The sequence below is a fragment of the Lactuca saligna genome, chromosome 8, assembly GCF_052625555.1.
Source record: "Lactuca saligna cultivar CGN05327 chromosome 8, ASM5262555v1, whole genome shotgun sequence".
Taxonomy (NCBI): Eukaryota; Viridiplantae; Streptophyta; class Magnoliopsida; order Asterales; family Asteraceae; genus Lactuca; species Lactuca saligna.
This window is the reverse complement of record NC_136424.1, coordinates 125,994,553-126,138,731: the sequence shown is the minus strand read 5'-3', so window position 1 is coordinate 126,138,731 and position 144,179 is coordinate 125,994,553. Positions and strand designations below refer to the sequence as shown.

Below are 144,179 nucleotides of genomic sequence, written 5' to 3'. Positions count from 1 at the left end.
AAGTCTAACACACACGCTCTAAGCATGTCTTCCAATGTCTGAATCGTCCGCTCGCTCTGACCGTCTGTCTGGGGATGGTATGCGGTACTAAAATGCAGTTTAGTACCCAGCTCCTCATGGAATTTCTTCCAAAACCTGGAAGTGAAGCGTACATCACGGTCTGAAACAATCGAGATCGGCACTCCATGCCGAGATACTATCTCTCTCACGTATAACTCCGCCAACTTCTCCGCTGATGAACTCTCACTAATGGCAAGGAAGTGTGCACTCTTCGTCAACCTATCCACAATCACCCAAATTGCATCGACTCCTCTGGCAGTTCTCGGCAATTTGGTGATGAAATCCATCGAAATCTGTTCCCACTTCCACTCAGGAATCTCCAAGGGCTGCAACTTACCATGCGGTCTCTGGTGCTCGGCCTTAACCCTACGGCAGGTCAAACACCTCTCAACGAACCAAGCGACGTCTCTCTTCATGCAAGGCCACCAATATTCCTTTCTCAAGTCCAAATACATCTTCGTAGCACCGGGATGGATCGAGAATTTCGATCTATGAGCCTCCTCCATCAAAGTAGCACGCGTACCGCCCACGAATGGTACCCAAATCCGACCCTGAAACGTCAGAAGTCCACGTCCATCCTTAACGAACTCTGAAATTACCCCAACGACTCTCTCTTTCTTCTGCATCTCGGATCTCACAGCCTCGGCCTACGCCCCACGAATAGCATCCAATATCAGGGTCATCACTGTCAGTCTCAAACATACGTCTCGCAATGGAGTGCTTTCCGCTCTACGACTCAATGCATCGGCTACCACATTAGCCTTGCCTGGGTGGTATAGGATCTCACAGTCATAATCCTTAACCACGTCCAACCATCTCCTCTGACGCATATTTAGGTTGGGTTGATCCATCAAATACTTCAAACTCTTATGGTCCGTGTATATAGTACAACGAACCCCGTACAGGTAGTGACGCCATATCTTGAGAGCGAACACCACTGCCCCCAACTCTAAATCATGTGTGGGATATCTCGCCTCATGAGGCTTCAGCTGCCTCGACGCATAAGCTATCACATGACCTCTTTGCATCAACACCGCACCCAGTCCCGAAATCGATGCGTCGCAATATACGACAAAATCCTCCATCCCTTCCGGGAGAGCTAACACCGGGGCTTCGCACAATCTCTGACGAAGTGTCTCGAAGGAAATCTGCTGCTCGGGTCCCCATGAGAATGTAACACCCTTCCGGGTCAACTTGGTGAGCGGTACTGCGATCTTGGAGAAGTCCTTAATAAACCTCCGATAGTACCCCGCCAACCCAAGGAAACTCCTGATCTCGGAAGGTGACTTTGGTGCCTCCCAACTCATCACTGCTTCCACCTTAGCCGGATCGACCAATATCCCTGCCTGATTAACAACATGTCCAAGAAATTGGACCTCCCGCAACCAGAAGTCACATTTGGAGAATTTTGCATATAGCTTCTCCGACCTCAGTACCTCAAGGAGCTCCCTCAAATGTCTCTCATGCTGCTCTCTAGTTCGCGAATATACTAGGATGTCGTCGATAAATACAATCACAGACCGATCCAACATCGGCCTGCATACCCTGTTCATGAGGTCCATGAACACTGCCGGGGCATTGGTGAGCCCGAAAGGCATCACCACGAACTCGTAATGCCCATACCGCGTCATAAACGCTATCTTCTGGACGTCCTCATCCCGCACTTTTACCTGATGGTACCCTGATCTCAAATCGATCTTGGAAAACCAAGATGCTCCTTGCAACTGATCGAATAGATCATCGATCCTCGGTAACGGATAGCGGTTCTTGACCGTCACCTTGTTCAACTCCCGGTAATCAATACACATCTGGTGTGAACCATCCTTCTTCTTGACGAACAGAATCGGTGCTCCCCACGGCGAGCTACTCGGCCGAATAAACCCCTTCCCCAGCAACTCCTGAAGTTACGAGGACAACTCTTGCATCTCTGGAGGTGCAAGACGATATGGCACCTTCGCAATAGGCGCAGCCCCCGGAATCAGATCGATACCAAACTCCACTTGCCTCGCAGGAGGTACTCCAGGCAAATCCTCGGGAAAGACATCAAGAAACTCGCGCACCACTGGTACCTCCTCCACTGACCTCGGTCTCTCGGAAGCCTCCCGCGTATCCATCACATACGCCACAAAACCCTTACATCCTTGCTGTAGACATTGTCTCGCCCTAGCGGCCGAACAAAAAGCTGATCCCGAACGGGTACCCTCGTCGTACACCGTAAGAACTCCCCCACTAGGATCTCGTATAGTCACCAGCTGGCGCTCACAGTCGATGACGGCGCTAAATTGACTCAACCAGTCCATGCCCACGATGACACAGACATCCCCCATCGCAATAGGAATTAGGTCAATCGGAAACGCAACCCCGAAAATCTCTAGCACGCATCCCTGAAGAACCTCCGTGGCACAAACCACCCTCTCGGCCGCAATAGAAACGCTCAGAGGCCGACTTAACGGCTCACGACTAATGCCGATATGCTGACTAAAAGCTAACGATACAAAGGATCTACTCGCACCCGAATCAAATAACACAAGAGCAGGCATAGAGTTCACAAGAAAAGTACCTACACATATATTAACATAAGCATAACATTTCAACTTTAAATAAATACGCGAATTACAGTATACCTGCCACTACATCGGGTGCAACGCGGACCTCCTCCGCAGTCAGCTGAAAGGCTCTCCCACGAGCCCTCGGGGCCTCGACCTTCACCGGTCGTGTATCGGTAGTCCTGGTAGTAGGTGTAGATCCCTGACGAAGCTGCGGGCACTCGGCCTTCCAATGGCCTGTCTGGTTGCAATGAAAGCAAACCAAGAACCCCTTAGGACAATCCCTGGCAATGTGTCCTTCCTTGCCACACTTGTAGCAAGCACCCGCTCGACACGCCCCCTCATGACCCTTGCCGCACTTTCCGCAAATACGGCTCTCCGAACCTCCCATCCTCGAATCAGCGAACTTGATCCGCTTGGCTGCCGGCTAAGACTGAGCCGGTCGCCGATCCGCCTGCCGAGACTCGGCCTCCTCCCTGGCCTGGGTCTCTAACTCGATCTCGCGCTTCCTGGCATTCGCCTGAAGCTCAGTAAAAGTACGATAGGTGGAGTTTGACACAAACTCCCGGATATCCCTCCTCAATACGCCCAAGTACCGGCTCATCCGTGACTGCTCTGTAGACACTAACTCGGGGCAGAACATCGCCCTCTCATGAAACTTCCGTGTAACCACCGCAACAGAATCAGTACCCTGCTTAAGGGTCAAGAACTCCTGGATCAATCGTTCCCTCTCCACTGGGGGAACGTACTCATCCCTGAACATCTCAGTAAACCTCTCCCACGTCACCGCTGTAATCTCCTCCAGAGTGAAGTTCACCGTCACGAACTTCCACCAATCCTTCGCTCCCAGACGGAGCTGGTTCAAGGCGAACCGTACCCTCAGGTGCTCCGGGCATGAGCAAGTATAGAAGCACCCCTCAATGTCGGCGACCCACCTCATCGCAGCAATCGGGTCCTGCGTCCCATCGAACTCAGGGGGTTTCGTGTTGCTGAATTCCCGAAACAGCAACGAATCACCCCCTTGCGGCCACAGCTGCGGTAGCGGCAGCGACTGCAGCTTCAGTCAGTGCGGCATACCGCTCCTCAAACTCCTCCATCAGGGTGGTCTTAATGGACCCAAACATCTCCGGGATTTCAGCCCGAACCGCCGCAGCTACCTCCTCCTGGATCATCTGACGAATCTCCTCGTCACTCACCCCGCTCGAACTCGCTCCGTGGCGTGTCGTAACCATAATGTCTCTGAAATATAACATAAGATTATCAGAGACTCCGTCAAATACTGTTGCACTTGATGACGCAACCCTACTCAGTCTCCGACATCCAGGGATTCTTACTTGGGTCGCCCACCGACCCGGTGTCTTCGGTAGTACAGGCCCAATACTACCGACCACACCGTATCAGCATTCGTCCCAAATCTTCCTCCCCAAACCCCGAATAGTGAGTACTCTACTTTATATGCCATATCTACCTGCACGCTATCAAATATCTCATATCGGCAAACTCCCTAGACTAAGGCATCACAAATCAGGCCATTCTAGTCCTATCATGAATACCTAGTCTTCTAGCATGCATAACAATTCATAATTCATTGCATAACATAACATTGTAAGGTATTCTGGGGATCTTTACCGTTCGGGCGCTGGCTGATCGTACACACTGCTTCTTTCTTGTTTACCACTTTACCATTTATAAAAGTTTATGTATTTACTATTTTTAAAAGATTTTTCCTCAAATCCTCGGTTTGAGTTCAGTTACACCCGAAGGTACACCCGAATCCCTCAAACCAAGGCTCTGATACCAATTGTAACAACGCAAATTTTTAAATAAAATTTTCATTTAAAATAAAGTAGTTTCATTCAACCAATAATATTTATTTCATGTTTCATATCAATACATATATAAAATCCCCAAGATCTCAAATAGCAGCAGTGTGTATGCATCATGCCGGCGCCTTCCCACGGTCCTCGCTAGTACCTGAAACACATACATAACAACTTGTAAGCATAAATGCTTAGTGAGTTCTCCAGTATACCACTTACACATATACGCCTTTCCAGGCCCTGACCTTCCGGTCCACAATACAACGCCTTCCGGCCCATAACATAATTGCCTTCCGGCCCATAACACATTGCCTTCTGGCCCATAAACATATACAGCACATAACACATTTACTTCAATACATTTAGCACATATAACATATGACATACCTGACCTTTCTGTCACATAATACATTGCCTTCCAGCCCATAGAACATACGTAGCATGCATAGCAATTACCTTTCCAATTATAGCATATACATCACACATAACACATCCGACCTTCCGGTCACACATAGATACCCTTCCGGGTAAAGTATAGTGAGAAGACTCACCTCGTAGTATGTAAACTATAAACTCTTGAAACCACTCGCACTCGGTCCGCCGATCTGCAGTTTCCCTATAATACCATATACCCTTATTAATAATCTTATCAAACAAGACCACTGACCCTACGAAATTACATGCAGGTCAACTCTGGTCAACAGTCAACTTGACCGGACTCGTCGAGTGCAAAGGCAACTCGACGAGTCTAGACGTCCTCCCCAACTTCCCTGTTGTTCCCTTTTCTACTCGTCGAGTATCCCTCTTGACTCGACGAGTTCCTTGTGGAAGAATCGCGGGGCCACCCCGACTCTACTCGCCGAGTCTGAAGAACAACTCGGCGAGTCCCAGTGAATCTTCAAGCTACTCGCCGAGTCTGCTCATCCGACTCGGCGAGTCCACGCCATGCAGTCGATCAACTGCTTCCTGAAACACGTATGGTCCCGAAATACACACTCATGGGACTATCTGGACCTCTAAACATCCTATTACTGGGGTATAAACACTTGGGTAACAACATAATAATCCATCTAATCCCCAAATGGGTCTCATAAACCCTAGATTTGTGTACACCACCAAAACAATAGAAATGGTCCGAGTATTACCTGAAAAACGTGTTCTCTGTGTCCCCAACCTTCAGAACTCGATCCTCTTGATCTTCCTTTGACCAAAACCTTGCCTCTTCTTGCCTAACAATCTCCTCAAGGTTCCAATAGCTTTCCCTCCTGCTCTAGACGTCCACAAACGATTAGGGTTCTTCTCAATCGGCCAAAAGACGAACAATGACGGCCTAAGAGGCGTTATATACGATCCAAAACCAAACGGCTAGGGTTTCTGCTGAACAGCGTCGACTCACCGAGTTCCTAATGGACTCGTCGAGTCCAGTCGCGAATCCGTGACCAAGTCTGTGGTCCTACTCGGTGAGTCAGGCACCAACTCGCCGAGTCCCCTCCTAAAATGCCCCCAAAAATAGTTTTAAAACAATACCTGAAATTCCGGGCTGTTACATTTATGTTTAAATATTATTTTGCATTTGAAAAACTAATTTATCAACAATAACATAATAATAATAACATAAACATAAAACAACACAAGTATGCATAACAATTATAACATATGTGCATAAACCAAACAATAAACTTATAATATTTTTTTATGAGCCATCATAAAAAAATATTAAGTCCATTCCTAAAGGGACATAATGAACATTCATCTTGTGTAATCTTCATGTGCTCCCACTTGCTTTAATATTTTGTAGCAAGTTTATAAAAAATAATTTTATAAAGTTTAAGAAACTTTAATAAACTCAAGTTTATAAACTTTTGGTCTTCAAAATTGTCACCATCTTCATTCTTGTTACATTTTTATAAAAATAAACTATTTCTAAAAGTAATTTATTACTTACAAAAATTAACAAATGAAATCTATCTATTAAATTATTACACACCATATGAATAAATAAATAATCACAACCATTTTAAATAAATCAACACAATCAACAACACAAAGGTTCATGCACATCATACACATTTATATACTCAAAATTATATAAAACAACTTTTTGTTTTTCTAAGACAACTTTTATGACTAAAAAGATGCATGTAAACTTTTAGTAAAAAAATAACAATTATAAACATTTTAAAATTGTCACATAAATATGTATGGTTTTTTCTTGCAAAGAGAAAACCATCCATGTTTTCCAAAAACAAAGATTTCATCAACTTAACAAAAAATCTAACTAATCTTGCAAAAATGACTCTGATACCAATTGTTGGGTTTTTATTCAAAAATTGTTTCAAACATAAACAATCCAACAGAAAACTTAAGATTTGAACATAAATAAAACTGGTTTTATTCCCATCAAGGATCATTTTGCTAGAGCTATTAAAATTAAAACAATCATAAAAGAGAAAGCATAAAAACCTTTGAAGAATTTAATCCTCATGAGAGGTTGGAAGTTGATGAAGATGACATTAAGCTCTAGATTAATAGTTCTCTAGAAGTATCCCCAAGTAAGAGTAGAACCATCAAAAAATGCTAGTATACACTTGTATTAGTTGTTCATAAGCCTTAGAAATATATATCAACTATATGCTCTAAGATGAAGCAACTAAGAAACATAAATCTAGCAACAATTTGCAATAGAACGGAGGAGAAAGAGAGCTTGTAAAGCTCGAAATTTGGCAGCCCCGTGGATCCCTTCATGCTCACGGTTTTTCCTTCAAAAGAAGAGAGAAAAACTTGCTTGCAATGACTAGTAACCAAGCTCTTATGTTTTTTTCTTTAATGCCTTAACCCATAAAGACAAAAGTTGAAAAGAGACACAAAAGTAAAAACATGGGTCAACCCTCTTAGAAGCATGGTATACACCATTAAACAATTCAAAAGAGAACCACACTTGGTATCTTTCAATTTTTGAGAAAATCAAGACACAAAGAAGACAAAAGTTGTATCACAGCTAGTTGTTGTTGTTATTGTTGTTGTTGTTGTTGTTGTTGTGTGTATATATATATATATATATATATATATATATATATATATATATATATATATATATATATCATCTTTATATAAAAGGCAATCTTATATATAAAGAAATCCCAACACACACACACACACACACATATATATATATATATGTATGTATATGTATAGGTATATGTATATATATAACTAGTCACATATAAATATATTATTTTATATAAAACTACCTTTTATATAAATTCTAACTAATTTATTAAGATATAAATATGATTTATAAATAATCATACTTTATGATATATTTCATAAGTTGTTATTTCTTCAATAAATATTATTTCCATAAAAAATAAATTCCCAATTAGTAAAATATTATTTCCATGAAATAATAATTTTCCTATTATATATAAGTATTGATATATTTATTAATAATCAAATTATACTAATCAATAATCAATTGATGATAATTTGCTATAAGATGTGACCCTATATATTATATATTATTAACTTTATTATTCTATAATGACTCATGGGCATACAAGATCTTTTAGATTCAAGTTCACTTACAAGTTTACTTAAAAGTTAACAAAAAAAGGTGTACTTACCATTTCAGGAGATACTATTGTGGTTTAGAAGCTCGGGTTATACAACAAGTAAATGAAAATCCATATAAGGTCGATCCAAGAGATACTCAGTGGGTTAGAACCACTAGATTGACCTTGTAGGGTCTTCATTTACTACATGTACAAATCGAGCTTCCAAACTACAATATCATCTCCTAAAGGTTGATTATATATTTTCCGGTGACTTGTAAGTGAGTTTGAATCATTAGACCGACCTTCAGACACCATTTGTGAAGAAATACTATGAAGAGAAGATGAGAATAACAGAAGAAAATATGTGAAATTAGGTTCGATGCAAACCCTATATTTGAAACTCAATCCTGTCACATAAGATCCGTCGTGACTTCCACATTACAATATTTGTCATGTCATTTATTTGGTAATCTGTTAGATTGTGTTATGAACTCAACACACAAATTATCAATCTATCAATAAAAAAATGGCAGCCTCTAAATGGTATTCCAGTTCATAACAAGAACAACAAGAAATGAGGAATTTAACAATAAGAAATAGCTATTCGAGATACTATGGTCTCCCAAAGAAAAATAAACTTCTAATATTCTGCCTGCCTCTCACTGAGAGGGACTCTTCCTTAAAAAGACTCCATAACAGAGGATCTGTCTTATTTCCCAAATTACCCCTATTGTCCCACCAACCTGGTACTGCTATCGTGGGTATTTCTGGTCCCCACAGACGTGGGAATCTTTTTGTGTCTCCTTCTCTGATAGGTGAACTGCAATGGGGGGTGCACTACATTACTCCTTCCCCAAAGATTGACCTTGTCCTTAAGGTCAAATTCCGGAAATCTTTGTTGGATTGTCATGAAATCCTCCCAGGTTGATTCGAATTCCGGAACGTCTTTCCACTTGATCAATACCTCCATTCTGGGCCCATAGTCTCCCACTTGGTTCCTCACCCCTATAACCGTTTCTGGTTCCCAATTGAGTATCATTTCCTCCGATAGATGAGCTGGTAAGGTGGACCTTGCCACTGCATCTCCAATGGCTCTCCTTAGTTGCGAGACGTGGAACACCGGGTGAATTTTGGCAGACTCAGGTAACTGGAGCTGATAAGCGACCGACCCAATCTTTTTGATGATCAAATAAGGTCCATAGTATCGAACTGCTAACTTCTGGAATGGTCTGTGAGCCATCGATCGTTGTCAGTACGGTTGTAGTTTCAGGAACACCCATTCCCCTCCATTGAATGACACGTCCTTGCGATTTCTATCCGTCATCCTTTTCATTTTCTGTTGAGCTTGTGTGAGATGTCCCTTAAGATCATCAAGAATTGCATCTCTTTCCAGAAGTTGTTCTTCTACAGAGGATACAACTGTCTGTCCTTTTTGCATCCTAAGTATTTGGGGTGGATCTCGACCATATAAAGCCTTAAAGGGAGTGATCTTTCTGGACGTGTGATAAGCTGTATTATGCCAAAACTCCGCCCAATGTAACCATTTCGACCAAGACCGGGGCTTCCCTTGAATGAAGCAACGAAGGTAGAGTTCCACTGATTTGCTAACTATCTCCGATTGGCCAGCTATTTGCGGGTGGTAGGCGGTGCTCCTGAGCAAGTTGGTGCCCTGCAGTTTAAATAATTCGCGACAAAACAGACTCATAAAAACCTTGTCCCGGTCAGAAACAATGGACTTGGGAAACCCATGAAGCCTCACAACTTCCTTGATGAATATGGCTGCCACCGAAACCGCAGTGAACGGGTGTTTCAAGGCTATGAAGTGTGAATATTTGCTGAGTCGGTCCACCAACACGAGAATGGAATTGTACCCCTTCGAATTCGGAAGCCCTTCTATGAAGTCCATAGAAATGTCATCCCATACTTGATCTGGGACTAGAAGAGGTTGTAGAAGTCCAGCTGGGTGGGTGTTTAATGATTTCTATGTTTGACAAATTTGACATTCCCGCACATACTTTTGAACCGCTTTTCTCATTCCTACCCAGAACCATTCGAAGGCCAGCCTTTGATATGTTCTCAGTTCACCCGCGTGTCCCCCGATCACAGAATCATGGAATTCGTGTAACAGGCTCGGTATCAATGTGGAATTGTGGGGAATTACCAACCTACCCTTGTATAAAAGTCTATTATTCTCCACTGAATACCCGACATGGCTCTTGTTACCTTCAGTGATGTCTATCTTCACTTGTTGAATGAATGGATCATCCCCGATTTCTTCATTAAGCTTCTCCAAAGGTAAGGACCATGTTGAATGGAGCACCTGTAATTCTGGGTTAGAATCACTCCTTCGTGAGAGAGCGTCCGCTACCTTATTCGTGGGACCCGACTTGTAGTGAATTTCAAAATCAAACCCCATCAGCTTGTACATCCATTTATGGTACTTCGGGCCAACCTCCCTTTGCTCCATTAGAAACTTCAGACTTCGTTGATCAGTATTGATGATGAAGTGTCTTCCCATCAAATAGTGTCTCCATTTCCTTACCGCCAGGACTATAGCCATTAGTTCCTTCTCATAAATGAACTTGTGTCGGTTCCTCACTCCAAGGACTTGGCTGTAGTAGGCAATGGGATGTCCATCTTGTGTTAAGACGGCCCCAAGGCCAGTTCCAGAAGCATCCGTTTCCACACTAAAAACCTTAGAAAAGTTAGGTAGTGCGAGGATGGGCGTATTTGTGAGAGCATATTTCAGAGCCATAAAAGCCTCTGTGGCCTCCTTACTCCAACTGAAACAGTCCTTCCTCAGCTGGTCGGTCATTGGTGTTGCAATTCTCGTGTAGCCAGCTATAAACTTCCTGTAATACCCCGTGAGCCCTAAAAATCCTCTCAACTCCTTAACAGTTGTCGGAAGAGGCCAGGCCACCACAGCCTTAATTTTTTCATCATCTACCGCCACACTATGTTCTGACACCACATGACCCAGATAGGAGATCCTACATTTACCCAATTCACATTTGCTTGGATTGGCATACAATTCATGTTTGACAAGAATCTCCAACACTATTTCCAAATGCCTGACGTGTTGTTCTTCCGTTTGACTATAAATTAGAATGTCATCAAAGAAGACTAATACGAACCGCCGAAGGAAGGGCTTGAAGATCTCATTCATGACAGATTGGAACGTGGATGGGGAATTCGTCAAGCCGAACGGCATGACAGTAAACTCATAATGACCTTCGTGGGTCCTAAAGGCGGTTTTTGGCACATCCTCTTCCTTCATCCGAATTTGGTGGTACCCGGATTTTAAATCCAGTTTTGAAAAGATTCTTGACCCGTGTAATTCATCCAAAAGCTCGTCTATAACTGGGATTGGAAAGTTGTCTTTAACGGTGATCTTGTTAAGACTTCTATAATCCACACAAAATCTCCAAGACCCATCTTTTTTTTGACTAACAAAATCGGGCTCAAGAAGGGACTACGAGAAGGTTGTATGATTCCCGATTGGAGCATATCACGTAACAACCTTTCAATCTCCGTCTTTTGGGCGTAAGAATACCTGTAGGGCCTTACTGAAACCGGTCCGGCACCGGCCTTCAATTGGATAGCATGTTGTTGGTTCCGTGGTGGTGGAAGACCACCTTTCCAATTAAACACCTTAGCGAAATTCCAGACCAGATGGGATAGATACGGTGGAGCTGGTGGTACGTCTTGAGTCGGGGCCTGCATCTCCAGGTGGCTGTATTGGACCAAGTATCCTCCCCCAACTGCCCCAAGAGTTCTCACCATGGTTTTCAAGGAAATTCTAGCTCTTTCCAAGGAAGGATCCCCCCCGTAAGGTGACCCACTGCCCATTCACCTGAAACTTCATAATTTGAGTCTTCCAATTAGTAGTAACCGCTCCCAACTTCTCTAGCCATTGGATTCCTAAGATAACATCGGAATTTCCAAGAGTGAGAGGAAGGAAATCCTCCGTGATATCTAAGCCTTGCACCTATAGAAGAATCCCTTGGCACTTTCCTGTTCCTGAAACTGCCTTCCCTGTCCCCAAGGATACTCCAAACTCAGCGGTTGGTATGACAGGTATGTGGAGCTGGTTAATGGTTTGCAGAGAGAGAAAATTATGAGTTGCCCCTGGATCAATAAGGACCACCACTTCTGATTCTGCTATGGTTCCTTTGAGTTTGAGAGTTTTTGGTTTTGTTAACCCCATCACTGAATTGAGGCAGATGCCTGATAAGGTTGTGATTTCTTGGGGAGGAATTTCCATCTCTTCCGATTGAGGGTCCGTTTCCTCTCTCTTCTTCCTGCATGAGCAAGACACTAAACTCCTCCTTTTTGCATTGATGGCCCGGGTTCCATTTATCATCACATCGATAACACAACCCCTTCTCTTTTTTGTGTTGTAGTTCCTTATCTGTCAACCTTCTTACTTCCCCTGATACTCAATTGTTCACCGTCTGGCTCGCTAGGGTATAAATTGGAGGTGACACTATGCTGTTGGAGGAGTAGATGGTAGTTTTAATGGGATTAATCAAGGGTGTTCCTGATATGCTTCCAGTGGTGTTCGTTCGCTGTGTGACAGGGGAGGGATGTGGTTTGTGTTTTAGTTGGGATTGAAGCTTCTGTTCGGCCTTGATAGCCATCATCATGGCTTGTTCAACGGACATGGGGCTCAATAACTGGACCTCCGACCTAATTTCTTCATTTAGCCCATTGAGGAATTGGCCCAAAGTGATGTCTTCGGGTATGTTGCTTAGCGGGGCAAGTCGTTCAATAAATGCTCGCTGGTACTCTAAAACTGACCCGGTCTGAGTTAGGGCGAGCCATTGTTGCTGTAACGTACCTGCATTAGTCGGTCGAAACTGCCTCAATAACAGCGATTTCATCTCCATCCATCGCGTCACCGGTCGACGAGTGTGTTCCCACTGAAACCACAGAAGGGCGTCGCCTTCAAGGGCTACCACCGCTGCCTCCAGCTTATTCGCCTTTGATAGTCTGTAAAAGTTGAAGTATCGTTCAGTCCTCAAGATCCAGCCATCCTGATTTTCATCGTCAAACAAGGGCATATCCAGTTTCCTGAACCTCCAATTGGTTCCTCCACCGTACTCGCCTCCTTGTGACTGGCCTCCACCGTCGCTGCTTCCACCCGTACCTGAACCACCGCTCCCCGTAGGTTTGGATCCTCCACTGTTATCCTTCGGGGTTTCCATCGTGGAGATAACAGGTTCGTCGAACGATTCTCCTTCTTTCGACTTCTTTCCTCTACCGAGGGCCCTTAATACCTCTTCAAACTTCTGGTCCATCTTCATCTGTATTGAAGCGATAGAGTCAGCCTGTAGTTGGATCTAGTGTCCTTGATTCTCCATTATGTCGTTCAAATGCCCTAACTCTGCCTCTAAGGATTCAACCCTCTTGAGTTGGGCTCCTCCCACTTCTTTTCCTCCGGCCATGATCCTAGATGATTGCTCTGATACCAATTTGTTATGAACTCAACACACAAATTATCAATCTATCAATAAAACAATGGCAGCCTCTAAATGGTATTCCAGTTCATAACAAGAACAACGAGAAATGAGGAATTTAACAATAAGAAATAGCTATTCGAGATGCTATGGTCTCCTAAAAGAAAAAGAAACTTCTAATATTCTGCCTGCCTCTCACTGAGAGGGACTCTTCCTTAAAAAGACTCCATAACAGAGGATCTGTCTTATTTCCCAAATTACCCCTGCTGTCCCACCAACCTGGTACTGCCATCGTGGGTATTTCTGGTCCCCACATACGTGGGAATCTTTTTGTGTCTCCTTCTCTGATAGGTGAACTGCAATGGGGGGTGCACTACAGATCGATGGTAACTGGTCAATTAGTTGACATTGTAACAAAATTGTAAACTTAATAACTTTAATGCAATTTGGGAAAAATAGTTATCAACTGAGAAGAAAAAACCAATCATTTTGTTGATATTGCAACAACTTAATTGAAAAAAAAAATATGATGCCAAAATCAAAATTTCGGACTAATGAATTCTATTGAAGGCAAAAAAGAAAAAAAAAAAAAAAGTTAAATAAAAATTAAAGAAAACGATACGATATAACAAAGTTAGCATGTACAAATATAATCATCCGCGTTCTTTTTCCTACTTTAGATAGTTGATGGGGTAAAAAGGCACAAAAGGCGGCTTAAAAAAGCAATTCGGAATGAAACCCGAGTGACGGGATGAGATTCTTCCCTCTAATAAAGACTTGACCGCAGACTCTTATTCCACACTTTTATCATATAAAACTTTTAGTATCAGAGCATCACAAACACAAGGTGACCCAAGAACAGAAAAGCGTTCTAATGGCGGATTACAAAAATGTTTCAAAATTGAACTCTATTGATCTTTCCTCCCCCCATATCCCTACCTCCGTATCTTTACTCAAACAGGTCTCTCTCTCTCTCTCTCTCTCTCTCTCTCTCTCTATGGGCTTCTGTTGTTTATGCAGGGGAAGTGAAAGAATTTGTGTTCTTTTTTTGTGTTTGTGTGTGTGTGTGTGTGTGTGTTTACACACTTGTATGTCAAGTGGTTTGTGCATCCAGAGGAGGCGTAGTTTGATTCTGGGTGATTATGGGTCTGCAATTTTGTTATGGATTATCGAAATACTTGTCAGTTCTATTGATTTATTCTACAATTAGATATGAAAATTGGGGATATAGCAAAACCAATGAAATGATCTGATTAACCTGGATGCTTCATGCTATAAATGATTGTTAAGGATTGCTAGAAAAACAAACCCATGATTCAAATGAAGATGGGAGTCATAAAATGCAAGAATCGGAATGAACTAAAGAAAAATGCAAGACCCTCCTTACTTTCTTCCAATTGTTTCTTCCAAGAATTGGGAAGAATCAATTAAAAGATGCCTTTTATTCCTTTATTCCATTGAATTTGTCGGGAATTGGCATTCAATTCCATTCCAATCCAGCTGGGTTGTTATTGAATTTCAAAAGACTACGAGTATTTTAATATATTTTTTTTCAAAATTTCATAGGCTTGCATAGATTCCGGTTTCTTCTACGTAACAAATCATGGAATCAGTGAGGAATTTCTGGATGAAGTTTTTGCGGAAAGCAAGAAGTTCTTCGAGCTTCCATTAGAGGAGAAAATGAAGCTTCTTAGGAATGAGAAACACCGAGGCTACACTCCTGTTCTTGACGAACTCCTTGATCCCGCCAATCAACTCCATGGTTTGTTCAAACTCAAGTAAAGTTTTATAACAATCCACCTGTTCTTTCTAACTTTCATCATAAAACTTTCCACAACTCATTTGCACAATAATCAAAACATCATAGGTGATCACAAGGAAGGATTTTATATTGGCATCGAGCTTCCTGAAGATGACCCTGAAGCCCAAAGAACATTTTATGGGCCAAATTTATGGCCTGATTCAGGTAATTCTAATCATTGTTGGAAAAATAACCCTTTTTGCATAAATATTCTAATTTGTGTTATTATTTTTTGGTTTTGACAGATATCTTGCCTGGATGGAGACAAACTATGGAAAAGTATCACCAACAGGCTTTGTAAGTTTTCTCAATCTTATTATACTCTACCAAATGTTATAAACATTAAATGTTATAAAGTTATAATCACATATAAACTGCTAATTTTTGTATTTTTTTAGGGAAGTAGTTAAAAAAATTGCAAGGCTCATTGCCCTTTCACTTGATTTAGATGCCGATTTTTTTGAAAAACCAGAAATGCTTGGAAAACCGATTGCAGTCTTACGCTTGCTGCATTATGGAGGTGAAAATTTTAAACATATAATAACACTAATTCAATTTTTTGATTTTTATAATTTCATTTTCAAATAAAATAAAAGAGCATTGGTTTAAATTGTAGGTCAAGTATCTGATCCTTCGAAGGGAATTTATGGAGCTGGTGCACATTCTGATTATGGTTTGATTACTCTCTTGGCAACCGATAGTGTTTCTGGACTCCAAGTATGCAAATAAGATATTTTAACAACAAATACACGTTTTTTTTTTTTTTTTTTTTTCTTTCGAATAATTTTTATTTTTATTATTTGTTTTTAAAGATATGCAAGGACAAAGACGCGGAGCCTCGGGTGTGGGAATCTGTTGAACCGTTAAAAGGGTAAGTCGGTTGACACTTTACTGGACAGGACAAAACATGACAGACAGTCTTGTATTGTTGGTGGTGTGCATTGGACTGGGACTAGGACTGATGTCAGTGGTAGAGAAATGTATTTTTTGTCCAACCCAAAAGGTGGAAGAAGGTGGGACATGGACTCACTATCGATCTCTTGTCTGTGCAAAAGACGTGAATACCCTTCTCATTCTCATCATCAATGTCATTGGATCTTCAAATCACTCAATGGCTTTATGATAATCTTTTCAGAGCTTTTGTGGTAAATCTTGGTGATATGTTGGAACGATGGAGCAATTGTATTTTCAGGTATAATATTGTTTCATGTTGTGGTTTTGGATAGTTTGAGTCTTGAGATCAAATGGATTTTCTTTGAATTGTTAGATGAGGTTAAGTCTTTAAACTTTCAAAATTGGTTTAATATTATGATCTTGAAAAAAGATGCTACCTCAAGAGGAATAATGTTGAAATTGAAATGAAATCCGTATCTATTTTGACCTTTTGAGGGAATAGTTTTGACTCAAAAGTCTGACTGAAAAAGCTTGCGTCTTGACTTAGATAATGCAAAATATTCAACTTGAAACACGATTTCAATCAAGAATCTTTCACCTTGTTTCCTTATTGTATACTAGCTATGTAATATAGTAGTATAAGAATAGCTCCTAATGATCTTTTTTTTCAGTGGTTGACTTTTTGAACCATGGTACTTTGACTTTTTGGTGGAAGCTAATCCACATACTTGTGAAAATGCCCAAAAATACACTGTGGAATGCAAGAATGTGAGTAGCCAATCATTCTTGCAAATCTTTGTTCATGTGACATTTTCTCAAGAACAAAAAGCCGATCAAAATGGTTCAAAAAGTGGATCACATGAGCCTTCATTTCTTTAACTTTGGCTTAAATGAAGTTTATTTTTTCAGGTCAACATTGCATCGGGTGTTAGGCAATGGTCAAGAGCGATATTCTGTATAACTTTTTTTTTTCTCATTTTTTTTTTTTTAAATAAAGCAAATTAAATCATCATGCTTTTACTTTCTTTACAAAGTAACAATCCATTGTTAAATATTTGTATAAACAGATTCCATACTTTGTGGAGCCAAGTCATGATTGTGTTGTTGAATGCCTGCCTACCTGCCATTCAAAACAAAACCCTCCCAAGTAAGTATTTTAAAAACATTTTTATTTATTTATTTATTAAATGTTTATTGCTTTATTGTTATCATTTTTAACAATTTGATTTTACTAGGTTTCCTCCAATCAAATGTGAAACCTACCTTCTTCAACGATATCAGGACACTCATGCTGATCTTAGTACATATAACAAACCCTAATTTTGACTGCTTCTAGTGCTAATCAATGGGTTTGCTCTTGATTTGATGTTCTACATTATGGAATACAAGTTTCAGCATGTAGAAATTAACCAAGTTGTTGTGTCATTACTCATTGCTTATGAGAAAGGGTTATAGTAATAAATTCTACAATAAACAAGGGAAAAGGTGAAATCAAATCCATATGAGAAAAGCTCAACTTTCATTACATGATGTATGGGCACTATTACAAGATATAGTTACTTAACATATATACGCAATGATGATGATTGGATTTTTGTTGTTCTTTTTTGTTGTATTGATGAGCTGGTTGTTGAAACATGTGATTTTAATTGGGCCTTAGTACTTTGTTTTTGGCGACTTTGAGTGGTTTTCATCTTACTTTAGTATTTTTTTTATTTGTAGTGTTAGTATACACATTTGTAATCATGTCGTTTGGGTTTCTCTCTGTGTTCACGTAGCTAAATCCTATCAAAAGAATGTTATCGTAACAGACAACTTTAAGGAGGTAATTGAAGAGTGCAAACAACTCCCTCTTTAGATAGCACCAAGTGTGGACCATAATATTTAGTGGCTAAATTTTTGACTAATTTTATGTTATGCTCCACGGAAGTTTGTCTATATGGCTGCGATTTTTAAATAGACCCAATTACTCCCTCAAAAGGACAAACTATGTTGATTTGCAAGCGGCTTCATTTTATTTTGTGCTCTTTTTAAGTCATACTTGAAGATGTCTCTGAAATCTGTGGGCAGTTCTTTAGTGAAGATGTCAACATATTGTAGGCTTGAAGGGACGTGTAGGACACATATTTCCGGTAACAACTTTTTTTCTGACGAAGTGAATGCCAAATCTCAATGTGTTTTGTCCTTTGGTGTTGAAAGGTGAATTTGCACTAACACCACACCTACTTCTAAAACACCCATTTTATAATTCTTATTAAGCATTATAGTTTAAGTCTAAGTACTTAATCTAAGCACCTAGTTCGCTTAAACTTTACCAATTATGACAACCCTCACATGAGCTTTTTTAAAAGAGAAAGTGACAAATCGGGTTAATCCCACCTAACCATTTTCCAAAAGATCAAAAAATTCCAAAAATAGTCATGATTTTTGCATGTCACCACCAGACAAAATCTCATATTTTTCCAGATGGCCCTTTGCAAAAATCATGTATTTTTTTGCTAGCTTTGAATATGTATAACTTTTTCATATGAACTTTGTTTTGACCTAAATTATTTTCATTGTTTTCTTTGTAACAAGGGTTGTCCATAGACATATAACACTCCAATTTTTTAAGCTGGAAAGTCATACTTTTTTAGTTCCAAAGTAGGCTATTCGTGAAAAATATGAAAAATGACCCACTTTCATAATTGTTACATACAAACTTCACTTGAGATAATAAAAAAAACCTACAAACATCGGTCTTCTTTCACCTTTCGTGGCAATCATCCTCCTCCTTCACCGTCATACTGTAGTGCCGAACCTAATAATGCAAAAAGAAAAGTGAGGAAATCTTTAGTCCATGATGGTGTAGCCTACTTTGGAACTAAAAAAGTATGACGGTGGAGGATATTTATCGCATCAAAGAAAGTCTGGAGAATTTTAAAGTTCATTGTATGATTTCTCAACTAGTTGTCATTTGTGTTATTGTACCAAACAAAGTACACTTTCAAAACTTAGTTTTGTCTACCTCCTCGATACAAAATTGTTCCAATCAAGCAAATAAAAGTTCAATACATATACTTTTGTGGTCCATTTTGCAAAGGAGTTGTACTAATTAGCTTAATTTGTTGGGTAGTTTACATATCATAAACTGAATCTGGGCAAACAATATACGAAAGTTATTAAAGATAATGCTATCGTATCAAATTATAAATCATGTAAGCTTTAAGGATTTTATAACTCGGATTATACCAGGGATCAAGATTAGTGAACACTGACATTTTACCTCAACACTTGGGATTTAATTAACATCGGGTAATGGGAAAAAGTAAAGCGATTTCTAGTGGTATTCATCATAGCTTTATAATTTTAATTCATGATATTATTGTAATGAATGAAATATCACACCAATAGGCACGAGAGTTATCTTATATAAATACTAGAAAAATGATACAGTATACACCCCTCAAGTATACAATAAATCTAATAGTTTACATAAATATAAGCTAGGCTAATATCCCCTCTCAAGCAAGAGGCGGTGACCCAAGGCGCAACATGCAACGAAACTACTCAAACTGCGGTCGAGGAAGAATCTTGGTGAATATGTCAGAGACTTGAAGCTTGGTAGGAACAAACATGGTGACTAGTTTCCGGATGCAACTAGCTCGCGAACAAAATGATATTCAAGGTCAATGTGTTTAGCACGTTTGTGAGCGACTGGATTTTGAGTGAGAAATAATGCACTCTGATTATCACAAAGAAGTGTAGGACGACCGGCGGGCAAAGCATACAACTCTTGTAACAGATGAGTAATCCAAATAATTTCAGCTGCCGTGTTCGCCATGGCTCGATATTCAGACTCACAACTGGAGCGGGAAACTGTGGGCTGTTTCTTAGCACTCCATGATACAAGATTACCCCCCAGGAATATCGAGTACCCATAAGTAGAGCGTCGAGTTTCAAGACACCGGGCCCAATCGGCATCAGAATAACCAACAATGGCAACAGACCGAGGGCGTGTGAAGGTGAGGCCAAACAATAGAGTACCCTTGACATAGCGAATAAGGCGTTTGACCACCTGAAAATGAGCCTCGGTCAGAGCAGCAAGAAACTGTCTAAGTTGGTTAACCACATAGGAAATGTCGGGGCGAGTAATGGTCAAATACTGCAGAGCGCCAACCAACGAGCGGAAGAGGGTGGGATCGGAAAAGGCAGGACCGTCACGAACCCAAACGGTATTGGCAGCAAGAGGATTAGGCACCGGTTTGTCATGAAGAAGACCGGCACGTGAGACAATGTCATGAGCATACTTGGCCAAACATGCCACTAGAATGATGCACAGCTTCGAGGCCAAGAAAGTAATTTAGCCGCCCAAGATCTTTAATACGAAACTTAGCATGAAAACGAGAAATAAACGAGGATATGATAGCATCATCGGAGCCGGTGACAATCAAGTCATCAACATAGACCAACAAATAAATAATGCAGGAGTCTCGGCGAAACACAAATAGAGACGGATAGCACGGCTATAAGTAAAACCATGCTGAACTAAAAACGAACTGAGATGATGAAACCATGCACGCGGTGCCTGTTTTAGACCATAAATAGCTTTATTAAGTTTGCACACATAGTCGGGATGGCGAGCATCTGCAAAGCCCGGGGGTTGGTGCATGAACACCGTGTCATCCAAGGTGCCGTGAAGGAAGGCATTGTTCACATCGAGTTGGCGCAACCGCCAACCATTCACAACGGCAAGAGTGATAACAACACGAATGGTAGCCGTCTTGACCACCGGACTAAACGTATGAGAGAAATCAAGACCCGGAACTTGACTAAATCCTTGTGCAACAAGGCGAGCTTTGTGGCGCTCAACCGTCCCATCCGCACGATACTTGGTGCGAAACAACCACCGACAACCGACAATATTGGCATGAGACGGACTAGGAACGAGAGTCCACGTATTATTTTGATGAAGAGCCGCAACCTCATCATGCATGGCATCACGCCAATGAGAAATACACAAGGCATCCACATAAGACGAAGGCACCGGGGCAGAAAAAACCTGTGTAAACTTTACCAGAAAAAACCTGTGTTTCTGGGCTTGCCATTTTTAGCAATGTAATATTCTAGGTTAACCTTTGTAACCCGTTTTGAAATAATATAAGTGTATTATTTGAGTATTATGTGTTTTGTGCTTAATTGCTTAATTATGTTGTTTGATTAATTAAGAATAAAAACAAGCGTCAAAATTTAAGTGTAAAATAAACTTGATATCTTTAGATAATGTTGTAGTAATTGAAACAAGGTTTCCGAGGATATAAAGAATGTCGAAATCCGAGTTATAACGAAGAAGTTATGACCTGTCGAAGTTTCGCGACAGAACCGGCACGACACAGCGTGACGTAAAAAGTGAATTTACGTTAGAGCTATATTTAGCCTTAGCAATCTAAATGAAAGTCGTAGAATACATTAAACCATGAGCGCGCATAAAAAGAACGCCCAAATCTGACTTCGTATGAGGAAGTTATGATTTTTCGAAGTTTCGACTTAGCGGTATGCAGCCCGAATGCTCGATTTGAGACCAAACGGTTTTTATCCGAAACAATCTAAATGAGAATCGAAGGTCTCGTTAATAGGAGTAAAACGATAAAAAGATAGGCGAAAACGGACATCGGATAAAGAAGTTATGATTTTATAACGGAATTTTCCTATACCGGCCTACTAAAAATAAATAATACAAATAAAGTCAAAATGAGCCGACGGAGTCTAAACGAAAGTTGTAGATTGTAGTCTCACCTACGCGTGGATATAAAGAACGTCAAAAACAGAGTTTGTATGAGGAAGATATGAATTTTTGAAGTTTATTAAATATTTTCGATATTTAATTTAAACATATATTGGCCGATATTATCCATGGGGGAGTCAGCGACCTTATCGTCGTTACGCCCCGCGTAACCTAAATTACGCCCCGCGTAAATCGCAGATCCATCCCCTATAAAAGGAAGTCGAGTGCAGCCGATTCAGTTGCTCATTTCTTCCCGTTTTCTCGCGTTTTTGCATCGTTTTTCGTGCAAGAAATATCCCGAAGCCCCGGTATCAATCCCGAGCCCCGAAGCAAGTCCCGAGATCCCGAAGGTCCCAAGAAGTGCGGTTTCCGAGCCAAAGCTCTGCCCGCGAGAAGTTCGACTTTTGTAGAGATCTTCCAGATCTGCTGAGGATTACTACTTCTGCAAGTCGTAGTGCTGTCCGATCATCTTCTGATCAAGTAAGTGTGTAGTTAATTTCTTCTAACGCATAATTATGAAGTATTTTATACGAAATACGTGTTATGTGTATAATTTTGTTGTTATGTGCGTGAATGTATATTCACTCTCTTCAATCTCATATATCTGATTTGTTTTCTATAAAATACGTGTTATGTGGGTATGCCTCATCTGTTATGTAAAATATGTATTGGATGAAAATGCTATACAGGTTTTAAAATTATGTATATAAATATATATTTTTATCTACTAATATGTTGGGTAGAACGTGGGTAGATAGTTGGTGTGTAATAAACAGATGAGAGGCCTCGATGTTGTTGTTGTTGACCTAGTTATTCAACGGAGTATGGATAACGACCACAGACTCCTTCTAGACAATCTCGTGGAACGCTAGCAGGTTCATAACCTGTAGGTGTTGCGAACGATGTGTTCACCGGTGTACTCTATCCCCCTCATGGTTGCCTTTAGGATATCTATTGTTGAGGAAACCCCTTAGCAGTAATGTCCGTCCCGATGAAAATCCTAGATTAGGTCCCTTGAGATAGATGTTGTTTTAGGGACGTAAAGTGAGGATAACGGGAATGGGTAATCGGGATAGTGATTGGTTGGTGAAATTAAATATAATTTATTTATTATGGGTTGAAAACCCTATATGCTCACTAGGGTCCCAAGCCTGACCCACTCAGTTTTATTTGTATTACAGGAAGTGGCGCAAGGGCGTAAGATGGATGAACCATCAAGTTGTTTTGCTTACAAGTCTGCATATGTATATATTTGTTGAATGACTTGTAATGTTATCGTTTATGCTTTATGGTCTGTATCGGAACATGACACCCCGGGTTTTAATTATATAATGAAAATGCATCTCTTGATGAAATGCTTTGATAAATATTATTTTATCATGTTTTGTTTTGGGAACAAATTCCGCAACACTTTTAAATCAAAAGGATTTACTCTGAAATTATTTTAAAAAGCATAAATGAAATCGGTCTTTTCTGGCCGTGATTTTGGGGATGTCACAGTTGGTATCAGAGCATTAGTTTAAGCAAACTAGGAATTTGTAGGATTTCTAAACTTAAACTTAGAATGCTAAGTGGAATTTGAGATGTGTGTCTGTTGGATTTTAGACACAAGCACTAGTTTATTTTAGGAACGTTGCCTAAAATGCTTTTATGTGCTAAATGTTATATGTTGCCATATATGATATTATTTGTTCGGATCTACGGTTTGTTGCCAACCGGATCTGAAGGTTTATGTGTTTAGGATTCTAAGCGTATGTATACGATATTAGAACTAGCATGTAATCGTTTCGGAGTGATAAGGATGATTTGAAAATCTATCATGATCGAAGATCTAAATTTCACCTTATTCGGTGTGTAGATCAAAAATGGTGAGAACAAGGAGTGGCGTTGGAAACGCGGATGAAAACAGGAATCAACCGCCAGTGATTGAGCAAGCACCTGTTGTAGCAGCAGCACCAGAACAGATCACCATGGCTGGAGTTCAAGCCATGATTCGGGCTATGTTAGCCGAACAAAGGGAGGAGATGTGACAAATGTTGCATAATAATAGGGATGAACCTATCATACCTATTGAGGAACCTGAATTGATTCCCGAGCAATCGGAGGAAGGGAACAATAGTCGCATTATGAGTCAAGTTGGGACTCAAGAAGAACGAAGGAACAATCCGGAAAGGAGAAACAACAATGACGGGCGAATGTACAAGAATTTCTTGGGCGCCAAACCACCAAGTCTTTCTGGGAGCCCAAATCCCGTTGAAATAATGGATTGGATCTCCGAAATGGAGATGGTATTTGAAAGTTGCGAATGTAGCAACAAACAGAAGACTGTCTTTGCAGTCAGACAACTGAAGACTGGAGTATTAAGTTGGTGGAAGTTGTTGGCAGATACTATGCCACGAGGAGAAGCTTTGAAAATGTCATGGGAGGAGTTCTTGGAACAGTTAAGGGTGCAATATTGTTCAGAGATATATCTGATTGATCTGAACAATGAGTTCCAAAACTTGAAGAAGGGGAGGATGAGCGTAGACGACTATGCTATGGCATTCACTGAGAAAATGAAATTATTTCCGTACCTAGTGCCAATGGCACTCTCCAATATTGAGAGGTTTGCTAATGGACTGCCTGCCGACTTTGGTCCGCCAGTCAAGATGGCAACTACTCTAAAAACGGTTGTTCGTGCAGCTAAGAATATGGAGGCGCAGCAGACGGAAAAGGGTCTGGAAAGGATAGAAGTTGGTGAAAAGAGGAAGTTCGATGGAACTTTAGGGTCCAATAAGAAAAACAAGTTCTCGAAGTCTGGTTCGAGGGGAAGTGGAGGCGAAGCGAAATGGTGCGACAAATGTAAGAAGAAGCATCATGGAAAATGTGAGGTAGTGGCCACATGCTACAAGTGTGGAAAGCCAGGTCACTATGCAAATGAATGTACCCTCACTAAGAAAGTTTGTTATGGTTGTGGTGAGGAGGGACACATGTCGAGGGACTGCCCGAAGAAGAAGGAGGCAGCTAGACCTAACATTCCGCCAAAGCCAAAGGCGAGAGCATTCCAGATGACACTGGAAGCTGCTAAAGATGAAGCTGATGTCGCTTCAGGTACCTTTCTCGTTAACAATTTGCCTGCCCAAATTTTATTTGATTCTGGAGCCAACTACTCCTTTATATCACATGAATTTGGTAGAAAACTAGCATTGCCTGTTGATAGACTAGATAATGCTTTGTTAGTCGAAGTTGCTAGTGGCAAGTTTGTACCTGTTAGCCATCGTATGAAAAACATCTTAATCGACCTTAATGGGAATAAGTTTCACGAAGAATTATTACCTATCGAACTTAATGGTTTCGACATCGTGTTGGGAATGGATTGGCTTAGTGCCAATGATGCCGAGATATTGTGCAAGAAGAAGATAGTTAAAGTGAACCCACCTGGGAAAGATTCGTTTATGGTGTATGGGGACAAACGCAGAGTGAATTCTGGAATCATTTCCCTAATGAAAGCCAGAAAGTGTTTGACCAAGGGATGTACATCATATTTAGCATTCGTGATTGATGCTAAGAAGGAAAAGAAGGTGATGCAGAGTATTCCAGTTGTGTGTGATTATCCGGAAGTATTTCCCGAAGATCTTCCCGGATTACCGCCTGATAGACAAGTGGAGTTTCGAATAGACTTGTTGCCAGGGACGACGCCAATAGCAAAAGCACCTTATCGATTAGCACCGACGGAGATGAAGGAGTTGATGATGCAACTTCAGGAGTTATTGGACAAAGGTTTCATTAGACCTAGTTCATCACCCTGGGGAGCTCCGGTGTTATTCGTGAAGAAGAAAGATGGAAGCATGAGGATGTGCATCGATTACCGAGAGCTGAATAAGGAAACAATAAAGAATAAATATTCGTTGCCGAGGATTGATGACCTATTTGATCAACTACAAGGTTCGAGCTATTTCTCGAAGATCGATCTTAGGTCAGGATATCATCAGCCGAAAGTAAGAGAGCAGGATATAGAGAAGACCGCATTCAGAACTAGATATGGACACTACGAGTTCTTGGTTATGTCGTTTGGACTAACCAATGCTCCGACAGCATTCATGGATTTAATGAACAGAGTTTGTAATCCATTCCTTGATAAATCTGTGATAGTGTTCATAGGTGACATTCTAATTTACTCAAAAAGCCAGGAGGAGCATGGCAGACACTTGCGAGAAGTGTTAGAAGTCTTGAAGAAGGAGAAGCTGTATGCTAAGTTCTCCAAATGTGATTTTTGGATTCGTGAAGTCCAATTTTTGGGTTACGTGGTCAACCAAGAAGGGATAATGGTTGATCCAGCGAAGATCGAAGCGGTGATGAAGTGGGAACAGCCGAAAAGTCCCACAGAGATCCGAAGCTTTTTGGGATTAGCCGGATATTACCGAAGGTTTATCCAAGGCTTTTCTTCGATTACTACTCCGTTGACAGCTTTGACCCACAAAGGAGCTACTTATTCTTGGAGTGAGAAGCATAAAGAAGCATTCGAGAAGCTAAAGAAGAAACTATGCGAGGCACCGATACTTTCTCTACCCGATGGAGTTGAAGACTTCGCTGTTTATAGCGATGCGTCTGGGGTTGGATTGGGTTGTGTTTTGACCCAAAGAGAAAAGGTGATAGCATATGCATCTCGACAGCTGAAAGAGCATGAAAAGAACTACCCGACTCATGATTTGGAGTTGGCAGCGGTAGTTTTTGCTCTAAAGATATGGAGGCATTACTTGTATGGCACGAAGTGCAAACTTTTCACTGATCATAAGAGTCTCCAATATCTCTTCAATCAGAAATAGTTAAATATGAGGCAACGGTGTTGGCTAGAATTACTTAAAGACTACGACTGTGAGATACTTTACCATCCCGGTAAAGCTAATGTTGTTGCTGATGCTCTCAGTCGGAAAGTCAGTCTTGAAAGGAAAAGGCCAAGAGCGTTGGGAATTGAAGTTGTCTCGACCATTGTGGAAAGTATAAAGAAAGCTCAAGAGGAAGCTTCTGAAAAGAATGACCGAAAGGAGGAACGTTTGGGCAAAACGTTGGTGTTTGGTGTAAACAGTCATGGACTGAAGGTGTTCCAGGATCGGATTTGGATACCTAAGACAGGAGGAGTCAGAGATCTTTTGATGGAAGAAGCTCACAAGACCATGTAATCGATTCATCCCGGTAGCACTAAAATGTATAGGGACCTGAAACCCTACTACTGGTGGCCGACGATGAAGCTTGACATTGCGAAGTATGTGGCGGAGTGTGTGACTTGTGCGAGAGTCAAGACACAACATCAGAAACCATACGGGAGTTTAGAACCATTGCCTGTGCCTATGGGTAAGTGGGAAGACATTGCTATGGATTTTGTCACTAAACTGCCCAGAACAAAGAATGGTCACGACATGATTTGGGTGGTCGTCGATCGATTTACTAAGAGTGCGCATTTCATAGCAGCCAGGGAGAAATGATCTATGGAAAAGCTTGCGAATTCTTATGTGAAGGAAATTGTGAGGCTTCACGGTGTTCTGTTAACGATTGTATCGGATCGTGATAGCCGTTTCACCTCGAGGTTTTGGATAAGTCTACAAGAGGAAATGGGTACCAAGTTGTGTTTAAGTACAGCTTACCATCCGCAGACTGATGGCCAGAGCGAACGAACGATACAAACGCTTGAAGATATGCTAAGAGCATGTACCTTGGAATTCCTGGGTAACTGGGATGAACATTTACTGTTGGTAGAATTTTCCTATAATAATAGTTTTCACTCGAGCATTAAGATGGCACCTTACCAAGCTTTGTATGGATAAAAGTGTCGTACGCCGTCTTGTTGGCTTGAGGCTGGGGAAAAGCAGTTTATGGGACCGCAAATGGTTCATCAAACTGCTGAAAAGTTGAAAATAATTAGGGAAAGAATGTTAGCAGCTCAGTATCGTCAAAAGAGCTATGCTGACAAAAAGCGAAAACCGATGACTTTTGAATTTGGGGATTCGGTTTTGCTTAAAGTCTCGCCGTGGAAGGGACTTATAAGATTTGGAAAAATGGGAAAATTGAGTCCAAGGTTTATTGGACCGTTTAAAGTTCTTCAGAAGATTGGGAACCAAGCTTACAAGCTCGAACTACCAGAAGAACTGAATGGAATTCATAACACTTTTCATGTGTGTTATTTACGAAAGTTTGCGGGGGAAGTTCCCGACATGATTCCACTTTCGGAGTTGAGAATCGATGAGAACAAAAGGTTGATTGAAGAACCAGAGGTAATTATTGACCGAAAGACTAAGAAGTTACGACACAAGATGGTCGAGTTAGTGCTTGTCTGATGGAAACACACGAATGGGCCGAATCTGACCTGGGAGACGGAGAGTGACATGATGGGTCGCTATCCGCATTTGTTTGTTGATGTGTGATTCCGGGGACAGAATCATTCTAAGGTGGAGAGAATTGTAACGTCTGTGTTTCTGAGCTTGCCATTTTTAGCAATGTAATAGTCTAGGTTAACCTTTGTAACCCGTTTTGAAATAATATAAGTGTATTATTTGAGTATTATGTGTTTTGTGCTTAATTGCTTAATTATTTGGTTTGATTAATTAAGAATAAAAACAAGCATCAAAATTTAAGTGTAAAATAAACTTGATATCTTTAGATAATGTTGTAGTAGTTGAAACAAGGTTTCCGAGGATATAAAGAATGCCGAAATCCGAGTTATAACGAAGAAGTTATGACTTGTCGAAGTTTCGCAACAAAACCGACACGACACAGCGCGACGTAAAAAGTGAATTTACGTTAGAGCAATATTTAGCCTTAGCAATCTAAATGAAAGTCGTAGAATACGTTAAACCATGAGCGTGCATAAAAAGAACGCCCAAATCTGACTTCGTATGAGGAAGTTATGATTTTTTGAAGTTTCGACTTAGCGGTATGCAGCCCAAATGCTCGATTTGAGACTTTGCGGTTTTTATCTGAAACAATATAAATGAGAATCGAAGGTCTCGTTAATAGGAGTAAAACGATAAAAAGATAGGCGAAAACGGACGTCGGATAAAGAAGTTATGATTTTATAACGGAGTTTTCCTGTACCGGCCTACTAAAAATAAATAATAAAAATAAAGTCAAAATTAGCCGACAGAGTCTAAACGAAAGTTGTAGATCGTAGTCTCACCTACGCGTGGATATAAAGAACGTCAAAAACGGAGTTTGTATGAGGAAGATATGAATTTTTGAAGTTTATTAAATATTTTCGATATTTAATTTAAATATATATTGACCGATATTATCTATGGGGGGAGTCAGCGACCTTATCGTCGTTACGCCCCGCGTAACCTAAAATTACGCCCCGTGTAAATCGCAGATCCAGCCCCTATAAAAGGAAGTCGAGTGCAGCCGACTCAGTTGCTCATTTCTTCCCGTTTTCTCGCGTTTTTGCATCGTTTTCGTGCAAGAAATATCCCGAAGCCCCGGTATCATTCCCGAGCCCTGAAGCAAGTCCCGAGATCCCGAAGGTCCCGAGAAGTGCGGTTTCCGAGCCGAAGCTCTGCCCGCGAGAAGTTCGACTTTTGTAGAGATCTTCCAGATCTGCTGAGGATTACTACTTCTGCAAGTCGTAGTGCTGTCCGATCATCTTCTGATCAAGTAAGTGTGTAGTTAATTTCTTCTAACGCATAATTATGAAGTATTTTATACGAAATACGTGTTATGTGTATAATTTTGTTTTTATGTGCGTGAATGTATATTCACTCTCTTCAATCTCATATATCTGATTTGTTTTCTATAAAATACGTGTTATGTGGGTATGCCTCATCTGTTATGTAAAATATGTATTGGATGAAAATGCTATACAGGTTTTAAAATTATGTATATAAATATATATTTTTATCTACTAATATGTTGGGTAGAACGTGGGTAGATAGTTGGTGTGTAATAAACAGATGAGAGGCCTCGATGTTGTTGTTGTTGACCTAGTTATTCAACGGAGTATGGATAACGACCACAGACTCCTTCTAGACAATCTCGTGGAACGCTAGCAGGTTCATAACCTGTAGGTGTTGCGAACGATGTGTTCACCGGTGTACTCTATCCCCCTCATGGTTGCCTTTAGGATATCTATTGTTGAGGAAACCCCTTAGCAGTAATGTCCGTCCCGATGAAAATCCTAGATTAGGTCCCTTGAGATAGATGTTGTTTTAGGGACGTAAAGTGAGGATAACGGGAATGGGTAATCGGGATAGTGATTGGTTGGTGAAATTAAATATAATTTATTTATTATGGGTTGAAAACCCTATATGCTCACCAGGCTCCCAAGCCTGACCCACTCAGTTTTATTTGTATTACAGGAAGTGGCGCAAGGGCGTAAGATGGATGAACCATCAAGTTGTTTTGCTTACAAGTCTGCATATGTATATATTTGTTGAATGACTTGTAATGTTATCGTTTATGCTTTATGGTCTGTATCGGAACATGACACCCCGGGTTTTAATTATATAATGAAAATGCATCTCTTGATGAAATGCTTTGATAAATATTATTTTATCATGTTTTGTTTTGGGAACAAATTCCGCAACACTTTTAAATCAAAAGGATTTACTCTGAAATTATTTTAAAAAGCATAAATGAAATCGGTCTTTTCTGGCCGTGATTTTGGGGATGTCACAATAAACCCGACAACCTAGAATACAAAAATTGGCATAAATGGGGGCGCGATCAAATAAAACCTCACATGGGGAGCGCATGGCCAACACCTTAGTGGGAAGACGATTAATTTTGTGCACCGCGGAACTAAAAGCATGCGTCCAATAAGAGACCGGAAGATAGGCATAAAACATCATAGCAATGCCCGTTTCCACAATATGGCGGTGTTTACGTTCGACCCGCCCATTTTGTTGAGGCGTGTAAGGGTAAGAGATACGGTGAAAAATGTCATGGCTTTGTAACAAAGCCTTTACTTTATTGTTTAAAAATTCCGTACCCCCATCAGTTTGAAAAGTCTTGATTTTTGTAGAAAATTGTGTCTCAACAAAGGCCATAAATGTCGCAAAAACACCATAAAAATCGGATTTATTTTTAAGTGGATAGAACCACGTGAAACGCGAAAAGTCATCCACAAATGTAACATAATATCGATAGGAGGCAACCGAAACAACAGGAGATGGACCCCAAAGGTCACAATGAATTAAATCCAAGATCTTTGAGGCACGTTGGTCATTAATCTCAAAAGACATACGATGAGACTTGGCAAGTTGACAAGGAGAACATACAACGGGTTTTGGTAAAATAGAAGAAACCATTACATGACCATCTTTATTCAATTTAGAAATAACATCAAAATTCACGTGCCCTAAACGGGAGTGCCATAATTCAAAAGATGCGGTGGGACGTTTAGTAGCAAACAACGAACAAGCCACCGGTTTATTGGGGAGAACATAGAGCCTGCGGTCATGCCTTCCTTGTGCTAGAATTTTCTTCGTGACGGATCCTGAATAGAACATGAATTTTTCGAGAAAAAGACATCGACATCATTATCAGAAGTCAACTTGCTAACAGATAATAAATTTTTAGTAAGTTTTAGGACAACTAAAACATCTCGCAATTTAATACGATTTGTGAGAGTAGAAGTCCCAATAGAGGTAATTGGAAGAGTTGTACCATTACCAAAATAAACCGAACCGTCGCCATAGAAAGACTCGGATTGAGTGACCGAGCCCGAGGAGGAGACCATATGGTCCGAGGCCCCGGAGTCAACATATCAATCCGGAGCGGGTGGAGTGACGCGACAATTCGCTAAAAACGCCTTCATCAAGTCCCTTTCATTTGGAATAGAGTTAGATGCAAAAGTGGAAAGTCGAGGGCAAGCACTAGCAAAATGCCCATTTAGTCTACATAGTTGGCAATGAGGAGGCCGACGGCCGCAACCACAACCGCCACGAAAAGCAACACGACCACCGGAGCCACCACCGCGACCCCGGCCAATAGAAAACGCGGGAGCAGCCCCGCTAGGCGCTGAAACAGTGGAAAAGGCGACAGCAGGGGTGGGCTCCCCATGGATCGATTTGATGAACAATTCATGGCTTTCGGCTTGCGCAAGGAGATCCCGGAATGAGTGAGTGATACGCAAGGTGCGAACCCCAATGGAAAAAGCTTCAAAACTGCCGCCGAGGCCACATAAAAACCAATGACATTTGTCGGATTCATCAACGGCTTGACCAATAGCCGCTAGTTGGTCACAAATGGCCTTGAACTTGCGACCATAATCAGAAACGGGAGAGTCACCCTTGGAGAGAAGCCGAAGTTGGTCGCGTAGATTTTGAACCCGTTCCATGGAGGAGTTTCCATAGGCGGATTCGAGAGCAGTCCAGATGGCGCGGGCGGAGGAAAGACCCACGATTTCAGAAAAAGCTTTCTCCGTGAGGGAGGCTTGGAGGAGAAGAACCGTGCGTTGATCGGCGACTTGCCATTCTGCAAAGGCCGGATTCTCAACTTGCTTGGCGTCCACGGTATGATGAGTGGGTGGAGCTTCCGAGGAGCCATCAACATGTGCAAGGAGATGTTGATAATTTAGGAGGGGAACCATTTGATTTACCCACAAAAGATAATTGGAAGAAGATAATTGGAAGAAGAGAGACGAATGGTGATGAGATGAATGAGGGTGTTCATCGGGAGGGTGGAGTCATTAGAGGAGTCGGCCATGGTGAGATCGCCGGAAACAATAGAGAAGTCGGTTATGAGGAAGGAGAGGAAGGGAGGGGTTGAAGGGCTCTTGATACCATGTAATGAATGGAATACCACACCAATAGGCATGGAAGTTATCTTATATAAATACTAGAAAAATGATACAGTATACACCCCTCAAGTATACAATAAATCTAATAGTTTACATAAATATAAACTAGGCTAATAATTATGCTCGCTTTATTCAATTTACCTTTTATAAATATAGAACTCTGAGACAACAACACACACCACAACCAACCATGTCCGAAAACCCTCACCAAATCACTTACAAAACAAGAGAAAAATTACAACATACATAAAGGGAACACAAATACATGATGATAACAAACTCAACTCGATCCAAACACGAGTTATTAGCTCTAATCATTTATCTGTAGCTGCGGTAGTTGGGTGTGTACATGCAACTCTCAGCGTACTTCAATAGATCCGTTGGGCGTGGAAGACGCGTTGCCAAACCTGAAATATCATTCGCCCAATTATTATTATTATTTATTATTACTCCCAACCCAAATTTAAACTTCAAAGTACGAAAACACGACATACCAAGGTCATATGCTTTCTCAGCAACTTTGGCAGCAATATTAGCGGAAATCTTTCTGATGTTAGTAAGCGGAGGATAAATCATCCCTTTATCATAGTGCTCTTGCGTTACTTGATTAGCCAATGCTTCCGCTGTATCAAAAATAATTAGAATAAATAAATAATAATGTGAAATTTACTGACAATGACTGAAATTGGTACACTTACATGCTGCTAAAAGCATCTCATCATGAACACGAATTGCACCAGAGATAACCAAACCAAACCCTAATCCAGGGAAAATGTAAGCATTGTTTGCCTGGCCAGGAATGAAGAGTTTGCCATCGTACTCATAAGGATCAAAAGGACTGCCACTTGAAAATATCGCTTTGCCCTTTGTCCATGTGTAAGCTTGTTCAGCAGTGCACTCTGCTTGTGAGGTTGGATTCGAGAGAGCCATAATAAGAGGTCTCTGCATACAAAAATTATTAGTATTTCATTATTGGAGGGCATTCTTGTCTTTTTACACAGACCGAGATAGCAAGATTGAGTACTGTGTCCCACCTCATTGACAGCTGCCAAGGCTTCAATCACATCTTTTGTAAATGTCTGTCCTACCCCTGATGTTCCTATCAGGACAGATGGCTTGATGGCCTGACAAATGATTGGAAATAAAATTTTAATTATTAGAAAAAACTAATCAAAAAGAAAAGAAAGAAAAAACATAAGAAATTGTCTCACCTTAACAGCATCCAAGAGAGTAGTGAGAGGTTCATGTTCATGAGCCCATGGTTGCTTGAAATGTTGAAGGGATTCTTTACGAGAACTAACAATTAAACCCTTGGAATCCACAAGCCATATCTTCTTACGAGTCTCTTCCACAGGAATATTTGTCTATAAACAATAATAAAAGACAAAATTATTATATTTAGGTTTATAATTATGCCTAAGTATGAAGGTGGTACCTTTGTTGATATCTCAAGAGCTATAAGCTCAGCTATACCAGTTCCCGCCTGAAATTCAATTTATGTGATGAATGTATATTAAAAATTAAATCTTTTAATGTAAAAGAAAAGATTTTTTTGCACAATTGACAAAAATAGACATGCTTACTTCTCCAGCACCAAGGAACAAGAATGTGTGATCAGCCAAACTACCACCAAGTAATTTCAATGATGCAACAAGACCAGCAAGAACCACAGATGCAGTCCCCTGTAACAAAATATTCAAACTTAATAATCATCACAATAATAATAGTAAAGGTAATCATAATCATAATAATTAATACCTGTATGTCATCATTGAATACCAAATGAGTGTTTCTATATTTGGCTAACAACTCAAATGCATTGTGGTTTGCAAAGTCTTCAAACTGAAAATTTTAAACAGTACCCAAATAAGTTTACATGAAAAGATGCATTTTCAGGTTATAAAAACTTACAGTTTTACATGGATTATTTACCTGTACAAGAACTTTTTCACCATAGTTCTGCTTTACTGCAGACATGAACTCTTCAAGCAAGTCATAATATTCCTGCAGAAACAAAAAAATTAAAAAGTCAAAACTTGTATTTATATTATATAAAGGATATGGTTAAGTTACAATAAATGTACACAACTTTAATGTACCTTTCCAGTGGTCCTCTTTTGTTTAAGACCAATATAGAATTCATCATCGAGTAGCTTCTGATTATTTGTCCCCACATCAATGGTTATTGGCAAACACTACATGGAAAACGTAATGATCATGAATAAATTTGCAATTTAAAGTGTTTAGTAGTTTATTATCTACGTAATTTAAATAAGTAGAAAAGTAAGTACTCAAACAACTTACAGCAGAAGGCCTAACTCCTCCAAGTGCAGTATATAACGCGAGTTTCCCAACTGGAATTCCCATACCCTGTACAAAAATAAGTGTTTTTTAGAATACAATATTGTTTCATCTGATAAAACTATAATGACATTGATGAAAATAATCATGAAGGAAAGAAAAATTAGCTTATGTTTTACCTGGCATCCAAGATCTCCAAGTCCCAAGATACGTTCTCCATCTGTCACCACAATAACTTGAATACTCCTCTCAGGCCAGTTCTTGAGCACCTCAAGAATCTTTCCCCTGAGAATTTGAGTTATTTCATTGTCAAGTCATGCTAATTTAAAGTGATTTAAGTAAAAAAGGTGAATGTGAGAGGTGTACTTCTCTTTCATGCTAATGTATAGACCCTGAGGGCGCTTGAAAATACTTCCATATTTCTGGCAGGCTTCACCAACTGTAGGAGTGTATACAACAGGGAGAAGTTCTTCTACATTGTCAATAAGAAGCTTGTAGAACAGCCTCTCATTTCGTTCCTATAAGCCATAGTAGAATGAGTATTTGGAATAAACAGAAAACAGGATGAATGATATTATGAACTTGTGAAAAAACGTTGATTACAGGAAATCAAAGAAAAAAAAAAGTCATAAAAGTTTCGAATGATACCTCAAGTTCCATCATAGCCACATATTTGTGCAGGGGAACTTCATAATTGCGAATACTTTGCATCAATTTCCTCTCCTGATGGATCATACAGGTCTCATGTAAGCTAAATCAGAATTAACCCAAATTGATCTTCAGTGTCTATAGAGATATTGGGGACAAATGCAAACCTGAAGCTCCTGTGTTGAAACAGCCGGAGGCAATAGACCTCGTAAGTAATGAGAATCTCTTTCCCTCTCGGTGAACGCAAGCCCCTTGTTATGGCGTGGATCCCTCAGCAAAGTGTATCCACTACAAACAGCAATCGTTTCATGAAATCAGCAGAATTTAAAGTACATTAAACGATCATAAATCTGTGAATCGTGATCCGCAAATGTCAATTCAGCATAACAAATAACTCCGATCAAACGGACCGAAAGCCGGTTGCATACTACACGTATACAGATTATCCGTACAGATTTAGCTTATACAACTACAAAAACATGCATCCAAATGCTTATTAACAATCATATTTGAAAAACAAAATCTGAATCGAGCTCGTAGTCATTCCAAGCTAATTAAACTCAAACAGTAAGCAAAAATAATCACAAAATTAGCACAAACTAAAGTAAGCGATACTTGTAGCAGCGAGATATACCTGGCGACGGAAACAGTCCAAGGCGTGACGAGTTGATCCTCGGTGGCACGATCTTCGCCGTAGACGTCCTCAACACCGCCTCCAACGGTGGCCTCTCCGTCCTTCATCGACTCCAACGTGCTATCCATTTTCTCTTTACAGTTCAAAAGCTTAATGTGTATCTCCTTCAATTATGTGATCAAAACCATAAACAGCTCTACGTATATATACATACCAAAACAATCTCATTCAACCATATTCTAGTCAAACTTTATTCAATAATTCGTAAATATAATGATTAAGGATATTGGAAAATATTATCTTATTTTTAATACTGTTATTACGTTAAAGTTTTATTGTTAAATATTGCAATAAATTAAAGAAAAGAAATAGCACCGATGCAACAATACTCGGAACATCGTGGGGACGATGTACACACATTGATGCAGGGAGTACAATTTTCTTATTTGATCTTATCGTAATATTGGAATTCAGCATTAAATAATGGGAGCCTTCAGTCGTTAGGGACAGACCGAGACACAAGTGGGATATTTAGATGAGTTCCACATTGGCGGCTATCGTGTAAATACGTTTATTGATTAAAAGTTCAAAATTATACAACGAAAATGAAAAAAGTTTAATATTTTTGGAATGGTATTTTATAGGGTAAATTACTCCAGTGCCTCGTCTATATATCAAAAAGCACGTTCAGTTCTTATTTTTAAAAATTAACTCGGATCATCCTTGAGTGTGTTTTTTCTTGCACGGTTAGTCCCTCCGCATATAAAAAGACCATTTTACCCTTATTTATTTATTTTTTGACTTATTTTCTATTTATTTGTTATTTATTATTTATTTATTATAAAAATAATTATTTATTGCCTTTTAAAAAAAAAAAGAAATAGACCCTAAACCTAAACACCTTCATAACCCGTCTCTTCCCCTATATTCTTCTTCATTCCATCTCATCTCCACCATCTACCATCACCACCGACATCCATCGTCGTCCCTTGAAGAAGAAGAAGAAACCAGAAAAAAAAAATTCAATTGTTTGAAACCAGAAATCCTGCAACTTAACAAATCTACAACTTGAAACCAGAAACGATGAAGATGCGAGGGTTAATCTGCAACTTTCTACTAGGTTTTACCCGTTTAGGTCACAATGGTTAGAGAGGAACGACGTAAATACTGATATTTTGTTTCGATTTGGGACCCATATCCGAGATGATTTAAAATGGGGACAAAAGAAGCTTATCGGAGAAGAAGAAAAGGGAGAGGGCAACCACATATGAGTGGAAAACCGCCACCACTAGAACAAACTAAACCTCATTCTCATCCATGGCTACGGAGGTAACTCAAGTGGTAATTCATATTGCACGTATCTCTATTGACACATGATTTCACTATACCAGATCTGGTGTTTTTCACCAAATCATACTTGATAAGGACAAAGCTTACATAGGTGTTTCAGGTGAAGTATGTGTTTGTTTGTGTGTGTAATAGAATGAAGAAATTAGGGGTTAATGGAATTTTGGTGTATATAATTAGTTACAGAGGTTTGTGGTGTACTGGATGGCGGAGATGGAGGAGAAGATGGTGGAGAAAGTGGTGATTTCTAGCAGTGGAATTGGGTATACGAAAGAGCATAAATCTGAGTATCTGGAGAAGATTGGGCGGAATGTGGTGAAGATTTTGGTATTGGAAAAATCAAGAGAAGGAGGAGGAAGAAGGTCGATGGTGGATGTGTTAAATCAATAATCGTCGGTGGTGATGTTATTTCCGACATGAACATAGGAAGGAAAATGAGGTGGTAGTCCATGGCGACGATCATGCGGGTTTCTGGTGGTCGTTGTATCTCCGGTGGCCGGATTTTAGTTTCAAAGGGAGGCGAGGGACGGTGAACAGAGGGATCGGAGAGTTTGGGTATTTCTTGGTAAATAGGGTGGGGGTGATAGGTAAATGTTTAGAAATTATTAATAAATGTAAAAATATCCGATTAAAGTTTATTTTTTGTTTTTCTTATTAATACAAAATAAAAAAACAAGGGCAATATAGTCATTTTATGTGAGGCAAAGGATGAATCATGCAAATTTAAACTAACGAGGGATTAACCGTGCAAGTTTAAGCCAAACAAGGGACGGTCCGAGTTAATTTTTGAAAATAGGGACTGAACGTGCTTTTCGGCATATGCATGAGAGACGATTGATGTAATTTACCCTATTTTATAATATATAGTGATAATCTGATTTTTTTTTTTCACAAATAACGATTAATGTTATGACATGATTATTCTGTAAAACTGGTTCTATATGCCCAAAACAATCCTTCATATATTCTAAATATGTTTTTATATACATGTGAAATTGGATATTATTGTAAAATTCATATTTTTTTTATTAAAAAAATGAATTTGAACATTTTTTTTTGTAAATATTCAAAAACTACTTTTACATCAAAATTAAGGTTCATAATATAAGAGAGGGTTGAGATAGGTTTATAAAAAATAAAGAAAAAGTCTAAATTTTACTTTAAATAGAAAGGATCATTTCATAGCAATAAGTGATTTTGCAATCTGAATAGTTATTTGTAAAAAAAAAAAAAAAAAAAAAAAAAAAAAAAAAAAAAAAAACCAAAAAGTAAGTAGCACGTTTTTATTTTGGTTCTTTTAGTTTGTCCGTTGGGTTACGCTATTCATGTCATTGGTATGGTTTTTCTTTCAGAGAAGTAATTGTCTGTGAGAGAGAGAAAGAGACCACGATATTGTACACGATCATTATGCACATGCCACATAGTCACAAGAATAGTTCGGGTTACACACGGCTTTTTAACACAAGGTATACCAAAAAAATTCATTTTTTACATTGGTGTTCACTTACATTAACAATCCGGTACAAGTAGTTATCAACATGATCGATTCAAAGAAAATTAAATACAATGATCCGAGTCAGGTATTACAATCTCTTTATTTCTTTCCTTGCTTATATAAATTTATCTCCACAACACATTACAAAAAGGATAAGCTCCAAAGAGCTTAGTGAGTAATTCTTATTTCAGTTCTCATAATAATTATAACTCAATTATTTTCTTTAAATACAGTAGTAATGGACATACAACTACTCAAGTTGTCATTTGTTTCTCATTTTATTACTTTATATTCTTTATATTTATTCTCATTTTCTCTTCTCCTATCTTTATTTCTCTTTTCTCGATACACACACTCTACTTTTCACTAACTATATATATCTTAGTGTTTCTATAGACACACACACACACACACTCTCTCTCTCTCTCTCTCTCTCCATGATTCATAATGCATACTCCATTTCTCGCTCTCTCTACATCTCTATCTATTTATCTTTTTACATATCTCTACTACTATCTCACCTCTCTATATCTCTCTCTTCCTATATGTACATCTTTATCTTCATCTCTCTCTCTCTCTCTCCCTCTCCCACTCTATATATCTAGCTTTATCTCTTTCTCATTCTCTGCATCTTTATCTACTTCTCTCTTCCTAGCTCTACATCTCTATCACTTTATCCCTCTCCCTCTCTACATCTCTATCACCTTCTTCTTCTCCCTCTCTACATCTCTAGTTCCATCTCTCACTCTCTCTATATCTTTCTCTCTCTCTCTCTCTCTCTCTCTAACTCCATCTTCGTCTCTCCACGTCTCTAGCTCCATCTCTCTCACCCTATTTGCATCTCTATCTCTATCTCTCTTCCTATATTTGCATCTATATCTCCTTAACTCCTATAGTAATATCCAATTACACGTCTCAACCATAATTACATATTAACGCATCATTTAATACTCGATTTCATATCTCAATTATACATGTTAAAAATGTAATACTTACTATGCATCTCAGTTATACTGGTATGTTGACTAAGATAGTATTAAAATACTATAATTTCCAATTACTCTATTTAATAAATCAAATAGTATTAAACAATCATTATTAACAATTATCACAATTACTTAACTCATACAATATTAAATATTAACAATTCAAATATTATACTCAACTGTGAGTATGCACAATAATTATCACGTATCTAGATAACAATAATCTAGAAAAAGATAAGATTACTCACTTCGTTAGTTGGTGAAGACTAACTATTATTCTAGTCTTCACCTCAACGCTACTTTCCTATTCATCACATGTCCAAACCTTTTTGGACAATATATCAAGTTCATTAGAACTTGTCTAATCACATCATTATATCCATAACATTGATCAATTACATGATCACAAACAATACTCGATAACTAATTGCCACCCAAACTAGTTACGTTTTCAAATATAATTCACTAACGACTTTACCCCACAAGCCGCAAATTAATTTGGCAAATCTCGATAAAATAGGGTATTTATCCCAAAATGACTAGATTAAAATTTAACAAATCATCGGGTTTGTGATATGTAACGCCTGTGTTTCTGGGCTTGCTATTTTCAGCAATGTAATAGTCTAGGTTAACCTTTGTAACCCGTTTTGAAATAATAGAAGTGTATTATATGAGTATTATGTGTTTTGTGCTTAATTGCTTAATTATGTGGTTTGATTAATTAAGAATAACAATAAGCGTCAAAATTTAAGTGTAAAATAAACTTGATATCTTTAGATAATGTTGTAGTAGTTGAAACAAGGTTTCCGAAGATATAAAGAATGCCGAAATCCGAGTTATAACGAAGAAGTTATGACCTATCGAAGTTTCGCGATAGAACCGACAACGCTGAATGACGTAAAAAGTGAAATTTACGTTAGAGCGATATTTAGCCTTAGTGATCTAAACGAGAATCGAAGATCTCGTTGTTAGTATCAAAGCGATAAAAAGTTAGGCGAGAACGGACGTCAAATGAAGAAGTTATGAATTTATAACGAAATTTTCTGTCCCGGCCTATTAAAATAAATATTAAAAATAAAGTCAAAATTAGCCGACGGAGTCTAAACGAAAGTTGTAGAGCGTAGTCTCATCTTCGCGTGGATATAAAGAACGTCGAAAACGGAGTTCGTATGAAGAAGATATGAATTTCCGAAGTTTATTAAATAATTAATAATTAAATTTAATTATTAAACCCGGCCTTATCCGAAGGCGAGTCACCGGGCTCATCCGGAGTACGCCCCGCGTATAGCGAAGAGTGTCGACACTTCAGATGACGCATGCAGTGACGATTTCGGACGCCAGTACGCCCCGCGTACTGCGAGGCATCAGCCTCCTATAAATAGGATGTGAGGTTGCCGAGTTTCTTTGCTATTTTTCTCTCCTCTCTCTCCCGTTTTGCATCGATTTGCGTGCCAGAAATACCCCGAAGCCCCGGTAATAGTCCTGAGATCCCGAAGATCCCGAGAAGTGCGGTTTCCGAGCCAAAGCTCTGCCCGCGAGAAGTTCGATTTTTGTAGAGATCTTCCATATCTGCTAAGGATTACTACTTCTACGAGCCGTAGTGTTGTCCGATCATCTTCTGATCAAGTGAGTGTATACTACCTTTCATAAACACGATAATAATACAAGTATGATTTGAGTGTACTAAGTATATTGTTGTTTATATGTGTGAGTGTGTGGTTACTTTCTTGTAACGCATAATTATCAAGTATTTAATATAAAAATACATGTTATGTGTATATTTTGTTGTTATATGCGTGAATGTATATTCACTTTCTTCTATCTCATAGATATGATTTATTCTCTATGAAATACGTGTTATGTGTATGTGTCTCATCTGTTGTTTTGGAATATGTATTGAATGAGAATGCTATGCAGGTTTTAAACTACGTATAAAAATATATATTTTTATCTACTAATATGTTGGGTAGAACATGGGTAGATAGTTGGTGTGTAATAAACAGATGAGAGGCCTCGATGTTGTTTTGATCCAATCATCTAGCGGAATTTAGATGACCACCACGGGCTTTTCTAGACAGTCCAGTGGAACGCTAGCAGGCTCATAACCTGTAGGTGTTAATGAACTTGGGTGTTCATTCGTTGTATTCCATCCCCCTCATGGTTGCCTTATTTGACTTATATTGCTGAGGAACCCCCGAAGCATGTGTTGTCACCCCGATGAAATATTCTTAGACTAGGTCTCTTGTGTTAGTTATTTTAGGGACATAAAGTGAGAATAACGGGAATGGGTAATTGGGTTATTGTTGGTTGATAATAATTAATTTAATTATTTATTGTGGGTTGAAAACCCTATATGCTCACCAGGCTCCCAAGCCTGACCCACTCAGTTTTATTTGTATTACAGGAAGTGGCGCAAGGGCGTAAGATGGATGAACCATCAAGTTGTTTTGTTTACAAGTCTGTATATGTATATATTTGTTGAATGACTTGTAATGTTATCGTTTATGCTTATTGGTCTGTATCGGAACATGACACCCCGAGTTTTGATTATGTAATGAAAATACATTTCTTTTATGAAATGCTATGGTAAACATTGTTTTATCATGTTTTGTTTTTGGGAACAAATTCTGCAACTCTTTCAAATCAAAAGGATTTACTCGGAAATTATTTTAAAAGCATAAATGAAAATCGGTCTTTTCTGGCCGAGATTTATGGGATGTCACATGATATCACCATATCACGAAATCCTATAACACATACTCGGGTCTAACAACTCTTTACAAAAATATCACATAAACGTTTTTACGTAAAATAGGATAAAATATAACTTCGTTGATCCAATAAATAAACTCACATACTCCCATACACTAGTATAAATTTATCGATCTAATTTTCCGAGAACACATCCCAAGCATAATCTTTGATCGAACGTTTCAAAATCCCTCAAATGACACGGGACTCTTATATTTATACCCTACAATGGTCACGTTGTGGCAATCAAATGGATCCTGGTTTCGCCACGTCTACTTCCATCCTTGGCTGCCCCCCATCCTTGGCTCGAAATTTTCTTAAGAAATGACATATTTGTGCGGGTACCCTCGCAAACTTTACGCGGGTGGGGGGCAGCCAAGAACTCCATCAAAATTCAATAAATTTATCGTTTCAAACATTACACCCTAACTGCGATGTGTCACTGTTCCTCGTCTACTTCCATCCTCCACCATATATTCCTCCATTCCCTTCTCCCACTATTGATCAACCATCATTAAACCATTCCCCATCCCCATAGCATTCTAGTATCACCGTCAATTAGAAAAATAACAAAGGTATGTGATAGCTTATTTTATTTCCTTATTTTTATTAGTTTATTTTAGATTTTTAGATCTTTTATCATTAGTGCATTGTATTTTATTTACTTTTCTTTAGTATGGATCGTACCGGGTGGTTGTTATGTTGCATAAGATATTTTGTAGGTTTTTCGGTGCTTGTTGCGGTTGTGGGTTGATTGGAGACGGGCTTAGTGGGCTCCCGAGGCATTATTGGGCTTGGCGGAATCAAAGAGGAAGAATTGGGCTTTGAAAGTTATTGGCTTGGATTATTTGGGCTTATGAAGATGGATCGTAAATTTCTAATTTTGGGCTTGGAGCATCCATTTGGTGGCTAAATGATGATTGGTGCATTTCAAATTACATGGACAAGGAGGGGGGACCAAAGGAATCTTTGGTAGTGGAAGGGTGGAGTGGCTTGGTGGACCAATAGCATTACAGCAACATTTGCGCGGGTGGAATTTTCGTCACGCAGGTACCCGCGCAACTGCCCAGTTTGGGCATTTTGGTCATTTGGCTTGCCATAACCCTTTGGGATCAGATCTGGAAGGTCATTCACGATTTTCCACCATTAGAGACCTGTAAGAGGCGATTTTGGGAGCTAGAAACCATTTCCTTTCATCTTTCCAAATCTTAGGTAGTTTCTTTATGCAATTAGATTATTGTTCTTGTTACTTTGTTTCCATGAGTGGCTAATACTCTTATTTGGTTGACTTTGGCTGAAAACCAATGAATGTTTGTGGGTTTTGAAGGATTTATGTTGATTATCAATTTATTCCATGTTTATGATTCTAGTTTGCAATTCTTATGCTTATTTGATGCTTTGATCATGAGCTTAGTATTTGATTGAGAAATGGTTGATTTATTTCATTGATTTTACATTGGATCATTGAATTTATCTAGAACAAAGGCTTTATGATGGTAGAAATCATCTTTAGCTTATGAATCATATCTCCTTTATGGATGTGTAAGCATTTGACATCCTCTAGGAATTAGGGATTCCTTCATTCTTAAGGCTAATTGATTTCTTGGGATTGACTGCTTCAATTGACCCTTGATCTTAATTAAGAAGGTGTGTTGTGGGCTTCCCCAACCTCCATACTACCTATGAGGAATCTTGGCATATCATGCTTCATGATTGCTATAACCAATTTGGGATGAAGGATAAGCTTTGTATTAGATCCTAATGATAAACACACAAATGTTCATTGTGTTGAATTGCCTTAGTTAACCAATTATTCCCAATCTTTGAGCATCTCATCAACTTGCTTAATTGCAAGGTTTTTTTAGTTATTCAATTATTTTAGTTTTCAAGTAAAATCAAACACCCCCCTTTTAGGTTAATTGTAGTTAGTTAGTTTAATTTCACTAGTTTTATTGAATTGCATTGGTGATTGAATACAACCATTTCTCCGAGGATCGATACTCCTTTTACCATTATATTACGTTCATTTAGCAATCAAAGGGTGTAATTGCTTGGTGGGCTTGACATCCCCATCAGTATGTTTTGATTTTGATTTTGATTTTGATTTTGATTTTGATTTTGATTTTGATAGTTCTCATACTAGATGTATCTATTACTTTTTATAGTGTATGTATGAAGATTTATGATGCATTGTGTTGAGTTGTATATGGTTCTATCACATTTTTTTGTATACATGAAATTTTTGATTTTTTTTTTATCAATTATGCATCTTGTACGAAGATTTAAGCATATTCTTTTTTTTATTTGGTATTTATGTTCAATATTGCTTTGAACCTTTTTTGAGTATGTTTGTAATAATGAGTTGTAAGGTAAAGAAAAGAAATAGAAAAACAGGAAAATCACACATGAATTGTCAAAACTCACTTCTAACTTTTATTAAAGAAACATAAACTCAAAAACTGCAACTGGAATAGAATGATTACAAAATCCTAGTCTACTAATTTTATACTAAACAAAAAACATACTAGTATAAGACTAGGATTCTATAGAAACATATAAACATTTCATATTCTTATTTCCTTATGGCTCAAGGAAACAAGTAGGACTTGGACAACAATCCAAGCTACATGGACGACACTCCACGTTTGACACAAACTGCTCCTGATCCGTACAAGCTGCCACAATCAGGTTCAGGTAATTCACCAATAGGTGGTGGGTCGTTTAATATTTAAAAATGATAGTAACAATTTAGAAAACAATAATACAAAACATAGGTAAAATGGCTATTTTACATGCATTTAAGGGAGATGGTTTAATGTGTGACAACTAGCTTATAAGCTAGTTTGTTTTTCAAGTTTTTTAGGTTATAATATTTGGCCATCTAAAGTTAGTTTGTTTTTCAAAATTTTAGATTACAATGTTTGACAATCCAAAAACTAATTTTTAGAGTAGTTTTTAAAAAAACTACTCAGAGTAGCTTTTCAACTTATTTATAAAGTTTTTTAAAATTCTCCCAAAATCATTCTTTAATCATTATAAGGAACATATTTTTCTATATGTTTTTATCTATTATTTTATATTTTTCAGTTAGTTTTTACGAAAATTATTTTTTATGAGTTAATTTATTAGTTATTACTTAGTTATATAACTGCTAACTAGTTTTTCATCTGTCTATAAACATTTTCTCTTTAAAAAAAATACCTATTTCCACACCAATAAACAAATAAACAATAAGATAATAAGCTAAAAATTATTTATCCAAATACCCCTAAATTGTTGAGTTATTTAGCCCCCGAAATATAGCCTTACGTCAAAGCGTCAACCACAAATCCATAATGGCATAGACCGAAAATGTAATTTACTATTGTTTGTGTCATGTAGGTGTAGAAGTTAGACCTTTTTTAAAAATTGAAATCACCGATAGGGATGTCAAAATGTATCGTGGGACCCTGTTTCCGTGGGAGCAACGTCCTGTTTGGGGGATTTTTTTTTAAAAAAAAAATTGGGGGCTGGGACGGGGGCGGGGGCAAGGTTAACCCTCGTTTTTAATTTCGGGGGCGGGGGCGGGGTAGGCAATCCCGTCCCGAAATCCCCATGGGGACCCGTTAATAAATTACACATATATTTACATATATTAATTATATAAATATAATAAACAATAACATGATTTTGAGCTTTTAAAATTCATCAAAAAACATGTTTTTAAGTTGTTAGCATAATTTTTTAAAATGCCATAACTTTTTTTTTAACATATAAAATTCTGCTATAAATAATGATTTGTTATCTAAAATATAGTTTTGTCACGACCCAATTTTCACAACCAAAAATTTTTTTTGTTTAAAAACGTTACTTTAGAAAATATTAATAACTAAAACGTCGTTTGATCAATCATAATATAAACTGAACCATGTCTGAAAACCACAACATACAACCAATCAGAATATCAGAGTATCAATCCCAGAAAAGCTCGTAAATGCGGAAACCGGAGAGTGTGTGTGTGACGTGCTGCTACCGCGCCGGCTCCTTTCCCCTAGCTGAGGAGGTACCTGAAACCAAAACTGAAACTGTAAGCACAAAGCTTAGTGAGTTCCCCCATAATACCCCATACCATGCATACATATAACAAACAATGTTCAGCTAGGAGTTACGGGCCTTGCCCACCCTCGGGAAGATACGGGCTCTGCCCACACTTCGCAAGCCGGGAGATACGGGCCTCGCCCACACTTGTGAAGATACGGGCCCTGCCCACACTTCGCTATCGGGGAGATACGGGCCTAGCCCACACTCCAACGTCGGAGAGATACGGGACCTGCCCACACTCAACCGCTAACCCATAACATACAAGTATCACGCAAACAACAAGTATAAGCAACTCTATCATATTAACACATATTTCATACTTGACTAAACCCAGAGGTACGGGCTCATCCCACACTCTAGTACTAACATCTCGTCTACACGGGTCGGCCTTGGTGCCTTAGACGCATTCCTACTGGAAAGGAAACTCACCTCGAAATAGCTGCTGGTCTGTGTGGGAATTGATCATCTACTACTGCTGCTGCTGCTCCGGAAACTCCCCGGCTGTAATTCCCACAATATACTTAATCATACACTGCTAACTGTCCTTTGGGTAAAAAGACCATTTTACCCCTGGTCTAGCCCTAAGTCAAATCAGAGTCAACTTTTAGTTGACCCGACTCGCCGAGTTGGCTCTCCAACTCGCCGAGTCCCTGTCCAGACAATTGTCCTGGGTCCCTGATTCTACTCGTCGAGTTAGGCTATGACTCGACGAGTTCATCTCCTAAACTAACATTCAACCCCTTCATCCTACTCGCCGAGTTGTATGAACAACTCGTCGAGTTCATCTTCATCCGAAGAACACTTATGCTAAGACTCGCCGAGTTGTATGAACAACTCGTCGAGTCTGTTCTTGATCTATGAAGATTGCCTTGGACTCGCCGAGTCAGGGCATTGACTCGCCGAGTCCTAACATGGGTGAGTTCAGCTCCCAACTCACCGAGTCACCCCCTATGACTCACGGCTCAAACTCGATACATCATAAAGGGACCAATTCGGTGACTCGCGACTAGACTCGCCGAGTCACATATACGACTCACCGAGTCGCCGCCATGCATCCACCAAATACACCGATTTGCTCGATTCCAGTCCATGCCATTCATAGATCTGGACTTCTAGGACACAAATCACACGTAAAGTTTCCAACTTTACGTGTGGATATTCACCAATATGGATTTTAGGGCTCAAAATGCCTTAAAAGGGTAGATCTAGGGCTAACAAGCAACATGGGGCCATAAAGCTAACAGATCTGAGCTCCTGGAGCTCAATCTTGCCTAGATCCAGAGGCCAAACATCTTATTACGACATATAATGCACATACAAGCTTGGGGATTTGACCAAGAAAGACCCAAATGAAGTTTTAAGCATAGAATCATGGGGAAAATGGGTTATACCTCAAGGGAACTGCTGGAAGAACACAATAGTTGCTTGGATGGCTTCCCTTCTTCTGGATCTACTTCCTTCCTCCTTCAAAACCTTCAAAAACACACACAATAGCCTCAAACTCTCAAGGAACAGCTTAGAACGAGGGATACAGGGCTCTAAGGGTGAATGAGGGCTGGCTTGGGGCAGTTAAGTCGTTTAAATAGGGTGCAAACCCCTGAAACTTAGGGTTTCATCCAACAGCGGCGACTCGCCGAGTCCAGGATATGGACTCGCCGAGTCGCCAACTTAAAACGTGACCTGGGTCACGTCTCTACTCGGGGAGTCGGACCTATGACTCGCCGAGTCCAAGGCTAAAATAGGCAATATTCGAATAAGATTTACATACCAGAAACCAGGTGCTACAAGTTTCTTTTAGCATAAATAACAACTTCTTTTAGCAAAAAAAAAGTAGCCCAAAATCAATCGGGAGTGGGGGAACGGGGGCGGGGGCGGGGGCGGGGAACGGGGAAATTTCGAGGGCGGGGGCGGGAGATGCACTACCTGTCCCGTTTGCCTCCGTTGACATCCCTAATCACCTATAATGGCCAGCCGATAAAAACGACTTTCTATGTACATCCATTATACGAATCATGGCTCAAACCTCATATGCACATCATTTTATGTTTTTTCTAGAGTAGTTATTATTTTATTTTTTTTATATGGGTGGTCATTGATGTGGGGTTTTTCTAGAACAATTACTAGTGATTGATTTTATTTATTGTCTTTTTTAAAAAACATGAAGGACAATTTTATAGTATTAAATCAGGATCGGTTCAGACGGTGGGCAACCCGAACGATCGTCCATGATCCATGTCTCTAGAGGGCCCAAAATTTATTTGCTTTATAGTGTATATATATATATATATAATTATTATCTAAATGATTTTTAGGGTTTAAAGTTGGTTCAAACTCAAATTAGTTCAAAAGATAAACAATTTGGTTTGTTTGTTATTGCTAATTGAATGTGTTTATAGTGAAGAATAAATGATATTTTTTTAATCTTTATTATATTTCGGGGACCATTTTTTTCTTTTCGCTCCAGATCCGATATACGTTTGGACCGATCTGATTAAATTATTCCAAAATTGATGGTGTTTAGAATAGTTAAATGATCATATCTTTCTAATTAGTTTTACGATTGATGTGACACATTAAATCATTGAATCTAAATATTCTTTCCTCTTTTAAAAATGTAACAAAAACCAATCATGCAAAAATAATTGCAGATAAACAAACATAAAATCTAATCAAATGCAGTGAACATATCATCAAACACAAACGAAACTCCAACTAACAATTGGAGTCGCATTTACTAAAGAAGTAATTCGAAATAAATGAAATTTTTTCCATGTATATTTGGTTTAATAATGGCAGATACATGTGTGTAAGTCGGAACCTTAAACGATATTACGAAGGAGAACATTACGTTATAAAAAAAATAAAAAAAAATAAAAAAACATATTTAAAAATAAATTTTTGTATATTGCATAATACACACTATAGAATAAGGTTTTTACTTAAAGGTAAAAAAATGTATTCAAAAAGTCATCCAAATGAAAACATCAACACGGTTATTTGAGTATCAAATCGGATTCATATACACCTAGTTGGGTAGTCAACGTATCTCTAGCTTAACTTTGTTCTATGGTCAAACGTTAAAACATAAGATTGTTATACAAGTCTTATTATAAATAATTTCTGTAAGTCAAGCAAAAGCAAATTGATAATTATTTAGTTTAAATTATTCAAATATATATAAGGATGTCTTTTTTTAATCATTTTATGTATTTGTGGGAAAAACTGACAAATAATTATAAGTTGGTAGCTTATAACTGATCGGTTGTGTTGGTAACTGATCAACTATTAGTTTGTTGCTGTTAGCAGTATCTGAACTTGTAGTTTTTATTTGTTTAAAATATTTAATGTTTATCAAAAATAGTTATACAGTTTTAGAATATGTAAAATAATAGTAAAAATACAAACTTTAAACTCATACGGTGACAAATCATTTTTCTTTGATTTAATTTTCTGTTAAAAGTAAAAGTAAAAGCTCTTAAAGCTTTTCAAAAATTCGAACATATCTGTTATCAAAGAGCAAAACATATTCAAAAATCATTCCTATAACAAGTTTTGTTACAATACATTATTTGATTTTGCTTGTTCAGAAAAACAATCCAAAGAAACCCTCTTAGAGGTAGTAATTTGATTTATTTGTTCTATAAAATGAAGATCTAGTTTATGGATATTATATAGTTATATCGCTCTATTTGACATTTATCACCTCGTCGTCCATAGGACTATGGCATTTTCTTTGAAGTTAGACTACTAAATTGTTCCAACACTACTCGATCCATTTTAAGTTTTTAACTAATATTATATCATTTCTTTTGTAAAAAAGTTATGTAAAATACTAAAATTCCATTTCTATAGGTGCCCAACAAGAATTCCACTTGTTCAAAAAAGTGCAACGCTCTTTTATTTTAACTAAAAATATAACTTTTTATGCTATTAAATTTGTCAACTAAATAACTAAATAACATTTGAAAATATCAACCATGGGTAGTTATTTCAAGAAAGGAAGCACACCGTACAAATCTTCGCCATGGAAGAACTTATTTCTTTCTTTTCAAAGAAATTTTCCTTCCAAAATTCAGATAATATTGAAAATTTCAAACCACGTTGCTATAACAAAGATGGAATAACTTTATTTGGTGTTTTGACTTGTTTAAATAAAGACTTCCTTTTTGTATTTATGTTTCTCAACTTTTATATGACCATTAGATTATATACTTTGAGACATCAAGTCAATAAATACATTTTAGAGTTATTACTTGGAAACTAACATTTTTGTAATGTCTTAAATTTGCAATTAATCGATTTTATATTTTAAAAGGATAAGCAACTCATATTTTTTTGTATGATTCTCTGTCATATCATGTTGAAGGAATGGTCACAATTCCTTCAAATTTTATATTTTTGACCTATATTTTAAATTTTATTACAAAATTTTCCGAATTTAAAATTTTGTTACGAGCTCGCCCGAAATTTACTTTTTTTATTTTTTTTCTTTATTTTTTATAACAAAATTGTATTTCTAATGTATATAAGGCAATGCATAAATGGAAGGGAAAAAAAGGTTAATAAAATTTTGTAAAATACTTTTTAAAAAAAAAAAAAGTTAAAGGAAAACTTCTTATAAACCATTATAAAAAAAATCTTGAAAAGTTACAGAAAAATAAAATTTTAATTAACTAATTTATCATATATTTGTGAAATCCTTTGTAATACCCTCGTCTAATTTGTTATTTACAAACAAATGTAATGTTTATTAAAAGAAAAGGTACTTTAAAATAACATTAAATAAAATACACAAATTTGGAATAAGTAGCATTAAATCTAGAGTTTATATTTTGTTTTTATCTCGTCGAACAACATTTGATGATACATTTTGAAGATTTAGAACATATGACTTATAAATTTGATATTTGATATCGAAGATTAATGTTAAACAAATTATAAAATTAGTTAGTAAAAAAAATAATAAAGCTTTAAAAACTTAAAGCGTAAAAAGCGACATTGTCTAAAAAAATAAAAATAAAAATAAGTTAAATGTATAAAAGCATAGGGCCGGCCCTGAGGGTGTGCAAGGTATGCATCCGCACAGGGCCTCGGAAAAAATAAGGCCCGAATTTAACAAAATTATATAGTTATAAGTATGTATATATATCGTTTTGTTCAAAATAAAGTCAAAAATGTAAGTCAGCTTAGCCAGCAAAACCACATTCCTTAACCGTGCATGTTGTTGTTTGATGTGGGTTCGATCCCCCATATATTCATATTTTCAATGAAATCAATCTTTTTTATTTATTTAAATAAATAGAAGTTATATATCAACCCCTCAAATTTAGTAGTTAATTCTATTTAAGAAATCAATTTCCTTAACTTACAAGTTTGGTCTTCCAAACTTTTATAATTTCACATTTTGAGTAATTTAACAATTTTGTTTTTACTCGTACAATTTCATTGTGACATTTAGATTTATTATATCTATATATATATATATATATATATATATATATATATATATATATATATATATATATATATATATAACTTACTTTTAGGGGCTTTTTTTTCCATGTTTGCACCAGGCCTAAGATAACTCAGGACCGGCCAGCACAACTTAAAAAATTCATTTAACATATTTAAAATATAAAAACCGTTGATATATTTGTACCATAAAAAAGCCAACTTCAATGATAAATAACACTTTATACATTTGATTTTATATAATAGACATCTAAAAAAAACCAACATAGGAGATGACCAATCATGTATACACAATAAAAACATGCAAGGACAATTCATGTTATGTAAAGACAAATCATGTTAACACACTAATCACTTGTAAGGACAAATCACGATATGTAAATCACTTGTAAAAAACAAATCATGTTTACACATGATTCATCATAATATACCGGCATATACTTTTGTCAATAAGTATTAAATTGTGAACACTAAAGAACGGAAGCTTAATTCTTATAATTACATAAGTAGCCAATAGGCCATGATTACAATAATACTAATACAACATTTACAGAAATTACAACAAACACCATAGTTTTGTTAGTATAAACCATCGAATGCGGAGGATACAAACGTAATTTCCCTTTCCCCTGTCTTGATACAATGAATCTTTCGATAATATGCACAAAGGGCTGAACCAGCAACTTTCCATGCAAACCCACATTTTGCAACATCTTTTCTTCTTATTGCATACTCATAACTCACATGGTAGATTGCAACAGCTTCTTCATATATCTCATCAATGTTCCTAGTGCTATCTTTGAAATCCAAAGCACCATATAACAGCTGAATCATAATAATAATAATTAGTTGCTAAGTCTATAAATTTAATAAACAAATCGATAAACACATACAAACCTGCTTATACTTTTGTAATACGCCATTTGCTGCATCGTTTTTGGATAAATCGTTGTATTTCAATGCATTTGACATCTCCTGTTTGTAGCTTTCGTATCTTTCCTTCCAAATTTTCAAACATGAATCCGATACATTGATGTCAAAATAAGGTAACTTCCATATCTCTGCATAAAATCATGAGAAAAAAAAAAAAAAGGGGTATTATAAATATGAAAAATAAAACGATTCATTAGAAAGAAAAAAAAGAGTTACCTTGTAAAGGTGACTTTTCGTTTTTACAGCTCTGAAATTGATCATAAATTAATCCAAGGATAGAAGTAGAACGATATTCTGGTTTTCGACCCATGTGATGTGGATATTGTGTTGCTTTTAATTCACGAGGAATCACAACCTGTTTCAAAGACAAATTTTATATATTATTTAAAAAAAAAAAAAAAAGATATATTTTCCAAAATGATAGAAAGAGAAAATGACCTTTTTGCCACTTTTGGATGCATCTAAAGCATCATAATATAAATCAATCAATTTCAACATCTTTTTCTCAATAAGTCGCTTCTCATCAGCATCATCTTCTTGTAACATCAGATACCGATCCATAAATGACATCCAACTATCAGCTGCAGTTCCAGCAGCCTCACTGGATTTTTTTTTTAAAATAAGTGTTAAAAGACTTGAATACCCTCCTCATCTTTTATAGAGAAGTAAGTAAGTAAGAGAATTTACTTGTGTGTTTTTGTAGAAAAAAGCAGTTTAAAGAGTTGATGCTCTAATTCATGATGTGAGAAATCACTTGGTTTTTTAAGTGATCCACTTGGAGTTGAGTAACAACGTGTCCATGGCTCACTTGATTGAAAGTAATGCAATAGCTGACAAGGGAGGGTAGGGGTAAAACAGGAATTTTCAACTTTACATAATCTTTAATCAACAGTATGAAAAAAATAAAATATATTGTAAAACCTGAGGGTTTCTTGACACCCAATACATATCACCATCGAAATCTCCATTTGCAATTTCATTTGCCACTGATCTTCTTCCTTTTGTGGAAAAAAATATAGCAAATTTACCATTTCCAATAAAATCTTCCAATTCCTTTACATATCTGGCATTCAGAACATGAATGTCTCCAAAATGAAGACCTGGATTTCTGTAAACTAAAACCTTCCCTGATATCTGACCATTTTCACTTCATATGTATAAATAGAATTAGAGATATTTAAAATTTAAAGTCAAATTAGCAAAAACCAATTAAAAATGAAGAGTAAAAAGGTGATGCTTACAGAATAATGCAAACTTGATCAGGATTCAAGATTCCTGTAGGATCAGTTGTTCCCATGAGATAAAAGCTTTCAGTAATTGGGATTTTTCCTTCACCTAATCCTTTTCTCTCTTCTTTTGCAAGTTGAGATAATCGATACTGGAAGTAAGGTTCATTCAGAGGAATGTGGGCCCCAAACATTTCAATGGAGATTCCGGAATCATCTATGTGTTGATAAATATTCGCCACTGAAACAGTAGTAATCAAAAAAGTACTTGATTAATTAATTAATCGATTGATTGATTAAAAACACGTTATGAATACCTCGAAAAGCTGCACGTTGATCAAAGCACACTTTTTGAGCATCTTTTAGTGTGGAATCTAGTAAACTCAAAAAGTACTCTTTTGGGACACCTCCAATTGTTAGAAGTGCAATTAGATGCTTTGAAAGTTTAGCTGCTTTTGGTTTATGGCTGCAAAAAGAAAACTATATAAATTGTTCTTTATTTCAATGACAATTAATGCATTGATCCTTGTAGTAAAATGTGATAAAAATTAAAAACCCATTATCTCATGATGAGAGAAAAGAAAAGAATTCATGTAGAATGTACCTTATAGCAACTACTTCAAGAGAATTAAATGATTCTATATCCAACAATCTTGGATCTTTCTTCACCTTAATCATTGAAGGTCTTACCTGAATTGTTCTTGGTTTAAGCTAAAAGAAACATATTCAAATTTTAAAAAAAAATGTTAATATCCACATGGAAATACATTAATTGTTTATAAAGGTATGACAAGATCCTTTTATATCACAAAATTTACCCTCTTATTGACAAGAAGAGTGCCTTTTACAGCAGAACCCTCATTAAACAAACGACATTGGATCAACAAAGGCTGGAGAAATTATTAGGAGACAAAATATTATTACATTTTATCAAATCCTTTTAAAAAAATTCAGATAGATTATAATTTAATTAAGCATGTATACTAGTTACAGGATCTTTAATTGTCACCTCCCTTCCTGAAAGACCTAATGATCCAATCTCAGATTTGACCGAGTCAAACTTCTGCCAAAAACGGTATCAGAACAAAGAACAAAAAGAAAAATATCGACAAACAAAAAAGTGAAAAGTCAATCATAACCTCGTAATTTGTATCTTTCATATACTTTGCATCATAAAAGTCACATGGGACTAAGCCAGCTAGATCTTCAGATATGAATCCAGTTCCATCTGTTTGTATTAGTGGTTCACCATCTTCATCATACACAATTTCACCATTTTCATCCTGCAATTGTAAATAAAATTTCCCATGCAAGGTGTGAGGAAAATTGACCAAAAAGTACATTTCCAATAGTGTTGAAGATAGTTGACTACTTGAAAGAAAGGGCAATCAAGTTATACAGTGCAAGGAATGTCGTCGATTTCTTCTACTGATACTGAAGAAAGGTCAACTTGAAGCTTTATTGTTGTTGATAGAATGAGAGACATCCTGCATTTCAATTTACACATAACAAAGATATTGAGAATCTGTATATGATACTTATAAGGAAGAGTTGATTTGTGATTGTGGATTGGACATCTTTGATATGCTGACCTGGCAATGTACTTGGCCATGTTGGAGACCATGTGTACATGCATGAAGAGACATCGGACATCATGGATTGTTTTGCAGTTTTTCATGAAAGTGTCTGTATCATCCAAAGGAGTAAAAGATTCTCTTTTAACAAAATAACATTTGATACTCTCTGATGACACCCTTTTCTTGTCATCTTTTCCATTCTTCTGCCTTTCTCTGCCTCCATCTTTAAAGACTGAAAAATATCACAATGAAGCCTAAGAATAAGATATCTCATATGTATATATATATATATATATATATATATATATATAATGGATATTTAGTAAGCATATAGTGAAATGATTTGAATTTACCAAAAAAATGATAACGCCTCACACCAACAAGAATCCCTGCTTCAACAATCTTTTCATAATTTCTAACAGCTATCATGTCGCCCTTTTCAGGCTCTGCAAATTTGACAATCAGTACATTTTCATCTCCTATTGCTCTTTGAAGGTGAGTCTTTTTAGTATCAAGATATGGACCCTAAAACATTAGAATGAAATAGAATAAGATATTGAACAAAGTAGAAAGTAATGTAAGTTTGGATATTAGTTGTGTGTAAACAAGGGAGTTTAATGATGTAAAAGGTAAATAATGCATCAGAGAGAGTGGAAAAGCACAAACCTTGAACTTGTAACCTCCATCAGAACTTACATAACAAGTGTATAGATATGTCTTTCCACAATCCCAATCAAGATACTGCAGATAAATAAATAAAGGAATATGAAAGTATATAATTATAATCTTCTCGAATCATTAGTATATAACTGTAATACTTGTTTCCAATAAGAGAAAACAGGAAAAGGGTTTACTACCATTGATCTATCAGAGGGTTGACAGTATTGGGAGCCGAATTTGCTCCACATCCAATCCTCAAAATCAAACATTGACATGGTTTTCTTTGAATCTATTTTGACTGCATCTTCAAGAGATACAGCATCCTCCAGCTTACGGCTGCATGCAAAAGTGGTAAGACAATTAAAAACAAATACAATAGCAGAAAACAGATCCATTAGAGGCAAAAGAACACAGGGTAACCAACCTTCCAATGTAACTATGTACCATGAATAATTTCCTGAATTCAAGCCCTGAAAGAATCATTGCCTGGTCGCTTATATAATAGCTTGAAGAATCAGTTTGACAGGCATTTGCAGGGCCAGAATAGAGCTGGTTTACATTGTTAGGATTTGTGCCCTTTGAACTCGAAGTAGGAGAGGTAGCAACTTGATCTACAATTGGCCAATAGGTAGGAATTGCATCTTTCAAACTAGAACAAGAAAAGGGAGAAGTGCGTCCTTGAACAGGACCTCCATGGCTGCCGTTTGTAGGAGTACGATACTGGCTAACTACAGGACTAGCACTCTTACAAGAGCAAGGTGATTCGAGAAACTGCGTTGAAGATGGAGAGTCGCAGTATACACTTCCTGCATCAGAAAAAGGAAAATGAAATCTATCACTTCTGTATACGAACCCCTTTTGGGGGATACAGTGAATAAATTACTAATTTTGTTCTAAGAAATCCTTAGAGCGTGAGTAAGGGGTGTACTTCGAGGAGTGGAAGAGACGGAAGAGGAAGGAGAAGACGGATATTGAGACGACAGACGAATGCTCTCAGCATCCCCATGAGAAGAAGAAGAAGTAGAAGCGACTGATCCGTATTTGTTCACCATGAAAACAATGTATCCACTCAAATTATAAATCGGCGTTGTAGTCGAACGGACTCTTTTCAAAACATCAATTGCAGACTCTTCGGTGATCTTCGAAAGAGTCTTCCGAGCAGCGACATCCGGCATCGGTAGAAGCTTCTGGGCACATATATCTTCAATCAACCGATTCAGGGGAAACGGAAGTGGAACTTCTTCTACACAGTCCACCATTACTTTCAATAGTGTGATCAGGGTCGCCGGTAAGCGATACTTGCCGGGAAACCGAGGAGGATGAAGGTTTGCAGAGCTGCGTGTCAAACTTCCCGCTGTGAGTTCGCAATACGAGAATGGTTTCAAATAATTGCGTTTCATTTAAATTAAATTAAATTATAATTATATATTTAATCAAAATAGATAATATTTATATTTTTCGGTTATAATAATAAATTGTTCATATTTTTTTTATATATTTACTATTTAGCTTGCTGAAAAACTAATTAGAAGTTGAAAATTTAATTGGGGCAGTTACAAAACTGCCTCTCAAAAAAAAAATGTTTGATAAAACTTAACTGCTAAATGTAAAACAAATATAAAAGCAAAAGCAAGAAGAAAAATATGTTTATTATAATTAAGAAATGATATTTTTGGAAGATTTTTAAAAAATCTCTATAAGTCACTTGAATAGATACTCTAAGTAGTTTTTCAAAAAATTAGTTTATAAATTTTTCAAAAGCTAGCTATAAGTTTAATTTTAAAAAAACTTAAAAAATAAACTAATTATAACACGATCGAACATAAACTAAAATTGATCACCGCTTTTAAATTCCGTTAAGACGATTTTTAACGTGACAATTGGGAGTATATAAATATGAGTTTTTTCAATTAAAAACCTTCTTACAAAAAGTTATGAGCTTTTAAAAAAGTTATTGTGAGAGCTTTAAACTAAATCCTTTCTAAAAACGTGTTAGAATTTTTATTTAAAAAACAATTTTTTTTAAAATTGTTTTTTTAATAAAAAGGATAAACAATTATACTCAAGGTTCCAAAAAGCTGGCTATAGCTCTGCCATGTCGTGTCATGGTTTGCACCTACTGTCAAGCTTTACCAAAACGTCGTTTTAACTCATATATGTGTATAAAAATTAATAATAGATGAAAATAAATATAAAAAATATTAATTATATAGAAAATTATCACATTAAGTCACGTCTTACAAACGTTGTAGCTCATCAAGGCTCGGAAAACTTAAGGTTGATGCACCACTGGTCCAATTTTAGATATCTTGTGTGGTTTTGGTCCCTATGATTGTATTTTCTTGTGTTTTTGGTCCACATCTCACCTAAAATGACTAATATGCCCTTTAAATAATTAATATTTTAGTTTAATGTTTTTATTTTTTTATTCTTATAATAAAATAAAAAACAAAAACAAAATAAACTCTCTCTCTCCACCATCACCGGACCACCCATTCCAATTAAGTCACACCCCACCACACCCTAAAATAAGACCACCATCACCACTACTCCGACGGCAACTTTGTTACCCTAGCTCCAGTGGCGGCTTCCATTGCGAGATCCACAACAGGATACATGATTCGACGACGAGACATCTAGATGTCATTAACAAACTTAGGCTCGAACAACTGGAATCACAAAATCAAGTGAAAGATTCAACTGAAGAACCCTAAATTCGCCGTCATCGACCACCCATAACAACTGGACTATGACCACCATCGATCGTCGTCACGTTCCCCATGATTGCTCGATTTCTACACCATTGTTTGATTTTAGCTCGAATTAGGAGGGCAATTTCAATCTCAGATCCTTGAAATTGACTTAAATTGACTTCGTATCCTCGTATCCTCATCTTGTTTGAAAGAAGTAGAAGTTGATCTGGGAGAACGAGGTCGGGGAAGTAGAACCCTGGCCCTCAACTCTCTTTTGCTCTGATTGCGTCACCACCATCAACCTCACTTGTTCCCTTCAAGCTACCTTTTGCAACATCGACCATTCGATAACAAAATCGACATCAATCCACATTTCAACGCATAGAACAATTTTGTGGTTCAAGACCGCCACTGGAGAAAGATGGATTTGTGGTTCAACATCCACCATTTTCTTTAAATCCGTCGTTTTTTTGACATTTTTGTTTGAATTTTCAGGTGAATGGTGGTGGCGAATGGTTATCAGGTTAGGGAAGGAGAGGTGATGGTGGTGGAGATGGAGGTGGTCGGGCAGTCGGCGGCGAATGATGGTGATGAATGGAGATAATGGCAGGAGGAGTGAAAAAGAATGATTGTGTGTGTTCTTAAGGGGATGGTGGAGAACAAGGATGGTAGCAGGTGGATGGTGGTGGTAAACGACGATGATGAAAGGCGGATGGTGGTAGTGAACGAAAATGGTAGTAGGCGATCGTGGTGGTAAATGATAATGGTGGGATATGTTGGATGTTCTTGAGAGGGTAGCACCTGGAGGGTGTTCGAAAGAGAGAAAGAGAGAGAGAGAGAGAGAGAGAGACTTTTACTAATTAAAAACAATAATATAAATATAAAAAATAAAAAATACAAATATGAAGGGCATAATAGTCATTTTAAGTGTACAGGGACCAAAAACACTAAAAAGATCCAATTTTGGATCAATCGTGCACCAACATTTTGTTTTGGATAAAAACTGCAGAAATTTAACAACCACAGGGACCATTTTTGCAATTTTGTCTTTCCATTAATCACGCCTTACGATTATTTAGAACTTTGATTATATCTAATTCAAAAATGCATTCATTCATGTATTAAATTGGTTCTTTCCTGATATCTTTTTAAGGAAATGTGGTATTTGGGTGAATATCTTTATTTTTATTTATAATTTAATTTAATCTTTAAATTTTAATATTAATTCATATATTAGTTTTTTTTTACTTAAATAATTATTTATTTAACATCAAGTGTCTCTTTACATTGTGTACATATGAGACATTTACAGAGATGATTAGGGGTGACAATTAAAACTCAAACTGATAATAAGTAGTAGGTTGGATTGACATTTTGAACATATTTAATTAAATTATACAACCTATCTGACCCGTTTAATTAATGGGTTGGTTTATGATTGAAATTTCTAACCCGTTTACAACTTGTTGGTCCATTTAAAAACTTTAAATGTTTTTTTAATTTATATTTATTTAGTATTATTTTTTATTAATCATTATATTTTGATTATTTTTTATTTATCAAAAACTCAGTAACAATTATTGAAATTCGAATTGGTAAAATGATAGGTGAGTTGCGTAAAATTTATAAATTAAACATTTATAATGTTTTATGGTTGTAAACACTTATTTGTGTTTATATTATGGGCATATAAAATTATTGTTGTATATATTTTCAAACTTGAACAATTATTATAAATTTTAAGTTTCGTTTAATTTTATTTGAAAAATTATTTTATTTTTATGAAGTTTTTTATAAAATTTTAAACTGATCAATCCAGGTTTAACATGTTAAGTAAATAAGTTGGGTTGCTAAAACAATAAACAAGATTAATCCGATTTCAATCAATTTACTAAATAATTTAGGTTGAGTTGGAAATTCTCAACTGCTTTATTTAAATATGTTAGGTTAGATAGAGATTTTGTTAGTTAAACAGATTAAAACCTTTATGACCTAACCCAAACCCATTGGCACCCCTAAAGATGACGAGTGATTTTGTGTGTTTTACTTTTACACTTCATCTTCACCATCAAGTTTCTCTGTGTGTGTTTTCACTAAAATGACTCTTCACAGGTATTTATTCCGTAGAGACACTTAAATTATTATTTTAAATTTGATGTATTTAAATTAAATATTATAAAATGTCAAGCGAATAAATTCGATGAATAATGATTAAGTTATTCATAATATATTTACCAAAAGTTCAACAATATCAAATAAATAGTAAGAATATCTCTTTTGTACTGTTTATCCATTAGCTCCATTAGCTTTCGCCTTGCATGTACCTTTTCTGAAACTATTTGATATCTAATCAAATCAACTTTTTGATTTGAAAATCTTATTATTTGAAAAGTTGAAACATTTCAAAATTTCTCCATATTTTATTATAAAAGAAATTGAATCACTTGGTTTAAACTTTATTACATGTGAGAGTAACTGAATTTGTAAGAGACAATTATAAAAATAACCATATTTTCTTGATTATTTTTATTAAATAGCTGAAAATTAATATTTGTAAGAGACAATTATAAAAATAACCATATTTTCTTGATTATTTTTATTAAATAGCTGAAAATTAATATTTAGTTAAAAATAGCAAAAAAAAAAAAAAAGATAATTAAGGAAAAATGAACTAGAATTTGGGGGCATTAAGCTATTGTTTCAGAGCCCGTAAACCGTTTGAGGATCCATTAGCTCATAATATATAGAATTAAAATTTTTTATTTGGATCATTTCCCATTCTATGAAGCTAAAGAAAACTCTCTCAATGAAGACTCCGAACAATCATGTATTTTCTCGTATTCTTGAATTTCTATTTTAAGCTTATTGTTGTTTAATATGAAATATATTAGATTTGAATATTAAAGAAAAAAACAAAAAATAAATAAAGGAAACATACAATTTCCTAAGTCGCCTACGGTGTACAACCAGTTAATGCACAAATTGTGCATTATGAGGTTGTACTCCATAGGTGACTTACAAAACCTACAATTTCAGTTAATTTTTTTTTCAAATTTATATAGTGATATAGTTGTAGGTAAATGTAGGTATTTTGGGTTGATTTCATTTTGATCGAAAAAAGATCTGAAAGCCAAGAACAAAAGAATAATTACTCATAGGATACACTAGTTTTTAGAACGAAACAATAATTATTCAAAGGACATAGTAGTTTTTATCACCTACGGTTTTCCAAACTGTAGTTTAGAGATGAACTTTAGAATCGGAGCAGTTCGGGATCAGAATCGGATTTGCTATATTATAGGAACCAAGAGTCGGACTGTCGTGCCATGTCGGTGCCGGTTTTTTGGTTATTTTTCAAACTAGAATCGGTTGATATGTTATAGGTATGTTGTCTTTCGAGGCATGTATATGATCTAATATTTAACGAAAATATGATTTTATACATTCTAAATGATGTACAAACACTAAATTACATGTTGGAAAAAAATCAAGTAATTCCAACTTAATATGAGTGAGATATGCGTATTTTAAAAAGTTAGACATTCAAAAAAAAAAAAAATGCTGAAACGAAAAAATTGGAACATCGATATGATGTCTTATGGGGTCTATAGTTGATTCAATATCTAACCAAAATATGTATTTCTACAGTCTAAAATGAAGTAAAAACACCAAATGACATGCTAAAGAAATCAAGTAATTTTGACTTCATATGAATGAGTTATGTGTATTTTAAAAAACAGGACAGATTCCAAATAAAACAAAATACTAAAACGGAAAAATCACAACATTGATATGTTGTTTTCCAGGGCTTGTAGCTGATTCAATATCTAACCAAAATATGTATTTTTACAGTCTAAAATGAAGTACAAACACCAAATTAAATGCTAGAAAAAAAATCAAGTAATTCTGACTTATGCGTATTTTAAAAAGCCGGATAGATTCCAAAAAAAACAAGATGCTGAATTGGAAAAAGCACAACATTGATATGTTGTCTTCCAGAGCCTATAATTGATTAAATATCTAACCAAAATATGTATTTCTATAGTGTAAAATGAAATAGAAACACCAAATTACATGTTAAAAAAAAATCAAATAATTCTGATTAAATATGAGTGAGCTATGTCAATAAGCTGGACAGATTTTGGTCTGATTCTGATTTTTTAGAATAGAACTGATGTTAGAACTGGAACCGATTTTTATAAAAGTGGAGAACCAGTAACTGGTCCTTATTACTAAATTCAGTTCGCTTCCGGTTCCAGCAGTTCTAATGTTCATTCCTATCGTAGTTAATATATCGTATGTGATTTTTCATCTACGATTTCATATGGGCAAATGATTTTTTATATATTAAACCCTCAAACCATAGACCATGTATGAAACAGTAGGCGATTCTAAAAACCTGTGATTTTCTTGGCGATTTTTGGCTATTTGCAAAATTTTGGCTATTAAATAAGAAGTAATTAAGGAATTTTGTTAGATTTGTCATTGTCTCGATTTGTAATTCTATATATTTTGTATTTTTTTTTCCACATTTAACCAATGAACTATAAAAAAGAAAAAAAAAATTATGACAAACAGTTAAATTAAAAGTTTTTTCGATTTCTAACGACTTCTCGGACAACCAATAAACTTACAAACAAAATTTGACCGACAAACTATTTCAACAGAAATGCCAATTTACAAACTTTATTACATCAAGATGTAAAAACCCTTTGTAAAAAATTTACACAAGATGTCGAAGACCAAATTCACAAAAAATAATAATAATAATAATAAAATTGTGAAAATATATATTCATAAAAATTATTCGTAAAAAAATAATTTTTAAAAATATAATAAGTACGATAATGAATACATACGATTATCAAAACCTTAATGTCACCGTAAGATCATCCGTAATACTCACTACTAATCATTATAATGGTGAGTGTCAACTCATTATCATATCATACCACTAAAACCATGAGATATCTACCACTAACACATTACCCCACATCATTTTTTAAATTAATTTAATTCAAAAAATACAATAAACATTTTTTTAAAACTAGTTTTATTAAATTATAAAAAACATTACATTATTTAAAAGAGTGAGAATTTAAAATAAAATATAAGAAAGCATAAAAAATTTAAACACAAACAACTACCCTAAATCATATTTTTATAAACAATGTTATTCAATTTTGGAGAATTCTTCAACTTTTGCTAAGTTTTGAGATGTGTAAAACGTTTGTGGTTTGTATTTTCATATCAATCCATAGTCACATTATCCAGATCGATATCGCTTTTCTGTAGATTGTTTATAATAAAGTTGTAAATTTCATCAAATTCACAACATGTTATCCTCATATCGCACCTCTTCGAACATATGTCGTCGAGATTTCGACATGTAGAACCCATTAAACCATACTTTTCACCAAAAATCTCTAGAGATTTTATTATCTTCGTCTTCCGAAACCGACACCCATGTTTGTACTAATTTCTCGTTGTCTTCTTCCAACTAATTCATCATTCCGAGAGCCTTGGTTTTTTGAAGATCAAACAACACAAATGTGTGAAATACAAGAAGATGTGTGGTGATATTTATAGGTAAATATTAGGCAAAAAAAATATTAAACTAGTCGTTAACATGGTCAAAGGAGGTCAAGGGAAGAGAACGAGTTTCAGTGGCCATTGTAAGTCTTTTTAGGCTTCATAAATCACCACGACAATGACCCACTACGACACACCGGGATGGTGTGCATGGTCGTGGTTCGTGGCCACCTACACCACTAACCGCTATAGTTGTAGGTGTCACCTCATCACCATATCGGCACATCCTACCACTAAAATCATGAGATGCATATCACTAACACGCCACTCCACATCATTTTTTAATTAAATTTAATTCAAAAATACAACAAAACAATTTTTTTAGACTAGTTTTTATTTGATAAAAAAGATATTACATTAATTTTTTTTTTTTAAAAAAAGCTACAATTTAAGATAAAACATAATAAAACATAAACAACTACCGGTAAACCTATTTTTTTTAAACAATGTTTTGCCATTTTGAGGAATTCTTCAACTTTAGCCAAACTTTGAGATGTGTAAAAGGTTTATGGATCATGTTTTCATATTCATCCATGACCACATTAACCTGATTGATATCGTTTTCGTGTATATTGTTTATAACAAAATTGTAAATTTCATCGAACTCACAACATTTTTCCATCATATCATGTCACATCGAACATTTTTCGTTGGTATTTCGATTTGTAGAACCCATTAAACTATAGAAAGCGCTTTGAACTTTCCCACCAAAATTTCTAGACATTTGACTATCTTCTTCTTCCAAAACCAACACTTATGTTTGTGTTAACTTCTTTTCTTCTTCTGACCGATTCATCTTGTTGGGAGCCAAAGTTTTTGAATTTTAGAACAACATAAATGTTTGAATGTGAATAAAATGAGCATTGTTTTGAAAATCGGACCGAACCGACCGGTTCAATCGGGAACCGGTCAGGTTACCAGTTCTTTGAAGCCCAAAAACTGTTTGTAAATGAACCGCCAAAGAACAGACGGTTCACTCAAAAACCGGTTCAACCGGAGTGATCGAACCAAAAAAAACAATTTTGCTGAAGCTTAAACTCGATTTTAATAAAAACACTATTAGACCTCTCTAAAATTCTGAGGGCCACCAAGGGCACCCCCGACATTAGATGTTCAGCGCCCTCACACATCATAAAGCCTTTGCCTCCCTTCCAATTTATAGAAGTCTCATTGCATCCTACTTTTGTTTCCTAGGCGATGTGGGATAGTTGAATTTTCAAGTAGATATTTCTAGGCAGATTTATTAGTCATTTTTAAAACACTAAACAGTCTTGTTAACTTCATAAGCCATCTGAAGATTATCATGTGTTAATTTTAACATGTTATTGTTAAGGTATAATGTTTTGTAATATATATATATATATATATATATATATATATATATATATATATATATATATATATATATATATATGACGTCATCCGGTTTTTGAGACCGGTCGGACCAGTTGAACCATCGAACGGGTAGCTCGACCGCTTCAGTCTCCGGTCCAGTTTTCAAAACATTGAAAATGAGAGAAGAATTGTATGAAATATAAGGAGGTTTGTAACGGTATTTATGTAGATAAAACTAAATAATAATAATAATAATAATAATAATAAAACCCCAAATAGCTGTTAGAATGGTTAAGGCAAGAATCGAAGAGCATTGTGCACCACAATACACCATGACCACACCCCAACATGAAGGTGTGGACCGGTGTTTACGAACCATGATCGTGACCTCGTAGACCACAATCCAACTCGTGGTATGGATTACAGATGCTCTAACTGTAGCTGTTGCTTCTTGCCAAGGATATTGTTTGGAAAATATGGGACACAATGACCATGAGGGTTACAACAATGTATAAATTAGGTTTATAGACTAAAGAATAAGGATGACCTTTGTACATGTGGATTTATATCCACATAAATGTAGACAGATGAAAATGCCAACTAGATAGCCATCGTAAGTCTCGAAAACAACTTACCCCCTCACTCTTGGAAGAATGGCTTCGTTGACCGTTTTTAATAGGTTATTTGTTTGGGCTATATAATGACATGCCATTGGTGAAAACGAATATATGTTTGGGCTAGCCCTTTATGAAATAAGATCTAGAATAAAATCATATACCAAAGTACCAAACATAGGATTAGAATCAAAATTCATTTCCAAATCCCTCAAACCGAAATCTACCAAAATGTGTTCTCTAAAGTTTCATTTTATTATCTATCAATCAAACAAATATTTATGTAACAATCTTACAAATAGCTTCTTTTATAATCAAGAAATCGAAATGTGTGTAACTATGATATTCATCATCATCCGTTTCCCTTTAGAATTATCATCAAGAAAAGAGATATCATCATTTCAAACGGAGTTTACTTTACTTACTTTACAGATGAAAGAACAAAGAGAACTGAACACTCACTTTCACTTAAACCACAATTTTAAACTTAAGTGGGGCCGGGGGACAATATGATAATATATCCAGTTACTGCCCTTGTCTTGTAAAACTAAAATTATGTTGAGAAATGCTTCATGGTAACAACGTATGATTGCCAAGTCCCATTGATTCAGCAAATTCTCTTGAAGACAAGGTGTCAGCTTGCTCCTGTTATTTGTTAATTTAAGAATATTTAATAAAAAGTCATGTCAATTGTTAATTGTTAATTTAAGAAAAGAAATTAACAGGTATGTACCTGAAGCCGATGCAAGAGATACATCATAAACAGATGCACAAATACCTGCATACAATTACAATTTAATAATATTCACAAGCAAAAAAAAAAAAAAAAAAATGTTGGAATTTAAGTGAAGAATAGGGTTGTTACCATGTAAAAGAGTAGTATAAGTCTAGCAACAGGATATCGCCAAAGAAACCTCATTGCCCGAACAGCACCTGTATCTAAAATCTTTGCAGCCTTCTGCACCTGCATTTGTATTCATGACCCACCAATAAGAGAATGCCACATGGAAAGTGAAAATAAAAATAAAAAAGTAAGTTACAGTTACCTGTATGCTTGCTCCAACTAAATGTCGATGATGAAAGGGCAGAGGCCTGAAATCAAATTACATAATTAAATGTGCCTTTATTAAAATAAAATAAAAAATAGCAGAGCTTACTCTAGGGCTTTCATGTCAGTGTCTTCATCCCAACTTGATGATGCACGACGAGGGAATCTGCTCTTTTCTACTTCCACCTGTTCACCCCCTCACTCAATAATCAGTAAATAAATATAAACCCTAAACCCTAAACACAGCAAGTGAAGTAAGTAGCTGCCTAATAATAATAATAATAATAATATAATGAACCTGAGCTTCCTGAATACGTTTCATCTCCTTCTCTAACTGGAATTCTGCTGCAGCTTTTTCACTCGTCATAGCTTCCAATTGTGTTTGCTTGTAATACTGTCATATCACAATTCACAATTCACAATTCAACTCCACACATAAGTCACTAATTAATTAATTAATTATTACAGGTGGTGTTGACATACCAATAAATCTGTAAGTTCCCTGTATCGTTTCTCCAGCTCCATATGCTCCTATTCGATACCAAAAAAATATATACATATATTATTTTTGTTTTCTTTTATTACATACACCATTCTACTTTATAAAAGCTACCTTATAGTAATTTCCATTTTTATATTACAGCATTCTAATTTTATATTATTTCTTATTGTGCGTGCTTTGGAGAATCTACCTATTCTATTATAGCAATAGGGTATATATATATATATATATATATCCTCATAAGCAAAAAGTAAAAGGTAATAATACCTGGCGTGAATAATGCTCAGCATCCCTCTTCATGGCAGCCATTTCCACTCTCATTTTTTGAACTTCAGCCTGCAATGCAATGCCATTGGTTCTTCATTTTTGAAAGATGGGCATGACATAATAGATTGTACTGTATTTAAATTCTGTATCCCAATTCTAAAAGACATATATGCCCTCCTCATGGAACAGAGCTTGTAACCCAAGAAATGGAGAAAAAAAGAAATCATTAAAACTTGCCTCCATTGAAGACAGCTTTCTCTCAGCATCTCTCTGCCCTTGACGTGCACGCTCTACTTCTTCTTGCCAAGCTTGCATCTAATCACAGAAGTTATATATATATATATATATATATATATATATATATATATATATATATATATATATATATATATAATTTAATTCATATCCCACCTACCTGAATCAGTTGATTGGCATCTTCCGGAGACTTCTTGTGGCCTCGACGAGCACGGGCTTCAGTATCTTGCAGTTCTTGAGTTAAACTAGAACATTCAACCTGATGATGGAAACTGTTCTTAGAACTTAATAAATAAATATATATATTTTTTAGAAAATAAACTCAGCTTAAAGCTTTTATGTATTGTAGTTTTACCTCAAGTAATGCCACCTTCTGCTCAAGCTCCACTGCTTTTGCAGTCCTCTCATCAGCTGTTCTCTAATACACACACATCACATTTCAAAACTATTACCCATTAATCATCATTTTTATAAATTGAGTTGTATATTCCACATTTAAAAGGGTTTAACTGATATAAGGTATGACACAAACAAAAATACAACTTGAGAATACCTGGATCTTGGCTAAGGCTGTGGATGCATCAAGAGCCCGGTGTTCCAGTTCTACTTCCCTTTCCATTGCAGCCTATTAAATATTTATTAATTATACAAATCATCATCACTTTATTTAAAACATTAAACAAAAATAAAATAAAAGAGGAATAAAACAAGACCATCTTGGTAGCATTGTGTGCAGCATGCTCTTCTTCTGCTCTTCGTTCTGCAGATGCAAGCTCTTCCTTTAAAGCCTGCACGCACAATCACATTTCCAATAATGCCCCCAATGTCAAAAATAAGACATTTAGTTCATCGTTTATATTTTTCTTACTTGCATCATTCTTGTTTCTGTTAGTTCCCTACTCCTCATTATAGACTCCATGTTTGCCTGGTAAAAAGTAAAACATGTATCTTATTAAAAGAACTATTGCTATTTTTTCATCAACTAATTACACATCTCAGTTTCGTGTGTAGAATGGGTTAGGAAATTATATTTATACCAACTCCAGAAACAGAACCATAAAAGGTAGCATAGCAAGAGTAAGATGTAGTAAAACTTGAATTAAATTCATAAGAGTGTATAGTAATAATAATAATAATATATAAACCTGCAATGATGCCAAATTTCCTTCAGATAAAGCAGCTTGTTTTTTAACCATCTCCATGGAATTCACAAGTGCTTCAATCTCAGCATTCTTTGTAGCCAAGGCCTCCAACATGCTTGACTCCACTCTGTTCACCTCCTCTTTTGATGAAGACAACTCTTTTTGCAATTCTTTTATGCGTGTCTCGTATGATTTACTTAGATCTCTCTGTTAAAGGTCAAAATAAGCTGTAAACAGCATTTCTTTAATATATACAAATACTGCATCTAAATTCTAAAGCATAATAAATGCATTCAGAATCTACCTCTGCTACTAGAAGCTCCTCTAATTGTGCATTTTCTGATTTGTATTCCTGAAGCCGTGATGAAAGCCCAGCACAAACCTAAAGAAATAAACTACTTTCATTTATATGATCTACTTTTATACAAGTATGTGTGTATTAAATAAACCATGAAGGATAAATCACCACAATTATAAAAAAATGAAACTAAACTTGTAGACTTACCCGAGCCAATCGAGCCTCTTTTGATTGACCAGTGGTTTTTGAACTTTCAAGCAGCCCTTGTGCCTATTAAATACAAAGGAATTCCATAAAACCTCTTTTGAGCATATTAATAAAACATAAATCAAACAAAGAATCCAAAAACAAGATGCCACTTAACTATAGTTTACCTCCTCAAGTTGATCTTGTATTTTCTTTGAGGAACCAGACTGATCTTGTACTTTCTTTGGGGAAGTAGGCTCATCTTGTATTTTCTTTGGGGAATCAAGCTGATCTTGTACTTTTTTATGTTCTTGATTCTTCTTTTCATCTATCTGAGGTTCAATTTTGAGATTGTGATCTTTTAAAGATTGAGATCCCTCTTTGTTGATCACTATTTCATTTCCTTGATCTTTCAGTAAGACATCTTGACCATAATCAGAAGGATGATTTTTTACAGATTCATTCTCTTCCAAAGTTACTGATGCTGATGAGATTTCCTCATTAGATTTGGAAGAAGACCCATTGGGAATATCACCATTAACAATTGATGAAACAACTTCTCCATTTGAGGTGTCTTCATTGTACAAAGACACGGGAACATCATTTTTAATTTTCTGTTGTTCATTGTCTTCGGTTGTTGAAGAAGAATGAACATGAATAATCTCATCATTATCAGTTGATAAATCTATATCAGATGAAGCTTTAGATAATGATGCACGCGAGCTGGTTTTCTTTATGGAAATATCAACTATAGATGTTTCATCAGAAGGTTTTTCCTTTTTAGGCTGCAAATTGTGTATTTAGTTTTGGATTATTTGAGGGTAAGAATACTCACATAGATTTTATAAATACCACGATAAAGCTTTATGTTACCTTTGCTTTTGACTTTTTACTCTTTGCTCGAGATCCTTGTCCATTGGAAGCTAAAGGTGCTGAATGTGAAAATCATGATTAAGGAAGAAATTAGTCAAATAGATAACTGTTGTATAATATGGAAACCATGGATGCATAACATCTGTTGTATAATACCAACTCTTAATAACAAATTTATACAGATTTGGTGCTAATATAAGAAAATTGGATTTGAAAACAAAAAACATTATGTTTGAAAGTCAAAGCATAATGCAGATTGAAGCTTGCTAACCTGGTGACTGTGAAGAATTTGGTAGCTCATCTCCAACTACAAGTTTGGCTCTTCGATCTACAACTTCAAATAAATCTGTGAAACACATACCATAAGCTTTGTGAGTCTTCAAGAAATATCAAGTTCATGGATTCATGTATGTGAAAAGTAGTCATGTGTGTTATCTACCATACTTGCCCAACTATAATGTAATTATATGTGTATGTGTCCTCAAATAATAAAAAACAAACACTGGCAAAATGTACATTTATATGTTGCTGACCAAAAAGCTAATGTCAAAAACAATAGGGCAATAGGCAATAGATTTGATAACAGCAGCATAACCAAACCAACATATGTCATGCATTGAATGCATAAAAGTTAATTGCCTGATAGAAGAGTTCAGAAGATAAAGAAAGTCAAAGGAAGCAATAGAAAAACAGGCCCTAGTAATAAAGACAGGTCAAAGCTTTCATTTAAAATTGTAGTGGACTTCAAGACTCAGTTGACATCATACTAGTGCAAAATGATAAACAAGTGCCATGTGAATTTCACAGGAGACAAAAGCTGAATTTTCTAAAGGTGTTATGATTAGCCTTTCATCATGGCATGAAGGTCAGGCCACATTAGACAGGAAAATAATCTCATACTGTAAAAGGAGAGATGGGATCTTCCCCTGATCCTATTATGGAGCATTAAAACAGAATATATATATAAAATTACTTAGTTTTCTTTAGAGCTTTTTTCTAATAAATTGCATCAATGGTTGTCTTTAGCATTCGCTTTGCCAGGTGTCAAGTTTGTGTGGCAAATTAACCCCATTGATTGTTATTTTCATTATCACGACCCAATAGGAAATTATATGAAATCGCTTGGACAATAGAAGTAGCAAAAAATTTAGCATATATGATGCTTATGCTTTAGACTAAATAAGCATCTTATTTTGTACAATATGTAGTTAATCTTACAGCACATACCACGTTAATGCAAGAAAACCTTTGAAAGCCACATGCACATTGATGATTCTATACAAGATGTGCCCACCTCACAACTCTACTTATCATGCCAAATTAAAGCTTCAGGTGCAGTTCACATACTAACCTCAAGGATCCAGATCCCATATATATTCAACTTAAGTACCTAACGCCTATTTCCCTAACCACATAGGTTAAGCTTTCAAATCACAATGAACAATCGCATAATAATCTCATATAGCAGCAATCCCTCCATTATCAGTTAGAAACCAACATTCCCTAACTTACATCTAGATTGAGTAGAACGGCAAAAAAACGAATTTCCCGTATTTCGAACCCAATACAATCTCGTTTTTTTTCTTTCAATTTAAGCTTCAATTACTTGAGGAATTGAACTAGGGCAAGGAAAAAGTGAATCATACCTTCAGCAGCTTTGAGCCAATGAGCCATCGCAATGATCAATGCAAAATAACTAATGCCATCAGAATGAACTCAAATTGGATGATTGATTCCCACAAGTTATAAATTGTTAGGCGAAATACGATCTCAAATGCGTTTCCACACCAAATATTTGTTTTCGATTTGATGCGAACAGTTGAAGAACAGCGACGTCACAGCGAGAGAAATTGATCAAGGCAGTCGTCAAAAGGGTTGTCTGTTGAAAGTTATTCGATGAGTTTGGGGTTATTTAGTATGTTGTGAGGTCCTTGATAATATGATAGGGCATCACAATCACAGCCGTCCAAAAACAACATAAATCACATGTAATACATATATAGGCCGTTTCTTTTAAGGTATATGGCCGTTAGTCATTGATACGTAGCAAACAAAATAGTTCGAATGCTTGGAATTATTATACCTCAATCACATATTAATATTATATTGTTAAATAATTGATGGATAACTCTCTACTCATTATGGTCTCCTAGAGTTTATCTCTACATAAGATAGATTTTCTCTCAAGCCGTCAAGCGAGAGATCCAATTTATCTCTTGTACACAATCTTCATATGTCACTATTGAGACACATTTTCAAACGATCCAAAAGGTTTTCTATTTTCATAAATGTTAATAGATCTTGACTAATACGTGACAGGGGAGAAATGAAGCAGCTTTCTTAGATCTTAAGTAAGGAAGGAACCCATCTTCCTTTACACGTCTTAAAGTTGTTTAATAGTTATTGATTGGGTCATTCTGATTGAGTCAAACCATGATTGAATCAAGCCCAACTTCCTATCAAACTCTGTAAGAAGCATATCAGGACTACATGATTCAATCAGAAACTTCTAATTATGGTATCAAATAGTCTAAATCTAATAAAGTAAGACCCAACAACCTTTTACATGATCCAGTAAGATACATATCAATCAACCCCTTCAATCAAAACTTATCACCAATCGACAATAGTTTATGACAATATCATTTGACATCAACTAGGAACACTTGTTGCTTTCCGCTCATACATCATTTGCATTTTCATCGATTAATTTTTATTTGTTTTTGAATGAAACGATAAAGATCTTTACGAGTTTTGTGTTTGTTGTAAAACTCACTTAGATGTTTGTTGGAAAACCTAGATCATAAGAGCACCATTTTAAATTTTTTATTATTTATTTATTTTGCATTCATGCCCAGTATTTTAGTTTTTTTTTCTTTCGTTAATGGGTTTGTAGTTTTCAAAAGGACAAAACTGTAAATTTGATCCTTGTGGTTTGCAAAAATCTTTGGATGGGGTCCAAAAGGTTTTCAACTTGCACAGAATATCCGAAATCAAAAATTTTCTAGGTTTTTGGTCCAAAAAATATTGAAATTACCTATTTACCCTTTTAATTTTAGTTTTGTATTTTCTTTTCTTATTTATATTAATACTTTATGAAATAAAATTAAAAAACCAAGAACCCACTCCACCATTACCGATACCTCTCTCTCTCTCTATTTCTCTCTCTCTCTCTCTCTCTCTCTCTCTCTCTCTCTTTGTGTGTCTTTGTCTCTATCTCTCTGTCTCTCTCTCTCTCTCTCTCTCTCTCTCTCTCTCTCTCTCTCTCTCTCTCTCTCTCTCTCTCGTTGTTAGTCTGATGGATGCCAATCAATTGCTGGCAAAGGGACGGAGTTTCGGTGGTAGACGAGAACGAAGCGACAAAGGAAAAGGGGATGACCTCTAGGGTTTGGCCAGATCGAAGGAATGAAAAGAAAAAGCAGTGAAGCTTCTTCCTGCTCCAATGGTAATGTGCGAAGCGGGAAAGGTTCAATCGGCGACGAGGGAGGTCGTCTCTGTGGTTTGACGAAACCAAAGGGACAAAGGAAATAGTGGAGTGTCACGAGCAACAACAACGAAGAAGTCGGGGTCCTCGGTGGGGTTGCTCGACAGAATGGAAGAGGAGGGTGCGAGGGGTGGTCGTCAGTCTCGGTGGGTGCTGAGATGAGGCAATCGGTGGTTGACAGGTGTGTGATTGGGGGCTGCTCCGGCAGCCTCCCCTGTTCTTTTTTTTTTTTTTTTTTTTTTCCTGTGGTGGTGTCGTTGGAGGCATCAGTAACTCCGGTTGCTATTGTGTTGTTTTTCTCTTGTGTTCTTGTTTTGTTCTTAACTGAGTTGAAAGGGAATATGCAGGTGTTTGAGTTGAGGCTTGGTCACTGAAACAGGAAGGGACAGAGGTGGAATGGTGCTAGGGTGGTGACGGTGTAAGGTGGTGTTGGGGGAGGTAGTAACTCCGATTGTTGTGTTTTCCAGTGAGAAGGGCAGAAATGAGAGAGAGAAAGGAGGACTTCGAAGGAGGGGAGGAGGAGGAAGAGAGAGAAGGGGGAAGGCTCAGGTGGGTTTGGTAGAACGAGATATATATATATATATATAATTTTTTTTTATGCATTAATATTTATAAAATAAAAATGTAAAAAATACAAAAAAAAAAATTAAAGGGCAAAATAGTCAATTTGAAGTGCTCCATGGACCAAAACTACAAAAAATTCTTAAGTTTAGGATCAAAAACATAGAAAAACCTTGATTTTGGATCTTCTGTGCAAGCTGACAACTTTTTGAATCCCATCCAAAGATTTTTGCAAACCACAAGGACCAAATTTGCAGTTTTATGAAAGTTATTTTTCTTTGGAACTTCCTTTTATAAGAATAGTTGCATCTCTAAAGAATAGTTTATAGTACCTTATGTAAATTCCGAAACTTTAATGTACAAAAGAATTATAAAAATATTGTTTAAGAAACCTACACTAATACATAGTTAAACATCAGTTTAAATATAAAGTAAATTTTAGTTCTCGTTTATGAATAAGTATGTGTAAATATGTTCCAAGTATAGATAAAATATGTTCAATTATAATTTTTTTTCCATATTATTACGATATTTTTATGTAATACCAGATAACTTTTTTGTAATAAATGAAACTGCTAGATATCTAAACATCTAAACATATAATAATTGATGGATAAGTTTGTATTATTATTACTTTTTATTATCATATGTATTCGTCGTATATTATTTTTTTATCATTATCATTATCATATATAGGAAACTAAATTCGAATATACAAAACTTCAGAGGCTTTTGTGAAAAATATCCAAAGTTGAGGCAGGAGATATCGAATCGAATGTCCCAATACGTCGTCGTTGGGAGCGGCCTTACCACCAAAATTGATGCGGGGATACGGGGTTTTTCCGTTTTTGCATAAACCCTAAATTCCTTTTTCAAGACATTTCTACTTGAACGTGGAAGCCCTGTCTCCGATCAAATGAGTACTCACTGTTCTTAATTGCAGAAAGCTGCAGTTAACTCGTTGTTTTTATTTCTTTAAGTGATTCTGAAATGCAGCTCTTTTTGTTGAATTTGTAGGAGCTTGTGCATTCGTTTCAGAGATATGGAGGAAGAAACAAGTGAATTTGAGTATATTGAGGTGCTATGGAGAATCTCGCCATCTTCATTCCAGCTATCGTTTCGTTCAATTGCCGTTTAACGCGAGTCAGGTAGGTATTCATCGACTGTAACCGTGTTTGTATGAAATTTGAGTTTTGTATGTCAATCGAATCACAGAAGATTTCCATTGTTGCTTGTTACAGGTGGTAACAAACCAAACGTCTATGTTCCATAATTCTCTTATTGCTTCTTCTATTCAACAGTGTAAATTTTTCTCATTTGCATCTTCTCAAACTAATGAAAATGAGACTGCTCAACCTGCGAATAAGCCAGAAGCTACTATGGAGACAAATAACGCTTCTCAAACAGAACATCCTGACAAGAAAGTGGATTCGGGTGCCACTGATGTATCCCAATCTGTCAAAAAAAGGAGAAGAGGTACTAAAAGAACTAAATTTTCTGATTCAGATTCAGATTCTGAAAACAACTTATCCAGGGACGAATTAGTAACTCTTCTAGCAAAAAAGAAAGAACTTCTTAAGAAAAAGCACAGGGAAATGGAGATTATGCAAGAGAAATTCCTGATGAGTTATGCTGAAAATAATAATATTATTGAAAGGACAAAACGGGAAGCAGAAAATTCAAAAAAGTTCGCCATACAGGTGTTTCTTGATCTTCCTGTGTGTTTCTTCTAAAAATAATTCTAGTTTTTTTTAGTGTCGTTTAATTTGATTACAATTTACATGTTGCAGTCATTTGCAAAGAGCTTGCTGGATGTTGCAGATAATCTTGGTAGGGCCTCAATGATTGTTAAAGACAAATTTACAAAAATGGACACAAGTGAAGACCCTACTGGAGCTCTATCACTTTTAAAAACATTGCTTGAAGGTGTTGAGATGACAGAAAAACAGCTAGCAGAGGTAACTGTTTGTCTGTTTTCTTAAACTAAAATGGTAACCACTATGATTAATTTTCATACAAACAATAGTTAAGTGGTTAAATTGATAAAATGGTGTATAAGTTGTGTTTTTTTCTGTATTTAACAGGTATTCAAGAAGTTTGGAGTAGAAAAATATGATCCTGTGAATGAAGAATTTGATCCAAATAGACACAATGCAGTTTTTCAAGTGCAGGATTCTTCCAAGCCTCCAAATACTGTAGCAGTTGTAATGAAGGTATTCTGGCTTAACTTTAATTAAAAATTGTTATGTTTGACTTAATATGTAGTTTATATAAATGCTTGACAATTAATTAAATAATTAGAATGTGCTAACAAAATGTGGGAATCTTGCAAAGTGATTGTTAAATGTTAAGTAATAATTAGGTAATTTTGGCATACATATTTGTCAAAGAGCAAAATACAGAAAAGCATAACGAATTATGTTATTTTACATTTGTCATCTAGCTTATCTGCTAATTTTTTCCTAGTATTAGTACTTTATCAGCTATCAGCTAGCTTTTTATCAGCTAACTTTTCAGCTAGTCTGACACACACAAACACAACCTAAGTCAAACAGTTATTAATGGTTTAATAGAAAAAGATAATGGTTTCACACGGATTCTATATGGATACAGATCAAAATATAGGGACTTTTTTGTAAATTTTGCAGGGGGGATACATGTTGCATGAACGAATCATACGACCAGCTGAAGTTGGTGTAACGGGTGGCGTGGGTATGGACAAGAAAGAGAGGGAAAGTAGGGATTGAGATTGATAACACAAACCTCCTTTTACCAACATTGTATATAATGGTGTTTATTTTTTTTATGTTAAGTGATAACAATATGCATTTATGCATTAAGAGCTTTTTTTTTTAAAGTAGGCTACATTTTTCTCTCTTTTTAAACCTATTTCAAGTGAAAGATCATTTTCTATTTAGCAAGGCATTGATTTTAATAAATTTTGGTATTATATTAAAAGTCTCGAAAGTTTTAGTTTTTATTTGTTGTTAGTTTGTATGTTCTCTTTTTTAATTATAGTACGGATACAGTACGTAATATGGTTACTTTTTCATTGACAATTTTTTGTGATATCTTAAATACATTTATTTTTAAAAATCACATTAAAAACCTATAACCACCCACTTTAAATTTGCTTCAAATACTTTTGTTTTTCCATTTGAAATAACATTTAGAACTATGTTTGTTTAAAAAATAAGTATGTAAGTTATATCGAAGTGTGAAAAAAAAACTAATCCTCTGGAGGGAACTTGAGAATTTCGGCTATCCTTCCAGGTTTCTGGTGGCTGAAATTCGTAAGGCTAAGGCGAACGGAAACATCACGGGAAAGAGGAGCGAGACTATTCCTGCACGACGGAACATCGGACCGTCGGTGCGGGAACCGGTGGTGCGGGAACCGAAGAGGGGATGGTTTGCCGCGTTCTCTCTCCGTTGATTATTTTGCGGATTTTTTTTTCTTTTATTTTTGAATTGCCATTGTTTAACGGTAAAAAAAATCTTTATTTTTACTAATGGATATATGCATTAAAAGTCAAATTTTTATTTTTATTTTTTATATCTTTTTAAACATTTATAAATACCCAACTATTTACCTTCAATCAACATTCAAACAAACTCTCTATTCCCTCCATTTTCTTCTTAAAAAATGAATCCTGACAATCAAACCCCAACTTCCGATCGAAGAAAAAAAAGTCATAGTTCGAGTTTAAACACCCTTACTCGAAACATTATTGATATCGATTCATCATCACAAGAAGTTTATCGCCCCAAACTCGATGTTCCCATTCAATCTCCACTACAATTTCAATACCAAAATGTTAGACAATATTACCCGATCCAAGTTTGTAACACCCCGAGTTCAGAAGTACAAGTTCAGGGTTCTAAGTGTAAGTATGGAAGGTCGACTCAGCGAGTCGATGGATAGACTCGGCGAGTCGGGTCGCATCTCTGGTCAGGTGTTAAGTGACCGACTCGGCGAGTCGGCGGCTGGACTCGGCGGGTTGGTGTTGAAGGAAGAAAACCCTAATCTGGGGGTTGTGCCATATATAAAGCACCTTATAACTCACCCCGACCTCTTTTGCACTCCCTTTGACGTCCAGAAGCTTTCCCCCATCGATTCCAAACCCTAATTTGAGAGTGAGAAGGATCTAAGTATGTTTTGGAGCTTGGAGAAGGATACTTGAAGCAAGAGTTGGTGGGATCATAGAGGAACGAAGTAGATCTGATTTCCTTGCTTGTTGGCATCAGATTAAATGTAAAAAGTTGTTGCCTTGACCTTGTTGTGCTTAGATTGTTCATGGATGAAGTTTAGGGCCAAATTGTCATATATGAGTCTCTTTTCGAGTATTGGGCTCAGATCTGTGGTTGCTACTAAAGATCTAGATTGGTCTTGACTCATGAACCTGGGAAGTGATAGCTTTGGGGCTTGATTGAGAGTGTCCTTGCCTTAAACCTCCATTTTAGTTTGATTAGAGCTTGTTGAGCCTTGCATGCACGTAAAATTGGAAACTTTAGGTGTGAATCTGGCCCTAGGAGTCCATATCTATGTATTGGAAGCAATGGAATGGCCTGTGATCGTCTGAATGAAGATATTACGTATGGACTCGGCGAGTCTGGGAGATGACTCGGCTAGTCGGGCTTGATATCAGTCTTGAGTCGCATAGTAACTCGGCGAGTCACATGGGTAGACTCGGTGAGTTGTATGAGGATGGGAAGGAACTCGACGAGTTGGAAGAACAACTCTGCGAGTCTGGTGAATATTGCTTTGGACTCGACGAGTCTGTTCTTGGACTCGACGAGTCTGGTCGAGGAGTCCTAACCTTTTCTGGTTGAACGAGGAATCGGCGAGTCTTGGGGCGACTCGGCGAGTTGAGTCGCGATATGGGAGTTCTCAGATCATGGGGGCTCGACGACTCATCGGGTGGACTTGGCGAGTAAAAGCAGTCAGGGAGTTCGACTTTGACTGAGGACTTAGACTTTGACCAAGGGTTGACCAGTTTGACTTCCAAGGGTATATTGGTAATTAATGGTGTTTATTGGTTTTGGTTATTTGGTAATGATCAGTGGTGGAGTTCGTGCTGGTGGTCGGAGCAGCGTGTTCTTATTTCTTCAAGTTGGCAGTTGCAAGTGAGTTATCCTCACTATATCCACAGGTGATAGTTTCATTTTATTAACTTCTTTTTATAGTTTATTTTAGCATATTTCATCCATAATCTAGTTAATTTCCATGCATACTTTTCCTTTTGTTATTTTATGACTATTTCGGGTACTTTCAAATCTTGTGAGCATAATTGCAGGTTTTCGGGTCTAGCGAAGCGGGAGTGTTCGGGACGTATGGAAAGTGATGGGAGTTGATAGACAACAAGGATCTTACGCTTGATGGGTAGTGGGGATGATGCATGGAGCGACTTGATGGTTATTTGAAGGCTTGGAGAGAAATAAACTTTAAATTTGCAAGATGCGGGAGTATATTCAAGTGTGCATAGATTATTAATCGGGCGAGTTTACGAGCTATGAATCATTTGGAGAAGCCAAATTGGGCTTAAATTGAAGAAAACTTGAAGAAAAATGGGCTAGGAGTTGATTGGACTCGAACTGGGCCAAGTGGGCTAAGCTATGGAGGCCCAAAACCTCAAAGATGCTACATCTAGGGACCACCCGCGCAACAGCACGCGGGTCGCGAAACCTCCTGCAGGGGTAATTCCGGAAATTCTTCTTTTGATCTATTTGAGGAAGGTTGGTACCCATCTTTTGCATACTCTTAGACATCCGATTTTTGAGCATTCTCTCTGGAGTTTTAAAGATTTTTAAAGGCTAATAACACCTCAAGAACATCATTTTTTCACCTCTTGATTCTTGCTTAATGTTCGGTACAATCTTCTTTAACTTTGTTTCTTTGAGTTAGCCATGCTTGGCTAAACTAATCTTGGTTGACTTTTGTTGAATCCTTTGAACTTTTGTTGAATGTTGAAGAATCCATGAATATGTTCTTAAATCTTTATGGGAATGTTTTGTGTTTTAACATCTTATCACTACTTGTATGTTTTAGTTCATGAGTTTAAATGTGTTTGTGGTGATTAGTTGGCTAATTTCTTGATTAAGTAAAGGATCCTCAAATTAGCAAGCAACAAATGATTTTTGTGTTGTTTTTGCTTCACACAATCATAAAAACATATCCTCCAACATGGTGGTGAAAGCATTTGACCCCTCTTGGATTTGGTGATTTTTTGGTTCTTAATGCTAGTTGACTTTCACTAATTACATGCTTAATGGAAATTGTGACTTTAACTTAGGAAATTGTTATGAGCTTCTCTAACCATTTTAACAACTAAGGAAATTGTGCCTTTAATAACCCAACACCAAGACCTCCATCTTTTTTATCCGCTATTACCCTCGACCGACACCTAATGAATTTTTGTTTTCGTATCGTCACCGCCCCACACAAACCTGCGTCTGAGCTTTTCAAGATCTTCAATAACTCCGTTTGGTGATTTAAATAATGAAAAGTAATATGTTGGAAGGCCGTTTAATACAAAATCCGTTCCAGGAGTGGAGTCACCATTGTTATCCTCAGACAGATTTCTCTGATTAGAGACGCGACTGCCTTGCGGCTAAGAAGATCGGCCACCACATGGCCTTCCCTGGGTAGTAAATGATCTCACAATCATAATCCTTCACCACGTCCAACCACTGACACTGCCTCATGTTTAGATTTTGTTGATCCATCAAATACCTCAGACTCTTGTGATCCGTGTAAATAGTACAACGGACCCTATAAAAGGTAGTGTCGTCAAATCTTGAGCGCAAAACCACTGCCCCCAACTCTAAGTCACGTGTTGGGTAATTTGCCTCGTGAGTCTTCAACTGCCTCGAGGCATAAGCGATGACGTACCCCCTTTGCATCAAGACCGCGCATAATCCCGAAATAGACGTGTCACAATAAATTACGAAATCCTGGACACCCTCTGGCAGAGTCAAAATCGACGCCTCGTATAACTTTTGCCTCAAAGTCTCAAACGTTGTCTGTTGCTCAGGCCCCTAGCGAAAAACAACAGTCTTCTTCGTCAATCGGGTCAGAGGTACTGCTATTTTGAAGAAAGCCTGAATAAATCCCCAATAGTATCCAGGTAGCCCAAGGAAGCTCCGAATCTTAGATGGAGACCTTGTAACCTCCAATCTCATCACGGCCTCCACTTTGGTCGGATCGACCAGAATACAGTTCCGTACAGTTCCGGTTGACAAGGTGCCCCAGAAACTGCACCTCGCGTAACCAGAGCTCGTACTTGGAGAACTTCACATAAAGCCTCTCCCTCCTTAGGGTATCCAACACCTCTCACAAGTGCTCCTCATGGTACTCATGGGTCTTGGAATAGACCAAGATATCATCAATAAATATTATCACCGACCGATCCAAAATCGGCCTGCACACGCGATTAATGAGGTCCATGAGCGCGGTTGAGGCATTGGTGAGCCCAAAAGGCATCATCACGAACTTGTAATGACCATAACGAGTCTGAAAGGTTGTCTTCTGCACATCATCCTCCCCGACCCTCATCTGGTGGTATCCCGAGTGCAGATCGATCTTGGAAAACCAAGACGCCCCCTGAAGCTGGTCAAATAAATCATCGATCCTCGGGAGTGAATAACAGTTCTTCACCGTTAGCTTGTTCAACTCCCGGTAGTCAATACACATCCGATGCGACCCATCATTCTTCTTCACAAACAGAAACGGTGCACCCTAAGGCGAGCTACTCGGTCGGATAAATCCATTGTCTAACAGCTATTGTAGCTGCGTAGACAACTCCTGCATCTCCGGTGGGGCTAATCGATATGGTTCATTGGCTATTGGGGCTGCACCAGGAACTAGATCGATCCGAAACTCCACCTGCCTCTCCGGAGGCACTCCGGGTAAATCCTCCGGAAATACGTCTAGGTACTCTCGAATAACTGGCACCCCATCAACCGTTTCTCTATCCTACTCCCGAGTATCCATAACATAAGCGACAAACCCATAGCAACCCTGATGGAGATATCGTCTGACCCTAGTAACCGAACATAAAATGGGGCCGCGTTGAGCTCCTTCTCCTTGGACCGCCAACTCTCCCCCAGGGTCCGCACACGCACTACCGATGCTCACAATCAATCACTGCCCCATTGGGGCTTAACCAGTTCATCTCTACTATGACCTTATTTTCGCGCAGAAGGATGGTAACCAAGTCAATATAGTAACGCTCGCCGCACATCCTCAAAACACAATCCTAATGGACCCTAGATGCTCGGACGGACAGCTCATCTGCAATATCAACCTCTAATGGGTAGTCTAACATACACGGAGATCCGACAAACCTCTTGCTGAGCGCAAGATATACGAAAGATCGGGTGGCCCCGAGTCGAACAACACCAAAATAGGAATATCGTTGACATGAAACGATCCTAGAACAAAACACATAAACTATAAGTATCGAAGTCGATATAAAATAAAAGTTAAGGGAAAGAAATATACCCGTCACCATATCTGGTGCGGCCCGCGCCTCCTCGGCGGTCAACTGAAAGTCTCGACTCCTCACCACTAGAGCATCCGTCTTGCCCTAACGGTCATTTGTGATTCGCATGGTCACTTAGTTGGCGCCATCACTGGTGCTCCTGAGGCTAGACTCGGACAATGAGTCTTCTTGTGGCCTCTTTGATTGCAATGAAAACAAATTAGGTTTGATGTCTAAATAGTGGGAGTAGGGGCAGTACAATCCCTACTAAAGTGTCCAGTCTTGCCGCACTTATAGCAGTCTTGCCTGCTAAAAGAGGAACACTCCCCCTATGGTTTCAAGTGTGGTTTGATCGCATGTGGTAGTCTCTCTCTCTCTCTCTCTCTCTCTCTCTCTATATATATATATATATATATATATATATATATATATATATATATATGTGTGTGTGTGTGTGTGTGTTCCCACACATAATGTGTGGTAAAGAACCACACTTTATATGTTATAATTTTATAATTAACATGTCGCCTACATGGCAGAGGAGAGTGTGGTTCTTATGGCAACACACCCTCCAGCCTAATACAACGTGTACGAAGTGTTTCAATAATGGATGGACACATCATATGTCCACCTTAACAAGCACCATGACAACAAAAGAATACAAACTTTCAATCTTTCACAACGGAACAAAAAAAATATAAATCTCAAAAAATAATAGAATAAAACTAAAAATCAAGTGGCTAAACCTCTTGAAAAGAGTTTGAAATACTAGGTGAAATAAATGTAAAATCTGTTAACTTTTTACTTACATGGTCATTGAAAAACACACAAAACATCAAAACAATAATTTGATGTTTGTCAACTTCTCTATGCTTGGCATTTTACTTGTGGCAGACAATTTGTATACGCCATTTACATGATATCAGCAAAACTTTTTTTTTCTTTTCTATTTTCATAAACAATAATGTCATTTTCTTATTACTGAATGATATTTTAATGATTTAAATCAATTAACCCCCTCAAACTCATACTCCCAAGCTATAACCAGGAACCTTTGCAAGTCTCCTCTCTTTCATAATTTTTCTCATTTTTCCAACATCTTCCCATAACCCATTACTAGCATAAATATTAGACATAACCACATAAACCCCATCATTCCATGGTTCTAATTCCATCAATTTCTTCCCCACAAACTCCCCCATCTTCACATTCCCATACTTCTCACAACCACCCATCAAACTCCCCCAAATTACCACATTACCCTCCATCGGCATCGCCTCCACCATCTCTCTTGCCTCATCAAGCAACCCACATCGACTAAACAAATCCACCATACACCCATAATGCTCTACACATGGTTTGATCCCATACTCATTTTTCATCATATTAAAGTAATATCTCCCTTCTTCCACAACCCCACCATGAACACATGCACTCAAAACACCAATAAATGTCACACCATTAGGCCTAACACGTGTTTCTCTCATAGCACGAAAGCATTCTAATGCTTCATTTACATGTCCATGTGTTGCATACCCTACAATCATAGATGTCCATGAACATACGTTTCTTTCTTGCATTCTTGAAAAGATGATATGAGCTAAATCCATTCTACCACATTTCCCATACATGTCTATGAGTGAATTCAACATCAAAAGCTCGGATTTTTCTAAGGTTTTAGCTTGAAGGACGCATTTGTGTAGCTGAAGAGCTAAATTGAAATCGCCTAAACTCCCACAAGCGGAAGTGATGCTAACCATGGTTACATCATCTGGGGCTAACCCACTTCTTTTTAACTCCAAGAACATGTCCACAGCTTCTCTAGCACGCCCACTTTGTGATAATCCGCCTATAACAGCATTCCAAGAACCGAGGTTTCTCTCAGGACTTTCGTCGAACAGTTTACGCGCATTGTTGAAATCACCAGCTTTTGAATACAAACTGATGAACCCGCTCTCGCAAAATTTATTCGTATCCAGCCCGTGTTTGGTGGCGACCGAATGGAACTGTCTGACGATTGAGATTTCGTTTTTCTGAGAGACGGATTGCAAAATGACGGGAAGAGTGTAGGTATCCGGGTGGACCCCAGCTCGAGACATGGCTATGCTTACATACAGTGCCTTTGAAGGGGATGATAGCCTGGTGTATGCTCTTATGATGGTGTTCCAATAAAACGGAGCTCGTTGACGTTCAAGCATATGGACTCTGATAACATGAGCGTAGATTTCGTTGAGTTGCTGTATATTAGTGCAGTTTGTGATATGGGTTGATATTGCCTTGACCCAATCTTGGCTGGTGTAACTGTAACCATTGCTCGCGTTTCTAAAGGGATCAAGTGCAGTGAGACTGTGATTGAGATGGCAAGAAATGGTGAAGTATTTGGGGATTTGATGTCTCCATAGGTTAATACCGAGAGTATGAGTCAAAGTCATGTTTTGTCCTCTTCAAGAGGAGTGTGTACAAGTTTTGTACCTAAACGAGGCCACTAGGGTTCCGAGCTTATGTTTTTGGGATATTAATTAAACTAATCTATGTAATCTCAATTTAAATAAATAACTTCAATTTTTTTTTAATGAATGATCGTCGAGTTCGGAACATGTCATTTCCGAGTCAAGTCCGGCCCGACCATTTTCCAGGACATGTTCCGGATACATTGGACCTCTGTTTAATGGAATTCTGATCGCACACCTAGACATCAAATATCTCAAACTTTTTTTTTTTTTTGTAATGGTAAATATATTCTACTCCTACACTACTCCTAATTTACCACCTATGTCCCTCATGGGACTTGAACACTCGATCTCAAGGAGAGAGGGCAACACCGGATACCGCTAGGCTAGAATCCCTTTGGTATCTCAAACTTATTTGGCAAAGTAAAAAAAAGGCATGTAATCATGATGATATTGAGATTTTAGGGGTTAGTTTTTTATTCTTTTACTTGTTTATGACTTTTTATGGATTATTAACCGAAGAAAAATCTGAAATAGAGTGTTAATTTGTATTAAAAGCCTTACAAAGCTACGGTGACATAGCCAGGATTTTGTATTAAGGTATGTCAAATAATATACAAAATATGAAAACAATAACAAAATATAACTATCAATGAATTCTTAGCTAAATTGTAAATTTTAAGTTGCACATGATGTTGATGTTGTTTTACAACAATGTATTCTCTTCTACTAATTTCAAGTTTTGAATAGAATATGTCATATCACAACCATAAATCATTTTATTTAACAAAAATATATATTGTACATGCCATATATATGTAACATTAATTTTATGTTGATGGACCAAGGCCCACTCTTGCCCTATATTGGCTACGCTCCTACAAAATTACTTATTTATAGGAGCGAGCATGAATCAGTTTGGGTCAGTTTTAACCTTAAACCTAACCAAACACTAAAAAACATCGGTTTCTAAAAATTTGAAACCAAACTAAAACACAACCAGGTGAGTTTGGTTTTTCAATGTTCGGTTTTTCGCTCATGTTTTTGGGTTTGGTTTTGGTTTTATGATTTAAGCCAAACCTCGAGCCATTTCTTAAACCATTTCAAATCTTCACTTATATAAAGTTGAAGATGGTTGTTGTTTTGATCCCTCAAACAATATAAGACTCAGAGTAAGAGCTAAATAAAGAATGGAGATGGCCGATAAAAGGAACAAAATTTAGACGACCAGTTTCAAACTTGTGACCTCTTATATATACCCCAACGTTTTAACCATTGGATCAAGCTTCTACTTGTGTTTATGACACACGGAACATGTGTGTGTGTATGTATGTATGTATGTATGTATGTATATATATATATATATATATATATATATATATATATAAAACTTGTGACCTCTTATATAATACCCTAACGTTTTAACCACCGGATCAAGCTTCTATTTGTGTTTATAACCCACGGAACACGTGTGTGTGTGTGTGTGTGTGTGTGTGTGTATATATATATATATGTAATTCACAAAATACATATGTTTCATAAATTTCGGTTCGATTCAGTTCGTTTTTCTCGACTTTTACATTTCCTAAAACAAAACCAAACTGAATATTTCGGTTTTTAAAAAACTCAAACCCAAACCGTCGGTTTCTATTTTGGTTTTGATTTTGTTGGTTTTTCAATTTTCGGGATTGGTTTTGCTCACCCATGCTAATTTTTCATTAGTGACCCTCTAATAACTTAGAAAACTAGTAAATGGCCTTTTTTCTTGGCTTTAAGTGTCCTTTTTTACTCCTGTGAAATGAATTGTCGTATTTTGGAATGCGAAACACATTTCAAAATATGAAGAACCGCACAGACATCGACATCACGATATGGAATGCATTTAAAAATTCAGATTCTTGTTATGGCCAACATTTATTTTTCAAATTAACTTACTTGCTCGATATTCAACATGATGATCTATTTGATGCTTCTCTTACTTTGTCGTGCAAACATAACACTGGTGTCAATAATTTTGGTAAGCTACAACACCGACCGACATACAAGGCTATCATTAGACAGATGTGCTTTGGTAGTTGGATCGATATTTTTGTGGGTGTGGAAGGCATCATTATATATATATATATATATATATATATATATATATATATATATATATATATATATATATATATATATGCAAAGAAGGTTTCACAACCCATTACAACAAAATACAGGAAATATTTTTTGAGGTCGGAGACTACAATTAGGAGGAAAGAATTTTATCTTGTTATCGGTTCCAGTTTGGTGAGTATTTCATGGCTTCTAATTTTGGTTACGATTTTCGATTACGTATGTTTCCAATGGTTGTTCTGAGCGACCCAATAAGTTTGGAAAACATGAATAACAATTTTAATAAATATGTGTATGATTTATTGGACGAGGATGCACTATATGTGTGTTCACTCTACTTGTTGGAGAAAGGCTTTAATAGTTGGTTGTCTCATCAGCATGTGAATGATAAGTCTTAGGCTTGGTAACCAACTTTGACGACTTCAACAAGTGTCATGCCATTTATCATTTGTAATTGTTTTGATGTAACTAATGGTTTTTTTTTTGTGACACATAACTTTTTTAGGAAGGATAATTTGTGAGCGATTATACAATCAGTTGAAGATAATATATACGAAAGTTTATGAACATATTCATCTCGTCAAACTAAAGAAGATCAAACCTTACAAATTGACGTATATGAAGTGGGCTTGTCTTTTGTTTTGGTCTATTAAATAATTGGGCTTCAGCACAACTTGTTTGTTAGTTGGTTTTGGTGATCGAGTCTTTTGATTTTTCTTGGGTTTAAGGAGTCATGAGTTATGTCTGTTTAGCTTCTTCAGTTATCATCTCATGTAAGCTATTTATAACTGCTTTTGTTCATCAAATAACAGATAAGAAAACTTGAGTTATTCATATTCTCTGATATTTGCCACTTTACAAGTGGTATCAGAGCAACCTGGGAGCAACTTTGAGGGTAATCAATGGCGGCAGAGAATGCAAGGATGAAACCCATCGATGCTTGAAGCTAGAAAGAGATGGTAATGAACAGATTTGGCATAGACGACTTGGGCACGTGAACAACAAGTCATTGAGAACCATGCAATTCAAAAAAATGGTGAAGGGGCTTCCTAAGCTAGCTGAGTCTAGCAAAGTTTGTGAAGTATGCAATTTGGGAAAACAACAAAGAGTCAGCATTCCTAAGAGGAGTAATTGGAGAGCATCAAACCGACTAGAACTCATCCACACTGACCTATGTGGGCCAATCAAACCTGAATCGCCAAGTGGGAAAATGTATGTTATGGTGTTGATTGATGATTTTTCTAGAAAAGGATGGGTATATTTTTTGTCAAAGAAAAGTGAGAGCTTTGAAACTTTCGAAAGGTTTAAGTCTATGGTTGAAAATGAAACGGGGCTGACCATTAAAGGGATAAGAAGTGACCGAGGAGGGGAGTTCACTTCAAAGAAATTTGATGATTTCTGTGGGGAGTTTGGAATTAAAAGACAATTGACGACGGCGTATACTCCGCAGCAAAATGGAGTAGCTAAACGTCGTAACAGAACTTTAATGAATATGGTTAGATGTCTCTTGCTTGAGAAAAACATGCCCAAATGGTTTTGGTCAGAAGCAGCCAATTGGGCCTGTTTCATTCTAAACAGATGTGCTACTACTTCTGTAGAAGATAAAGTCCCTGAAGAAGCTTGGTCAGGTCATACACCAAATGTTGACTTTCTCAAGATATTTGGTTGTATTGGCTATGTCCATGTGCCCACTCAGCTAAGAACCAAGCTTGACAACAAAAGCATTAAGTGTATCTTCTTGGGTATTAGTACAGAATCAAAAGCATATAGGATGTATGTGTTGGAATAGTGTCTAAGGCTATAACTATATTCGGTGGTGCATGGTCCTTTTGGGTTGCCTTCACCATAGCAACTTGAAGGATGATTTGTTAAGAGAGAGTAAATATTATAAAGAATAATATTTGACTATTTGATTAATATAAGTCATAAATTAATTAGTATTAATTTGGTGACTTAAAGAGATTAATTAAATAAGAGGGTATAAACTGTCAATTGTTTGATAGTTAGACTTTAGACTGTAAATCCATTAGGATGGACCTTGGACGGATTCTAAGAGCTTTAGGATAGCTCAAAATCGTCCATAGGGTTATCTATGGAATGGATTTGGATAGCCTTAAGAGAAGATTATCCAATTAGGGTTTAGGGTGAAACCCTTAAGGAGTCTACAAGTATAAATAGACCCTATGGGTGAGGGAATTCCAGACACAACCTTAAGCAAGGATACTCTGGCCGAATTCATCCCCTCTCCTCTCTTCTAAATCATCTTGCTTGCTATTGGTGTTTGTAAGCCATTAGAGGAGTGACAATTATGACTCTAGAAGCTCCAAGACAAACAAGATCAACAAGGGATTCAAAAGGTATGATTCTAGATCTGTTTTAATATTGTTGTTTAACCTAATTAGCCATTAGAAGTCTTGGATTCAAAAGCATGTTTATTAGAAAGCCTAGATCCAAGCAATAGGGTTTTGCATGCGCACATAGGAAAGTTCTTATGGCTAAAACCCAACAGTGGTATCAGAGCCTAGATTGGTTTTCTTTAAATTGTTGCTTGAATAACTGAAACAAACTTGCAAAATTCGATTTTTTGGGTTTTGAGTCACTGACTCGTCGAGTTCCAAGGTGGACTCGTCGAGTAGGCCTGACTCGGCGAGTCCCCTTGTGCACTCGGCGAGTCCAGGCATCAGGAATGGCCAGATTCGGGATTTTTTCATAATTATCTTATGGAAACTTACCTTAATCATATTAGATCAATGTAAATCCGATTTTTTGATAAATATGACTATTATCTTGATCTAATTAAAGATATTTATCATCTAATAAAATATTTAATTTCCTTATATGATAATGATTAATTATTTTGGTAATTATCTTCAAAGAAATCAAGATAAATCAAATAAAGATAATTAGAATATTAATTGTTAATTGGAATTATTTGTTATTTGATCCTCTATATTTTTTAAATGTTTAAAACCTACCCTAAAGTTTTGAAATTTATATTTGTGATTAAAAGTTTTAATTTAGACAACTTAAATTTCAAACCCTAGATTTTGAAAAGTTTAAAATGCAACCCTATACTTATATGATATTACTAGAATAATATATATATGTATAACTAAATGCTAGTCTTACCGCTAGTAGGCCTCATTCATGAAGCCGATCTATAAGGTGGGTATAAGGTTGCGGCCTATAAAATGGCGCTTAATGGGTGTACACTCACACCCACCGCTTGCTTGATTGGTGGAGGGTCGTTAGCCGAACGGGTAGGATAGGGCAACCTCATCCTCGCATTAAAAGTATAATAAGAAATACGAAGTAACTAAACTTTCCTTTTAAATTTCCCAATCTTAGTTACTTTAAGAAAAGTGAATTGATGCAATCCCATGAAATTACACTTTGCACCTTGCTAAGATGTTAGTGGAGCGTGTGTGGTTTACCGGCACACTAATTGGTTCTAAGCGAAGGTGGCAAAGGGTGATTCATTGTTTATCATAGTTCGATGGAGCGTGTGTGGTTTACCGGCACATCGAATAGGTGATCGTAACAATGAAGGCACCATGTGAATTTGCATGGTAATTCACACCCGCTTTGTGATCCTCGGCATCCCAGTCACAAACAAGAGGGGCATATCGAGATTTAAACATGCCATTGAATAGTTCAATGAATCTCATCCGAACCTAGGAATTCTCAAAAACACTTAGGACTAAAAGTTTAAGTTTTGTGATGGAGAATAAGTGAATCGTCATTCACTTACCTTCAATTATTTGCATGTTAGATTACGGCATCCCTTTTCTAGTATGTAAATGTTATTGTTGGATCCTAGCCCTAATTTTTCTTATTGGGTGATAATTAGGGATTCTTGTTCTAATATATCTTTGTCCTTTCTACAGATTTCAAATGCAAACAACGCTGCTGCTAGTTCTTTCACGTTGATGAGCCTTTGCCAAAAGGTCACCTTCGATGGAACGAACTTTGGCGAATGGATAAGATACATTCGCACCATTGCTCGATATGAGGATAAAGAGTATGTCCTCGACGAGAAGCTCGAGAAAATCAACCCCGAAGTTGCTACTCCCGCCGAAATCACCGCCTTTGAAACCCATGAGCGAGATGCAATGAAAGTACATTGCATCATGATCGCCACCATGAACTCCGAATTCCAAAAGTCCTACGAGGACATGTATCCATACGAGATGCATCAAGACTTGTTGGAGAGATACCACCAAAACGCGAGACAAGAGCGTTACGAGATCTTCACTAACATGATTTCCGCCAAGATGGGTCATGGAGAATCTCTTACCGTGCACTTGCAAAAGATGCAAAGGTATGTCGACCGCCTTCGCAAGTTAAATGTTGACTTCGGAGAAGACTTGGCGATCGACATGGTGCTTCACTCTTTGCCTCCGATGTATAATCAATTTAGGATGACCTACCACATGAACAAAGAGGAGGTCACTCTAAGTAAACTCCAAGGTCTCTTAAGGGTTGCTGAGAGCAATTTCAAGGACAAGTCTGTTGCACCAACTCCCAATCCATCCGCTGCTCCTGTCTTGGCTATTGGTCAAGGGAAGGGAAAGAAGAGGAAAGCTTCTTCAAATAACTATCGAAAGGTGAAAGCCCGAGATAGTTCCTCTTCTAGTGGGACCAAAGTTGATCCCTCTAAGCCCTGCTCTAACCCGAAGAAGGCAGAGTGCCACCACTGCCACAAGATAGGACATTGGAAGAGAAGCTGCCCGGATTACCTGCAAGCCATCAAGGAAGGAAAGATCAAGCCATCTTTCACAGGTATATATGCAATCAAATCTAACGATTCTAATCATGCTATTTCTTGGGTTCTTGACACCGGTTGCGGTTATCACATTTGTTCTAATGTGCAGGGACTAAGAAGAAGTAGGGATGTGGAGCAAGGAAGAATCAATCTAATCATGGGGAACAGAAGATCGTCGCCTGTGACCAAGATTGGAGTGTATTCTTTAGTGCTTAAGAATAGTTTAGTTTTGGATTTGAACAATTGTTGCTTTTCGCCAGAAATGGCTAGAAACATCATTTCATTTCATGGTTTATATAGACAAGGATTTAGATTTTCTTTTAATAATGAGAATGGTTCTATTTTGGCTTATCTAAATGGTGTCTTTTACTTTGAAGCTATACCATGTAATGGAATATATGAAACTGTTATGATTGTTGATAACTTAGGAAATGATGTTTTGAATATTGATTCTTCCACTATTATGGATAAAGCATCCTTGTGGCATTGTCGTCTTGGACATGTCAACAAGAAACGCATAGCCCAACTCCAAAAGGATGGAGTGTTGGAGTCATTCGACCTTAGGGAAGATGACACATGCGAGTCTTGTTTACTTGGAAAGATGACTAAGTCACCCTTCACGAGTACTTGTGAAAGGGGTGAGGGACTATTAGACCTAATACATACCGATGTATGTGGACCTTTTAGATCAACCACGAAGGATGGGAACCGCTTCTATGTGACTTTTACCGACGATTATAGTAGATATGGGTATATCTATTTAATCAAGCAAAAGTCAGAAACCTTTGAAAAGTTCAAAGAATTCAAGAATGAAGTGGAGAATCAATTGGGCAGGAAAATCAAGATGCTTCGATCCGATCGAGGAGGAGAGTACCTAAGTCTTGAATTCCACGATTATCTCAAGGAGTGTGGAATAGTTTCGCAATTGACGCCTCCTAGGACACCGCAGTTGAATGGTGTGGCAGAAAGGCGTAATCGAACCTTATTGGATATGGTTCGCTCTATGATGAGTTGTGCTTCACTACCTATCTTCTTTTGGGGGTATGCCTTAGAGACTGCCGCCCATATCCTTAACCGAGTCCCTACTAAAAAGGATGCCAAAACACCTCACGAGATGTGGACGGGGAAAGCTCCCTCGTTGGCACATATCAAGGTTTGGGGTTGCGAGGCTTTCGTAAGACGAGATACTCACGACAAGCTTGAACCTCGAAGTGAGCGATGTATTTTCATCGGCTACCCGCAAACTTCCTTTGGATATCTCTTCTATAGACCGAAAGATAATGTTATCTTTGTTGCGAGGAGAGGAGTTTTCCGAGAGCGAGAACTCATAAGCCAAGGAGACAGTGGGAGGCAAATCGAACTTGAAGAGATTCAAGAGTCGATAGATGAAGGAACCTCTACCGCTGGCATTCAACCCGAGGAGGAAACTCCGGTTGAACCGATTGACGAATCCTTACCTCTTAGACGTTCCGATAGAGTTAGAGTTCATCCCCAGTTTTATGGTTTTCATATCACTACCGAAGGGGACACGTATATTAGTGATGGTACACTAGTAAATCTTGATGAACCTAATAACTATAAGGAAGCCATGGCAGGCCCGGAGTCTGCGAAATGGAAAGAGGCGATGGATAGCGAGATCCAATCCATGTACGATAACCAAGTTTGGAATTTGGTTGATTACGTGCCCGAACGTAAGACCGTAGGGTGCAAGTGGATCTTCAAGAAGAAGACCGACGTGGATGGGAACGTACAGACATACAAAGCGCGATTGGTTGCGAAGGGCTTTACTCAAACTCCCGGAGTTGACTATGATGAGACCTTCTCACCAGTTGCGAAGATTAAATCTATTAGAGTGATGCTAGCAATTGCCGCATTTCATGATTATGAGATTTGGGAAATGGATGTCAAGACCGCTTTCCTTAACGGAAAATTGGCTGAGGATGTTTACATGGCTCAGCCAGAGGGGTTTGTGGATCCGAAGCATCTGAATAGAGTGTGTAAGCTTGAGAAGTCCATTTATGGACTTAAGCAAGCGTCTCGCAGATGGAATCTTTGCTTCGATGAGAAAGTCAAAGAGTTTGGATTTGTACGAAGCGAAGACGAATCTTGTATATATGTCAAAGCCAGTGGGAGTGTAGTAAGCTTCCTCGTTCTATATGTCGATGACATATTACTCATAGGAAACGACATCCCGACTCTGCAGGAGGTTAATTCCTGGCTCGGGAAGTGCTTCGCTATGAAGGACCTCGGAGAGGCTTCTTACATTTTGGGAATAAGGATAGTAAGAGAAAGAAGTAAGAGACTAATTGGACTTAGTCAGAATACTTACTTGGAGAAGGTACTAAAACGTTTTAGTATGGAAACTCAAAGAAGGGAGAACTACCGATACAAGGAAATGCCAAGTTGAGTAAGACTCAAAGTCCGAGTACCGAAGCTGAGATAGCAGAAATGAGCCGAGTACCATACGCTTCCGCAGTTGGCTCAATCATGTACGCTATGACTTGTACTCGCCCTGATGTAGCCTTCGCTTTGAGCATGGTTAGCAGATATCAAGGGAACCCTGGCAAAGCACATTGGATTGCGGTGAAGAACATCCTTAAGTACCTTCGGAGGACGAAAGAATGGTTCTTAGTCCTTGGAGGGAGTGATGACTTGAAGGTGCGAGGGTATAGTGACGCCAGCTTTCAGACCGACAGGGACAACTACCGTTCGCAGTCGGGCTGGGTCTTTACCCTAAATGGAGGAGCGATAACATGGAAAAGTTCCAAGCAAGAAACCGTAGCTGATTCAACGTGCGAATCAGAGTACATCGCAGCGAGCGAAGCGTCGAAGGAGGCAATATGGCTGAAGAACTTCATCGGTGATCTTGGAGTTGTGCCGGCCATAAAGGAGCCCATGGAGATCTTCTGTGATAACGAAGGTGCGGTTGCCTTGACCAAGGAACCGAGGGATCATGGTAGATCTCGACATATCGACAGAAAATATCACTTCATTAGACATCGTGTAGAAGAAGGACAACTCGTAGTGAAGAGGATATCATCAGAAGATAACCCAGCAGATCCGCTTACGAAGGGACTGAGTAGGGTTAAGCACTTGCAGCATGCTAAGAGTATTGGGCTGAAGGATGATATTAGCATAGATTAGATAGTATTAGAAACGTATAATAGATAAATGTAATTAACATTTGATGATTAAATAAAGAAGTTTTATTTATGAGTAAAGTTACTATCACATGTTAATTGTTTAACTATTGTTTCACTTTGCATGTTTTGACTTCCATAATAATTGAGTTTATTAGGAATAATCGAGTTATTCAAATGGCCCACAATCGTTCATATGTTGGGAGTAGATATGAATGAAGATTGTCATGAATTGGTGTGTAGAATGTCTAAATGGTGTTAGACATAGCAAGGGTTGCTGCAACGTTCATGAGTGCTTATGAACTGGTTTTGAGCATTGGAATAAACCCACGCTTGCTGGAATCACTTTATGGAATACGATATAAGAGGTGATCGCAAGACGATAATATCATATGGTCTTAAAACCTAGATATATGGTTTATTATTTGTTAATTGATTGTGCATTGATAATGCGAAAACGCATCAGTAACTTGATGTTATAAAATGCATTGTTGTGTATAGTTGGTTAATGAATAAGTAAATGCATATAAGTCGAAGTTTATCTGTAAATTTTATCCTAAGAGGATATAAGAGATATCTTGGCCACTCGATGATTTGATTTGACTTATGTGCCGGGCCCGGTCAGAACTGAATTGATGTGTTCGATTAAGTTCTATGTCAAATAAATCGAAGATCGAGAAATCTAAATGCTAGACTAACCATTCCATAGGATTGTCAGCATGATATCTAACAGAGGACTGTACGATCCCTTATCTAAAGGACAAGATTGATTAGATCAGAGTTGACGGCGTCTTTGAGAGCTACGATTGCAAACCGTATTGTACTTGTATAGTTACTAGACTTATCCAAGTGGGAGACTGTTGGAATAGTGTCTAAGGCTATAACTATATTCGGTGGTGCATGGTCCTTTTGGGTTGCCTTCACCATAGCAACTTGAAGGATGATTTGTTAAGAGAGAGTAAATATTATAAAGAATAATATTTGACTATTTGATTAATATAAGTCATAAATTAATTAGTATTAATTTGGTGACTTAAAGAGATTAATTAAATAAGAGGGTATAAACTGTCAATTGTTTGATAGTTAGACTTTAGACTGTAAATCCATTAGGATGGACCTTGGACGAATTCTAAGAGCTTTAGGATAGCTCAAAATCGTCCATAGGGTTATCTATGGAATGGATTTGGATAGCCTTAAGAGAAGATTATCCAATTAGGGTTTAGGGTGAAACCCTTAAGGAGTCTACAAGTATAAATAGACCCTATGGGTGAGGGAATTCCAGACACAACCTTAAGCAAGGATACTCTGGCCGAATTCATCCCCTCTCCTCTCTCCTAAATCATCTTGCTTGCTATTGGTGTTTGTAAGCCATTAGAGGAGTGACAATTGTGACTCTAGAAGCTCCAAGACAAACAAGATCAACAAGGGATTCAAAAGGTATGATTCTAGATCTATTTTAATATTGTTGTTTAACCTAATTAGCCATTAGAAGTCTTGGATTCAAAAGCATGTTTATTAGAAAGCCTAGATCCAAGCAATAGGGTTTTGCATGCGCACATAGGAAAGTTCTTATGGCTAAAACCCAACAGTATGACCCTGTACAACAAAAGGTTATCATAAGCAAGGATGTAGTTTTCTCAGAAAATGAAGCATGGGTGTGGGACGTAGAAGTGTTTGGTAGTGAAGATTTATTAATTCCTGATGGTGATGGGGAAGAAAATCAGGAAGAAAAACTTGATGTGTTACAATCCGATGTGACAGGTCCTACATTGGATACTAACGTGAATCAAAGTCCCTTTAGAACTGCAGAGAGTGCAGATGAAGTACAGGGGGATAATACCCCTCGGTATGTCACACCTCCTTTTGTCGTGGAGCCTAGGGACCGAAATGAAGGCAGCAGTTGTGTAAGGCCTAAAAGGAACATATCAAAAAGGACAACTAATGCCCCTATTTGGATGAGAGACTATGAGAGTGGGGAAGGATTGTCAGACGATGAAGCTGACTTTGCTATGTACAGCTACGATGAGGTTGACTTTGCTATGTATAGTTCATTTGAGGACCCCACAAGTTATGAAGAAGCAATCAAAGAACCCAAGTGGATTCAGGCGATGGAGCAAGAAATGGAGTCTATAAAGAAAAATAAAACTTGGGAATTGGTGGATAGGCCAGAAGGCATAAAACCAATTGGGGTTAAATGGTTGTTTAAAACAAAGTTAAATGAGAAAGGGAAAGTGGATAAATACAAGGCTCGCTTGGTTGTGAAAGGATATTCACAAAAAAGAGGTATAGACTACAATGAAGTTTATGCACCAGTGGCAAGATAGGATACAGTTCGAAGCATTGTTGCAGTGGCTGCTCAAAAGGGATGGAAGATAAACCAACTTGATGTAAAGTGTGCTTTCTTAAATGGGGAGTTGAAAGAAACAGTGTTTATAGAGCAACCACAAGGCTTTGTTAAAAATGGAGAAGAACTCAAGGTGTGCAGATTAAAGAGGGCTCTTTATGGTTTAAAACAGGCACCACGTGCCTAGTTTAACCGCATTGAAAAGTACTTCATGAAGGATGGTTTTGAGAAGAGTCATTATGATCATACTCTTTTTATTAAGAAAACAACAAAAGGAGTGGTGATTGTGAGTTTGTATGTTGACGACCTAATTTATACAGGTGATAATGAGGTGATATGTGGAGAGTTTAAAGAGTCAATGATGCAGGAGTTCGAAATGACAGACCTAGGTGCTATGAAATATTTCTTAGGTGTGGAGGTGATTCAAGACACTGCCGGGATAAGTATGTGCCAAAAGAAGTATGCCAAGGAACTGCTAGAACGGTTTCACATGTGGGAATGTAATGCTGTGAAAAACCCCATAGTTCTTGGAACTGCGGTCACGAAGGCGGGAAAGGGAAGCAAGGTGAACGAAACAGAGTATAAAAGCTTGGTGGGAAGTCTCATGTACCTCACGGTCACGAGACCAGACCTTATGTATTCAATTTGCTTTATTTCCCGATTCATGGCTGATCCTCATGAAGAACACATGGCATTGGCTAAGAGAATTCTCAGATATGTCAAGGGAACCTATGGTTTTGGGTTCTTTTATGTTCGAAATCCTGTATCAAAGTTGAAGGTTTATACGGACAGTGACTATGCACGTGATGTGGAAGATAGAAAAAGCACGTCTGGGTATGCATGCATTCTGAGCAACGCATCAATATGTTGGAGTTCTAGGAAACAGGATATTGTTACACTTTCGTCTACTGAAGCCGAGTACGTGGCTGCTACTGCATGTGCATGTCATTGTGTTTGGCTCAAAGGATTATTGGAAGAAATAAGAAATGAAGAGATTGGTACCATTGAGATTCATTGTGACAATAGTTCTACTATCAAGCTGTCGAAGAATCCTGTTTTACACAGAAGGACCAAGCACATCGATGTGCGGTTTCATTACTTGAGAAGCTTAGTAAATAAAGGAAAGGTGCAGTTGTCATTTTGCCCTTCATCTGACCAGGTGGCTGATGTCATGACCAAACCCGTAAAGTTAGATGTGTTTGAAAAAATGAGGAAGCTGCTTGGCGTTGAAGATTTGAATGGTTAAACTGAATGGTAAACCTTGTTCAGTTTAAGGGAAGGATTTGAAGTGGGCTTGCCTTTTGTTTTGGTCTATTAAATAATTGGGCTTCAGCACAACTTGTTTGTTAGTTGGTTTTGGTGATCGAGTCTTTTGATTTTTCTTGGGTTTAAGGAGTCATGAGTTATGTCTGTTTAGCTTCTTCAGTTATCATCTCATGTAAGCTATTTATAGCTGCTTTTGTTCATCAAATAACATATAAGAAAACTTGAATGATTCATATTCTCTGATATTTGCCACTTTACAGTATAGCCTAAGCAAATTGACGTATAGCCTAAGCAGGTTATATACGTTTTCAAGATAATATTAAATATTTAATTTATATTTTTAATGTTTTCTCTTTGCTAATATTGTGATACGTGAGTTTCATTGATCTGGATTTTTGAGACTTTTTCAATTAGCCATGTATTTGGTGATCCCTTGGACCATTCCATGATTAAAGCTTAAGCGATTATAGAAGATTAGCTCGAAGATGGTCATTGACGTTGATTGAATATGATTATTTATTTAAAACTGCCATTTTTACTATATATGTTGTTAACAATTGATTTGAATTTGTAATAGGAGGATAATAACTCTATAGAGAGGTCAGAGCCAACATCGGATGAGCGGCCTGTTGTGTGGTGGTTGATAGCTCTGTTTGGATTAATCGCAATGATTTACTTCCGTTAGCATATGGCAAGGGCACAATCTCTCTCACACCATCACCACATCTCCTCCCTCATATGTCACCTCATTTCTTGTCGGCATAGGTTCATCACAATCACATCCACGACCATCACCACAAACAAGCATATCATGTAATATATTATTGGCAAAAGTGTAAAAGATTGTTTGATATGCACCTAATGGGTCTAGTAAGAGGTATGATCTGCCTCGGTCCTAATCAGACTTTTTTTTTTTTTGCACAAGTGAGAGGTGACTGGTTCATTTTCCATGAATCGTCCCAAAAATGTTGTTGACCGGAAAACTTCTTATGTTTTCCCTTTCCCGTAAACATGTTGACCTCCTCCAATATACGACACATCCAGCCAAATCGATCCCTATCTAAGCGACCACAATCCTCCGTCCCTTCGATGTTGCCGTCACCATGCTCCATCCCTTCACGAGTTTATACTTTGACCAGGCTTAACTCAACTTAAATATCAATTGGTCTTCACAAGTTAACTCGAATGGGTTACATTGGATGTGGTCGGAATACTGAATATGTTTTGAATGTAAAAAACAATGAAAACATGTTTACATGGTTATGTCATTACTTGGTAACATCTTATTTAGTCTAAAAATAAAATAACATAAAAAATTTCTTAGCTACTTAATTATTGAAATTTTCAACATGATTTGATCTTTTTCAACCACGTACATTTATCGCTACTACTAAGTCTACTACCATAAAAAAAATTATACAACATGCAAACATACACTACTCATACGACACATGGCATTAAAATCAGAAAAATAACACAAATAAGCTACTCTTTTATTCAAGCTAGGGATGGCAAAAAAACCCGAACCCGACGGGGAAACCCGAAACCCGATCATTTCGGGTCGGGTAACGGGTCGTTATCGGGTTCGGGGCAGGGAGTGGGTTATCCTCACCCCGCCCCGCCCCGCCCCGATTATATATATATATATATATATATATATATATATATATATATATATATATATATATATATATATATATATATAAAATATGTTCAAAAAATTTTGCTGTTAATTGTACACGTTCAAATATAAAATACTTATCGTGGACAATTTTTTTAGTTATTAACAATCTGGTGTTAATTATCATTTTTATGTGTTTTGACGTATTAAACAAAACTTAAATCAAATAATTTTTTATATAACGTCCAGTTTATTTTATTAAAGTGATGCATTATGTTTTTAATTTAAAAGAGTTGCTAGAACATGTATATTTTATAAGACATTGGGGTACCCTAAAAAAGAATAAAGATTTCGTTATCAGTTGTTGTAAACCCGATAAGATACCCGAAACCCGACGGGGAAACCCGAAATCCAATGGGGCGCCCCGATAAGATACCCGAAAGTTATCGGGGCGGGTTTGGGAATCCATGCCCCGCCCCGAACCCGCCCCTTTGCCATTCCTAATTCAAGCCATCAATGGTTTTTTTTGTCTCATTTAAACCATTGGTATTTTACCTAAATAATTAACCTAATTCAATAGGTTATATGACATATAAGGTCTTCCGGAACGGACACCACCAACCACAAATGTGTTTGATGTATGTTGAATGTAAAGATCACTCATGATAAGGCTATCCGAAGTGGAGGGTTATTTCACACGTGATATCCTATGTGACAAGCCAACCCACGCGTGAACACCGCCTCAGGCTCCGATGGGTTGGATGTGAAGTGGTTGCCAAGACGCATGAAGACACACAAGATGATTGGCTAATTGTTATGACGATTTCCATTTTATCTCCTTCTCTTTCATCCTTTTTGCCCCTTCACTACCAACCCACTAGGTGAACACCATTTCCACAACCTAGTCGGTTGGTTGTGAAGTGCTAAAATATCTATGTGGCGCTGAGTTGGTTGGTGGTTTGGGTGTAACCACTCCCCACAGCCTAATGTTGTAAACTGTCGAACCACCACATTGATCACCATCACAATTGAGCATCCAATCACAATTTTCTTTCTCTCTACCTCTTTACATTTAGTTAAGGAAAAAAAATATTTAAAGTATTAAAAAAGTTAAAGTAATCAAAAATATATATAATGAGAGGGATGTAATGTAATAAAAAAAATATATTTTAAAGTAATAAAAAAATATTTAAAGTAAAAATAAGAAGGATATAATGATATATGACGGTAGACAATCTAATATAGTTATGCAAAATGATGAGATGACAATCACATGACATCCACCATATTTTTGGTTAAGACCCTCTACATCGATGGCTTGCAATTGGTTTGCAAGGCTAGATACGCCATTATTTCATACCACATAGGAGTGTGTCTTTCAAAACTTGAAAGTCTTGCAAAAGTATTATATTAGTATTTTAATCAAATAGTCATATCTAGATATTAAAAAAGAATTGAATTGATATATTATCTTTATAATAAAGAAATAATATCTAATCCATGTGCCATGTGTCTTGCAAACACCATACATGTAGCATTTACAATATATTGCAAGACTACCACAGATGTGGTTGCTCTAATGGTGACCGCTCCCAAAGGCCTACGCGTCAGTTGTTTTGTTGGATGATTCCAAAAGTTTGAAAATGGCTATTTAATCTCTTCTATATTGGAATTACACAACTTATAATTTTTAATAGCATATCCTACTTATTATAAATTGTTAATCATAGCATCATTTCTAAACTATAAACTGTTAACAGCATCCTCCTATTCTTAAAAAAAAAAAGTTCATTAACTGTTACGTTTGAAAGTTAAAGAGTTGATTTACAAATTATTAATTAGGTACTGTACTTGTTAATTATAGCATCCTACTTAGGATTCTAAAATAGCATGTAGAAACTAGAAACCGTAAAAAATCATGTAAAAATAACATTCTTTAATAGCATCCTACTATTCTTGAATGCTACTATTATTATCCTTGAATGCTATACCTTTTAGCATCATGCTATATCTTGAATGCTCAAAAAATCTAATTTTACAGATATAGGCATGCTACTTTATTGTTTAACCCATAACAGCAACTTATTACTTACTTCACTTTTTAACCCCATAACACCAACATACTTGCATTTTAATACAATTAATAACAAAGTAATTTAGTTTTTATCCGTAGTAGCAATTTACTTATATTTTTTCCCATATAAGCAATAATATGTTTTCTTTAATAAATGTTGCAATTATTGGTAAACAAGTGTAACTAACTATGTTGCTATTACTGATAACAAATTCTAAGTACTTCCCAATATGGACATTATACTTCTTTTTATTCCTCCCATAACAGCAACATAAAATACTTGTGTATTTCTACTGATTATTTTGTAGAACAAGTAGTTTTATAAACAAGGGTAGTCATCTTTTCAAGCTGAAATAATCAAAGAAAACAGTAAACAAACATAATAGTTTTTCAAATACCGAAATCACAAAGCCAAGTAAAGTTTTAAAATAAAAAGTACAAATCACAGTGCCATCATCATAACACTTGATAAAGAGATATCCATTAACTAAAAACACAAGAATTAAAATGTAAAGCGAGTTTATGAGCATATCATTAATCCATACCTTACTCTCTCTTTCTATCGTCCTCTTTCAAACCCAATTCGACTCCTTCCAGAACCTTCATACCCTTCACGCATAGAAGCACCACCACTTGCTTTCATGGTCCCACTGCTTCCAACTTTATCCATCGCCTTCTTCCCTCCTTTGACTTGGGTCAAAAACTGATCCAAACCAAATGGATCCGCTTCTTCAGCGACTTCTTTTTCAAACTCCACGGGTCTATCCCTGGGACCCGCTTTCTCATTGGCACCCGTGAACCCTTTATCCGGTTTAAATCGATCCGTTTTCCTAATCTTCTCAATCTGTTCGTCCGCCCCACCATACATCTCGCCATCAGCATCCTTCTTAGGGCGGTATAAGGTGGAGAGAGTCGGCTGAGCTGTAAACAATCCTTTGTCATAAACATTGTATTGATCCTCTGTCCCAAACCCTGAATCCATCCCTTTCTCTTGATTAAACAACCGCTGATCATACATCACTTCACCACCACGCGCCGCCCCTCCTGACGCCATCCCCAACGCCACCTTCTCGCTGATGTCACGGTCTCTGTCTCGTGTTATCTTACTCTTTTTCCCCATTGCTGCATCTTTCGCTTCCAATCGTCTTTCCCTCTCCCTCTCTCTCCTCCTCTCTTCGCGTATCTTCTCTCTCTGAATCCTCTCCTCTCTCTCCTCCCTTGTCTCTCTTGTTTCTCTTGGTTCTCTCTCGTCAACATCCATCATGGTTTTCCCGGAGGGTGGTGGAGGTGGGGCGGCGGGAGGTGCTCCGGTTGCGGTCCCGGTTCTTTCGGATCTTGCTTTTTGAGCTAACGCGCGGAGTTCTTGTTCTTTTCTTTCTTTTTCTTTCATCATCATTTCCTTTTGGACTTTTGACCTCATGGAAACAGCTTCTCTTGCTTTTTGTTCAGCTACATATAAAGCTTCTGAAAGTTTGGCAAAATTATCGTTGATTTGTACCTCTTGAAGCCCTCTTCCATCTGCTGCTAAACGTTTATCAAGTGGAATGGTGTACCCTTTTGGATTCTTCCAGTTTGAAATACATGGAGGGATCTTCCAATCTTGTTGGTCTTTTACTGTTACGGGTCTAGGAGGGGAATGCATGACAGGGACAGGTGGCGACCCGTTAGCTTTTGGGACTCTTTTGTGTTTGAACTTTGGTGGGTCCAATGGATCAACTGGCATTTCCACCATTCTAATGATTCTCTCTTTTGCCCCTGAGTTAAATGCGGATGATTGTTGTGAGGGTTTGTATTTGATGAACTTTGAATCTTGAGATTGTGTGGTAACGTTTTTGGGTTGTGCTGCACTTAGTCTTACATTCACAATCTTTTCAAGAGCTGCTTTTGTTTGCAGAGTTGTTTCTTCAATCTTTTTCTGCTTCTCCACTTCCTCTTCGTCTTCTTCATCTTCTTCATCCTTTAGAATTTTGGGTACAAGATCTTTGTGCTGTGAATGAACAATCTTTGAAGCGTTTTCGTTTTGCTTCACGATCGCATCAAATGTTAAGTTACCATGTTTATCGACTGTTACAGGTAGGGTTTTTGGGCCTGAAGATGAATCTTTTTTCCTACCAAGATCAAGAGGGAACTGTGCATAGTGTATCTCGGGGAAAGCTCCACCATCACCAAAGTCTTGTGGTTTTGAGGGCCGGTATTTGAAACGCTCAGGTGTGTTGTATAATGGGACAGGGTTCTTTTTGATGATTTCAGTATGTTCATCCTCTGTTGGGGCGCTGTATCTTTGCTTAAACCATGGGTCGCTTGAATGATCATAGAAGGTGGAAGAAGATGATTTTGCAGGTGGCAAGAGCTCCTTCAAAGCCGCCATGAATGAAAGAAACCAACCTATGAAGAAAACCAAAATAAACAAATTAAATATGTCTTCAGCAAAAAAACTAAAAGAAAAGTATGAGATTGATCAGAGTCTTTTCTTTCGACAAATTCAACAATGATCTTGCCGATTCTCCACACAGGTTATTTTGATTTTGTTAGGTTCTGTTTTTGAGAAAAACAACATCAAAATGAAAAGATGAAGAAGTAATTAGAACACAAATGGATCAGGAACGAACCGAGCAGATAACATCTTTATTACTTTGTTGCCCTAAATTCGAATTAACAACCATATACGAGTCAACCCCTAATTCGAATTATTAACCATACTTTTTACCCTAGATTTAGAAGTGATTAGCAGTCTTGATCCTTCGAAGCACATAGGTTTAAGTTAGACGGAAGTTTTCAAACAATTCAATCAAGTGATATATTGAACATTACCTGCTCGATGCGGAGGTTAATGGTGGTGGTGGTCGATGCGGAGGTTGACGGTGGTGGTGGTGGTCGATGCGGCGGCTTGATCTGAAGAATATGGTAGGGATCGATGGCAGCAGCAGGCGATGAAATCCGTTTTGGGGGTCAATCGAGGTCGAGTGGTGTGTTGAAATCGTCGGCCAATATTTAGGGTTATCTTTTATATAATTTTTTCCTTCACCGACTTTACGTACAAGTGCCCAGATGTAATACGTTCGTAACATGCTTTTTTTTTTTAATGAACATTTTATTCTATTTTTTTCCTTTATAGCTCTTTATTTTATTTACATCGTTTCTAATTAGAATTTTTCTTTTTAAATCTTAAATTTCTAAATCTTTAATATTAATAACGAATCTTAAAACATATTATTATTTAAGTAAGTTGTTTTTTAGATCAATAATCTTAGATAGTATCTTAGTTGATAAGTGGATTTGAGATATATAATGATTGTTTTTGGTTGAAATATGAATTGGAGATTGAAAGTTTTCGGAAAGAATATATGTTATACTTATCTGGTTTATAATTTAAGTCAAACCAGTTATTCTTCTTGTAATTTAATGCATACTTAGAATACCTACATCTACGAGAATCTTAAGTTTGTGAGGTACGGTATAATAGGTGTTTGGTGGGGTAGCATGGAATGGTGTACTTTTTTTATTCGATTGTGGGTGTCCATTTGCATTTTTGCTAACAACTAAATCAATAGTTATAGTTGTTGATGACGAATAAAATCCCCCACAGTTTTTGTCACGTAACTTTGTTTCTCTTTTTTTGATTGTTTAGCTTAGCTTTTGAAATAATTGCACATAATCTTCATAATCAAATGTGTCATATTCAGTTGTAACAAAATCGTTGTTTAAATTAAACGTTTGCCAAAATTGTTAATGGACCACATATGAATAAATCGCAATTATGGGTGAACAAAGTAACCCACAACTACATCGTACTTGACAACCATAATCGTTTTCGGATTTGCTATGTGTCAATCAACCCAACTCTTATATTATTTTTTCTAAAGCATTGTATGAAACAAAAACCAACAACTCTTTGAAATGTGGTATATTGTATCGATGCTTTAAATTATTATTTTTTTTTTTAAAAAAATATATAATTTATCATTGTGTGTTGCAATTCCATTAAAAGTTAAATATGGTCAAAAAAAAATTATGTAAGTTACCATGTTGTGAATCTAAGTATTTGTTTTACTTTTGCATGTTCATTACTCATTCTTCAACGTCGATTGAATATCATTGGGGGAGGGGTTGTTCTTTACAATTTCTATAACTTAGGGATTGTTTGATAGTTGCTGATTGAGTTAGATCTGATTGAGTTAGATGCCAGATTGGATTTGAACTTTGACTGGATTTGCCTTTGACTGAAACCATGTTGTTTGATTACCGATCTGGTTATCCATGTCAAATGCTAAAAATGACCATTATACCCTTATCTTATGTTTTATGCATTATTTCATTTAAAAGTCTTTTTGGTTCACTTGATTTTTTTCCTAGTGCATTTATACTCAAGTTTAAAATACGAAATGTTAGATTGACTTGATAGGATAGTATTAGCTTTACATTAGAACAAACACAAATAAAAACAAACTACATGATGCAATATCAAATTCCAAATTAAACACATAGATGCAGCTTAAGCTGGCTCCAACTCAGTTTTCTTCCCTGTCTTGGAAACAGTCTACAGAACTACATCTGGTTGTTTGTTACCCTTCACCGTCACCTTTTGTTGCTCAAGATCAATGTCCACCCCTGAATTATAAGCATGACTATTGTAAAATCTCCCCATTATTAATACCAGATAGAAACTAAAGAAGAAGAAAAAAAATGAAATTTGAGTTCATGCCAAAAGAAATATCGTTCAAGCATTTCATCGAACATTTCATTTGCATGTCAAACCGTTACTTACCAAATGACCTACAATTAAAAACAATAATCGTGAACCTAAAATGTGTACACTCAACTACATTTACTTCCGGTTCTTCAATACCCAAAATGTCATAATAACAATTTTATGAAGAAAAAAAATGAATTGATATAACATTTTAATAGAAAACAGTGACATTACCTTGTAACAAAATCAAAAGTGAGTTACTCATTGCAATACCACCACAGAGATGAACATCTATGTTCATGCCACAAAATCTCCTAGCATCTCTTTGGATTAAAAGAAATGAACTAATAGAACGTCTCAAGTGAAATACCTGAATGGAGAGGGTCGACGTTGGAGAAGATGACGATTGATGAGGTTGTCGGCGCAAAGACATTCAAAAGGTTGTGAAGTCATAGGTAGGAGGAAGAGGAGCTGATGGAAGAAACATATCTGCAGGCAAGGAAAAGGAAGAATCGCGTGTAGGGCTAGTGGGAGGAAAGGGTAAAAATGGGTAAAGTCTCGGTCATCGTATTTTTTGTGGACCTGATAAGAGCTTCATTGTAACGACCCAAAAATCACGACCAAAAATTTCTTTAAAAGCATTACTAGAATCATATTTATAAAAACTGTATCATAAGTCATAACATTAATTCTCGAGTATTAATTCAAAGCATAATATCATTATCAGAGTCGAACATTCCCAGGCTAACTGACTACGGTGTGTGCACTGCAATCTCCCCGAGCTCCTCTTTTGAAAACTGGGTACCTGAAACCAAAACTGAAAACCGTAAGCACGAAGCTTAGTGAGCTCCCCCAATCTAACACATACCATGCAAAAACATATAAAGCACATACTGGGCCTTGCCCACTGCATCGGACCAATGTCCGGACTAACTGGGGTCTTGCCCCCTACATCGGACCGAAGTCCGGAAACTGACTGGGACCTTGTCCCCTGCATCGGACCGAAGTCCGGACTAACTAGGGCCTTGCCCCCTGCATCGGACCGAAGTCCGGAGACTGTCTGGGACCTTGTCCCCTGCATCGGACCGAAGTCCGAGCTAACTGGGGCCTTGCCCCCTGCATCGGACCGAGGTCCGGAGACTGACTGGGACCTTGTCCCCTGCATCGGACCGAAGTCCGAGCTAACTGACTGAACATAGCATAGCATAACATATCAACTAGCATGAACACATATACTGCATACTACATCGGGCCATAGCCCGGAACACATAACACATAACACATAAAACATAGCACATAAATCCTGTCTGAGCCACGAAGGCATCAAACATGCTAACTACTGCATCGGAAACTACTGCTAACTGGACGGGCCGACATTGTGGCCTTAGACCCGTCCCTACTGGAAGGAAACTCACCTGAGACTGTTGAACCCTACTGATAAATCTTTGGCTGCTACTCGACAATCCCCTGATCCGCTGCTCCTCCAGCTCTCCGAGCTATCAATATACATATAACACTTAGTCTGACAGTCAACTAAGTCAACTCTGGTCAAAGTCAACCTTCCAGGTCAACCCTACTCGCCGAGTCTTCATAAAGACTCGCCGAGTTCATAAACTCAGGGTCTTTCTTATTCGCGACCCGACTCGCCGAGTCAGTCCATGACTCGCCGAGTCCTAGACAATCTTCAACCAACTCGCCGAGTCCATGCCTAACTTCATCCGACTCGACGAATTGTTCATCCTACTCGTCGAGTTCCTCCTCATCTTCAAGCTACTCGCCGAGTCCACTCGAAGGACTCGCCGAGTCCAGTCGGTTCTACATACATGCAGAGGACCTTTGAGTCATGCATGGACTCCAAACTGTAGATCCACTCTTTTAAGGTCTATTCCTTACGTAAAGTTGCAAACTTTACGTGTAGAGAAGGAGATCTAGGCAAGATACGCCATTAACTAGGGTGTAAGGCCAAGGGACTTCAAAATCAACACAATGACTGATACTTTATGCTTCTCCAGGCCCTAAAACACTTGAATCTGAAGTAGCAACTCCAGATCCGGCTTCTAACCCCAAATAATAACATTATGGCAAAAGAGCCCCAACAACCACACATAGATCTAGGTGCAAAAAGGGTCCAGGAACTAGTTTATTACCTCCAAGTGCTCAAAATGAACTCACAATCCCAGATCTATAGCTCCTTCTTGCTCCTCCAAGTTCCTTTTTCCTTTTCCAAGCTTTAAAGCACCTTCCAAGGCTCAACTAGGAGATATGACGGCTAGGGTTTGATATCCAGGGCTAAAGAGGCAGTAAGGAACCCTGGGAAGAAGATTAAGACATTTATATAGGCCCCAAGTCCCGAATTTAGGGTTTTCCACGCACAGACCAGACTCGCCGAGTCCTCCTGGTCGACTCGCCGAGTCGGTCACTTACTCCCCGACCCGGATCCCGCTCGGACTCGCCGAGTCCCCCTTAGACTCGCCGAGTCGACCCCTAAACTTAGGGTTTTCTTTCCTTTCTTGGTCTTCGAAACTTTGGGTGTTACAACTCTCCCCCACTTAAACTAAACTTCGTCCTTGAAGTCTGCTATGGCCCACTGCCTGCGAGCTGCCTCTAAACCCAACCAACTATTCCAACACCAGCTGCCTACCCTTGCTAGCTTTTGCTCGATCCTTCCGACTAACCTTAATCCCTGCAGATAACACCTCGGGTCAACCCTGACCCTGAACATCCTGGAGACCCAACTTACTCAACTGGCAATCCTTCTGGTACTCACCGAGTACTGAACTGAACCTATAGGGGTTCACCCCTTCCTGTCCTTGCACAAATCCCTTGCCTTCCCAAGGCAAGGTTCTATAACCAACTATTTCTCTGTAACTGTGAAGGTCCTATACTTCACCAACTCCATCACCCCCGCCAATTCCAGTACGGGTCAATACCGCCAACAACCACCGACGCCCCTATCTGACATAACTTGGTGCCGAGCACCCCCGGTCCTTACTGACGTCTCCATATTTGGGTTACCGAACCCTACCGGTTACTACACCCCTTCGCAATCTCCTAGTCGCTTCCAGCGACTCCTGAAAATACTTCGACTATCTATAACTGTTCTATCCATTCTTCCGCTCATACTGAAACGATGCTGCTGGGAATAGCTTGCTTATATCCCATCTGATTATTCAACTCCTACTAACTCGAGTCTTTCATCCTGAAGAAAAGCTACTTGCCTAGCTATCTTTACATGTCACTTATACTCGACCGAAGGCTCAACTGATCCTGCTGAGAGAGACTTGTCATTTCCACATCAACCAACTATACCGTCAACACTAGTATTCCAACTCAAATACAATACTGACCCAAAACTCCGAAACCTTTCAAACACCGAATTGTCTGCAATACCGAACCTGCCTGAAACATTAAACTGCCTGAAACGCTGATCTGGCTGAATCACTGAGCTGCCTGAGACACTGAGTTGGCCGAAACACTGAGCTGCCTGAAACACTAAACTGGCTGAAACACTGAGCTGCCTGAAACACTAAACTCAAGTCCAACTGTGGAGTCAAGGGACTCCTCCCTTAGTCGCTTCCACGACTTCTGAATGGAATCTTCCTCAAGGACTAGTTTCCACTAGTTATCCTGTCACTGTGGCTCTAACAACCTTCCCATCCAACCGATCGGGTCCATACTTCACATCCTGACATCATCCATTCTATGACTAATAACATGATGGCTCCCAGACTGACGGTAGCCCTTAACATACCCGAACCTCAACGGTCCACTGCTACTCTGATCTCATAACTGATGTGACGATCTATAGCCAAGATTCGCTGACTTAGCCATAACTAAACCATTTGGGAAATCCGAATCTAATCCGTGGATTCCCATATTCCCACCGCTGCACCCGAACGGGTGGGAATTACTACATTCCCGCATTCAGCCACGCGCTCATGCTGCTACCAATCTGATAAAAGCCACGGCTACACCCGCGGATTCACAAGTCTCAAATACTATCTGGCTGCTAATGAACGCTACGGCTACCCCCGCAGGCTTACAACACTCTACTACTATCTGACTACTAGTGAATGCTACGGCTACCCCCGCAGACTTACAACACTCTACTACTATCTGACTACTAGTGAATGCTACGGCTACCCCCGCAGACTTACAACACTCTACTACTACCATCCCGAGGACATCCTGACTATCCCTAGTCCCGCTAGTGATTCTTCATCCCGATTTCTCACACCAGCCCCCAGTCTTTGAATTCTGCATCATCCTCGACATCTTATATCCTTGATATACTTAGTGCTTCGTCGAGGAATTCTCCGGCTTGGTTCCCAAACCAACTGTCTACTAATCTGAATACAAGAAGCTATTGTTGGGAAGTTTCCAACCTCCCAACTCCTGAATCTATGCAATCTGCATGCTGCCTCAGACACTGGCTACCAATGCTAAAACATCTCCTGCTACCCGTTCTCAGGGTCTTCATTCCGACTCTCATGCGTCCGACAGGTGGCCCTCAATCTTGGATTCCCAACCAGCTTCTAACCATCTCGATTACATGAACTAACTGCTGGGAAAAGTTCTCGAACTCCTAATTCTGAACTTCTCAATCCATCCATCACTGAGCTACTACCATTTCTTCTTAGAGGCCGCGCACTCATTCTGAGTCTACGAGACTCTTATCCAAATATACCCGGAGGGTTCTCCCCCACTTCGATCCCGCTTAACCCTTGCGGCTTCACACTCAAAAGAGATCCCGATCCTTTACTACCATTCCAAAACTTCTACTGGGGAAGCCAAGCCCGCCAGGTAGGAATTTGACCATTCCATCCAACCCACTATCCACTCCGAACTAGCGAAACGATCCAGATCTCTCCCTACCATGCTACTGTTACTGCATCCTCCGAAACTTCTCCATATGAGCACATCCCCTAACTACCAACCAATTATCCGAGGTATGAAAATGGCATATGACGTAATCACAAGCAAGCCACTCCATAACACAACACTTATACCACAATTGATGCAAAAACCATAACAATATAATCATAACATAAGCTGACAAACACAAAGTTACATACCTCCATTACTCAGTGCTGCTCGAATCCCTGCTGAAATCTACCAGAGAAACTCGGCTCCGAGCCGTAGGCACCCTTGCCCGGCCTTGACAACCACTGACGGTACTTGAAGTTCCAAGGGCAGGAGCTGGCGCCTGCCCTGCTGAATACAAACTCGGACAGTGGGCCTTCTTGTGGCCCCTCAGACTGCAATGGAAACACAACGGATCAAGTCCCTGGGCGATGGTAACAACACAGTCTCTCCTAAAATGACCAATCTGGCCGCACTTGAAACACCCAGCATCGCCACCACTTCTACGCCTACACACACCCATGTGCGTCCTCCCGCACTTCCCGCATCGACTGCGGCTCTGATAGTTCCTCGTCCTCAAATCTGAACTCTTGGGCCTCTTACTCGAACCTGTGGCAGCCTGAGTCTCATCCATTTTCCTCTTCCCTTCCGACTCCCTGCTCGACTCTCGCTCCTGTGTTACCCCAATGGTAACGTCTGCTGACTGAACAACATATGTCTGATCCTGAAGCCTCGCTATCAATCTATCAGTGATCCTCACGACCATGTCTGGCAGACCCTCGCGAATGGCTCGCGAAACTTCCTCAACTATCCAATCATGCAATGGTTTCTCTTGGAGACAGAATGCCCCACACACCCCTGCCCCCTGATAGCAGAAACTAGAAATGGGATCTCCCTCCCTGATGGATCCCTGAACTCCATAGGATTCGGGACCTAGACGAGCCCCAATCTGTCCTGAAACTAATCCGGCCTTAAAGGCCTCAAGATGACTGTCCATGAGCTCCACAATAGCCTCTCTAACTGAACCGAAAATCACTGGAGTCTGATCGATGATGTTGCGCATAATCTCTGCGGAAATGAAATCCCTCATCTGATCATCAAGTTGCCTGACTCTAAAGCCCGAGCCAGACCCCTCCCTGATGGGTTTTGAGCATTCTAACACTTCCTAAGTGTACATGCAACCCTAATAACCTTGGATCTATGTTTGTCTAATTTGTCATGCAAAGTTGATTTCCAAGGTTATATTCCTATCTAGCATACATGGGGAACAATTTTAACATAAAGTATAGATAGAATAACTTACCTTGTTGTTGCTTGTGTTCCTTGAAACCTTGTGAGCCTAGCACCCCAAGTGTGATGCCTCAAATGCTTCACACAACACCAAATGCTCTTGGAAGAACTTATGAGAGAATACTCACTCTTTCAAAATCGGCCAAGCCCCCTATTACTTAGTGTAACCGATTTGGGAGGAGATCATATTACTTATATAGTGTTGACACATCTAGGGTTAAACCCTAATGTGTCATGACTCTTCATTTCCATGACCCATGGGTTTGTAACTCCCATGGAGCATCCTATGGGTGGAACCCAACTTGATGATCCATGGAGCCTTTTAGCCCACTATACAAGATATGGATGATTTACTTAATCAACCCATATATTTAATTAGTTATCTTTTGATCACTTAATTAATTCTAAATTAATTCTTGATCAAACTAATCAAATAATATTATTAATATATTAGAACTTATAATATATTAATAATCTCCAAGCGTTATTTCTCTCATTTAGTTTATCCAATTGCATGGTGCCATGCAACCCAAATGGACCATGCCGGGTCGGGTCAAGTACATACCAGAAATAGTTATGGACTTAGACACCTTATCCAACAGTCTCCCACTTGGATAAGTCTAGTAACTATTACTGCAAGTATGACTTCAGGAACCGATCGGCAATCGTAGCTCTTTACAAGGTTTCTCGAAACCTGAGAAGATGATGGTACGCCATTTAAGATAAGTGATCATATAATCCTCTGTTCTAGATATCAGTCGGACAAATACATGGAACAATGTCTTACTTATTGTCCAACATTTGTTTCCCGATTTCCGATTTGTTTGACAAAGAACTTTATTGAACACATCAATTTAGTTCTGACCGGGCCCGGTACATAGGTCAAAACAAAATCATCGAGGGGCCCAGATATCAACTTCTAATCCAAGAAGGAACAGATAAACTTCGACTCATATGTTTGTTCTACTACTCATTGAATTACACATAAGAGCACGATTTTATAACATCGAGTTACCAATGCGTTTTTCGTACAATCAATGCATAACCAACTTGTAAGTAACAAATCATATCTCTAGGTTTAAAGACTTATATGATATTACCGTCTCACGATCACTCGAGATAGAATTCCATGAAGTGATTCCAGTGAGCGTGGGTTGAGTCCAATGCTCAGAACTTATGAGCACTCATGATTGTTGTAGCCTTGTCCCAGACCTCTACAATCAAACATGATAGTCTTGATTCATACCTACTTCCGACATATGACCGACTGTGGAGGTTTGAATAATATGTTATACCAAACAAAATTATTCTGGAAGTCAAAACATGCAAAAGAAATATAGTAAACGATCGACAAGAGATAGCAACACTTTACTCATAAATAAAACACTTTTATTCATCATCAAATGTCAATTACACTTTACAAATTTCGAGATTATCTAACTACTAAATCTAATATCATCCTTCAGCCCTATGCTCCGAGCATGCTGGAGATGCTTAACCCGAGTCAGTCCCTTCGTGAGGGGATCTGTCGGATTCTCATCTGATGATACCCTCTTTGCCACGAGGAGTCCTTCTTCGATCTGATGTCTGATGAAATGGTATTTTCTGTCGATGTGTCTGGATCTCCCGTGATCCCTTGGTTCCTTGGCTAAGGCAACAACACTTTCACTATCACAGAAAATTTCCATTGGCTCTTTAATAGCTGGTACAACTCCAAGGACTCCAATGAAGTTCCTCAGCCATAACGCCTCCTTTGCCGCTTCGCTAGCTGCAATATATTCTGATTCACAAGTAGAATCTGCCACTGTCTCTTGCTTGGAACTCTTCCAAGAAATTGCTCCTCCATTTAGGGTAAAGACCCAGCCCGACTGAGAGCGGAAGTTATCCCTATCAGTCTGGAAGCTAGCATCACTATACCCTACAACTCTCAAGTCATCACTCCCACCGAGGGTAAGGACCCAGTCCTTAGTCCTTCGTAGGTACTTGAGAATATTCTTTACCGCAATCCAGTGTGCCTTGCCAGGGTTCCCCTGAAACCTGCTAACCATGCTCAAGGCAAAGGCTACATCAGGTCGAGTACACGTCATAGCATACATGATCGAACCTACAGCCGAAGCATAAGGTATTCGACTCATTTCTGCTATCTCAGCCTCAGTGCTAGGGCTTTGTGTCTTACTCAGCTTGGCGCTACTCTGGATGGGTAACTCTCCTTTCTTGGAGTCTTGCATTCTGAATCTCTTCAGAATCTTCTCCAAGTAGGTACTTTGACTAAGTCCAATTAGTCTTTTACTCCGATCTCTTAAGATTCTTATCCCCAAAATATAGGCAGCTTCACCAAGGTCCTTCATAGCGAAACACTTTCCAAGCCAGGACTTTACTTCCTGCAAGGTTGGAATGTCGTTTCCTATGAGTAGTATGTCATCCACATACAATACCAAAAAGCTAACTATACTCCCACTAGCCTTGACATATGCACACGATTCATCTTCACTCCTAGAAAAGCCAAATTCCTTGACCTTTTCATCAAAGCAAAGATTCCATCTGCGAGGTGCTTGCTTTAATCCATAAATGGATTTCTCAAGCTTACACACTCTATTAGGGTACTCGTTACTGACAAAACCCTCTGGCTGACTCATGTAAACATCTTCAGCCAACTTCCCATTAAGGAAAGCGGTTTTGACATCCATTTGCCAAATTTCATAGTCATGAAATGCGGCTATGGCTAACAGAACCCGAATAGACTTAATCTTGGCTACCGGAGAAAAGGTCTCATCATAGTCCACTCCAGGAATTTGAGAGAAGCCCTTTGCAACCAGTCTAGCCTTATAAGTGTGTACTTTACCATCCATGTCGGTCTTCTTCTTGAAGACCCATTTGCACCCTACAGTCTTTCGACCTGGTACATTCTCAACCAAGTTCCAAACTTGATTGTCATACATGGATTGTATCTCGCTATCCATAGCCTCTTTCCATTTGGCAGACTCGGGGCCTGCCATGGCTTCCTCGTAGCTGTTAGGGTCATCTTGACTTACTAGTGTCTCATCACTAATAAGTGTCTCACCTTCTGCAGTAATATGGAATCCATAGTAATGCTCAGGTGCACTCCTAACTCTCGTGGAACGCCTCAGAGGTACAGATTCGTCAATTGGCTCAACAGGAGTTTCCTCCTCAAGTTGAGGGCTAGAGTTTGAAGTTCCTTCACCACTTGACTCTTGAATTTCTTCAAGATCAACTTGCCTCCCACTGTCTCCTTGGCTTATAAACTCTCTTTCTCGAAAGACTCCTCTTCTTGCTACAAAGACCACATTGTCACTAGGTCTGTAGAAGAGGTAACCAAAGGATTGCTGTGGGTAGCCGATGAAAATACACCTCTTGCTTCGGGGTTCGAGCTTATCATGAGTCTCGCGTCTCACGAAAGCCTCGCATCCCCAAATCTTGATGTGGTCTAGTTTAGGTACTTTACCAGTCCACATCTCGTGAGGAGTTTTGGCAACTTTCTTTGTAGGGACTAGATTGAGGATATGGGCGGAAGTCTCTAAGGCATACCCCCAGAATGAGATTGGTAGCGAAGCTCGACTCATCATGGAACGAACCATGTCCAACAAGGTTCGATTACGCCTCTCAGCCACACCATTCAACTGCGGTGTCCTGGGAGGTGTCAATTGTGAGACAATCCCACATTCCTTTAGATAGTCGAGGAACTCTGAACTAAGATACTCACCACCTCGATCGGATCGAAGCATCTTAATGTTCCTGCCCAATTGATTCTCGACTTCCTGTTTAAATTCCTTAAACTTCTCGAAAGTCTCTGACTTATGCTTGATTAAGTAGACATATCCATATCTACTGTAATCATCGGTAAAAGTCAAATAATAACGATTAGCATCCCTAGTGGCATGTTTGAATGGTCCACACACATCCGTGTGTATAAGGTCCAACAAACCTTCACCCCTTTCACACGAGCCTGTGAAGGGTGACTTTGTCATTTTTCCAAGTAAGCATGATTCGCAACTATCATTTGACTTTAGGTCAAACGACTCCAAGACTCCATCCTTTTGGAGTTGGCCTATGCGTTTCTTGCTTATATGTCCAAGACGACAATGCCATAATGATGTTTTATCCAAGTTATTATTATTAGAAGAATCAATACACAAAACATTATTTCCTAAGTTATCTACAATAGATACAACTTCATACACACCATCACAAGGTAATGCTTTAAAATAAAGTACATTATTAAAGAAAGCATTAATCGAACCAACTTCATTATCAAACGAAAAGGTGAAACCTTGTTTGTACAATGCATGAAAGGAAATAATATTTCTTGCCATTTCTGGCGAATAACAACATTTATTCAAATCTAAATTTAACCCACTACTTAGCGATAAAGTATAAACTCCAATCTTGGTGACAGGTGTAACTTTCCTATTCCCCATGATTAAGTTTATTCTTCCTTGCTCCACATTCTCACTTCTTCCTAGTCCCTGCAAGTCACAACAAATATGAATTCCGCAACTTGTATCAAGGACCCAAGATTTCGAATGGGGTGAGTTATTAGAAATGATAGTGTAAATACCTGCATGGTTGGGTTTGACTTTCCCATCCTTTACATCTTGCTGGTACTTTGGGCAGTTCTGCTTCCAATGAGCTTTTTCATGGCAATAGAAGCATTCAGCCTCTTTTGGGTCAGAAGAAGGAGTAATGAAACCTTTCTTGGTTCCACTTGAAGAAGAGCCATCAAGGGTCCGAGCCTTGGTACCCTTTGAAGATCTCTTTCTCTTCCTCCCTCGACTTTGCCCGATTGCCAAGACCGGAGTTGAGTCTGGAGTAGGAGTGATAGCAACAGACTTCCCCTTAAGACCTGTTTCTGCGGTCTTGAGAAGTCCCTGAAGTTTGCTGAGGGTGACCTCTTCCTTGTTCATGTGATATGTCATGCAGAATTGATCATAGCACGATGGTAAGGAGTGCAAAATGATATCTATTGCAAGCTCCTCAGTAAAGTTCACATTGAGCTTCAGCAACCGATCCACATACCTTTGCATTTTCTGCATGTGGCTCGTGACGGACTCTCCGTCCTTCATCATGGTTGTTATCATGGAGCAGATGACTTCGTAGCTCTCTTGTCGTGCACTTTGATGGTATCTTTCCATCAAATCTTGGTGCATTTCATAAGGGTAGAAGTCTTCATAAGACTTTTGGAGTTCAGCTGTCATGGTGGCTAACATGATGCAAGCCACCTTGGTTGCATCTCTTTCATGAGTATGAAAGTCAGCGATCTCCTGGGGAGTTGCAGTGGACTCGTCAATTTCCTTAAGCTCCTTGTCAAGGACATATTCTTTGTCCTCGTAGCGGGTAATCATCCTGATGTTTCTGATCCACTTATTGAAGTTGGATCCATCAAAGGTGACTTTCCCACATAGACTCATAAGAGTAAAGGAGCCATTAGGATTCGAGCCAGAAGCATTAGTTGAAGACATCTGAAAAAGAAGAACAAGTTTAGTTTAGATTTAAAAGAGTCCTTAATAAAACACCCAAATGTAATATTAAGGCTAGGATCCAATCACAATATAATATAACTTAGAAGAGGTATGCCGTAATCTAAGCTATACCATATTTGAAAGGTAGGTGAATGACGATTCACCAATTTCCACCACGAAAACCGAAATATTAAATATTTAGTTTTTATTGGTTTTAGAAATTCCTAGATTCTTTGAGATCCAATGAACTTTTCAAAGGCATGTTTCAATCTCGGGAGTGCCCTCCAGGTTTTGTGACTGGGATGCCGAGGATCACAAAACGAGGTGTGAAGTAACCATGCAAATCACTTGGTACCCTTAAAGTTTATCACTCAATCGATGTGCCGGTAAACCACACACGCTCCACCGATACTATAATAAACCTTAAGTCACCCTTTACCTACCTTGTTAAGTCCAAGTTAGTGTGCCGGTTAACCACACACGCTCCACCAACGACTTAAACAAAGTGTAAAGTGTAATTTCATGGATTAGCACCTTATTCACATTTTTCCTAAAGTAACTAAGATTGGGAATTTAATAAACATTTAGTTACTTTATATATTCATCATACTTTGAATGAGAATTTATAAGTCCTTGTCTTACCCGTTCGGCTAACGACCCTCCACCAGTCAAGCAAGCGGTGGGTGAGAATATACACCCATTAAGTCACCATTTTATAGGCAACAACCTTATACCCACCTTATAGACCGGTTTCGTGAATGAGGCGTACTAGCGGTAAGACGACTTGTTCTTATACATATATATATAATTATTAAATCATCATAATATAAGTATAAGGGTTGAATTTTAACTTTTAAAATTCTAGGGGTTGGAACTAAAGTTTTAACTTAACTTTACTTGTTCCAAAACTTGAGGGCAAGTTTTGTAACTTTCAAAACTTTTCATTTCTTGTAACTTATGAGTTTAATAGAGTCATAAAATGAAGACTCTTCATTTTTATAACTCTTGTGTTTTCTTAATGGTTTTAACTCAAGTGTGACTCTAGGTTTTCCATAACTTAAGGATAAGTTATGGACTCCATTAAAACACATTATGATCAAGAATTAAACTACCAAATAGGTTACAAATAATTCCTATGATCATCTAAAACATCATAAGAACAAGAACATGAATATGAACATAATCAAAAATTACATAAAACTTTGTAATTTTGATAACTAGTTGTTGTAAATGAATTAGCAAAACATTACACCACCAAAAATAAGTTTACATTTACTAAAACAGTTTAGGGTAATGTTTCTAATTCATTTTCCAGCAACTGAATCGAAATTCTGCACTCATTCGACCCTACTCGCCGAGTGCAAGAACATGACTCGCCGAGTTGGTTGAAGATACACATGGACTCGACGAGTCCCCTCTATAGACTCGACGAGTCCATTCGCAGACAGCAAATTTCCGATTCTGTTTTCAACTTTTAAGAACAAATAAGAACAAACAAGCCTAGGCTCTGATACCACTGATGGGTTTTGAGCATTCTAACACTTCCTAAGTGTACATGCAACCCTAATAACCTTGGATCTATGTTTGTCTAATTTGTCATGCAAAGTTGATTTCCAAGGTTATATTCCTATCTAGCATACATGGGGAACAATTTTAACATAAAGTATAGATAGAATAACTTACCTTGTTGTTGCTTGTGTTCCTTGAAACCTTGTGAGCCTAGCACCCCAAGTGTGATGCCTCAAATGCTTCACACAACACCAAATGCTCTTGGAAGAACTTATGAGAGAATACTCACTCTTTCAAAATCGGCCAAGCCCCCTATTACTTAGTGTAACCGATTTGGGAGGAGATCATATTACTTATATAGTGTTGACACATCTAGGGTTAAACCCTAATGTGTCATGACTCTTCATTTCCATGACCCATGGGTTTGTAACTCCCATGGAGCATCCTATGGGTGGAACCCAACTTGATGATCCATGGAGCCTTTTAGCCCACTATACAAGATATGGATGATTTACTTAATCAACCCATATATTTAATTAGTTATCTTTTGATCACTTAATTAATTCTAAATTAATTCTTGATCAAACTAATCAAATAATATTATTAATATATTAGAACTTATAATATATTAATAATCTCCAAGCGTTATTTCTCTCATTTAGTTTATCCAATTGCATGGTGCCATGCAACCCAAATGGACCATGCCGGGTCGGGTCAAGTACATACCAGAAATAGTTATGGACTTAGACACCTTATCCAACACTCCCCTGCACCTGAACTGCCAACTGATATCTCGCGCAACGTCACCATGCTGAAAAATATAACAATCCCTGATCAATTACATACTACTGCTGAGGGATCTCTCACATACTCTACTAGTTCCTTGGTTTCGCCTCGGCCCCTCTTGAATCGAGTACGGATCCTTTGCTTTCAGTAGTATGGGCCCCTACTACCTTCCACATCTATCCGTACTTTCCTCAAGAGTTACCTCAACTCCACCAAGTCCCCTTTACTCTTCTACTGATCTCTGCTACTCTCATCCTAGGCTTGCCCTAGGGAACCTCTAACTCTACCCAAACAGTCCTCAGCTGCTGAAGGCCTCCTTGTAATGCCAATTAGTCACCACCTGAATACCATCACATGTGACGAGACTCAGATAATCCTTCAAGTAAAGGACTCGTCCCTACAACGGTTGGACTCAAACGAGAGCTGCGCAGTAGGGCCAAATCCAGCACTCTGAGATTATTCAACCCTGATCACATGTGATGAAACGTATTCACCTAATGGCTAACTCTCATCACTCAGAGTCCCACAAAGCACAAAGCAAGCAGCATTCGGATAAGGGAAACATACTCAGGCAAAACAATTCTCATAACAAGAAACTGCACCAGCATATAATGCTAAGCTCATACTTTCAGGCATAACCTACACAGGCTATCCTACTACTGTCTACTCATTACTAGCATGCAATTCTCATCAAGCTGAAACACATAAAGCAGGCACATAAGGCATCATCCTAGATACTTAGTCCTATTCTAGCATGCTGTTCTACTAAAGCTGGAAACTGAAACTGAACTGAAACTGATACTGAAACTGATATCGAAAATAATAACATAACTTGTATGGGTAAATTGGGAGTACTTACTTGAGCTCGGCTGATTGCATGCACCACACCCTTTTCTCGTTTTCAAAAAAAAATCTTTTCTTTCTATGTTCTTTTTCCAAAACCCTTATTCAAAAATGTTTTTCTTTTGAAAATCCCTTATCGTGTCCTTAGTTTGAGTTCAAATACACTCGAATGCATATCTGAATCCCTCAAACCAAGGCTCTGATACCAACTTGTAACGACCCAAAAATCACGACCAAAAATTTCTTTAAAAGCATTACTAGAATCATATTTATAAAAACTGTATCATAAGTCATAACATAAATTCTCGAGTATTAATTCAAAGCATAATATCATTATCAGAGTTGAACATTCCCAGGCTAACTGTGCACTGCAATCTCCCCGAGCTCCTCTTTTGAAAACTGGGTACCTGAAACCAAAACTGAAAACCGTAAGCACGAAGCTTAGTGAGCTCCCCCAATCTAACACATACCATGCAAAAACATATAAAGCACATACTGGGCCTTGCCCACTGCATCGGACCAATGTCCGGACTAACTGGGGTCTTGCCCCCTACATCGGACCGAAGTCCGGAAACTGACTGGGACCTTGTCCCCTGCATCGGACCGAAGTCCGGACTAACTAGGGCCTTGCCCCCTGCATCGGACCGAAGTCCGGAGACTGTCTGGGACCTTGTCCCCTACATCGGACCGAAGTCCGAGCTAACTGGGGCCTTGCCCCCTGCATCGGACCGAGGTCCGGAGACTGACTGGGACCTTGTCCCCTGCATCGGACCGAAGTCCGGGCTAACTGACTGAACATAGCATAGCATAACATATCAACTAGCATGAACACATATACTGCATACTACATCGGGCCGTAGCCCGGAACACATAACACATAACACATAAAACATAGCACATAAATCCTGTCTGAGCCACGAAGGCATCAAACATGCTAACTACTGCATCGGAAACTACTGCTAACTGGACGGGCCGGCATTGTGGCCTTAGACCCGTCCCTACTGGAAGGAAACTCACCTGAGACTGCTGAACCCTACTGATAAATCTTTGGCTGCTACTCGATAATCCCCTGATCCGCTGCTCCTCCAGCTCTCCGAGCTATCAATATACATATAACACTTAGTCTGACAGTCAACTAAGTCAACTCTGGTCAAAGTCAACCTTCCAGGTCAACCCTACTCGCCGAGTCTTCATAAAGACTCGCCGAGTTCATAAACTCAGGGTCTTTCTTATTCGCGACCCGACTCGCCGAGTCAGTCCATGACTCGCCGAGTCCTAGACAATCTTCAACCAACTCGCCGAGTCCATGCCTAACTTCATCCGACTCGACGAGTTGTTCATCCTACTCGTCGAGTTCCTCCTCATCTTCAAGCTACTCGCCGAGTCCACTCGAAGGACTCGCCGAGTCCAGTCGGTTCTACATACATGCAGAGGACCTTTGAGTCATGCATGGACTCCAAACTGTAGATCCACTCTTTTAAGGTCTATTCCTTACGTAAAGTTGCAAACTTTACGTGTAGAGAAGGAGATCTAGGCAAGATACGCCATTAACTAGGGTGTAAGGCCAAGGGACTTCAAAATCAACACAATGACTGATACTTTATGCTTCTCCAGGCCCTAAAACACTTGAATCTGAAGTAGCAACTCCAGATCCGGCTTCTAACCCCAAATAATAACATTATGGCAAAAGAGCCCCAACAACCACACATAGATCTAGGTGCAAAAAGGGTCCAGGAACTAGTTTATTACCTCCAAGTGCTCAAAATGAACTCACAATCCCAGATCTATAGCTCCTTCTTGCTCCTCCAAGTTCCTTTTTCCTTTTCCAAGCTTTAAAGCACCTTCCAAGGCTCAACTAGGAGATATGACGGCTAGGGTTTGATATCCAGGGCTAAAGAGGCAGTAAGGAACCCTGGGAAGAAGATTAAGACATTTATATAGGCCCCAAGTCCCGAATTTAGGGTTTTCCACGCACAGACCAGACTCGCCGAGTCCCCCTGGTCGACTCGCCGAGTCGGTCACTTACTCCCCGACCCGGATCCCGCTCGGACTCGCCGAGTCCCCCTTAGACTCGCCGAGTCGACCCCTAAACTTAGGGTTTTCTTTCCTTTCTTGGTCTTCGAAACTTTGGGTGTTACATTCATGGACCGAATAAGAGACTTTAAGTTAGTTATCAAACACACTTATTAGGATTGAGTCAGATTTGGCCTCTTACTGGACTGGTAAGAAGTCAATTAAACAAACCCTTAGACTTATTTTATATATATATATATATATATATATATATATATATATATATATATATATATATATATATATATATATATATATATATATATAGATTCATTCTTTTGTTTTTTGAAATCGATTCATTCTTTGTTTGTTTTTTTTTTTTTTTTTTTTTTTTTTTTTTTGATTCATTATTTGTATTTATAGTGTTTAAAAAAAATCAAAATCATCATTATAGTCATTTGCCAATGGCTAAAAAAGGTTACAAATTCGAATTTGAGGTGTTGTGAAATGATAATGTGCGGGACACATACCACATTTGTTTAGGGTTCAATGTGATGTTTACGGCATACAACGGCGCCACATCATATACTGCAGTGTGCGATATACTTCATACTGAGGGGTCTAAGGCTATCAAACATACATCCAGGGTGGTTCCAAAATGGTGCCCATAGTGGCATTGCAACCCTTTTTTTTTCGGACGCAATGTAATTTTTTTTTAATTATTATTATAATTATTGTGCCACTACGTAAAAAATGTATCACTGACACCTACTACGAAATTTTGTGTCTGTCCATGCACACATCCCCGAAAGAGTTTGGTAGTTGTCCTGAAGCTTGGGCACACCACACCTTGTATAATAGGAGTAGATTTAGCCTGGTTCCGGTATCAGCAACACCTGTTTTTTCTGTCCGTGTTGAAAAAAAATTTGATTTTTTTTGTTTTTATCTATTTTTCATATATCGGTCACACCTATTTCATCTTGACAACATCCACTATGTATGTCCCTACTGTATGTCCCTACTGTATGTCCCTACTGTGTAGCTTGCCCTACAACCCGAGTAGATTAAGTGGACTGTCCTTTCTCTCTTTAATGAAGTTTGGGGTGCTTCGCATTCCATGCGCCACAAGTGTTCGATAGTGTGCGGTGGTGAGGAGGTGGTTTCGATGGTGTGGGAGTGGTGGCAAAGGACGTTGGATAGCCTAAGATGTAATGCCAAGGGTAAAATAGTAAAACGAACACATGAGGAGCTTGAAGCAAGTCTTCTCTTTGTCGTGTCTAGTTGACTCGAACGAAATCGCTATAAACCCGAACGAAAACACACACACACACATCAAAGCAATTACGCCCGTTAATGGCGGCCTCTACAGATACAACGGCAGCGCCGTCGACGACTCTCCGGCACGCCTCTGGAAATATTCTCGCATTCTTCATCCTCCTGTTAATTGGCGTACTCGCATTCTCGATCCGTCTTTTTTCGGTGAGTTCATTGGATCTAACGCCCTGCTCAGTATTAGACTTACGGATCAGATTTTGAATGTTTGGTGACATGACTTCCTTTTTTTGGTACATTTGTCTTCCAGGTTATTAAATATGAAAGTGTTATTCACGAGTTCGATCCTTATTTCAATTACAGAGTTACTCAGGTTTGACTTATAACATTTTGTTTCTATTACTTCAGTTTTTTGTTTATGCGATGGTAGTTTGACAGAATTCAAGTTTTTTGAGTATTACATCACCAACATCCAGGACATCTGTAAAGATTTTTTCCCGTTCATTTTTAGATAAAAAAAGGTTATTTGTGATTTCCATAATTGAATCGTATGCATTTTCAGAAATCAAGCTACCGTACTAACCTAATTCTATCCAGGAATATTTAGAAATCTCCTTTATATCATATGTTTCCTTTCTCCCATCCCCTTCCCTAAAAGTTACACCAGTCATGAACTTTAGAACCTGAAAATTCTCTTTTTCAGTCCCATTATACTTATGTTACTAATGTATACCTCTATACCTTCTTTATGTCTCCATTTTTAAAGACATTGCCAATGACAAGATATCTTTGGCTTGCAGTTTCTCATAAAGAATGGGATATATGATTTCTGGAATTGGTTTGATGATCGAACCTGGTAAATTTATATCCTTTCTTTTTTTCTCATTTATTTAGTCTATTGGTGAACACAACTAACATGAAACCCTATTCCTTACTTGTCTTAAGGTATCCTCTTGGACGAGTCATTGGTGGAACGGTTTACCCTGGATTGACTCTAACAGCTGGAACCATATGGAAGTGCGTGTTTTTTTTTATGATTTCTGTTTTTTATGACCAAATCATTTAACCTTCCTGCTTGAATTCAGCATCTCATATATAAAATATCTCTTTACTTGATAACAATAGAATACAAGAACAAAGGCTTTTACCCCAAACTAGTTGGAATACACTATAAGCTTATATTAGAGTTGTTACTGTCTATATTTGTTTTATCCTCTGCATATGCTTTTCCACCACCTTTCCATTGTAGGGTAGAGTTTCATATGCAGGAATATAGGCCCTTACCCTATTTGTATGGGATTTTGGGTTTTCTTGTTGTTGATTACTGTTTATGATTGTAGGGTACTTCAGTCCTTGAATATTCCTCTATCTGTGGAAACTGTTTGTGTATTCACTGCTCCTGTATTCTCAGCCTTTGCTGCATGGGCAACATATCTCTTGACAAAGGTTTGTTTTTTCCATCTCCACATTCTGGTCTTTAGATTGTTCTAAATCCATATCCATAACTCACATAAACTTGTATAGAAATCTCTGATTCTTGTTCTCCTTCCTTTATGTAGGAAGTTAAAGGAGCAGGTGCTGGACTAACAGCTGCAGTTCTTCTGGCCATGGTATGCAGATCATTCATTGGGTATTTTCTGATGTTTCAGTTTTCTTTTAGATGAAGATAGATGCATGTTGTTATATGGAATAATCATCGATTCTGTATCATGATCTCCTAGTGGATTTACCTGTTTATGTTAAATATTCTACAGGTTCCATCTTACATATCTAGATCAGTGGCTGGGAGCTATGACAATGAAGCTGTAGCCATCTTTGCTTTGATCTTCACCTTCTATCTCTACATTAAGGTTCACTTTTTGTACAACTTGCTTTCAAGTTTTGTTTCTCTAGACAACAAAAAAGAAAAAAAAAATACTGTTAACAAATTCATTGTTGAATGATGCAACTATTTTCTGAGATTGATTTTTTACTGGATATGCAGACATTGAACACAGGATCCCTTTTCTATGCTACTTTAAACTCAATTGCATACTTCTACATGGTAGGCATGCTATAGATTTTTTATAGTATCTTGTTATATCTCTCATTTTTTTGTGTTGTTTCCTTAAATTCTTGTATCTTTCAGGTATGCTCTTGGGGAGGGTACACCTTTATTATCAACCTGATACCAATGCATGTGCTTCTTTGCATTGTGACTGGTCGCTATTCATCTCGGCTCTACATTGCATATGCTCCACTTGTAAGTGTTTGATTGGTCCAGTTTTATATTATTATTTAATTAAAAACTAAAAAGGAAACATGCAATTGCTTTTGGTTTATACTTTATAACCATTGTTTGCTATTCTATGCAGGTTGTCTTGGGAACATTATTGGCAGCATTAGTGCCTGTTGTTGGTTTTAATGCAGTCATGACATCAGAACATTTTGCATCGTTTTTGGTGAGTTACAAGTTGTACCTTTTCAGGGAAAATTTTAAGCATTTTTTTTTCATAGTAAATTTCAATATAGCTTCTTGGGAAATTTAGCATTTATGTGCTTTTAGATTGAACAATCAAAAACCAGTTAGATTGAACCTAGATTCTTATGATTATTGTGTAGTTTTAGGCTTGCTTTCAGATATTCCTTCTTGCTCATAGTTTTTCTTTTTGGTCTTTGTAACTTTATTGATATCACTAACTCTTTGTTTTTGTAACATTATTACAGGTTTTCATTATCATCCATTTGGTTGCTCTTGCATATTACATTAAAGGCATCCTCTCACCAAAGATGTTTAAAGTAGCTGCTACCCTCGTTATATCAGTTGGCATGTAAGCCCATCTTGTATTTTGTATTAAATTTTCAAGAATTCAATAAATCTTGTTTCCTGAAAGCTTTTTTTCAATGACTGAAAACCTATTTTAGTATTTAGCAAATCTGAAATTATAAAAATGGTTATATAATCAATAAATTATTTATTGATTCATTCAGGGTGGTATGCTGTGGTGTAGTAGCTGTACTTGTAGCAGTGGTTGCATCTAGTCCAACAAAGGGATGGAGTGGAAGAAGTTTAAGTCTTCTTGATCCGTGAGTTTCATGTCTCTTGTTTTTTAATATAGGGTTAAATGATATTAATAATATGCTCTATATATTTTCAGAAACTTTCTATATGTGATATGTGACATGTGACATGTGACATTCCTTTTTGTATTGATTTAGAACGTATGCAAGCAAATACATACCAATTATTGCAAGTGTCAGTGAACATCAACCACCTACTTGGCCATCTTACTTTATGGATCTAAATGTATTAGCATTCTTGGTTCCAGCTGGAATTATTGTAAGTTCATCTCAATTCCTGTTAGTGTCTTTTACCTATTCCAATTTTACCCCTTGTAATTTGTGACAATGTTGCAGGCATGTTTTTCACCTCTATCTGATGCAAGTTCCTTTGTCATCCTTTACATAGTAATGTCGGTATATTTTTCCAGTGTCATGGTAAGGATTCTAGTCATTTTACATTTTTACCCTTTTTTCAAATACTTAATTTCATGTCATCTTAAAATTTGATCTTTAATGACATGACAGGTACGATTAATGCTTGTGCTTGCTCCAGCTGCATGCATATTATCTGGAATTGCTCTTTCTGAAGCCTTTGATGTTTTCACAAGATCAATTAAATTCTATGTATCTGACCTATCTGAAAATCTCCAGACTGAAGTAAGTACCTCCAATATGAAAATTTTTAGTGCTTGAAATTGTTTTGTTGACTTTGATCACTAAGGCAGGGGATGGAGCATCTGCTAGTAATGTTTCCATGGAAAATAATGACAAAAAAGAAGAGTTGTTGAAGGAAAGACCTTCCAAGAAAAACAAGAAGAAAGAGAAGGTGATTGTGGAAGAGAGTTCTAAGAAGAAGAAGACTGAAAAGAGGCCTTTAGTTTTGCCTGTTGACACATCCATTTTTGCTCTTTTCTTAATTGTGTTGCTGGGTGCTTTCTATGTGGTAACTATATATATATATATATATATTTTTCCATTAAGTAGATTTTTTTTAATCAAGTAAAAATGACGGTTTTACCCATTTGTGTAGGTCCATAGTGTATGGGCTGCAGCAGAGGCTTATTCAGCTCCTTCAATTGTGCTGACTTCTCATTCACCCGAGGGGCTTCACGTTTTTGATGATTTCAGAGAGGCTTATGCATGGTTAAGCCATAACACTGAAGTAGATGATAAAGTAAGTAGCTCAGTGTATTCAATGAGCATATATATAAGGTCTTAACCATGGTTTGGATTTCAGGTGGCATCATGGTGGGACTATGGTTACCAAACAACAGCAATGGCTAACCGGACAGTTATAGTTGATAACAACACATGGAACAACACACATATTGCTACTGTTGGCACTGCCATGTCATCGCCCGAAAAAGCTGCTTGGGAAATTTTCAACTCCTTGGATGTCAAATATGTCCTTGTTGTTTTTGGAGGTTGGTTTTCTTTTTTCTTTTTAAGAAAATTGAAATTAATTATTTGAAGTTTTGATTGATGTTCATGTGTGTGTCAGGTGTTGTGGGATACTCTAGTGATGATATAAATAAGTTCCTATGGATGGTGCGAATAGGAGGAGGTGTCTTCCCACATATCAAGGAGCCTGATTATCTTGTAAGTTTACTTATTTGATTGTTATTTATCTCTTCTGAATTCTAATAATATCATCCATCATATACACAGAGAGATGGGCAATACCGAATTGATTCACAGGCGACTCCAACCATGCTAAACTGCCTTATGTACAAACTATCATATTTCAGGTAATTAGTAAAAAATCTACTACTTTTTTACTTTTTGTTCAACGATATATTATGTATATATATCTGATTTTTTTTTTTTTTTTTTTTTTTATTGGATAGGTTTGTGGAGACGGATGGTGGTAGAGGATATGATAGAGTTAGGAGGACTGAAATAGGGAAAAAACATTTCAAGTTGACTCATTTTGAAGAGGTGTTCACAACTCATCATTGGATGGTTCGGATATATAAACTAAAACCTCAAAAGAACAGGATTCGTGGCAAGACAGCAAAGAAATCTAGATCGGTATAAATACACTAACTACACTTTTTTATTTTTATTATTTTTTTTTATTTTTTTTATTGGGCTGTTGTATGTTTTTACAGTAAGGAATTGATAATCCATAAGTGAGGTCTCTGATTTGTTGATAATTTACCTTTTTTCATGTTGGCACTAACAATTGACATCTACTTTATTTTGCAGAAAAGTAGCTCGACCACCACAACACGAACAAGAACATTAACGAAAAGGAATCCTTGGCACTAGGAATGTTTTTTGTTTTATTTTTTACATTTTTCTGAGAGGTAGCTTAAATGTAATACATACAGAGAAAAAAACAATCCTTTGACCAATAAACGCGGAATTACTACTATCAACAACAATTATGCAAGCGTGGACAGTTGGACACTGACTTATTAGTTTTTTAATAGTTTTTTTTTGCCTTTTTATCTTTATAAATAAATTTAGCTGCTTAATCAAAATTTTATTATAACTTATATTACATAATATTCATATAGATCCAGATATATCACTGAGACCCTCTCATTTTTGTTTATATTAATATATCGCCGTTTCAAAAAAAAAAAAAAAAAATCATAAATGATGCTTTCGGTAACTCACAAATGCTAAAGTACGAAATTCACGGACATCGGAACCCACATGAGTTTAATAAATTCTGTCATTTTTTTATTCAACCTGGTACATTAAATATCATCAAATTTTGAAACCAATTGCACCATTATAACCGCATAAATTATTAAGCCAAGATATATTTTTTTTCATAATTTATCTCAATACAAAATATAACCAAAATATATGAATCAATTAATTTCCTATACATCTATATAAAATACTAAATGAGTTTACATAAAATAATATCATATATACAGGCTCCATTCATTAGTTTAATAAAATTAATATGATCTAAAGACTAAAAGTACGTTGCCATTTTCCATATAATGCTTTCCAGGCTCCTGCTACATAGGAAGGCATGCAACCTTGGTTGTATACAGTTCTAACTAATTAAACAATCTACGTTTGTTTTGAAAATATAAATAAATAAACTTCAACTAAAATACAATACATACAAACACATTTGATTTTTTTTTTCTAGTTTTCGAACATGATATGTAAATTCAACATATCTTTGCTATTATTTAAGAATATCTTAGCAATCCATGATCACACATTCATAGCGACTTTAAACCACTACAATGAAGAAATATACATTTAAAATTTGAAACCATAAACATTCAATGCATCTCAAAAACTTCTCATAACCCATGTACAATAAATATCTCTGGGTTTCATCCCACATCGCTATAAAACACAAACCAAAAATACATTATCCATCAAATGGCATCTCTTCGTATTTATGTACAAAGTACAAACCCAAAGCTATAATCACAAGAACCATCAAAGCTTTTTCGGGAAATTATAATTCTTCTTCAAGAACACAGTAGCCTCCTTATCATTCCGATGACACAACACTCTCAAAACCGTGTTGGCTTCACCCGGGCCCCACACCTCAGTTGTTGGAGGCAAAGGAAGTCTTGATTTTGTTGATGAAACATGACCATCATTATCAACAACTAAAGATTTAAATTTCTCAATAAGAAGACTTGTGTCAATACCTAAAAGGGGTAAAACCCCTTTCACTACAACCGAATGTTTCCCGATTAAATCACTCGGTAATCCATCCCCATTTGACCAAAACAAATCCATAAGAAACTTAAAATCCTCTTGTATCATCGAAGAATCTTCGAGTGTGAAATTACGAGAAGGCCCTCCCGCAAGCAAAATCAACAAAAACCCCTCAAACGAAGCTCTCATTATGTTTGTGATTAGACGCGTTCGAATCGTGTTTTCTTGTACAGTTTCCGCTATGATTTCAAGATTTTGTTCGAGTTCTTGTAAAAACGGTTCGATTCTTGAAGATGATGAAACTTCGGTTGTGTATAATCCGTTATAGAACACGTGATCTAATTCATGAAATATGACTTTATATGCGGTTGCCTCGCATACTTGTTGGATTGCTTCTACACATGCGGAGAAAGATAACTCGAAGTGTTTTTTGACGAAATTACCCTCACGGATCCCGTTGCTTTTTAAATGGGCGATTGCTCTTTTTTCCAAGACTTCTAGATCTTTCCTAATGTAGTGAAAAGTATTGACCCGAACACATAAATGTTGGATACTATGGGAAGAATCGTTACCATTTGTTGTAGTATTTGGTAAAAGTTTCCTCCTTTGACCTATTTGTAACCGATCTTTTTTCTTGAAGACACCATTGAGTTTTGACCCACCTTTGCATCGAGTCAATGGGGGCAAAATTGGAAGAAAAGAACGTCGAGATCCTATAACAAGAAAATAAATAGTCATCTTCTGAAAAAGGTAATTCTTTCAGTAACCCTTATGCTGGCCAGTTGGCCCACTTTACAGTGTGGGCCAACTCAACTCAGGGTTAGGGTTCCTGTAAGGACAACCCTTTTTGCAGAAAGAATATAAAATAAAGTAATACTTACCAGAACCGGATTTTGCCTTTAAAATGTAATCTTGAAGGCATCTATCAAGACCACTCATCAATTCGGGTAGTAAATCGGGATGCATAGGAATTGGTAATAAAAAGAAAGCTTCCAAAGTTTCATCAATAGTTCTTAAAACTTCAACAGCAGAAGGAGCAAACCGTTCTCTATTTGCTCGTGGGTCCCACTCCTATAAACGAAAAAGAAAATTAAAAACTTGAGGGACCAAAGCGGAACAAATGTAAAACTTGGTTACTAAAAGAAGTAAAAAAGTTACCTCTTGTTGCAAAGTTCTATCAACCCATTCTTCAAGTCTATCAACTCGAGTTTTTATCCAAGATTTAACCAAATCCACAATCACACCTTCGGCTTCATAAGGACTCATTTCTTGAATTATTGACTTTCCACCATCATCACTGTTGACCGAATCTTCAACTGCCATTTGTACTAAATCTTTTTCCAACTTATCAGCTGCTATTAGTACTTGAATAGCACCTGGAGTCAACTCACTGATTCCCGAAACAAATTTCTTGATTTCTTGTCCAAAACATGAATGGAGGGTGGCTACTGCTACCCCAACTGCAAGAGGATGCCATTTTTGTAAAATTGGACTGTAAATCTCCTTTTCAGTAAAAGCTAGGTCAGTTACATCTTGGGCAAGTATGCAGAGTGATGGAAGACTGTTTAGTTGACTTTTTGTTGACTTTCGACTTACTCGCAATTTCTCAATTTCCTAAATAGAAGAAACACAAGAAAGATTAGTTCTGCAAAAGGGTTTGTCTTCTAGATGCTAAGTATGTTGCTATTTCTAGCTAATTAATGCAAAAGATCAAAACTTGCCTGATTAAAAGCTTTGCGCATGGATGATCTGATGTAGATATCAACTTTGGCATTTGCAACATCAATGGCTTTCATTCCACCATTTTCACGGGGATTTTCTTCTGCCAATATGGTGGCAGCAGATAACGCTAGTGATAGAATACTTTGCATTAAGTCAATATTACCCCTGTAAAACGACTCATGGTACCCTAAAAGCCCTCTTTCTGCCCACTCCAACATTGAGTTCAATGTGGAACACAAAATCTTGGTGTAAACAGAATCCAAAGTCGACTTTGCATCTTTTTTGATTTCAAGCAATAAATTATCAGCAGCGAAAAGGAAATCGTTCTCAACTTGACCTGTGGATACATAATGGTTGAATAAAACCCACGAAAAACAAAGATTATGGAGTTTTTCATCAATTCCCAAGATTCCCCATGTCTTTTTTACGAGTTCTAACACCTCATCGACCTCTTCAATCATGGATGTTGGCTCTTCGACATCAAAAAGAGCTTCAAGAAGAATTTGGTAGAGACGAAGATTCAAAGGGGATCCATCTGCCCAATGGCATGTGTCAGGGGTATAATCGTCAGATGACCGAGAAGCAAGCTCCATTGTGATTGTTCGAAGGGTTTGAAACGCTTCACTGTATTTTCCGGTCTCAATTGGTCGGTCGTGAGCCGCCCTTATGATCTGTCGGAGTTTTTGAGCCGATGGGTCTTTCCGATCAATAGGTAGTTTAGGGTGGAGCAACAGTCCGGCCTCGAGTACCTTCAATTTTCTCTTTTGCCATACTTCATATTCTCGTTGATTTGGGAAATCGGATGATTTAAATTGCTGTAAAAGCTCTATGGGTAGAACTATTGATTCGATGCGCCTACCAAGCTGCAAAAAGTTTGTAATTAGAGTGATCGCAGACGAAACAAGTTTAAAGGAACTGTAATTCTCTAAATTATTAGCATGATTACCTGTCCAGCGGCGATTCTTAATAATGCACGTCGAACCCTAGAATCAATTTGCTCCGAGATCCTCATCTGAACCCTCATCAGCTCCCCTATTGTTGCCGGCCGATTCTCCGTCGAAGAAGCATTCGATTCGGAACTGTTGTTTTTCTTTTTATGCTTGATACCCAACGCCTTCTTCACCTTACTGGCTGCCGTCAACGTCAGTGACCTCTGCAGCGACGGCAACGATGACGCCTTGTCAGATGACCTCCCAGACGACTGAGACATATAAGTCAACGGCCTACCTCCACCGGAGCTCCGACAAGCCCCGACGAAGATCTCATACGCGGTTTCCCGAAGCTCAGAGTCAGATAGATCCAAACCTAGTTTGCCAAAGGGATATGCGAGGTCATTTGATGGCAACACAGGGATCATATAGCCAGCGGTGTTCTCAATTGGCATGACGCCGGTACCGCTTATGGTGAACTGGTGGTGGGCTTCTCCGATTGTCTGTTAACTGAACAAATCGAAGACCTGTGGGTATCTGAAAAGCTGAAAGAGTGGTTGTAAATCGAATTCTGTATAAATTTCAGAAAACGTGAAAGGGAAAAGGGGTAAGTAAAGATGAATTGGGTTGGGAAATTGGGAAATTGGGAATAATTCTTGCTTGGGTTTGAAGAATGAAATGATGGAGAAGTTTTGGTCTCTTTTTTATGAACGCCGAGGTGGAAAGAGTAAACAGAACGCGGTGGTGCAAACGGCTCCTCCTCTGGTTTTCCTTTTGATTTAATGTTTCGATGCGTGTTATGTCCACGCGTCTGTTTGTGGGTTTCAACGCCGGGACCCACCGGCAACCGCCACCAATATTGATGCTCCTCCCAAGTTGAAAATGCCCAAAAATATATGCAAAACTGCTCCTACCAATAAAATTAAGAGTAAATTGCACATATGGTCCATGTGGTATGTTCAAATTCATACATTTACTTTTAATAGTGGATTTTTTTATATGGCTGGTTTATGTAGTTTAGAGTTGTTGTATCGGACGTCCCTAAGTCTAATTTCATCTAAATAGCTTCGTTAAATACCTAGACAGGGACTATTATACATTTCCTATTGTTTTTATGTTATTAAATGGTTCTCAAGCTCTAAAGAGAGCGCAAATTCTCTTTCTCTCTTGTGGCTTCAAGGTTGACTGGCATGGTGGTGGCGTTGATTGGTGGTTTTGGTGGTGAACTATACCCATGGTTCATCGTTAAAGAATCAAACCCCCTTGCCTCTAGATCGACAACAACCTTCTCCTCTTCTTCTCAATCTCTTATGAATCGAATCTACCCCCTCCTTCCCCCTTCTATACTGATCCCCAAATACGCCTCAATAAAGTTGAGACTTACCCCCAATCAATGATCTAGTTGTGCTTTTGCTGATGTGGTTCTCAATCAATAACCATGGGTTAATCGAGGAGGGAAAACGATGAATTAAAGAGATTGAGTATTTAATTCCTTGGTATGTGTTCATGCTTTCATCCTACACTCTCTCTTTATTGGTGATTGGTAAGAAATTAGAGCATGTGCTATTTTCCTTGAAATATGATTTTATAGATGTGTGTGAGTATGCATGTTCTATGAAAGACCAGGAACCATAAATAAACTCACTCACCTCCATATTCTTGTTGTGTAAAATTGATGACATAGATGGTGGTAAGGTGGTGATGATGGTGTTTGGTGATTGTATGGGTAAAAGTGGTTTTGTGGTGATTGTATTGGTGGTAATTAGTGGAATGATGGTGATCGTGTTGGTGGCGATGATACTTGTGGTGATCGGTGGTTCTTTTATAGAATTGGTCCCTCATATTTAAAAAATGACAAAAAAAAAAAAGTAAAAATACAAGAGAAAATTTCCATATTATAAAAAGTAACAACTTTGATGTTAGCTCTAACTTCTAAGAGACATTATATGTAACAACGGTAAACTACATGGACCAAGCATCTAAAAAAATCCAATACAAGGACATCATGTATGAATTTGGGTAAGCGGTAAGCCATATAGAGAACAAATGTGTATTTACTTTAAAATGAATCATCTGTTGAGTTTTACTCAAAAATTAGTTTAAAAAACATAAGATTTGGTAACGGAAGACTTATAAATTTTGAATAACATAAACAAGTTAAACCCACCAAAGATCATCTTGTAAGTTTTAGAAAGATTAAAACACCAACAATGACTCAACTTGATGTAGAATGTTAGTTCTTTTATATAAAAATCTTAATCTCTTATACTTTATGCTCATATCAAAATAAGAACATAAAAAGAGGAAGAAGATGCAAGCAATCTTCTAAAGAATGAAAAAAAAATGAGAGAGAAATGCATATCCACATGCATCTAACGTTTTTCATTAGTAAAAAAGAAGAGCCAAAAGCTAGTAACTTATTTAATTTAAAGTAAGGTCTTTACCTATTGATTCTTGTGCTCAAAGACACCATGTCCCTAGCAACAAAAGTCTATAAAAACAAAAGCATGTTGTTTCCTAGCTTTCTTGTCCCTCCATCTATTTTTGGCCTTTAAGATATAAAAAGAAATCATGAGTTTTATATTTTATAAACCAAGTTTATAAAATATAAACTTTAATTTTCGTAAATAACAAAAGAATATATCTAGTCCACAATGTTGTACATGACTTAATAATTCATACAATATGAATTATGTAATGTTACTTGCTAATAAAAATAATTATTTCATATAAATAATTACTTTCAATTAGTTGTAAGAGTTTACTGAATATTTATTAAAATTATTTTCTAATAAGTAATCAATTGTATCAAGTTGTTGTTAATGTGGCCCATTAGTATCATATACTAATTAGTAATATCACTTTAATATGATTTTTGAGCATACAAATCATTCGTCATCATTATTCTTAAAATATCCATGTTCTTAGAGTAAATTACAATTTTGGTCCATATGGTATATATAAATTTGTAGGCATGGTTTAGTTTTAAAAATTTGACACCATGTGACAACCATTAATTTCCGATCAAGTCAAAGTCAAATAAAGTCAACAGGTCAAACCGGTCAACTCATCTAACCCTTGTATATTAGGGTTTACATTATGTTACTATTGTACAACTCACTATTTTAATAAGAAGTTATCACTTGGAAAGTTCGTATGCCCAGAAATTCTAAACCCTAATCAGGGTAAGTGATGAAACTATTTGATAAAACCTTATTCCATACCCCCGAGGCATATAACAACCATAACGAGGCTTAACGGGGTGTACAAATCTTGCATTGCGAATCTAAACACTCAAAAAGGTCACAAATGAAACCTCTCTCAATCTCTCTCGCTCTATCTCTCTCTATCTCAAGTCTCTCCCAAATCTCTCCAAGCATGTGAAATCTCTCCTAAGTCTCTCTCAAAACTCCTTTCAACTTTTTATAATCATTTGGGGCATCACGACCCTTAACCTGATCAAAAATCGCACAAAACAGGAAGATTTTGTGAAAAACAACCTCTTAGGACCGAACCCTCTTGAGAACCGAAAACCCTCTAAGGAACCGAACCTCTTAGAGGCGAAACCCTAAGAAGCCACCTGGACCGAACAACCTTAATAATCGAACTAGGAGGACCGAACCTGTATAAGACCGAAGCTGCATATGGGACCGAGCCTCGTATAGACTGAACCCGAACTCACCCTTCGGTCCGAGATGTTACCTTCGGGTCCAAGACTACCTTCGATCCATTTCGATCCCCCCCATATTCGCATGCGAAGATGCTCAAGACCAAACCCTCCTATTGGTTCCCATCTACTTTCGGTTCTAATAGCTAGGACCGAACCTCCGACCCTGAACTTCAGATATTCGCAACTTTTACCCGATTTTCAATACTTTTAGCGTTTTGAGCATGTTTTTAATGATTTTGAGGTGAGATTTTCACCCAAACTATATTTTGACATATAAAACCCTATATTTTCATAATTTGAGCACATTTTAAGGGAAATCTTTATCTAAGAATAATATCTAGTGGATAAGATTTGGTGATAGAGTGTTGACTTTACCATAAATTTATGACACAAGCAACCTTCCATACCCACTCCATGTCACTATTATTGCTATATGTCACTATTCATATCAGCCATTACCCAATCCTTGTACCTTTTATCCTTCCCCCACAAGTTTCCTTGAGCCTCCACACACAAAGAAACTTTACTACTCATTCTCCCTAGATCACTAACACTCCACCAAAAGCAAATACACTTTTCTCTCTCCATTTCTCTCCAAGATTTTGAGATTCTCTAGCGGTTTTGAGCTTTTTCATTCTCCTTTGGTAAGTAAATTTCATCCTTCACTTGATTTCCTTACATCCCCTCACTCAAATCAAGGGTTCCTTACACAAATATAGTCATATTTGTTGTTAGATCTTCAAATCTTCAAGCATCTCCCAAGTGTTCTTGAGTTGAACACTTCTTTTCTTTATCATCCATCTACTGAAATCACTCAATGTGAGTTCATACCCCTATCTTTTCATGTTGAACACAATTAAACTTAAATATCAGCTTCCAATATAAATGTTAATGTTCATTCACGGACTGTTTTGAACATCTTAAACTTTTTAGTTTTCAAAACTATATTAGATGAAAATATTTCAGGTTTATAACTTTGAAATGACTACTTGCACATATTCACACGATTTTCTACAAGTTTTGGTGATTTTTACAAAACTGCCTATCACTGTAGCTACGAATTCAGACCTGTCTGTGAATATGAACATTTTAACACCAGTTAGAGACTTCTAAAAATTATAATAAATTTTATGAACAAACTAGACAAAATTTCTAAACTCTCAGAGTTTACGGATTTATTTTTTGACTCCGTATGATTTTTCTATAATTATTCCAAGAACAGGAACGGAAGTGATAACACTAGCAAATTGTTAATAACTCATTTACACCTTGTAACTTGCTGAGAAAGGTGTGTATTATCATATATAAATACATGTTGGTTATATTACATGTCGTTTACCTCATTATAAAAGTTTACATTATATACAAAGAGGATTTCTACCATTACAAACCGTTTTGATAAGCTATAATAGGTATAGTTTATATTTCCACTAACACAACAAACACATTTCGGAAGGTTTTATTCCCATAGAAAAAGGTTTTACACTCACGCACACTACACGTAAACTTGTTAACGTAAATTATGAGACATTCTTCTTAGTACTCCTAGAGTACGGGTTAAAATTCCTGGTAGTTATAACCATAGTCTCTTGTAGGGAGAACATGATAGTTGTGTATAGATCTATATTGGGTTTGACAAACCACATCTTAGTTGCATGCAACAGCTAGACCGACAGGTCTGAGGTGACAAGTGTCATCATCTTTTTCGACGCCTGAGAAACGTCGTGGCAGGTTCATTTCAGTCATAGTATGGTTATAGCGAATCACATAGGGAGTTAACAACACATAAAGTTTACAGGGATTTTCACAAATCAAAAAGGGTTTTATGTTGATTTAAAATCACTTTTTATATCAATAAGTACGTATATTACTGTACACTTTCGATCTTGGTATTTAAGACTACACATCACTCTAGTAAGGAAAATATTGGATTTTTCGTGGTAACACACAACTCATTACAAAAATCGGTTTCCAAACTCTTCATCTAAAAAGCTTATGAACTCACCAACTTAATTGTTGGCACTTTTTCAAAACAACTTGTATTCTCAGAAAATCAAAAAACCAGGTAACCACAAGCTTTTGAGGATGGAACGTTACGACGTTGAACAACTATTTTTATATCATGTTGTAATCAATCATTGAAATATGTAATACTTGAAACCATGTAACTCTGTTCCGATTATATTTATGATTGGTTGTATTGCTTTGATCACTATTATACTCGTTGTTATGATACTATACATGAAGTCCGCCACCCCGAACGTTTCTGCCATCCTAGGTTTGGGGGTGTGACAGATTGGTATTAGAGCATTGTTTATAGTAAACTAAGTATATCGAACCACATAAGATATACAAACTATAAATGCATTGGGACTAAAGTCTCTGATTTAGCATTTTCAAATAACTATACTTTTAGAAATGAAATAGTTTCTGGTCAAAAAGTATAAATACATGCACACATACTATTATAGTATCATATCTAGGACAATACGAAAGTAAAATGAGGAGTTGGACACTACGGGTAGGCCCTGGGATATGTGATCAGACTTGGGACGGATATAACCTGATCAACTATATTTATTTGAGGTGTGATTGATGTATGCCGGGGAATGGTCGTAGTGAGCAACAAACCTAAAAAGTTCCTAAAAAAGAATACTATTAAGAACCAAACATAACATTTAAAATACTATAGGAGTATTTTGTGTTACTATAACTTACGTAAAAATTAAACAAATTCTTGATAGTAGATCTACAATCACTAAGTGGATACATTAAAATTATATATAACTTGGATATCATAGACTTAGAATCTGTGATCATTTCTTTACTTCCTGTTCCTTGTTTGGTTGTGGTTTTGGAGTATGATCACTTATTCGAAGGTTTATCATATCTTTTGTTATATGTAACTGGTATGCACCATGTCATTATAGAAGTAACTAAGGAGGATCAAACCCATATAAGTATTCTAGGAATATGATTATTATATGCCTCTTACTTTACCCCTATTCTCGCACGGACATCATGGCAGGATCTTACTTACCAGGAGACCCCTACTTTCCGAACTCAGAGAGTTTGAGGACAATTGGGAAAAGAGTCGGAAGTGGAGTCAAAGGTCGACGACTCTCCTTACGTAGCCAGGAATCTCGCGAACCGTTTCGACTACATTGGACCTGTGCCCCATTAAGCAACATTGATCGAAGTGGGTGGAGTCACCATCAGCAACATCAATCGCCATTTGGAGACCAACGAAGTTGCAATGACCTCAACCATGGGGGACCGGTTGTTAGAGCCCTCCCGATGATGACCCAACAGATCACGAACCTCGAGTTAGGGAACTGCACGCTGCTATAGACGCTGTTATCTCATAAACTCGAGACTCGGAAAGAGACTACTATTTTTTAGACCAACTCATTAAGGAGCTTGTCGCCACTCAGGAAAAGGCAAGAGAGCTTCGGGATAGACACTCGACTCACGAAGAGAAAGTGGTCGCAGCCAAGCATAGGTTAGCAGAACTACAGGACACTTCGGCTTCGGTTCAAGCACCACTGGGGGCATATTGACGAAAGCATAGTTCATTTTACTCAAAAGATCTTGTAGATTAAGTCTACGAGTATGCGTTGGTATTACTCCCCTCCATGTGTAGTGTGATAATCGGCAAACTTTTGGTCAAAGTCAAAGTCAAGTCAAGGTCAACCGACCATCTGGTCAACTTAACTAGTGCTTATATGTTAGGATATTCTTTATGTTTCCTAATATTCAACTATAATTCCTAATGAAACGTAACACTTGAAAGTCTCAAAAGTTCAAAATTTAAAACCCTAATTTGATTTAGGGAAGTAACAACTCTTTAAAGCACTATTGAGTGCCCTTCGGGGGTGTATAACACTCAAAATAGAATGTATATAAGTCTAAGGACCTTACACTACGAAGAAAAACATTAATAAAGGCTCCTGACAAAGTCTCTCCTAATCTCCCCTACTGTATCTATCTCTCTCCAAAAAATCTCCAAGAAAATGAAGTCTTTTCCCGAATCTCTCCAAGAAAATGAAGTCTTTTCTCAAATCTCTCCAAGGAAATGAAGTCTTTTCTCAAATCTATCCAAGAATATCAAATCTCTCCCAAATCTCTCCAAGAATATGGAATCTCTCCCAAATCTCTCCAAGTATGTGAAATCTCTCCCAAATCTCCCTAAATATCTTCCTTAGTCGAAAACAGCCCAAAACCGAAGGAGAGAACCCAAAAGGACCCTCTTGGTCCAGACTCCTCTTGGTCCGGAACCCTCTTAGTTCGGACTCCTCTTGGTCCTGAACCTCTCGTCCGGAACCCTCTTGGTCCGGAATCCTCTTAGGCCGGAACCCTCCCTACTTCGCATGCTTCTGATAAAATCTGGAATGCTTCTGTTTGCTTCGGAACCTCTGACTAACTCCGAAAGAGAGAAGCTCCGGAAGCCTGAAGTACCGAGCCCTCTCGCAATACAGGAAGCCTCCTACCCGGACAATCTCGCACCTCCGGACTCATTGGCTCCAGAAGATCTCACCCCACCCCACCTC

The 144,179-nt window shown here is 37.6% G+C and overlaps 10 protein-coding genes across 14 annotated transcripts; 3 read left to right on the top strand and 7 right to left on the bottom strand.

Moving 5' to 3' along the window:
• The first annotated feature begins 14,177 nt into the window (after positions 1–14,177).
• On the top strand, positions 14,178–17,813 carry LOC145010716 (azadirone synthase LFS-like). Of its 3 annotated transcripts, none has more exons than XR_013663878.1 (11): positions 14,178–14,400; positions 15,006–15,201; positions 15,307–15,405; positions 15,486–15,537; positions 15,639–15,760; positions 15,857–15,957; positions 16,053–16,111; positions 16,376–16,432; positions 17,031–17,089; positions 17,202–17,281; positions 17,370–17,813. XR_013663878.1 is itself a non-coding variant. In XM_078969228.1 (11 exons), exons 1-11 carry the CDS (start codon positions 14,314–14,316, stop codon positions 17,452–17,454), a joined length of 984 nt encoding a protein of 327 aa, XP_078825354.1. In that variant the 5' UTR covers positions 14,183–14,313; the 3' UTR covers positions 17,455–17,813. The 3 variants fall into 3 exon arrangements, 2 of the variants coding, with proteins under 2 accessions (XP_078825354.1, XP_078825355.1); XM_078969228.1 differs by having other exon boundaries at positions 14,183–14,400; positions 17,044–17,089; XM_078969229.1 differs by lacking the exon at positions 14,178–14,400 and having other exon boundaries at positions 15,007–15,217; positions 17,044–17,089.
• Positions 17,814–31,628: 13,815 nt separating this feature from the next.
• Positions 31,629–32,453, bottom strand: LOC145010079 (uncharacterized). The gene has a single exon (XM_078968667.1). It carries the CDS (start codon positions 32,451–32,453, stop codon positions 31,629–31,631), a length of 825 nt encoding a protein of 274 aa, XP_078824793.1.
• A 337-nt stretch (positions 32,454–32,790) lies between these two features.
• LOC145011329 (NADP-dependent malic enzyme-like) lies at positions 32,791–36,448 on the bottom strand. Its single transcript, XM_078970029.1, has 16 exons — positions 36,247–36,448; positions 35,780–35,900; positions 35,613–35,687; positions 35,331–35,482; positions 35,144–35,249; positions 34,968–35,033; positions 34,763–34,858; positions 34,596–34,667; positions 34,422–34,505; positions 34,247–34,345; positions 34,099–34,146; positions 33,875–34,027; positions 33,698–33,787; positions 33,362–33,605; positions 33,158–33,286; positions 32,791–33,070 (listed from the first exon to the last, which is right to left on the bottom strand). Exons 1-16 carry the CDS (start codon positions 36,372–36,374, stop codon positions 32,982–32,984), a joined length of 1,752 nt encoding a protein of 583 aa, XP_078826155.1. The 5' UTR covers positions 36,375–36,448; the 3' UTR covers positions 32,791–32,981.
• A 16,404-nt stretch (positions 36,449–52,852) lies between these two features.
• On the bottom strand, positions 52,853–58,151 carry LOC145011707 (putative RNA-dependent RNA polymerase 5). 2 transcript variants are annotated; one of them, XM_078970436.1, is made up of 19 exons: positions 57,702–58,151; positions 57,198–57,579; positions 56,971–57,109; positions 56,780–56,854; positions 56,467–56,638; positions 56,129–56,345; positions 55,936–56,023; positions 55,676–55,819; positions 55,528–55,599; positions 55,355–55,426; positions 55,141–55,247; positions 54,854–55,002; positions 54,552–54,777; positions 54,232–54,457; positions 53,998–54,140; positions 53,749–53,911; positions 53,527–53,665; positions 53,275–53,438; positions 52,853–53,202 (listed from the first exon to the last, which is right to left on the bottom strand). In XM_078970436.1, exons 1-19 carry the CDS (start codon positions 58,030–58,032, stop codon positions 52,957–52,959), a joined length of 3,255 nt encoding a protein of 1,084 aa, XP_078826562.1. In that variant the 5' UTR covers positions 58,033–58,151; the 3' UTR covers positions 52,853–52,956. The 2 variants fall into 2 exon arrangements, with proteins under 2 accessions (XP_078826562.1, XP_078826563.1); XM_078970437.1 differs by having other exon boundaries at positions 55,546–55,599.
• Positions 58,152–67,299: 9,148 nt separating this feature from the next.
• GC1 (golgin Putative 1) lies at positions 67,300–73,480 on the bottom strand. The gene is made up of 21 exons (XM_078970158.1): positions 73,225–73,480; positions 71,850–71,924; positions 71,579–71,637; positions 70,894–71,490; positions 70,727–70,789; positions 70,526–70,603; positions 70,225–70,428; positions 69,948–70,004; positions 69,793–69,867; positions 69,633–69,704; positions 69,435–69,497; positions 69,240–69,338; positions 69,062–69,139; positions 68,825–68,893; positions 68,539–68,586; positions 68,354–68,449; positions 68,165–68,241; positions 68,054–68,099; positions 67,873–67,971; positions 67,741–67,785; positions 67,300–67,652 (listed from the first exon to the last, which is right to left on the bottom strand). The coding sequence occupies exons 1-21, from the start codon at positions 73,250–73,252 to the stop codon at positions 67,578–67,580; spliced, it is 2,103 nt and encodes a 700-aa protein (XP_078826284.1). The 5' UTR covers positions 73,253–73,480; the 3' UTR covers positions 67,300–67,577.
• Positions 73,481–76,391: 2,911 nt separating this feature from the next.
• Positions 76,392–78,538, top strand: LOC145012832 (grpE protein homolog 2, mitochondrial-like). Of its 2 annotated transcripts, none has more exons than XM_078971634.1 (6): positions 76,392–76,543; positions 76,641–76,771; positions 76,865–77,323; positions 77,414–77,581; positions 77,708–77,836; positions 78,272–78,538. In XM_078971634.1, exons 1-6 carry the CDS (start codon positions 76,540–76,542, stop codon positions 78,368–78,370), a joined length of 990 nt encoding a protein of 329 aa, XP_078827760.1. In that variant the 5' UTR covers positions 76,392–76,539; the 3' UTR covers positions 78,371–78,538. The 2 variants fall into 2 exon arrangements, with proteins under 2 accessions (XP_078827760.1, XP_078827759.1); XM_078971633.1 differs by having other exon boundaries at positions 76,395–76,543; positions 76,620–76,771.
• Positions 78,539–84,858: 6,320 nt separating this feature from the next.
• LOC145008483 (Tetratricopeptide repeat (TPR)-like superfamily protein) lies at positions 84,859–86,554 on the bottom strand. Its single transcript, XM_078967084.1, has one exon. It carries the CDS (start codon positions 86,533–86,535, stop codon positions 85,129–85,131), a length of 1,407 nt encoding a protein of 468 aa, XP_078823210.1. The 5' UTR covers positions 86,536–86,554; the 3' UTR covers positions 84,859–85,128.
• Positions 86,555–104,245: 17,691 nt separating this feature from the next.
• SKIP (chromatin protein family) lies at positions 104,246–106,847 on the bottom strand. Its single transcript, XM_078967395.1, has 2 exons — positions 106,687–106,847; positions 104,246–106,260 (listed from the first exon to the last, which is right to left on the bottom strand). Exon 2 carries the CDS (start codon positions 106,241–106,243, stop codon positions 104,435–104,437), a length of 1,809 nt encoding a protein of 602 aa, XP_078823521.1. The 5' UTR covers positions 106,244–106,260; positions 106,687–106,847; the 3' UTR covers positions 104,246–104,434.
• Positions 106,848–126,639: 19,792 nt separating this feature from the next.
• On the top strand, positions 126,640–132,092 carry LOC145009070 (dolichyl-diphosphooligosaccharide--protein glycosyltransferase subunit STT3A-like). Its single transcript, XM_078967731.1, has 22 exons — positions 126,640–126,825; positions 126,929–126,991; positions 127,419–127,474; positions 127,564–127,635; positions 127,959–128,064; positions 128,178–128,228; positions 128,373–128,468; positions 128,603–128,662; positions 128,747–128,860; positions 128,973–129,059; positions 129,325–129,428; positions 129,589–129,684; positions 129,817–129,937; positions 130,015–130,095; positions 130,186–130,317; positions 130,382–130,603; positions 130,691–130,834; positions 130,898–131,084; positions 131,162–131,259; positions 131,329–131,408; positions 131,508–131,691; positions 131,869–132,092. Exons 1-22 carry the CDS (start codon positions 126,700–126,702, stop codon positions 131,929–131,931), a joined length of 2,343 nt encoding a protein of 780 aa, XP_078823857.1. The 5' UTR covers positions 126,640–126,699; the 3' UTR covers positions 131,932–132,092.
• Positions 132,093–132,879: 787 nt separating this feature from the next.
• Positions 132,880–136,727, bottom strand: LOC145009069 (protein unc-13 homolog). The gene is made up of 5 exons (XM_078967730.1): positions 135,977–136,727; positions 135,030–135,893; positions 134,467–134,922; positions 134,190–134,379; positions 132,880–134,021 (listed from the first exon to the last, which is right to left on the bottom strand). Exons 1-5 carry the CDS (start codon positions 136,412–136,414, stop codon positions 133,081–133,083), a joined length of 2,889 nt encoding a protein of 962 aa, XP_078823856.1. The 5' UTR covers positions 136,415–136,727; the 3' UTR covers positions 132,880–133,080.
• Between the last annotated feature and the right edge of the window lie 7,452 nt (positions 136,728–144,179).

What these genes read in the sequence shown, in the direction of transcription:
- LOC145009069 (XM_078967730.1), bottom strand. Translation starts at nt 136,414, where the DNA reads ATGCCAATTGAGAACACCGCTGGCTATATGATCCCTGTGTTGCCATCA. An exon ending in TAAGAATCGCCGCTGGACAG is followed by an intron (nt 135,894 to 135,976) that starts GTAATCATGCTA and finishes AACTTTTTGCAG; the next exon opens with CTTGGTAGGCGCATCGAATC. An exon ending in TGCGCAAAGCTTTTAATCAG is followed by an intron (nt 134,923 to 135,029) that starts GCAAGTTTTGAT and finishes TCTTCTATTTAG; the next exon opens with GAAATTGAGAAATTGCGAGT.
- LOC145011707 (XM_078970436.1), bottom strand. Translation starts at nt 58,032, where the DNA reads ATGGTGGACTGTGTAGAAGAAGTTCCACTTCCGTTTCCCCTGAATCGG. An exon ending in GGGTGTCAAGAAACCCTCAG is followed by an intron (nt 54,141 to 54,231) that starts GTTTTACAATAT and finishes CTCCCTTGTCAG; the next exon opens with CTATTGCATTACTTTCAATC. An exon ending in TATTACAAAAGTATAAGCAG is followed by an intron (nt 53,203 to 53,274) that starts GTTTGTATGTGT and finishes ATTATGATTCAG; the next exon opens with CTGTTATATGGTGCTTTGGA.
- LOC145010716 (XM_078969228.1), top strand. Translation starts at nt 14,314, where the DNA reads ATGGCGGATTACAAAAATGTTTCAAAATTGAACTCTATTGATCTTTCC. An exon ending in ACGCTTGCTGCATTATGGAG is followed by an intron (nt 15,761 to 15,856) that starts GTGAAAATTTTA and finishes TTTAAATTGTAG; the next exon opens with GTCAAGTATCTGATCCTTCG. An exon ending in ATGGTCAAGAGCGATATTCT is followed by an intron (nt 17,090 to 17,201) that starts GTATAACTTTTT and finishes TTGTATAAACAG; the next exon opens with ATTCCATACTTTGTGGAGCC.
- GC1 (XM_078970158.1), bottom strand. Translation starts at nt 73,252, where the DNA reads ATGGCTCATTGGCTCAAAGCTGCTGAAG. An exon ending in GTAAAAAGTCAAAAGCAAAG is followed by an intron (nt 71,491 to 71,578) that starts GTAACATAAAGC and finishes CACAATTTGCAG; the next exon opens with CCTAAAAAGGAAAAACCTTC. An exon ending in ACTGACATGAAAGCCCTAGA is followed by an intron (nt 68,100 to 68,164) that starts GTAAGCTCTGCT and finishes ATTTGATTTCAG; the next exon opens with GCCTCTGCCCTTTCATCATC.
- SKIP (XM_078967395.1), bottom strand. Translation starts at nt 106,243, where the DNA reads ATGGCGGCTTTGAAGGAGCTCTTGCCACCTGCAAAATCATCTTCTTCC.
- LOC145011329 (XM_078970029.1), bottom strand. Translation starts at nt 36,374, where the DNA reads ATGGATAGCACGTTGGAGTCGATGAAGGACGGAGAGGCCACCGTTGGA. An exon ending in AAAAGAGGACCACTGGAAAG is followed by an intron (nt 34,668 to 34,762) that starts GTACATTAAAGT and finishes TTGTTTCTGCAG; the next exon opens with GAATATTATGACTTGCTTGA. An exon ending in TATTCAATGATGACATACAG is followed by an intron (nt 34,346 to 34,421) that starts GTATTAATTATT and finishes ATTTTGTTACAG; the next exon opens with GGGACTGCATCTGTGGTTCT.
- LOC145009070 (XM_078967731.1), top strand. Translation starts at nt 126,700, where the DNA reads ATGGCGGCCTCTACAGATACAACGGCAGCGCCGTCGACGACTCTCCGG. An exon ending in TCAATTACAGAGTTACTCAG is followed by an intron (nt 126,992 to 127,418) that starts GTTTGACTTATA and finishes TTTGGCTTGCAG; the next exon opens with TTTCTCATAAAGAATGGGAT. An exon ending in ACAGCTGGAACCATATGGAA is followed by an intron (nt 127,636 to 127,958) that starts GTGCGTGTTTTT and finishes TTATGATTGTAG; the next exon opens with GGTACTTCAGTCCTTGAATA.
- LOC145012832 (XM_078971633.1), top strand. An exon ending in CAAAAAAGTTCGCCATACAG is followed by an intron (nt 77,324 to 77,413) that starts GTGTTTCTTGAT and finishes TACATGTTGCAG; the next exon opens with TCATTTGCAAAGAGCTTGCT. An exon ending in CTGTAGCAGTTGTAATGAAG is followed by an intron (nt 77,837 to 78,271) that starts GTATTCTGGCTT and finishes TAAATTTTGCAG; the next exon opens with GGGGGATACATGTTGCATGA.
- LOC145010079 (XM_078968667.1), bottom strand. Translation starts at nt 32,453, where the DNA reads ATGGTTCCCCTCCTAAATTATCAACATCTCCTTGCACATGTTGATGGC.
- LOC145008483 (XM_078967084.1), bottom strand. Translation starts at nt 86,535, where the DNA reads ATGACTTTGACTCATACTCTCGGTATTAACCTATGGAGACATCAAATC.